This window comes from Lagenorhynchus albirostris, chromosome 11, assembly GCF_949774975.1.
Source record: "Lagenorhynchus albirostris chromosome 11, mLagAlb1.1, whole genome shotgun sequence".
Taxonomy (NCBI): Eukaryota; Metazoa; Chordata; class Mammalia; order Artiodactyla; family Delphinidae; genus Lagenorhynchus; species Lagenorhynchus albirostris.
Genome location: NC_083105.1, coordinates 95,883,938 through 96,028,116, shown reverse-complemented (window position 1 = coordinate 96,028,116; position 144,179 = coordinate 95,883,938). Strand labels below are relative to the sequence as shown.

Sequence of the window (144,179 nt, the reverse complement as noted above, 5' to 3'; positions counted from 1 at the left end):
TGAAACTCAGGGGCATAGTCAATCCTTGGTTTCTTTCTGCTGTTATGAATATCATAATCTTCTGGTCGACGCCTTCCCACATCCCGGACTGGTTCTCGACGGGATGGACGTCCTCTTGACCGGGGCTGAGAATGCATTCTTCTCTTGTGACGCATTTTATGAATGACCTGATACAAGTCAATACTTTCATCAGGGGGAAATAGAAGACAAAGCTGGGTTCCACATTCAAGTTCAATTTCCTGTCCATCACGTCCGATCTTTACTGGCTTATGTTCATTCCAAGGATTGGTGAGATGAGCCGACTTAGTGAAGGGTAATTCACGCCTGCAAATCCAGTCAATTTTAAAGACGCCTCCCAGCATTTTAGCATTCATTCCTGCTGGAAGCACCCAATGTATAGGAGATCCTCCATGGTGTGATTCTGAAGAAAGTCTTGCAAATCCTTGAAATTTTCCACTCTCTCTCACAGAAAATATTAAGATAACACTCCTTGCAGATCTGAATGCAGCATTTAATTTCTTCTCATTTACTGGCAGTGTAGACCATACACCCTTAGCTTTGGCAAGGGACACATTCTCACGGTTGTTACTCTTTATGAGAAAAAATCTCGCATCCTGTAGGACATATTTGAGTTTACTGGTTTGATCTTTTCGGACAGCACGAACGGAAGATGATAATTTCTCATGCTTCTTTTCTGAACCTGCATATGACTCTGATGCAGAGCTTCCACTTCTATCAAAAACAAGAGGAGATATGCCTCTAGCTCTCTTCCTTTCCTTCTTTTTCTCATCTGATCCATCTGTTCCTGAACCAGATCTGACAGACCCATCCGTGAAGGAAACAGATTCAGAATCGGAGTCGCTAGCCTCACTCCGGGTGTCATAATCATTTCCCTCTTCCTTCTGGTCTCTCTCATCCTGTTCATATTCTTCTTCTTCCTCCTCCTCCTCTTCCTCCTCCTCCTCCTCTTCCTCTTCTTCTTCCTCCTCTTCCTCCTCTCCATCATCATCCACCTCTTCATCTTCCTCTGCATCTTCTTCTACTTCTTCATCTTCCTCCACATCTTCCACCCCTTCCTCCTCATTCTCAGTGTTGTTGCCTTGCTCATCAGAAGAACCACTGCTGCCAGTCTCATGGTCAGAGCCATATTCTTCAGAGTTCACTTCCTCCTTGGAAGACTGGCTGGATCTGCTTGCACGTCTATCCACTTCAAGCCCAATTCTCTCAGAACCACCTGGTGTAGGGGATTTGACCCTCCTTTCAGGATCCCTTTTCCGCAGACATGTTTTCTCAGATTGACTCTTAAAAGATTCTCTGGAGGCACTGCTTGACAAACGAATCTTCCGATCAGCTTCTAGACGTTTGTTTCTTTCAGATCTTTGATATTCCTCATTTTTATACTCTGTGACTGACTTTCCTTTTGTGCTAACCATTCTTTTGTTATTGCTAACTGATGAGCTCAGTGGCTTAGAAATCAATTGTCTTGAATGAACAGAAGGCTTTTGTCGCTTTGTGTCAGTAGATTCCATTCGGTCACTTTTTCTTTTTGAACCCTTTTTCTCATTTTTATCTTGTTCACTCTCTGGATTATAGAGTTCATCGTCCTGTTCTGGTACTTCAGTCAAAATATCATCTAGAACATTAAGTTCTCCATCTTTCTCCTCTCGGCTGTCGGCCGCCATTGCTCCCCTCTTGTTTCCGCTGCTGCCGCCGCAGCCGCCACCGCCGCTTCGACGCGACTCGCGCGGGCGCCGCAGCCGCGGCAGCAGAACCACAGGCACGTCCGTCAGTCCGTCCGCTGGGCTTGCGCGCTTCGCACGTTAGCCTCTACCACTCACCCTTCCCGACCCACCCTTTCTCCCCACTTCTTCCCTTTCTCCCTTTTCCCCTTTCCTCCTTTCACTCCTGCCTCCCCCACCCCAGGCCCAGCCTTCCCGTTGGGGCTTAGGAACGGGAGGCGGTAACGGGGAGGGAAGGGAAACAGATGGCGACAGCGGGCGGCGCTAAAATGGAGCCTGCTTCCTGCGTGAAACAATCCCCCTCCCAAAATGCCCTGCGCTGTTATCTGCGCTTTGTTATCTCAGCTAAGTACTGTTATGACTTTTTCCCTATGCAATTTGGTATTTTAAATTAATTTTTATATATGACAATCATCTGGACCTGAGCTAGTGTCCTTTTCTTAGATGGATCATCTGCATGTACTTTCTCTGTGATGATTTGGGGTCCTACCAACCCAGGATCACACAGGGAATGTAACCTTAAATTCTAAGTGAGTCTGCCTAAGAAATTACAGAAAGGTCTGTATAGTCAACTAGAACTTGAGCTAATATAGACAAAACTGTTTTAATATCCTCAAGCTTTACATGAGAAACTAATTTTTAACTCTTTTGCTCAAGCTAAGTGAAAGCCTCATTCTCTATCTCTGTTGTAGCGGTTCAATCCAGACTGTACAGTTATTAACATTGGAAATAACCCCAGAGAGTGGTAACTTCAGAGTCAGAATGCTTCTCTCGTTTCAAGCTTTCTCTCCATTTTTGGCCCTTGATGATTTCCGCTGTTTTATCAGAAACCTAGATGTAAAACTAAAATTTAAATTAAAAAAATTGTATCCATCTAGACATCTGGATCTAATGAGGAGAAAAAGGGAAGCTGAACTTCACTAATACATAAACTTAGATGCCTGAGCTGTTAAGCACCATCCCTTAGGTAGAAATTAGAGCAGCAACGCTGGTTCCCTGCCACCTGTCGACTGTAACCCTGAACCTCTTCCCTCCTACGAGAGAAGTAGAGCTTGAGTTGCATCTCTTGACTTTTAAAGCTAGAAATTCAACTAAAGTAGTAGTAAAGGAATAAGAAGTAAAAATAAAAAAGAAAGAGGACTATGGAAAGACTAGGAAAACATTAGTAGAAAACAAAGCTATGGGAGAATTTACCTCTGAGGAATAGGACTAAAGAGAGGAAGAAGAGTTAGCTTCACTGCTTTTAATTATGTCTTCCTGTGCTATTTTTAAATCCACTTGGTTGAGTTATAATTTACACACAATAAATTACATTGTTTTGAAGTACACACTTTGATGAGTTTTGATGAATGAATATACCTTTGTAACTTCCTCCCCATTTAAAATTTAGAATATTTCCATCACCTCAAAAGTTAACTCATGTCAATTCCCAACTAATGCCCCACACCTGCTTTACCCAAGCAACCACAGATCTGATTTACATCACTGTAAATTATGTTTTACTTTTGTATGCAATTCGTATACACACAATCCTTCAATATCAACTCGTTTGCATCTTATGTCACTCAACATAATGTTTTTGAGTTTTATTCAGGTTGTGTGTATAGGGATTTCATTCTTTTTCATTGCTGACTTGTCCATCATATGACTAACCCATAATTTGTAATCCATTCATCTGGTGATTTACTTTTGGATTGCTTATAATTTTTAGTTTTTATGAATAAATTGTCTATAAACATTTTTGCACATGTCTTATGTGGACATATCTCTTCATGTCTCTTTTTTAAATGTTTAAGAGTGAAATTGTTGGGGATTTGCACCAGTACAGTTAACTCCATGTCCTTGTTACTGTCAGTCCTTTCAAATTGTAACCATTTTGGATGGTTGTGTAGTGGTAACTCACTGGGGTCATAAGTTGCATTTCCTTAATTATTTACTATTTGATTGCTTTTTATTTTCAGATTAGGTGAATTGAAGGAAAACAAAAACAAGCAATATGAACAGCTAATATTTGGCATTAATATTTTTTTTCTGGGAGACATCAAGAAGTTTTGAAAAGCAATCACTAATTTAAATAAAAAATTAACAGCTGCTGGGTCTAGTCTCCTGTTTATTGCATCTATTGAGATTTTCCCTTTTTTATTCAAAGAATTTATTTTTAATAAGACTTTCAATTAGTTCTTTCCATATTTTTACTCCATTATTTTAATTTCCTTCCATTTTCTTTTTTTTTTTTATTTGCTTATAGGGACTATTCATCAGGAATACTCATGAGGAATGCCTTTAGTCTCAATGACGAAGGAACCCTACACTTTTGGCTTTTGTGTGTGGAAGAGATATTTTTCTTGGTAAATGCATCTGTGCTGAGAATCTTACACTGTTCATGAAAAAGCAAATATTTCTCTGAAAAGACGGCAGAGGGGAACCATCCCGACTTCCTGAAAAAACAGACTCAATTAGGAAAGTTCTCTCTTTCCCTCTCCTCCTCTTCCCCCCCCCACTGTGCCCCACCCCTGCTGTTTTTTAAGTGCTTAATTTACTGATAAGGATTTGAATAAACCCGCGATAAGTGAAAAAAAGAGAATTGAAAACAAAAACAGCTTTCTATATTATGGCTATTGTATCTGGATGTATAAAAAAATTAATGTAAAATTTATATGCTTGTAATGTCATAAATGTTAGAGGAATAATATCCATCAGAGAAAGCTAGAAAGAAAAAAGTGTTAATGAGACACAACTCCCTTCCTTTTCATTTGTTTTCTTTTTGCCTTTTTGACCCTCTTCACACATTTCTCTCGCCCCCCACCTTAATATAATTTAAATCCCATTTTCTCCTAATAATAATCAAATTGCAAACAATAATTATCTTTTATACATAATACTTTGGGTCTTTTCACATTCTCTTATGTCTTCTTTCTTATTTTGCCCAATATTAATATTTCCTTGATAAAACATTGACATACCATAAAACAGCATTTTTCTATCATGATTCACGAAGTTTTGTGGCTGTCAGGAAGGCAAACCCTTTAGTTCCAATGATCAATATTAGAAGTGGATTGAACAGAGAGAATACTCACCACCATTTTTAGAAGATAGTGTGGGAACAGGTGATCTTTTTCAGTTTTGTTCTTCTCTGCTAGAAAATACTGTGGTAAAAATTATGGTAGTAATTAGTTCTGTATAGGATAAAATAATTAAGACAACGTAAAAATCAGTCTTGAAAGCAAATCATTGAAATGTATTATGTTACTGATTTTAATAAAAACAGATTATTTTCTTAATTACTTACAGTTTGCAAGCGAGGCACCCACTGTTGTCATCCAGACCACACACAAGATCCCTAGACTCCCAGTCACCAGTTGCCATGCTGTAGGTCGGTGGTGTAACACTAAAGAAAACAGAAACAATGATGAAGTTCCATCGTTTCCCAGAAGTCATCAAATGTAAAATTTAAGACCATTGTGTTTCACCCTTAGAGGGCAACCATTCATTTTCTAATTCTTGAATGAGTTCATCCTGAATAAAACTATTTCTCAGCCACATTGAGAACCCTAGTTCTTTGATACCCAAATTTCCTCCCTATTAGCTTCTTGTTGACTTCAGTTCTTTCTTAACAGAAATGGACATACATTTCGTATGTACCTTTCTTGAGTCTTCCTCTACTCAAGCCTTATATGTTGCTTTTCTCTATGATAGACTTTTCACCCCCATCATCTCTATTTGCAACCTTACCTACTGAGTCTTTCCCACCCATTTCCATCCTCTTCTGGAAGATCCAGCCTTTTAATCTAATTTCATTATGGACGTTGTCCTCTGAAGTGATCAAGAGACAATTCAATGCCATATATGATCTGACTTTTACTGGATTAAACATTATTTTTCTTAATGGTGAGTAAGATGATTAACTACTTAGTCACTTAAGCTAGAAACCTTGTTATCTTATTCTACTCATTTCTCACCTTACCTCCAACTTTCAGTTAATCATGAAGTCATATAAGCTCTACCGCCAAAATACTTTTTTTCTCTATAATCTGTCTTTCCCCTAACAAATTCTGTTAGTTCTTTGAAGCTAAGTGGTTATTGCTTCTTCATCTTTGTAGGTACCCTAAGTCCAGAGCAGGCCCACAGAACAAATTCAGACATAGTTGTGGGACTGAGTTATATTGAACTGAATTGAAGACTAATATCAAGAATTATTTTAAAATAATTTTAAAATAACACAAAAAAAGTAATAGAATTTTCACAGTAGTTCTTACAAGTAATGCAATTCTGTAGGAATTTGAATCAATACTATTTTAGAGGAAATGAACATAGTGAAGGACTATTTAAGAGACAAACAATTCCATGGTAATATCCTAAAATAATTAAGGAGAGTGTTGAAGATAGATAATTAGTGTAATGAGGCAATTTTATAGTGGTTTTGAGAAAAGTAATCTTCTAAACCCAAGAATCAAGATCTAGCAAATAACAAAATATATATAATATTGTACCTTTTCTTTTTTTCCTAAACAACCGTTTTCTGTGCTGAAGGTGAGAGGGCCTTGGAAACTTCAGTTCCATGTAGTTTACTTGCTGTTCACTTGATTTGACACTTCTCTGGTTTGTCTTGGGTATTTTTTGCTTCTGTTGAGATTTGGAAAATTTTGGTTCTGTGTAGGTTACCTCTTGCTTGTTTACAATACCCTTGTTTTGCTTACTCTTAAACATTATTTTTTGGAAAGACTTAGATTGTTTCAGCTCAATCTTGATATCTTTCTGTGTCTCTCTTTAATATCTATGCAATAGAGAAATGTGAGGAAAAGAGTTACATGGTGATTGTATCAGCTCAGCGAAAATTGCCTTCATTCTGATGTACAAGTAAACATTTAGGTATAACATTAAAAGGGTAAAAAAGGGAGGAAATGAGAGACTAAATCTCTCTCCCAACTTTGCAGTCCTTCTTCAGAAGAATAATTTTATTCCCCTTTAATGAGATTATACATTTCATTTCCTCTTTGAATCAGGTTTTGAAAGGAGCAGATTAAGGAGTAGATATGTTTTTCCCTCTCAATATTCTCTGTATAATGAATCATGTTGACAATGTGTAGACTATGGCTAAAACACAACTACATTAACAAAGTGTTGATTATTTAAATTTAATATTAAAGTTTTTATTTCAAATCACGTTGGCATAAAGTTTATTGTATCACTGAAATAACCCATTACTCAGTAGATTCTTTACTAATAGAGGAAAACCCCAACTCTTTCAAGAACTGGGTAGAGTCTACATTTGTACAATAACCATGTATCTCTCAATCTGCCAGCCTAACGTCTTTTTTCTACTTAACTAGATTATATTTACCTACAGGCACATACTCACACACAGAGGCAGACACACAGACCATCTAAATTAAAGAGACAAGGCCAATGAATCACCAAAAATAAACAAAAGAAATTAAAAGGTAATGTATAAAATTTTTTTAATTTATTCAATCTCATTAATAAAGAAAGAAAGCAAATGAAAAGAATAGAACAACTTTCACCTGTGAGAACACTAAATAACTGATACTTTTCTGAATTGGCAAATGACTGTGAGTATAAAATTGTCGATAGTTATTAAAACATAAAATATACAGGCTTTTTACCAGCAATTCTATTTTAAGTAATTTATCTTACAAAATATTTTTTAAATATTCAAAGTTGTGTAGCACCTGTTTTTGGTTTTATTTACTAAAAGCTAAATTGGAAAAACAAAAGAACAAAAAGTTGTCAAGAGAACGGTTCACAATTAAGGGACTTGTTAAAGTTATGAGACATTTATACCCTACTATACCATTGTTTAATATAACAAATATTACTTTAAATTTTTATTTATTTATTTATTTATGGCTGTGTTGGGTCTTTGTTTCTGTGCATGGGCTTTCTCTAGTTGTGGCAAGGAGGGGCCACTCCTCATCTTGGTGCGCAGGCCTCTCACTATCGCAGCCTCTGTTGTTGTGGAGCACAGGCTCCAGACGCACAGGCTCAGTAATTATAGCTCACGGGCCCAGATGCTCTGCGGCATGTGGGATCTTCCCAGACCAGGGCTCGAACCCGTGTTCCCTGTATTGGCAGGCAGATTCTCAACCACTGTGCCACCGGGGAAGCCCAACAAATATTACTGATGTGTAAAGCAAAATAATAGATTTGTAACGTGCTATGTCTTTGGTGGTTACTTGTAGGTAGAGTTTTGGCAGGTTTGCACTGCTCTCAATTTTATTGAAAATTAAAGAACATATGTTAAAATCTATTTAAAGGTGAAAATTTGAGTATTTAAAAATATTGAATAATAAATAATTTTATACATAGGGCCTTTTCTATATTTACCCTTCTATAAATTTACTGAGTAAACTCAAAACAACTGGGATAAAGTTATTTTCAAATTAAGAATTTTTTACACTTCCTCAAATTGTTTTCTGAAAGTTTTGACCAATTCATTTAGCACCAGCAAAAATGATATTTAAGAGGAATTGGCATTGTAAGAATGTTGCTGTTTAAATATTTAGAACAATTAAACTATTTTTTGTACCAGAAAAGGAAGAAAAATGACTATTGTTTTTGAAAATAAATAATTGAATAAGCTGATCTAGAAAATGTTAAAAGCGATAGAATCAGGTGGAATATTGGTTCAAATTGAAGCATTACATAGACTTAGATCTCTAATTTCACAACATATAATTGAACAAATTTCAGATAAACTAAAATGTTAAATGTAAACCATGAGATGATAAAACTGATAAACGATTGAAAGAAAGTATAAGTAAATAGTTATAACTTTCTAGTCACACACAGACAAGAAAGAGAGTTAGGTTAAATTATAGAAACATCATTTTTCTTGCTAATGTAAAGATTTTTATCAATAATAATCACATTAAAAGACTTTTATTTCATCACTAACCAAAGAAATACAAACTACTATATTAATGATATACATTTTCACCTACAGAATCAGTAAATATTTATAAGCCAAATGCAACCACACAGAGTTGGACAAAGTGCAGGAAAACAGGCATTCATTTACACGGACTTTTGGTTAATCTAAATCTTTCCCTTCTGGAAAATAATTTGTCAGTATGTAAATATCAAAACCAAATAATAAAAACATCTACTGATAAAAGATTTCAAAATAATGTGAAAATGATGGGTTATTTCAAAAAAGAGCCTAAATAGTTGGAAAATAAAACGACAGAAAAATTCCAAGACAAAGAAACAAAGAAGTTCAAGGGATAGCTGGGTTCATACTCCACAACACTGTTTACAAAATGAGCATGTAACATAATTTTACAAAAATTATTTTTTCCTAAACTATCATTTAATACATTCTGAGTTCATTGTTGAAATTAGTGTTAAAAAGTTACATACATTTTTAACTTCTTGAGAGAAGGAAATAAAAGTAATACTCAGTGACTTGAAGAATAAATTTAAAAATAAATTTTGTAGGGGCTTCCGGGAAGATGGCGGAAGAGTAAGACGCGGAGATCACCTACCTTCCTCCCCACAGATACACCAGAAATACATCTACACGTGGAACAACTCCTACAGAACACCTACTGAACGCTGGCAGAAGACCTCAGCCCTCCCAAAAGGCAAGAAACCCCCCACGTACCTGGGTAGGGCAAAAGAAAAAAGAAAAAACAGAGACAAAAGGATAGGGATGGTACCTGGACCTCTGGGAGGGAGCTGTGAAGGAGGAAAAGTTTCCACACACTAGGAAGCCCCTTCGCGGGCGGAGACCTCGGGTGGCGGAGTGGGGAGCTTCGGGGCCGCGGAGGAGAGCGCAGCAACAGGGGTGCAGGGGGAAAAGCGGCGAGATTCCCGCACAGAGGATCAGGGCCGACCGGCACTCGCCAGCCCGAGAGGCTTGTCTGCTCACCCGCCGGGGCGGGCGGGGCTGGGAGCTGAGGCTCGGGCTTCGGTCGGAGCGCTGGGAGAGGACTGGGGTTGGCGGCGTGAACACAGCCTGCAGGGGGTTAGTGCGCCACGGCTAGCCGGGAGGGAGTCCGGGAAAAGTCTGGAACGGCCTAAGAGGCAAGAGACTTTTTCTTGCCTCTTTGTTTCCTGGTGCGCGAGGACTTAAAGGAGCTCCAGAGACGGCCGCGAGCCGCGGCTAAAGCGCGGACCCCAGAGACGGGGATGAGACGCTAAGGCTGCTGCTGCCGCCACCAAGAAGACTGTGTGTGAGCACAGGTTACTATCCACACCCCACTTCCGGCTGGTGCAACGTCACACTGACCTCTGCGGCCGCAGACTCGCCCCGCCCTCCGTGCCCCTCCCTCTCCCCCTTCCCCCCCATCCCCCCCCACCCGGCCTGAGTGAGCCAGAGGCCTCGAATCAGCGGCTCCTTTAACCCCGTCCTGTCTGAGCAAAGAACAGACGCCCTCAGGCGACCTACACGCAGAGGCGGGGCCAAATCCAAAGCTGAGTCCCCTGGAGCTGTGAGAACAAAGAAGAGAAAGGGAAATCTCTCCCAGCAGCTGCAGAAGCAGCGGATTAAAGCTCCACAATCAACTTGATGTCTGTGGAATACATGAATACACAACGAATCATCCCAAATTGAGGAGGTGGACTTTGAGAGCAAGATTTATGCTGTATAGCTTTGCTTCCACCATTTGTCCTAGGGTTCTATCCGTCCGTTGTTTTTATGTTTCTTTTCCTTAATAATTGTTTTTTATTTTAATAACTTTATTATATTTTATCTTACTTTATTTTATTTTACTTTATCTTCTTTCTTTCTTTTTTCCTTCCTTCCCTCCTTCCTTCCTCCCTCCCTCCCTCCCTTTCTTTCTTTCTTTCTTTCTACTTCTACTAATTCTTTCTTTCTACTTTTTTTCCCTTTTATTCTGAGCCGTGTGGATGAAAGGCTCTTGGTGCTGCAGCCAGGAGTCAGTGCTGTGCCTCTGAGGTGGGAGAGCCAACTTCAGGACACTGGTCCACAAAAGACCTCCCAGCTCCACATAATATCAAACGGCAAAAATCTCCCAGAGATCTCCATCTCAACACAAGCACCCAGCTTCACTCAACGACCAGCAAGCTACAGTGCTGGACATCCTATGCCAAACAACTAGCAAAACAGGAACACAACACCACCCATTAGCAGAGAGGCTGCCTAAAATCATAATAAGGCCACAGACACCCCAAAACACACCACCAGACGTGGACCTGCCCACCAGAAAGACAAGATCCAGCCTCATCCACCAGAACACAGGCACTAGTCCCCTCCACCAGGAAGCCTACACAACCCACTGAACCAACCTTAGCCACTGGGGACAGACACCAAACACAACGGGAACTACGAGCCTGCAGCCTGCAAAAAGGAGACCCCAAACACAGTAAGATAAGCAAAATGAGAAGACAGAAAAACACACAGCAGAAGGTGCAAGATAAAAGCCCACCAGACCTAACAAATGAACAGGAAATAGGCAGTCTACCTGAAAAAGAATTCAGAATAATGATAGTAAAGATGAACCAAAATCTTGGAAATAGAATGGTCAAATTGCAAGAAATATTTAACAAAGACCTAGAAGAACTAAAGATGAAACAAACAATGATGAACAACACAATAAATGAAATTAAAAATACTCTAGATGGGATCAATAGCAGAACAACTGAGGCAGAAGAACGGATAAGTGACCTGGAAGATAAAATAGTGGAAATAACTACTGCAGAGCAGAATAAAGAAAAAAGAATGAAAAGAACTGAGGACAGTCTCAGAGACCTCTGGAACAACATTAAACGCACCAACATTCGAATTATAGGGGTTCCAGAAGAAGAAGAGAAAAAGAAAGGGGCTGTGTAAATATTTGAAGAGATTATAGTTGAAAACTTCCCTAATATGGGAAGGGAACTAGTTAATCAAGTCCAGGAAGCACAGAGAGTCCCATACAGGATAAATCCAAGCAGAAATACGCCAAGACACATATTAATCAAACTGTCAAAAATTAAATACAAAGAAAACATATTAAAAGCAGCAAGGGAAAAACAACAAATAGCACACAAGGGAATCCCCATAAGGTTAACACCTGATCTTTCAGCAGAAACTCTGCAAGCCAGAAGGGACTGGCAGGACATATTTAAAGTGATGAAGGAGAAAAACCTGCAACCAAGATTACTCTACCCAGCAAGGATCTCATTCAGATTTGATGGAGAAATTAAAACCTTTATAGACAAGCAAAAGCTGAGAGAGTTCAGCACCACCAAACCAGCTTTACAACAACTGCTAAAGGAACTTCTCTAGGCAAGAAGCACAAGAGAAGGAAAAGACCTACAATACCAAACCCAAAACAATCAAGAAAATGGGAATAGGAACATACATATCGATAATTACCTTAAATGTAAATGGACTAAATGCTCCCACCAAAAGACACAGATTAGCTGAATGGATACAAAAACAAGACCCATATATTTGCTGTCTACAAGAGACCCACTTCAGACCTAGAGACACATACAGACTGAAAGTAAGGGGATGGAAAAAGATATTTCATGCAAATGAAAACCAAAAGAAAGCTGGAGTAGCAATTCTCATATCAGGCAAAATAGCCTTTAAAATAAAGACTATTAGAAGAGACAAAGAAGGACACTACATAATGATCAAGGGATCGATCCAAGAAGAATATATAACAATTGTAAATATTTATGCACCCAACATAGCACCTCAACACATAAGGCAAATACTAACAGCCATAAAAGGGGAAATCGACAGTAACACATTCATAGTAGGGGACTTTAACACCCCACTTTCACCAATAGACAGATCATCCAAAATGAAAATAAATAAGGAACAAAAGCTTTAAATGATACATTAAACAAGATGGACTTAATTGATATTTATAGGACATTCCATCCAAAAACAACAGAATATACATTGTTCTCAAGTGCTCATGGAACATTCTCCAGGATAGATCATATTTTGGGTCACAAGTCAAGCCTTGGTAAATTTAAGAAAATCGAAGTTGTTTCAAGTATCTTTTCCAACCACAACACTATGAGACTGATATCAATTACAGGAAAAGATCTGTAAAAACTACAAACACATGGAGGCTAAACAATACATACTTAATAACAAAGTGATCACTGAAGAAATCAAAGAGGAAATAAAAGAATACCTAGAAACAAATGACAATGGAGACACGATGACCCAAAATCTATGGGATGCAGCAAAAGCAGTTCTAAGAGGGAAGTTTATAGCAATACAATCCTACCTTAAGAAACAGGAAACATCTCGAATAAACAACCTAACCTTGCACCTAAAGCAGTTAGAGGAAGAAGAACAAAAAAAACCCCCCAAAGTTAGCAGAAGGAAAGAAATCATAAACATCAGATCAGAAATAAATGAAAAAGAAATGAAGGAAATGACAGCAAAGATCAATAAAACTAAAAGGTGGTTCTTTGAGAAGATAAACAAAATTGATAAACCATTAGCCAGACTCATCAAGAAAAAAAGGAAAAAGACTCAAATCAATAGAATTACAAATGAAAAAGGAGAAGTAACAAGTGACACTGCAGAAATACAAAAGATCATGAGAGGTTACTACAAGCAACTGTATGCCAATAAAATGGACAACCTCAAAGAAATGGACAAATTCTTAGAAATGCACAAGCTGCCAAGACTGAATCAGGAAGAAATCTTGAGAATGAAAAACGGAGCTGGAGGAATCAGGCTCCCTGACTTCAGACTATACTACAAAGCTACAGTAATCAAGACAGTATGGTACTGGCACAAAAACAGAAAGATAGATCAATGGAACAGGATAGAAAGCCCAGAGATAAACCCACGCACATATGGTCACCCTATCTTCGATAAAGGAGGCAGGAATGTACAGTGGAGAAAGGACAGCCTCTTCAATAAGTGGTGCTGGGAAAACTGGACAGGTACATGTCAAAGTATGAGATTAGATCACTCCCTAACACCATACACAAAAATAAGCTCAAAATGGATTAAAGACCTAAATGTAAGGCCAGAAACTATCAAACTCTTAGAGGAAAACATAGGCAGAACATTCTATGACATAAATCACAGCAAGATCCTTTTTGACCCACCTCCTAGAGAAATGGAAATAAAAACAAAAATAAACAAATGGGACCTAATGAAACTTCAAAGCTTTTGCACAGCAAGGAAACCATAAACAAGACCAAAGGACAACCATCAGAATGGGAGAAAATATTTGCAAATGAAGCAACTGACAAAGGATTAATCTCCAAAATTTACAAGCAGCTCATGCAGCTCAATAACAAAAAAACAAACAACCCAATCCAAAAATGGGCACAAGACCTAAATAGACATTTCTCCAAAGAAGATATACAGACTGCCAACAAACACATGAAAGAATGCTCAACATCATTAATCATTAGAGAAATGCAAATCAAAACTACAATGAGATATCATCTCACACCAGTCAGAATGGCCATCATCAAAAAATCTACAAACAATAAATGCTGGAGAGGGTGTGGAGAAAAGGGAACACTCTTGCACTGTTGGTGGGAATGTAAATTTATACAGCCACTGTGGAGAACAGTATGGAGGTTCCTTAAAGAACTACAAATAGAACTACCATATGACCCAGCAATCCCACTACTGGGCATATACCCTGAGAAAACCATAATTCAAAAAGAGTCATGTACCAAAATGTTCATTGCAGCTCTATCTACAATAGCCCAGAGATGGAAACAACCTAAGTGTCCGTCATTGGATGAATGGATAAAAAAGATGTGGCACATATATACAATGGAATATTACTCAGCCATAAAAAGATATGAAACTGAGCTATTTGTAATGAGGTGGATAGACCTAGAATCTGTCATACAGAGTGAAGTAAGTCAGAAAGAGAAAGACAAATACCGTATGCTAATACATACATATGGAATATAAGAAAAAAAATGTCATGAAGAACCTAGGGGTAAGACAGGAATAAAGACACAGACCTACTAGAGAATGGACTTGAGGATATGGGGAAGGGGAAGGGTAATCTGTGACAAAGCGAGAGAGAGGCATGGACGTATATACACTACCAAACGTAAGGTAGATAGCTAGTGGGAAGCAGCCGCATAGCACAGGGAGATCAGCTCTGTGCTTTGTGACTGCCTGGAGGGGTGGGATAGGGAGGGTGGGAGGGAGGGAGACCGAAGAGGGAAGAGATATGGAAACATATGTACATGTATAACTGATTCACTTTGTTATAAAGCAGAAGCTGACACACGATTGTAAAGCAATTATACTCCAATAAAGATTTAAAAAGTAAATAAATAAAAAATAAATTTAAAAAAATGTGTAGGAAAATCATAGATATGAAACAATGTAAAATTGTTGCAGGCTGGAATTAAAGTTATATAGTAGGTAATCTGGTGTAAGAACCTCCAGGGAAGATTCTAGTTTGAAAAATAATCTAATAATGACATAATCTTTTGTTATTCAAAGCATGCATGGAAAACTACAAAGGAAGTTTCATGCAACTGCTAATTTGTAGTTTACCCCCTCCACAAAGTACCTATCGGGAAGTGAAAAATAGTGCTTTAATATGACATGACCTTTGGTATTTTGAAAACTATTTCATAAATTACAGACTTTTTGATTTAAAATGTATAAGAAAAATATTTAATGAGTGCTTAATAAGAGTATTCCTATAACAAGTCTGAGGCCCTATAGGAGAAGAAAAATGAACCAAATTACATATTGTATTAGAGGTTACATTGAACAAAAATACCATAGGATACAGAGAAAAGTATGTAGATTTGTCAGAATAGAAATTATATTTTTGGCTTTACTGGTTAAATTATAATAGATAATTCTTAGTAGTTGGTAACTACTTAGTAGTAGTTGATATCTCCACCCATGGCAGGGAGTTTACATTTTGTTTTTATAGCATGTAATATAGTTTAGTACAGTCTGTTGTGTTACAGTAAATAACTATATAGTTTGGAAGACTTCAGTGGTCACCAGCTTGTAGGTAAAAAAGAAATTATCTTACTATAAATTTCCAAATATTTCTCTGTTGTTAGTTTTTACCTGATGACTGAGAACCTTACTACGGACACCACCTCCCTCAAGCCTCTCCCACTTACTTATGAGTCTAACGTTCATTTGCCCTCTTCTCATCGTTGCGTATGTCCTCCCAGGTACCCTTGTTATTGACCAGTGATGATGAATCACATTCTTCTGATCCATCAGTGTCCAAGTGCACCATCCTCTTACCTCCAGGCCACTCAATTGCTCTGCCTCACCATCTCCACGTGACTTCTCCACTCTGGCTCAGCCAACCCCTCCCATGGGAACACCTTGGTTCTTGTCGTACCTTTAAATGTTTCATCTCAAAAATGTCTTATTAAAACTTCCCACCCTCCACAAACACACTAACTTTTCTAGATTGCTCATTTATCTTTTTCCAACACGAAAATGCTTTGATCTCACTAGCATCTCTAGTCTTGTCTCCAGCTCGACTTTGTTCTAATCTATCAGTCTGCTTCTTACTTCACCTTCCTCCATGTCCACCTTGATTCCATAATATGTTTCTCTTCTGCCAATCACTAACTTCCTTGAACTTTTTTTGGTCCCACTTGTTCAATAAAATCATTATCTTATATGGTATAAATTATCTGTTTCTCTTTGTCAATGTCTGAGAAGCCAAGTGCTTTTAGAACAGATTTTCTGCAATATAAATTCATTGTCACCAACATGAAATTGCTTTAACACTGCTGGGAGTCCTGTTACTTTTTTCAGGTCACCGTTCTTTCACATTCTCTGAAACCAATTTTATCACACTTTCTCCATTCTTCACAAATCTCTGTCTCTTCCACACCCACTCTTGTTCTCAGAAGATGACCTATATCACAGAAAAATAAAAGCCACCAGATTATCAGACTGAACATCTCTCAGGTTGCTCCCTATATATGCGTGCATCTTATCTTCTCTCCTGTTCAACAGAGCTGTTCTTCCTCTTCGGTAAAGCCAATTTCAACTGTATTTGAATCTATCCACTCCTATCACCGGAGAATCATACACTATTTATCACTCCTCTTTCCTTTTGAATATTCAATGTCTTCTTAATAGTTTCCTTCTCACCAGCTTAAAATTACATGCAATTTTTAACCTTATTAGACCTCAAATCCCAATATAACTACTATCTTCACTCTCTATCACTCTTAAAAAAGAAAAATTCTCAGAGTGCCATTGCATTTCATCTCTATTTCTTATCTTTTATTCTCACTACTCAAGCCGTTGCATCCTGGCTCCTGCCCCAGTGATTCCTTGGCATCAGCACACCTTTAGATCATAAGTGATCTCTGCTTCACTAAACGGATCCTTTTATTTCACTTTTAGATGAGCTTTTAATAGCATTCAACACCATTCACCACTCCCTTCTTTTTAAACATTTCTTCTTAATTCTGTATTTTCTTGGTCTCTTTATCCACAATCATTGTTTCAATGATTTCTTATAACAAGTGTTTATACACGTGTATGTGCTGGAAAGATTTTTCCTTTAGGTTTCAGCTCACTTATCTCCTTGTCAATTAACATCTCCTCTTAGTGCCCCAAATATTAACAACTAAAACTCAACACCTCAAAAATGAAAACAAAGTAAACAAGATCATCATCACAAATGCATTCCTATATTAGTAAAGGTCACCATTTTTTAACTTGTTGAAGGAGTAAGAAATCTGGAGTTCTACTTATTATCTCATTCTCTGTATATCTATGTCAATTACAAGACTTGGCCTATTTTAAATAATACATTATTCTCAGACTGTCTGCCTCTGCTCTGCCTCACCTTTGCAGCTCCATGTGATACTACACTTCTTTCTATCTTTATGCTCCTGCCACATCATTCTTCTTTAACTGAATGGGCCATTCTTCCTAACATCACCAGGTCTTTACACATCCTGATATCCTTGCCTGAAACACTCTCTCCCTCGTTTCTTTACCTAAGTAACTGTAGGAATTCAATTTGTAAAATACCTATTCCAATCTGCACTCCCTTAGAGATCTTCAGGGAACTCCTACACTAGCTCAGTTACCTATATGATATTTCTCATAGCACCATGTGGATAATTTACCTTTTCTAGGCAATAATCAACACTGTAATTTAAAAATAATTTCTGTAGTTATTTGACTGATATATGTTTTCTCCAACAATTCTAATTTCCACAAGGATATGTCTATTATTGTTTATCATTTTAGGACTTGACATATAGTAGGCACCCAAACATGTTACTTAAATGGGTGAATCAGACAATAAATTATAGAACACTCAATAAATTGTGTTTAAACAACTGGATATACTTTTGGGAAAATTAACCTTAACTCCCTATGTCAGGCAAATGAAATACTAAACGTAAGTAATACGTATAAGGGAATGAAACACAGAAATTGTATTTTTAATCTTTGAGTAAGGCCAAGAAACATAGAAAATAAAGACAAATTTTTAAAAATAATATATTTGGTCAGAAAAAAGAAAAAACAGAATATTTTAATTTATATAACACCCTTTATTTATTAAAATATGAAAACTACATAACCTATGTATATTGTATAACACATATATATAACGTGATGAAGTCTGATGAAAATATAATCAGTTTCGTCTTAGAATGGTTAATTAGGAGTTTCTCGCACTATAGACAACACCAGTTCAGTTTTTAAACAATGAGCTTGCTATTTTTTATATCCAGTTTTCTCAGTAACAGAGCCAAAAAGACATGAAATAGTAATCTAAAATAATGAGAACTAGCCATGCGGAAGGGAAGCAAGAGCTGGGACTGGGGCTAGGGTGGGGAAGGGAAGAGGTGGGTAAGGGGGCGAGGGTGTGGTTGCAGACGAAGGAGGGGCCATAAGAGCCGGAGCCTAGGATTAGGAGATTGGGAGCAGTGATGCCACCCAGCCACGTTTTCTCCTGCGGCAGAATCTACCCTTCCCTCTTCTACCCCTCTTCCTCGGCTGGTCAGTGGGGGCTGAAGCGGGTAGAATCCAGCCGTCAGGGATCTTAAGAGAAAAACCCAAGATAGAAAAGCATCGGTAAAATTTAAATAAGAAGGGGAGTTAGTCAAGGCAAATGTTCTAAGAATTAAATTTCAATATTGAAATTTAATTTGGGTTCCGAGAGTAGAAGAATGTTGGTGACCTATTAAGAGCAAGTTTATTTGAATGCCAGAAAAGAAAGCTTGAGCAGAGCACTGAACTGGAGAAGAGAAGGCACAGACAGGTGCCGATTCAGAGTCGGTACAATCAGGTGCTAAGTTTTTAGGAGATTTCACCTCTAAAACATTTTTTCAATTTTTTACCTCTTCTCCATCTATGTTATTTTTCTTATCTGAGATATTATTTACAGGGTCTTCCCATCTCTTTTATTTCAGTTGTTGGCTTAAAATGCCATAAGTACAAGTTCAATCATGCCGCTTTCCAAATTATTCCGTTGGTGATTCCCTGCTTCAACGCCTTTTTGAAGCACTTGTATAAAGTTGGATGGGTAATAAATCCTTGATTCTAAATCAGGGCTTGAAAGTTTGAGAGGCAGCCTTTGTGATGTATGCTTTGGACACATATCAGAAACCACCGTTATTTAAATTTTCATCCTAATATGTGGGAGGTTCGATAGCAACACTGGTCTCTCCTTTTACCTAAGTTCTGACAGTGAGTTCCTGAATCTCTAAGATGCTGCCCATGGCTTGTGATTTATACAGTGTACATTTTACATTATGTGTTTTATATATTAGTGTACATATTATAATTTATACCAAATTTTTCTTCCCGACCTACAGAAAATCCATCATGACATTTTCAGGCTATTTGGTACAAGAAGTAAAAATACTCAAACTTAATTGAATGTATATTGTTTGCTACTCATTAATTTCATTCCTTAAACTAATAATTATTAAGAGTGTATAATATAGCTGTGTCTCTGCTACACACTGAAGAGAGACGGTCACTGGAGTCCAGTTTTTTAGTCTATTTGAGAAAAATAGAGCCATGGTTATAAGTAATTGTGTAAGGGACAGTGAAATGGGTGTGCAGCTTGAAAGAGAACCACAAAATCAAATCCTGACATGGGTTGAAGTAGGGTGGAGGTTTAAAAATTTTTATTTTAAGAAATAGTAACTGATTTGAGTCCTAAAGAGTTACTATGAGTTAATGATGTAAGTTAGGGGGAAAGCAGACAAAACAAAGAAAGCAACATAAAATCATGAACAGAGCAAACAGTCCTTGTGGCAACACAAAGCATTAAGAGGGTGGAGAGAGGAAATAAAACTGAAAAGATGGCAGGAGTGAGGAACAATTTTGCATCTCTTTCAGCAGCCTTATTGTGATTTCATAGACAGTGGAAGTTTATCATGTTATGTAAGTAATATGACATTGACCGATTTGAGTTTTAAATATATAACTGGCTGCTGTGCAGAAATGGAATTGGCTTTTAAGAACAAAGACAGTCCTAAGGAGACAGTTATAAGGCAGCAGCCCAGTTCAGGAGAAAAATGATAAAGGTTTTAATGAGAGATGTCATGATCGGATGACATGTAGGATGTTGTAAATAATAATAATAATTAATAATAAAATAATAATAGGTTTAGGAGCGATGCTATCAGGGCTTGATGAATGAGTGAAATTCAGGAGACTAAAAAGGAAAGAGGAGAGGGAAATTTAAGGATGATACTGGCATTTTCTTGGGAACTGAGTTGGCACTAGAGGTAGAGATGACATAACCTTTGGACATCTTTAGCATGAGGTGTCCATCCTCAGAGTCTGGAAATTCATTCCACCCAAACCTGGAATTTAAAATACAAAGGAAAAGGCTCCAAATGACTAAAGTGGGCCTTCTCTGCCATATATCAAACAAATAAGTGGTGGAGTCTCTATAAAAACTTTGATTTAGTTCTTTAAGTCTCTAGATAAAGATGTGAAAACGTTTTGAGTCCCTCCAGCCTTCTTTTCTGTTCAGAAGATCTGCTTTTAAATATAGAAGACAAATCTGTCTTGCTTCTTGTTTCCTGTCTGTCTCAAAACAGAAGTAAAAGTTCTAAGTCAGAACCATCAGTATAAATTAAATTAATTAAATATATCAAAGTTCACATTATTTTCATATACAATTGACCCTCCACATCTGCAGGCTCCACATCCCTATATCACACCAACCACTGATAGAAAATATTTGAAAAAAAATTCCAGAAAGTTTCAAAGAAGCAAAACTTGAATGCACTGCACACTGGCAACTATTTACATAGTGGAGTTTGTTTTTCCTGAATTAAAAAATAATTTTTCTTTTTGATTTTTCTTGGGGTATAGTTGATTTACAATGTTGTGTTAGTTTCTGCTGTACAGCAAAGTGAATCAGTTATACATATATCCACTCTTTTTTAGATTCTTTTCCCATACAGGCCATTATAGAGTATTGAGTAGAGTTCCCTGTGCTACACAGTAGGTCCTTATTAGTTATCTGTTTTATATATAGTAGTGTGTATGTGTCAATCCCAATCTCCCAATTTATCATCCCCACCCCCAGGTAACCATAAGTCTATTTTCTACATCTGTAGCTCTATTTTTGTTTTGTAGATAAGTTCATTTGTAGCCTTTTTTTTAGATTCCACATATAGCGTTTACATTGAATTTAAACTATTTTCATAGCATTTCCATTGTATAAGGTATTATAAGTAGTCTAGAGATGACTTAAAGTATACAGGAGGATGAGCAAAGGTTATATACAAGTCCCTTTTCTACAAGGGACTTGTACATCTGCAGATTTTGTTATACAACAGTGGGGGGGGGGGTCCTAGAACTAATCCCCCATGGATACTGAGGGGCAACTGTATACCCAGTTTAAACCTTGTTAAAATCCCTGAAATATTTCCTGAGAAAAAATAGCAAACAGAAAAATCCAACAAAAACTACTTGAAATCTGAGCATTTAGATTCATATAATATGTATTTTTAGGTCTATAAATTCTTCATCCTGTAACAAAATGTATTTCAAGAATTAATGTTTTCTTTTTCAAATGAGCATCAAGTAAATTAATTTCCCAGTAGGAAGACTATATCCAATTGAAATATCAGTACAACTCAAATTGAACATATTTCATGAATTAAATCACCCACTTTACTAGGTTCTAACAATAATTCAAAGGTATGCAAAAATTTACTCTTCATTTATGAGAAAATAAGACAGTTTGCAATTTTATTCTGAACTTAAAATGGTATATACCATCCTTTTATATTTTTGTACTTTTTATTGTTAGTCTTTTAAAATTCTAGATTTTTCCCACACTTCCCAAGTATACACACAACTAATAATTGAAATGCCAATCTCTACAATCTTCGGTAAGACTTTTTGTAGAATTTAGCTAGATTTTAAACTACATACTTTTAAAAAACTTTGCCAGCCAAAACTTTCAGGAATTTAGTCTTGTATTTCCTCTTTCATTCTCAGTGAATCTGTAGTTGATTTTGTACATCAGTCAAGACAGTATGGTACTGTCACAAAAATAGAAATATAGATCAATGGAATAAGACAGAAAGCCCAGAGATAAAGCTGGGCACCTACGGTCATCTAATCTATGACAAAGGAGGTCAGAATATACAATGGAGAAAAGACCCTCTCTTCAATAAGTGGTGCTGGGAAAACTGGACAGCTACATGTAAAGGAATGAAATTAGAACACTCCCCAACCCCATACAAAAAAACAAACTCAAAATGGATTAAAGACCTAAATATAAGGCCAGACACTATGAAACTCTTAGACAAAACATAGGCACAATACTCTTTGAGAAATCGCAGCAAGATCTTTTTTGATCCCGCTCCTAGAGTAATGAAAATAAAAACAAAAATAAATAAATGGGACCTAATTAAACTTCAAAGCTTTTGCACAGCAAAGGAAACCATCAACAAAAAGAAAAGAAAACCCACAGAATGGGAGAAAATATTTGCAAACGAAGTGACTGGCAAGGGATTAATCTCCAAAATATGCAAACAGCTCAGCAACTCAATGTAAAAAGAAACAACCCGATCAAAAAATGGGCAGAACACCTAAATAGACATTTCTCCAAAGAAGACATACAGATGGCCAAGAGGCACATGAAAATATGCTCAACATCACTAATTACTAGAGAAATGCAAATTAAAACTACAATGACCTATCACCTCACACCAGTCAGAATGGCCATCATCAAAAAACCTACAAACAATAAATGCTGGAGAGGGTGTGGAGAAAAAGGAACCCTCCTACACTGTTGGTGGGAATGTACAGCCACTACAACGTACAAATTGATACAGCCAGTATGGCGAACATTATGGAGGTTCCTTAAAAATACTAAAAATAGGGCTACCATACGACCCAGCAATCCCACTCCTGGGCATATACCTGGAGAAAACCATAATTCAAAAAGATATATGCACCCCAGTGTTCATTTTAGCACTATTTACAATAGTCAGGACACGGAAGCAACCTAAATGTCCATCAACAGATGAATGGATAAAGAAGATGTGGTACATATGTATATATGTGTTACATATATACAATGGAATATTACTCAGCCATAAAAAAGAACAAAATAATGCCATTTGCAGCAACATGGATGGACCTAGCAATTGTCATACTGAGTGAAGAAAAACAGTATCATATGATATCACTTATATGCGGAATCTAAAAAAGAAAGGATACAAATGAACTTATTTACAAAACAGAAGTAGAGTCATGGATGTAGAAAACAAACTTATGGTTACCAGGGGACAAGGTGGGGGTTGGAGGAGGAATAAATTGGGAGATTGGGATTGACATATACACACTACTACTATATATAAAATAGATAACTAATAAGAACCTGCTGTATAGCAAAGTGAAAACTACTCAGTACTCTGTAATGGGTAAAGAATCAAAAAAAAAAAATAAGAGTGGATATATGTATATGTATAACTGATTCACTTTACTGTACACCTGAAACTAACACAACATTGTAAATCAACTATATGCTAATAAAAATTTTTTTAAATGACCCTCACTTACTTTAGGTTAAAGGAATTTTGACAAATCTATTTTCTAAAAATAGAAAGCAAAACAAAGAGCTAAATATTAAACAATTATTAAATATAAAAGAATTAAATATTAAAGATTTTAAAAAATATTAAAAATTTTTTTTAAATTAAATATTTAAATATTAATTTAAATATTAAAGAATTAAATACAAATATTCAGTAGAATAAGTAGCTTTTTAAATATATTAATCTCTGATAAATCTTATTCCTATGTACAGAAATTTCAGGTTTGTAAAGTATAATTCTTTGGTTCTATAATGGAACGTTAATTAAGACAACTTACTTTTAAAACACATCACTTTCAACCAGAAAGAAAAGGGAGAAAAGAAATTAAAGATGTGAGTGAAATTGATATATTGAAAATCTGCTAGGAAGACTTCTGCAAGCAACTTGAGAAATAGATGACTACGTCAATTTGTTTTAATTAATTTTTTTAAATTTCTGCTTTTTGTTATTATTGATATTTCTTTGCATTTTTTACATTCTTTGTATATTATGTGGTAAACCATTTATCATTTATATTTCCCACTGTATTTGTTCTAAACGCTTATTTCCACAGGTCACAATTGTAAATGAGTAGATTTTGAAATATAAAAAAAAGACTCCCAAAGACTAAGTATTTATGACAAATGATATGTTTTTTAATTCATTTATATAACTCTCAGAAAATCAAACAGGTTCTGAGTTTCTAAGTTTTCTGTGCTTCTCTGTTTTTTCTCCTTTAACTCTAGACTCTGGCTTCTTCTATCATGAAGTCATTTATCAGTTTCTGTCACAAAAAAAAAGAGTTATGAATAACATGAAGTGCCAACAGAAGAAAGGCAGGCAGGTCTTGAATATGGAATGTTATTGAGATGTGCAAACCTCATCAGTTTTTTTTTAACTTTCTTCTGAGTGTTTAGCACAGACAGGCTTCTCACACACACATGAAGAGGACATAGTGCAGGTATCCATGCCAACAGTGTTCACATTTGCATACACACAATTCCCCTGGAAATCCGTACTTGGCTTTGGTAGACTCCTGAGAAATTTAGAAAACACAAGTCACTGGCCACTCACTGTGTTCAAATTAAGTAGCATTACTTAAGAACGTGTTATGTGAAACCGATTATACCTGGCGCTGTAGGGAACTCAAGGGAGTAAAGGCACTCTCCCTCTTTGCAAAGAACTCATACATGTATATATACAAAAAGAGATAGACATTAAGTCATAAATAAGCTTCACAAAATGTGATAGTTATTTATGAGTATTTATAAGTGGGAAAAGGTACACCTGTATAGAGAAGAAGAGAATGGTCCAGCTGGAAAATTATGGCAATAGCAGGAAAGACAGGACATATGATTTGGGGTACATAATTAAGTTTAAGTACAAATTAGCATGATAGAAACCACATGCATGTACAGCTACCATTGGAGGAGGGATATTTACTTATAAATACATTAGATATAAAAGCTAGCCAAAATTAGTAATGAAATTTAGAATATATATGTATATGTATATATGTGTGTGTGAGTGAGTGTGTGTGTGTGTTTATCCTTAAATAACCTGGATTTGAACTACGCAGTTCTACCTATATGCGGATTTTTTCAATGGTAAATACTACAGTACTACAGGTTGGTTTAACATGTAGTTTTGGAACTGCCTATAGAAGGGTAGACTATAAGTTCTAAGCAGATTTTCCACTACATGGAGGAGTTAGTGCCCCTAACACCCTTGCATTATTCATGGGTTAACTGTATATGTAATATTTCAGGACACTTGCCTCTGCTCTGATAATGTTCATTTTACTTTAATTCACATTTTACTTTAATTTACCACTGATATAAATGCCAGAGGGTAGATGTTATCAAATATGCTGATTGAATTTAGTCCTTTACTAAAGGTCTAGATTATAAAGAGCATTTTAGATCCATGGTAACAAGACTATTTTTCATCAACTCTAGAGCAAAGCTGGTTGTTCAGTACTATCTTAAAAAAAAAAAAAAAGGCAAAGCTTATTTCGTGATTTATTAAATGCGTAGTACATTTCTTTTAAAAATGCCAAAGGAACTAGAAAAAAAATTCTGAACTGTGTTGGGCATATTAAATCGCCAAAATATTTCATATGTTATTTCATTCATTCATTCAACATACCTACTGAATGTTCTATGTTCCAAACATTGTACAAGGTTTGAAGCAGAGGAAAACTTTCAATTTACAAAATTCCAGTAATTAAAATGATCAACAATAAAGTTAGAATAGACTAACAATTTGATGCAATAGTGCAGGCAAGGCTGGGAAAATATTCAAGAATATTTACACATAAAATATTTACACAAACTATGAAATACTTAAGGGACATGTAAAAAGGCTAAAATTATTTAAATATTAAATTTTAGCATATGATAAATGACATTAAAATCAGTGATGAAAGTAAAATGAATCATTTAAACAATACTGACAATTGATTACTTAATTGAAATACATAGAGAGACATATAATTATATCTACATTTGAACATACATGTTTCAGCTTTCTACCTTATGTCTTAAAATAAATTTCAAATGAACAAAGACAATCTCATTATACTTCAATGTTAACCATTTGTTCATATAATAAAAGCAAATAAACTTAAAAGGACAAATTATTAAAGGAAAACACTGGTAAGATATGTGTGCAAGAGAAGTCACAAACTTAATATATAAGGAATCATACCAAGAAATAAAAGGTAAATATTATAAAAAGGTCAAAAGTATTATTATAAGTTATAAGAAAAACAGCCTCACTAAACATAAGAATAATATAACCTAAAGGAACAAAATAAAAATAATCAGCTATCAAAATTATCAAACTTTAAAATATTATCTAAGATTGGCACACAGTGATGAAACAGCTTGAAAATATTTTTTCTGCCATAGCTGTCTAATGCAGTGTTTCTGAATAGCAATAGAAAAATATGTACTTAAAACCAAAAAAAAATCCCAAATTATTTGGCTGAGGAAAGACAATTTTATCTATACTTCTTCCCAATAAAAATACCAGAGAGGTCCCCATATTCATACTAATGATATTCTTCCCCACATTATATTTCTTATCTGAAATTGTAATCATTCAGCTCATCTAATTAATAAGGGTATATTTACACTAATTATGAAATATCTAAGTGACTTTATGATTTACAAAATTGCTGACAGTATAGTATGAAATAAAAACAAGAAATAAAGAGGTCTAAATTCAATCCCTCTTTGAGAAGAGAAATGATCTTCTCTATTTCCTCAAGCTCTTTAGGCCAAAGGATCTTCTCTATTTCCTCAAGCTCCTTAGGCCAAAGACATTGAAAAAGGAGTAAGGAATTGGATTTTATACCAGAAACTTACAGGCCAGGAGAAGGAAGGGAGCCATCCTCCCACTTCCATTGATTGTCCTCTTCATTATAAGACAGGCCAAGCCAAGTGTGATTTGCTGCAAGTAACTTCATGATGTACTACATGGAACCAAAATACACAAAGGTGTTAATACTAAGAGTGCGTTAGAGATAAAAATATAGAACTTGTGTCTAAAGAATCATAAAAATAAAAATAATGCAGTCTATATATGCCCACTGATAAATAAAACATTAAAAAATATTTCAGTTCTTCAGTGTCTGTGCATTTCTTAAACCAGGAATTAAACACCAAGAAGAAAAAAAAAAAAAAGACAGAGCTAATAGAAAATTTTATTTTATTTTTTTTAGCTTAGTTCCAGTAATGATAAAGGTTTTTATTTCCCCAGTGTATTTTAGAAATATTTAAGTTGTAAAAGAAAGGGCACAGCATTAACTGTATTGTAATTTCATCCGATTTTTTACACTTACATATATTTTTTAAGTCTATCACACAAATGCATGCACTTGGTTTTAGAAGTCAAATGATGCTAAATATTGATATATACGAAATAGTAGTCATTTCCTCCCTCAATGAATGCCATTCTCCAGAGGCAATTAACTGTTCCTAACTCTTTATTAGTTCTATGACTTCCTATTTTATGAAGGCAGAATTTTTAGTCTCATGCCCTATCTTCTCACCTCCTGTATCCTTTTGATATAGTTATTTCACAGTTTTTACTAGGTAAAATTTACCATACTTTTACTAGGTAAATATTACTTTTTTCTGAACCGAATAGTAAGCGATGATTATAATAGAAAATTTTATATTTAAGAAGACACCACACCAAGATATGAATTACTTTCTTATTTTATCATTTATTTAATGTTGTGCCTATTCTTAGAGCTTGAGATATATCATTGAACAAAAATGAGAAAGATCCCTGCTTCTGGGGGATGTGGGCCAGATAGAAGTAAAAAACATAGGTGTAAATGATATGATACGTAAGAAGGTGACAAGTGCTATAAAAAGTTAAAGCAGGGTAAGAATGCCTAAAAGCACAGAGGAGGGTCTGGCGGTGGGGTGGGCACTGGTACACAGGTTGCAATTTTTTTTTTTTTTTTTTTTTTTTAGTACACGGGCCTTTCACTGTTGTGGCCTCTCCCGTTGCGGAGCACAGGCTCCAGACGCGCAGGCTCAGCGGCCATGGCTCACGGGTCTAGCCGCTCCGCGGCATGTGGGATCTTCCCGGACCGGGGCACGAACCTGTGTCCCCTGCATCGGCAGGCGGACTCTCAACCACTGCGCCACCAGGGAAGCCCGACACAGGTTGCAATTTTAAGTAAGGTTGCCGGGGCAGGTCTCATTAAGAAGGTGACAACTGAATAAATAGTTGAAGGACATGAAGTAGTTCGCCGTGGTTGCATCTGAGAGAAGAGTTCTGCATGCAAACACAGTGTTTCTGCAGTGAATGCATGCATGGTGTGTTAGGAAAGAAAGGTGTGTTGATGTGGAGCACGCCAGGGAAAGATGAGTGGAAAACAAAGCAGGAGAGTGCCCCTTACCCTGGTTTCAGAGCTGCAGGTGAGCCCTTCCTTCTCCTGGTGGCTACTATACACTTATCCCAGAAGTAAAGAATGAACTACAATCTCACCATCAATCTACTCCTTTCTGTCTTTAAAAATGTAGCATTCAAAGAGATGCAAAGATCCGAACACTCTAACCAAGAAACAATTTGCACAGTTTGGTGGTAGCAGTGGTCTCTGTATTGTACCCAGTGACTCAGAGAAGGTCCACACCTGTCTCCTAGGAAAGAAAATATTTACAACTCAGAGCCCACAGAACCTCACAAACAAGGCCTCATGTCTTCACACGTTCTCCCACTTCAAAGAATGAGGCTGTTATTAAAAATTACTATGTACTCGGAATTTTCTCACTTCCAAATTACCTTGTTCCACATTTAGTTCTTGTAGAGCCTCAGTGATATACTCATTCTGTTTTTGGAGCTGCTGTAAGATTTCTATATAAGACAACAAGACTTAACATTAGATAGGAATACACATGTCATCTGATTTTTTACTGTGCAAGAGTCATAATAATAATAATGATCAAGTGGCAAAACGTACAAATAATTTTAGTCCAATTCCCTTCCCTACTTAATTAGCTTCATCTCTGGCTGAAGTAATCAGCTGCTTAGAAACCATCCTTTTAAAATGCACAACTTAGTTATTATAGTCAGCAATACTGTATTATAAGCACAAAGTTGCTAAGAGATTAAAACTTAATTGTCAACACAAAAAGGAAATGATAGTTATGTAACATGATAAAGGTGTTAGCTAACACTATTGTAGTAATCATACTGCAATATATAAATGTATCAAACACACATGTTGTACCCCTCCAAATTACACAAGGTTATACATCAATCATATCTCAGTAAAAAAAAAAACAAAACAGTTTTTTAACATGACGAATCACTAATGGACTTTCAGATGGTTCATTTAATTTTTCACTATAGGTTCAATACCTCAAGGGAAAAAAAAACCCTACCATTTTAATGCAAGACCTTTGTAAAATATTTATTTATCACAACATAGACTATTTTTATATTATAATTTAATTAGCATAAAAGCAGCTTTATGATTACTCTATTATTGTAAGTGCCTCTCCTTAGGAGGCACTCAGAAACTATGAAAACACCACTGCTTTTCAGATATTTGAGTTCTTCCATTTTCATGCTCCCTCAACATCTTGCACATCTACTGCACACCTTGAAACTTTGGTTTATTTTTGGTCTATATATTTTCTCTAAGCCTCCCAAGGGCAGGGTTCATATTGTATTTATCCTTGATCACCAGCCACGTGGCTGGCATCTGGTGTGCACTGAATAAATGTGAATGATTAACTGAATGAACGAATTAATTAATTAATACAAGAGGCTATATTTGGTAAATGTGAGACACTCAGTTTCAGAATATCCATGAAGAACTAAGAGGCAAGAAGCCATCAAAACCACCATGCTGCTCTATTAGCTCCCATTGCATTATGCAACCAACCATTTTATGGCTGCAACAAGAAAAACAATCTAGCATTCTAAACTATCTAAAGATGGTTTGTTCTAGATCTAACATTACCTTTATTTTGCTCAAGAGCTTTTAGGACCTGAAGAAAGTTTTCCTCTTTGTTTTGCAAAGACTCAGTCTGTTGGATAAGGCTCTCCATCTTGCTCTCTGATTCCTGAACACTTTGAAAGTCTGGAACAAGCATTCCAGATGAGTATAAAACACATGCTCAGTTATGAAACAGTAGCGTATTAGATTGTGAAGCTTAATTTCTATAGTAGATCTTTAATAAAGTTCCCCATAAATGTTTTCAAAAACTGCAAAAAGATATTTGGCTAAGTATGTTTTCATTTATCCACTATTATTTCTAACGTCTATGCCTAAATCTAAAATATCATCCTAATTCCTTATAAGATTAAGTGTGTGTTTATATGAACAGGACAGTGGTTCAACTGAATTAAAATAGATGACAACAGCAAGAACCAAGTCTCAAATGAATCTTTTGGCATCATGCCTTGATGTAATGTGTAGAATTTCACTTCCTAATCAAATTTTAGAATTCTGAATTTCAAGCTAACTTTATCAATGAGAAACTACTATTTTTTTCCATATTCATAAGTCTTTATTATCTTTAAATAACCTTGGCTGCAAACATTTACAGACCAGAAATATTTACTGAAAATATCTGTAAATTCTTTCTAGCTTTTTTTTTTTACATCTTTATTGGAGTATAATTGCTTTACAATGGAGAAACTACTATTTTAAAATAACCAGTTGTGAACAATTTTAATAATAATCCAAACATTCTGTTGGTCTAATTTAGGATGCTGCAGGAATGGGCAGTTTGAACAAACTGAAAAATTCCTTTTTATTTTCAACATAAAGACAGTTACAAATTCATCGAGCTTAATATATAGTAACTTCTAACTTTCAAAATACTGATAATAATCATTACACTCAGTAAATTCTGCAGTAATTTCAACAATATAGCTTCCCTGGAAAAAAAAAAAAACGTGGTTACTGAGAACTCACAAGGTTAAATTCATTCATATAGTAAAAAGTTGTGATACTTTTCATGTCATTTTTTCCTGTTCTCCATTCAGTATGGCAATAAAACATTTACCAAAAACTATTCTCTGGGAATGGTTTAATGAAATATGATCATCTGACAAATAGTCTATTATTTCTTTTCTCCCAATAGGTCAGACTTACAGTGATAACCAAAGAATCCACACAACATCAAGAGCAGCAGGCTGAACACTCCCAGGATCACAGGGGTTATTCCACATAGAGAGAAGGAAAAACGAGAGGCTAAGAAACAGAGTGAGGGAAATCAGAGGTAATGTAAACTCCTGCTATTTGAAAGACTAATATCATTATTTTCCTTTTATTATTGTTAAAATGCCCACATTTTCTGAAAAATAATGCCCAATGTGTGAATTACTATGAACTATTAGGCTGAATGACAGGGGGAAAAAACTATTTTGGAGGATGTGCAGAAAAGAATTAAAGTAGCAGACCTGACTTGTTATCCTGAAAGGCCCGCTTACAAGGCTGGCCTTGGCTGGCATCTGGAAAGCTACATTTCAGTAGGGTTTCCACAACCATTAATTGATAGGCACGGCTTACCATGTCTCCACTGTTTGTGCAAACAATATAGCTTGTGCTGAACCGTTGCTTTCCTTCAGGAAGTCTGTAATTTTGTTACATGCCAGCTGGAAGCTGCCTGTGTGATTAACCCCCAGTAAATACCCTGAACATTGATTCTCTAATGAGTTTCCCTGGTTGGCAACATGTGACACATAGTCCCAACTTGTTGCTGGGGAATTCGTGGGACCTGTGTGACTCTACTGGGAGAGCACCCTTGCAAGCCTGAGCTTGGTCTCCCCAACACTTCACTCCATGTGCCTTTTCCATTTGCTGATGATGCTTGTTAGCCATTCATTGTCGTAAATCTCAGCTAGGAGTACAACTGTATAGAGTCCTGCGAGTTCTCCTAGTGAGACATTAAACCTGAGTATGTCTTTGGGGACTTCCAGCACAGGTGAAAATTTTACATACAGGCATTATTAAATATCCTTAAACCAGACACAAAATTTCAGTTCAGATTACATTATCCTCATTAATATGATCAGATGGAGAAATGCTTAACAATTTTAAATCTGTGTTATTATTAAGATAGAACTCTTTATTTGAACTTGATGTAGTAGTATGTTCCTTTCATAAAGAATTACAGTAAATCTTAGCGAATGTTTTAAAGGGATGATATTTGGTTTTAGGTCAAACAACATCTATAATGTATTCAATTTCACAAAAATAATATGCTACATCCCCACATTCTAGAAACTAAACTTTCAGAGATCACTGTTAATAGTCTTTTATTGGTAAGTTTATTTCCCTCCAAAATAAATGTATAAACTCCAGTGTAAAAAAGATATTTCTTTATATTTTGGAAGAATTGTATTTCTGAAACAAGGTTAAAAAATTGCTGTCAAGAGAATGGTTATATTCATGACTAATACCCAAATCATTTCTTTAACTTTCTGAATCATATAACTTGGTGGTTATCAACCAGAGGAAAGTTTGTTCCCCAGGGGACATTAATAAATATCTGGAGAAATTCTTGGCGTCATAACTGACAGGCGGGTGGTACTGACGTCTAGTGCATGGATGCCAAGAATGGTGCTAAACATCCTACAATCACTAAACAGTGTCCCACAGCAAAGAGTTACCTAGCCCAAAATGTCATTAGTGCCGAGCTTGGAAAACCCTGTTCTATTAAAACATGTTAAGTTTAATTATGATCAAAAGGAGGCATCATGTAATAGGGTTCTACCTTTCTTTGTTTTTTTACAAATTTTCTGAGTTTTAAACCTTGAACAAGCTTAAGTCCCTCAGTTTCATGTAAGAAAACAAATCTAAATTTGGACCAATGGCTTCTTTCATCTTTAACTATGCTCTTTAATATATGAAAATTTCAAACCTGTCAGAAAATACACTTTCGTTTTACTTCTATATATGTTTTTTGTTGTTGTTGTTGTTTGCGGTACGCGGGCCTCTCACTGTTGCGGTCTCTCCTGTTGCGGAGCACAGGCTCCAGACGCGCAGGCTCAGCTGCCATGGCTCACGGGCCCAGCCGCTCCGCGGCACGTGGGATCCTCCCGGACCGGGGCACAAACCCGCATCCCCTGAATCGGCAGGCGGACTCTCAACCACTGCGCCACCAGGGAAGCCCTCTATATATGTTTTGAAAATGTTTTAATGTTTGTATTTTCTCTAAATTTTAAAATTTCCGAATAGTAACAAATAGAGAAACATAAAATGGAAGATGTATCTAAAGATAACAAAAAGAGACCGTAAATGAATAAAATCTGGTATATCTACTTTACCATCCACATTGGTGTGCTCAGGAATCGGGTGCCATTCATCCTCAGGTGGAGGAGGAGGAGGAAGGGCAAGAGGCTCTTCCACATCCACAATAGGGATTGTCTCTGTCTGCTCTGTGTTTTCTTTTAGCATAGAAAATATATAATTACTTTATAACCTTGTAAAGCAAGTGAGATTAGAACTTAAGAGATTCATTACCATTTTCAAAGGTCACTGGAAATACAAATATAGTAGTAGTAAAATCAAAGATACTCAAAACACATTTCCACTGGACAGCCCATCCAGCTTTCCTAAAAGTATTTAAACTGGTTGATTACACTTTGGATCAAGTCAGGAAACAGATAATTATTTCTTTTAAATATATTTAAAGGCACTCTTTCAGGTATATGTGGGAAATATTAAAAATACAATGCCCCTAGTATAATCATAACCAGCACTTATGACAAACAAAAACAACAAAACTTTTATTTCCATTGAAATGGCACAGGACATTTAGATTTTAAAAAAATACCTGGAGGTTGATCACAGTCTGAAGCAGTTGACATTGTGGAGACTTTTGGATGATTTCTTTATCCCAAAGGTGAAGGAGAGCTTACAAAGTTGTTGGCGGATGAATGAAGAGATATTTCTTCCACTATCCTCCTACAGTTGATGACAAGTCCAGACCTCTCAGGTGGTACAGCTACTTACAGTTGTATGAAACTAACTCAATTTGGTAAAAACCACAGAGGAAATATGAATCTCTAACTGGATATTTTCTAATAGGTATACAAAAATAAAATCACGTCTACTTAACTAAACTATGTACAACAAGCCTTTAAATACCATCTGGTTTGTACAGGTAATAGTCCATCACTCCAGAAATAAATTAGGAAAAGCCACTGTCATAAATAATATAATTGAGTAGTCTAGAGTGAAAATTTTTATGAGAACTGAGTATGCAGTAAAGGAGACACAGGTATATGGAAACTAAGGTTCTAGACAACCAGAGGAATTTTTAAAAGGAATAATGCTGTAAATAACATATCTGTTCATCAAAGGTGGAGTTAAATGACTGCTTATATAAAAAGGCATTTGAAGAGAGAAATCACATCATAAAACCTATATGTCCAGATAGTGACAGTTTGGCTTAAGGTTTTTTGGTACTACCTCCACCCTGACTTTGTTTCAGAGGAAAAACAAATTCTATTCATATAAATATGGTTGGGTAGCCACCGACAATCTACCTTTTGCTCTTTACTGCTCAAGTGAAAAAAGTTCAATATTTGTAGTGGGAATAAATAGATATTGTACACAAACAAAAATAGACCTAAGACTCTTATCAGGGCTATAACCTCATAGAAACTAATGTATGTGTGAGTCAGGCGAAACCACACAAGATGCCTCAGATACAGGCAGTGGTCATAAGTTTCCCACGGTCCTATGTCCAGTTCAGATCAAAAGGTCTTACAGATAATCCTAAAAATATATCACATTTTATCTTTTAATGTATGAAATACAAGGTTGGTTGACCAAGAAGAATATTATAACATTCCTGTTCATTCAAAGATCTCAGTAGGGGCTTCCCTGGTCGCGCAGTGGTTGAGAGTCCGCCTGCCGATGCAGGGGACACGGGTTCGTGCCCCGGTCCAGGAAGATCCCACATGCTGCAGAGTGGCTGGGCCCGTGAGCCATGGCCGCTGAGCCTGTGTGTCCGGAGCCTGTGCTCCACAACGGGAGAGGCCACAACAGTGAGAGGCCCGCATACCACAAAAAAAAAAAAAAGATCTCAGTAAACCAAGGGTAGAGATAGAAGAGATTTTATAAAAAATATTCTACACCGATTGTCCGCCTATATTGTAATTCATTTTTATTTTGTTTACTTTCTGACTCTAAATTGAAAAATCTGGTGTCACCTTCAAGATAGCGGAGGAGTAAGAGGTGGAGATCAACTTCCTCCCCACAAATACATCAGAAATACATCTACATGTGGAACAACTCCTACAGAACACCTACTGAATGCTGGCAGAAAACCTCAGACTTCCCAAAAGCCGTGTGGCTGACAGGGTCTTGGTGCTCCGGCCGGGTGTCAGGCCTGAGGTGGGAAAGGCGAGTTCAGGACATTGGTCCACCAGAGACCTCCCAGCTCCACATAATATCAATCAGCAAGAGCTCTTCCAGAGATCTCCATCTCAACACTAACACCCAACTCCACTCAACAACCAGCAAGCTACAGTGCTGGGCACCCTGTGCCAAACAACTAACAAGACAGGAACACAACACCACCCATTAGCAGAGAGGAGGCCTAAAATCATAATAAGGCCACAGACACCCCAAAACACACCACCAGACGCAGTCCTGCCCACCAGAAAGACAAGATCCAGCCTCATCCACCAGACCACAGGCACTAGTCCCCTCCACCAGGAAGCCTGCACAACCCAGTGAACCAACCTTAGCCACTGGGGGCAGACACCAAAAGCAACGGGAACTACTAACCTGCAGCCTGCAAAAAGGAGACCCCAAACTCAGTAAGTTAAGCAAAATGAGAAGACAGAGAAACACACAGCAGATGAAGGAGCAAGGTAAAAGCCCACCAGACTAAACAAATGAAGAGGAAATAGGCAGTCTACCTGAAAAAGAATTCAGAGTAATGCTAGCAAAGATGATCCAAAATCTTGGAAATAGAATGGAGAAAATACAGGAAACGTTTAACAAGAACCTAGAAGAAATAAAGAGCAAACAAACAATGATGAAAGACACAATAAATGAAATTAAAAATTCTCTAGAAGGAATCAATAGCAGAATAACTGAGGCAGAAGAATGGATAAGTGATCTGGAAGATAAAATAGTGGAAATAACTACTAAAGAGCAGAATACACAAAAAAGAATGAAAAGAATTGAGGACAGTCTCAAGAGACCTCTGAGACAACATTAAATGCACCAACATTTGAATTATAGGGGTCCCAGAAGAAGAAGAGAAAAAGAAAGGGACTTAGAAAATATTTGAAAAGATTATATTTGAAAACTTCCCTAATATGGGAAAGGAAATAGTCAATCAAGTCCAGGAAGAGCAGAGAGTCCCGTACAGGATAAATCCAAGGAAAAACACTCAAGACACATATTAATCAAACATATTTATCAAAAATTAAATACCAAGAAAAAAATATTAAAAGTAGCAAGGGAAAAACAACAAACAACATACAAGGGAATACCCATAAGGTTAACAGCTGATCTTTTGGCAGAAACTCTGCAAGCCAGAAGGGAGTGGCAAGACATATTTAAAGTGATGAAAGGGAAACACCTACAAGCAAGAAGGTAATTTGTAAGGTGAAGCATAATCGTACTAAAGACTAAAAGAGCTATTTTGAATATGAAAGATTAAAGAATTAGTGAACTATTTAGAAATAATGGGGCATATATGTTTCATGATGAAAATAATTATTACATTATATCATTGGTTAAAAAAGAAAAATTGCTATAAAGAGGTATAATATTGTAAAGAAAAATGATAAAGAAGTAGATCAGAGAACTGACTTTTTGTTTAAGTGCAGAAAGTTAGTGATTAGGAAGAAATGGAAATGTTTGATGGACTTCCAAATGTGAGAAGTTAAGGCCTAAGCAAATGTTTTCAAGTTCTAATATTCCAATTACAGTGGTGTTGAGTGTTGAGCTTACCAGATGGTTGTTTCAGATGAAGTCTCTAGCAGTTCGAGAGAGCAAGACAAGAATAAGAAGGGACTATAACAAAGCCAGAAAGAACATATAGCCAGAACATAAATAATATTCCTCTTTCTCAGGCTACATAGGGTTATTTTTTTATTACACTCATTCTGTTTGAAAATTTCTGTAACAACTTGTTTTTACATCAAAATAGGTTTTTCTTTTGTCATCATTTCTCCATACTAGAACTCAATGTAAAACTCTTGCAAATGTACCAGTCTAAAATGGGTTTTTTTGAAGGAATGAAATCCACAATTGAAATACATTTCTTTATTGTGTTTTTTACCATTATTGAATGGTGAAAACAGATAGAGCTATCAATCCTTTTCTACTGAGTTGAAACATATATATTCCAACTGCACTGTCACCGTTTATCCATTACACCATTGGAAATGCCACTTTAGACCACTAAGGGGGAAGCCAATATATTTCTACTCTTTATAATTAGAGTACAGACTGAAGGAGAAGGGAACCAAAAACCTCAAAACCTGAAGTTTATATATAGAGAGAATATTTAGAGAATATAGAGTATACTTGTATTGGAATGAATTGAAAAAACAGACTGTAAAAAGTATATGTTCTGAAAAAAATGTTTCAAAGAATAAAGCAGTTGAATTTAGATATATTTTAAAGGAACCAGGGATTGACTAGCTCTTCATCTAATAAAACTTAACATCTGAAAACTTTATTTTTCAAAATCTCCTTCAGATAACTGGGGAGAATAATGAACTATTAGTATTCATGTATTAATATTTCCACTTAGCTAACACTAGCATAGTTTAGAAGATGGATTTAAATATCCCATTACATACAGTTTCTATTTAGAGCCCAAGCTAGTGTCTAATTTATATAGGGATTATATTTAGAATCATAGTATTTGGTGGTGGTCATAGTGGTGATGGTGGCCTTTTTGGTGCTTTTTTCTTTTTTAAGTTCAGTGTTGAATTCTGTGCAAAATGGGCATGGCCCTTTAAATTATATTGCCCATTCATCTCCCTTGCTTAAAAACTGCCTTTCTCCGTAGAAGATGCAAATTGTGAAGCCTGAAGTACAAATATGAACTGCTTTCTCACATGTTCATGAAGAGCTGGCAAATACTGAAGCTTCTTTGACAACAAGAGCCAATAACATATAGAGCCCAGAAGAGTCGTCTTGAGCTACAGCTCACACACTGTGCCATTCGCCCACTGGGGTTCACCTCTTCCATTGGGACCAGATTCCAGCAGAAACTACCACACTGACACAGGTATCACCAACTATATCTATAGCTGTCGCTCTCAGCTTATCTCATCGTTACTAGTGCATATACGGAGCACAAAGAATAGAGATTTTAAAAAGTAATCCAGTAAATTTAATCTTGTAGAAAAAGAACTAACCCATTCAGGTTTAAAACTCACTCTACAAGGTAAATTACCTCAGATTTTTTAATGGTTTACCATTGAATATAACTGATAGCACTGTTAGAAAATATTTCAGGATATCTCTCAGATTAACTGAGTTAATAAAGCAAATGGTCACATCGATGAAGTCAGGATATGAATAATAAAATAATTACTTAATCAGTAATTAATTGTTCTTGTCTGTATAATAGTGTGTTTCTCTATTTCACATCCAAATCTAGAATTTTCTTATTTATGTGATATAGCTTCCATATTCATGAGATATTACAAACTTGGTAAAGAATTTTTAAAGGCATTATAAACCTATTTCTGCACAATCATGTTTTCTTATGAGAAGTTATCTTGTGGGAAACTATTAAATGTTATAAGTGAATATTATGAACACACGAAGGCCTATATATTTTCATCAGTATAAAAGACAACAACAGGGCATAATTCTCTGAGGAAATAAAATATATAAAAAGTGTTTTATTTGATGATACGCTGGCAAACTAGTGAACGTAAGAGTTTTAAAACTTTTTGTGTTATCAGAATTCTATTCTATATAAATTGCTTTGATTATAAAAATGATATTTGAAATACTTGAAATAAATTAATTAACTTTTCAAAAAATTTGCAAGTAAAGTTAATATTTCAAGGAGAATTGGTTGCTTTTAGCCTATGCCTTCAAATATTATGGGCACAATGCTACACACCCCACAAGAGTACAACTAAACTAATTTGCATCCCAATTGTAGGGCTTTCATTTTTAACAACTTGTTGGAAGAGATTCTTCAGGAGATCACGGAAAGTAAACTATCTTTAATCATAAAAAAAGAGTGAAGATAAATAGAAAAAAAATCAGGAGAACTCCTGAAAGAGAAATTTTAGAATAACCTACTATGTAACACTAGTTATCTTTACAATACAAAATGACTCATAAAAATTATCTTTTTATTTTTCTGGATAGGGACAGTTTTTAAGTGTAGTATAAACATTTCATAGATCATAGCACTGTTACCCTTTTAAAGTTAAATACCACATTTGGAGAACTCCAGGTAACAGGTGAAATGACATCTAAAGAGATGCTGGTAACTGATAATTTTAGGAATGGGAAAGAAAATAATCTGAGGCAAAAATCTTTCTTGGAAGAAAATTGCAGAAGTAAAATCATGCATCAGTATTTAAATGGTATGAAATAGTGATTTCAATAATACACAGAGAACTCAGAAAGACAGAACCTGAAAACTTAGTTTCAAAAAAACCTGTTGATGTCTGCATCTTAGAATTTTATCTCAAAAATGTTTAGAGATGAATGAAAAACACCCAGGATATGCAGAGTTGAAACACATCCCTTCCAAGAAGCAGATGCAGAAAGTGAGTATTTTTTTCTCCCAGTCCCTACTGAACTCTGATATTATTTTCTTTTCCTTGTTAAATAATTTTTCTAAAGAATGTCATTATAATTTAGCATATGGCACATTATATCTAACTCTTTTTCAAGATTTTGTTACTTAAAAGATTTACCTGATGGACTTCACATGGTAAGAAGAAAACAAGTATATAGATCTCCTCGATTTGGAAAAAATCCTATTCTGTCAACTCCCTTCACACATACTGATAACTTACATGCTTTCCAAGAAACAGTGTGACTATGGTGTGGTAACCACGTCTCTCTTTTAATCTCCAGAGACAAAAGAGCAGCTAATTTACGCAGAAGCAAAAATATGCGCTACAAAGTCCAATCGGACAAAGATAACAAGAACTGAATCACCTGAAGAAAAAGGTAAAGTTTATGTAGAGGACCTAGCTTACCTGTCCTCCAATTGCTCAGCTTACCAAGGCCTCAAATAACTAAGTTAGCCTGCCCAGTTTCATGAGGTTGCTTAAACTATATCTTATAATCTAAACCAAAAAAATGGTATTGAAAGTGAAATGTCCATATTTAGTATATTCCAGATAATTAATGTAGTTTGGGTGCTATATACATAAATTCATAACTGAGCAAATCAAGCAGGAAAATTACTGCTTTTCAATTTGGAAACAATTGTGAATCTCCTGATGTCTATATCCACTCATTTTATGAAGTTTCAAGAAACAATATTTGATTAACATTATTTGATACATGTTTGGAATTATAATTTCTTCTACTGTTGAAGAACTGTAGTGAGGCTCCAATGAGAAAATGATGGATATATATGCAAGCATATGATATTTACAGGATAATAAATATCTTCTGATTATGGGTCAATAAAATTGACTATACAGATATGTTTTACTTATTTATTTATGGCTGTGTTGGGTCTTCGTTTCTGTGTGAGAGCTTTCTCTAGTTGTGGTAAGTGGGGGCCACTCTTCATCGCGGTGCGCGGGCCTCTCACTATCGCGGCCTCTCTTGTTGCGCAGCACAGGCTCCAGACGCGCAGGCTCAGTAGTTGTGGCTCACGGGCCCAGTTGCTCCGCGGCATGTGGGATCTTTCCAGACCAGGGCTCGAACCCATGTCCGCTGCATCAGCAGGCAGATTCTCAACCACTGCGCCACCAGGGAAGCCCCAGATATGTTTTATTTAGAAGTATGTTTGCATCTCAAAAACCAAGTCCTCATATCTAGTATTCACTTTGTATTCATAAATCATGGAGATGAATCAGAGGATTATTTTGGTAAAGATAGAATAAGTGACTTCCCTCAGAGGTATATAGTAGCAGAATAGGGAGTAGAACCCTGGCATCTAACTCTCAGTCCGTTGGTGTTTCAAATTGTCCAGTATCCCTTTCAATTTATGATTTCAAGTTTGAAGACATTCAAGAGTTAGGGTCTTGAATTTACGGAACGTCCCCCTCTAAGCCCTGTAACTCAGTCTTTCCCCTGCTGGTCTCCTCAGCCTCTTTGTTTTCTGTCTGGGCAGGGTCTTCAGTTCCATTTGCCTGCTTTCCCACTCTAGTGATTCTTGGAATCTTCTGTTTCTTTCTCCTTTTAACAACAGGAGTCTTGCGATTCACGGGTAAGTGGAAAAAGATCTGTGACCTGAACCAAATGTCTCCTCCCTTAAGAATTAACATTGCGCGGGCTCTCTCCAGTTGCAGCAAGCAGGAACCATTCCTCCTTGCGGTGCGCGGGCTTCTCACTGCGGTGGCCTCTCTCTTTGCAGAGCACGGGCTCCAGGCGACCAGGTTTCAGGAGTCGTGGCTCACAGGCTCCAGAGCGTAGGCCCAGCAGCTGTGGCGCATACGCCCAGTTGCTCTGCGGAATGTGGGATCCTCCTGGACCAGGGCTCGAACCTGTGTCCCCTGCATTGCAGGCGGATTCTCAACCACTGCGCCACCCGGGAAGCCCCTGCAATGTTTTCTTGAGATTCTAGTCTGTCCTTTACTTTTAAAATCCTCATGAGGGAATTCCCTGGCGGTCCAGTGGTTAGGACTCCACGTTTCCACTGCTGGGGGCCCAGGTTCCATCCCTGGTCGGGGAACTAAGATCCAGCAAGCCTTTCGGTCTGGCCAAAAAAAAAAAAAAGTCCTCATGAATTTCTCTTGACCAAATTTGAATGAAAACATTCTATTGGGACTTCCCTGGTGGCGCAGTGGTTGAGAGTCCACCTGCCGATGCAGGGGACACGGGTTCATGCCCTGGTCCGGGAAGATTCCACATGCCGCGGAGCGGCTGGGCCCGTGAGCCATGGCCGCTGAGCCTGCGCGTCCAGAGCCTGTGCTCCACAACGGGAGAGGCCACAACAGTGAGAGGCCCACGTACCGCAAAAAAAAAAAAGAATCCGCCTGCCAATGCAGGGAACACGGGTTCGAGCCCTGGTCTGGGAAGATCCCACATGCTGTGGAGCAACTAAGCCCGTGTGCCACAACTACTGAGCCTGCACTCTAGAGCCCACGAGCCACAACTACTGAAGCCCACGTGCCTAGAGCCCGTGCTCTGCAACAAGAGAAGCCACCACAATGAGAAGCCCTCGCACTGCAACGAAGAGTAGCCCCCGCTCACTGCAACTAGAAAAAGCCTGCGCACAGCAACGAAGACCCAACATAGCCAAAAATAAATAAATTTATTAAAAAAAAAATTCTATTACCTTCTCAAATTTAAAAGAATTAATTTCTCCATTCTCACAAAATTAAAAACAAAAAAGATATTAAAGACCATTATGGTTTCATATTACTGAGAACCTAGAATATAGATAGGAACTTTTTATTTCTAATGTCAGAAGTTTGACAATTCATCAGAGATGGGTGAATCTAGTTGCTTCAAACATCTACCTTTTCCGTCAGTCTTGCCAGGCTTTGGGTACTACCAGGCCTTGATCTATTTTGTGACTCCGAAGGTGACCGAAGAAATCTCAGGATGGAATAAGTCCCTTCTTGATCACTCATCTCTAAAGTAAAAAGAGGTGAGGTATGTGTTTTGCATTAAAACTTTGTAACAGAAAGATTTTTATCCAAAGAAAAATTAAAAGGTTAGTCTATAGCAACACACCAGGATTAAGATGTATGTGTGTGTCTGTGGACGTGTGTTTATTAACTCCTTCAAGTGCCTAAAGCATGTAGACTGAGACTGATTTATATAAGAAATGAAAACCTTTCAGTATTTTTGCTAAAGTCATTTGTACTCCTAGTAACTACAGCCATGATTATTAGAAAATAAGGAAAGAATTTTTTTAAATTTACCAATAGATTAGATACGCTGGGTCCTATTCAGTTCAGCTCAAAATGTTCAACGTATATATATACACATGTTAGACAAAGTGATACCATCCCAAATTACTGAGACACTTTTAAAACTATTAATTCAAAAAACAAAAATTCTACTTTTGGGGATTCTGAAAAAATATAAATATCTTGGCTTAAAACATATATATATATATATATATACACATATATACATATATACATATATATGTGTATTCAGGACTACATATCAGTAGTAAAAAGTTCTTACAAGGGGGCCTCCCTGGTGGCGAGGTGGTTGAGAGTCCGCCTGCCGATGCAGGGGACGCGGGTTCATGCCCCGGTCCGGGAAGATCCCACATGCCACGGAGCGGCTGGGCCCGTGAGCCATGGCCATGGAGCCTGCGTGTCCGGAGCCTGTGCTCCGCAATGGGAGAGGCCACAACAGTGAGAGGCCCGCGTATCACAAAAAATAAGAAATAAAAACAATGTATAGTTTTTATCCATATAGATTATACCATAATGTATTTAGGCAATCCCATACTGCTGGACATTTAGGTTGTTTCCATTTTTTTGTGAATATTAAAAAAAATTTGTCCTGTACTTTCAAATATTTCCTTAGGAAAAAAATTTTAAACAAGAAATTATGGGGCCAAGGGATATATACATTAAAGAACTTTGATACATATTACCAAATGCCCTCCAGAAAAGTTGTTTCCATTTATACAACACTAGTGTGAAAGTGTTCACATTTGATATTTTTAAGAAATACTGGTGAATTATTCTTCTACTTGAGTTTCATCCACGAATCTTACCTCACGTGAAGACCTATAATCTTCCAGTGAAAAGAAGTTCATTTCTATAAGTCTGTTTCTATGAGCCAGACCCTGTGGGGGAAGAGGAGTGAGGTAGGAAACATAAGGTGAAATTGATTATGCAGAGACAAACCCAGCCCTATTTCACCAGGTTCTAACCACATTCCTTGCTTATTCTTTTCTTCCCTTACCAACCTCCAGCCACAACTAACCATCACCCTTTAGAAGGCATCCCCATTCTTCACCTACCACGTCTCTTCCAACTACTTTACAAACACAGTCTATGGAATGTTCTGACCACTAGGACCCCCCCACCACTAGGTTATGCTGCCTGTTGTCTGGCTGTCAGCTGACCCACTCCTATCCTCCGATGCAATTCTTAATCTCAGAATCACCATTGAGTCTGCCACTTGTCATCATGGGCAGGCAGTCAGCTGAATTACCTCCCAGAGACTAATTTAATTCAATCACACAAAGTTTCATGAGTGGAGTCTGGACACTTCAGGAACACTGACTGCTGTGCATTTTCTTCTCTCTTTACCGTCATCCTGGATTGACTTTGTCAATCTCAAAACAGAAAGATCCCGAGCCCTCAATCCCAATGCCAGAAAGGAACGAACGAAGTCTGCTGAGAGAACGTAGGGAGTAGGGGTGGGAGAAATAGTAATGGTTGTCAAAAGGTGGCAGAGAGAGATGCCATCATTTGCTGGAGGACTGCTGTGTGTATAACCATATTGAAACCTCCCAGCGCTGACAGCTACTTACTATCATCCCCCTCTTACAAATGAAGAAACTGATGTTAAGAAGGTAATTGACTTACCAAAGACCACATTATTGCTAATTCTTGACCCATGTTTAAAATCAGGCCAGATTGAATACACAGAGCACAGATGGGCGTTGGATTCAGAAGAGCCTGGATTTTCAACTAATCTCTTGCCACCAAGCATGAATTCTGGAACCGGGCAGATCTGGCTTGAAATACCAGCCCTCACTTCTACGTGTGACTTGAGGCAAGTCACTTCACTTTTTTAAACCTCAGATTCGACGAAAGTAAAATAGTGCTTTTGCTTCCCAAGATTGTAGGGTATATAAAGCGCTAACCAGACCTAATGCTAACGTTCATTAAACGTTAAATACTATTATTTGAAGTCCAAGATTCAAATCCTTTCTAGCTGTAAAAATTTGAACTCGTCACTCCAAATCTTCAAGCCTGTTTCTTCACACGTTCAATAAGAATATCACTCACTTTACGTATCTGGAAGAATTCAATTAGATTAGCACTACAGGTAGGATTTCTTAGACTTCAAAAATAAGTAAATATTCATTTTTTTCTCTTTCTTCGAGGGGTCTATAAATAGTGAAAGAGCCAGGACTGCAATACAGAAATGCTGACACACTGAGCCAGGAGTGCAGATGCTTAGAAGGAAGCGGGGCTGGGCGGGGGGACCGGGGGGTGAAGGCGGTGCATATTAACACAATGTAGGAGCTGGGAGACATGGCAGCATCCCACTGCCTCTATAGAAAAAGGCATTCCACGACCTCAGATCTGGTTATTTTATGTCTTACCACCCCATGGAGATATTGGTCATGTTGAGCTTTTTTTCTCTTTTGTTTTACATGCCCATAGCTGGTAAGAGGGTGGATAGCTCTCATGATGGAGGCTGAGACGAGGGCAGAACATATTTTCACACTTACATAGTCATCTGTTTCCTCTGCATAAACTCCATACCATGAGAACATCGGTCCCATTCGTTATTCTAACTGTAGCACATAGAAGAGATATGAGGCCTACATGTGCCCTTGATGAACAAGGTGGTTAAAGGTAAGAACTGACTACAAAATCTAGATTTTTCATAGTTTCGTAGAGAGACATCATGAGATTAATAATGGGAAAGCCAAACTGTGTAGCTGCTCCCTCTAAGCTCCAGTTTCTTTTTATTACGAAGCTCTGATTTCTGGGAAAGGCAAATCCCTTCTTAAATAAGAACTCAAACCAGCATCAGAAGATAACAGCAGTAACTTCAGACAGGACTAACTGAAACTCCTATAGCATTGCCATTTGGTCAAAGAAGCACAAAATGGAAGCACTAAACTTCATCTATCACACCCACTCCTTAAGAAAACAGAAAGATGAATAGTCTGAAGATGTTCTGAATGTTCCTGTACATTGTCTTCTGAATTCACTTTTGTGCAAAACACAGGTAACACATACACAACATGAATACATAAAGCACCCACTTACTTCCTAGCTGCTTAAAGGCGTTCTGCATTTAGGAAACCACACCTTTTACCCGCCCCTTCCTGCTGATATTAACTTCGTCAGCTAGAGGCTTAGCACACAGCTCCTAGTCACACCTTCAAACCTCAAAGGCTTATCATTTCACAGCAGCAGGCTGTTCTTCCTGTCCCAGCCTGAAGTGAAGGCTTCAAGAACTACCACCAGATCCCAGGGGAAGATGGTCTTTCTCTCTCTTATCGGGAGGAGTAACCTCACCTGTCCAGGTTCCCCCCTCCATGGCTATTTGTCCTAATGCCTAACCTTTATGCCACTGAGCCATATGAAATTTCCTGGCTCTTACAGTAAAAACTCAAAAGAACACGTTGTTTGAGGTTTCCTGTTTCCCTAATTAGCTACTTTGTCCTTCTTTTTTTTTTTAAAGAAGATTTTGGGGGTAGGAGTTTATTAATTAATTTATTTTTTTGCTATGTTGGGTCTTCGTTTCTGAGAGAGGGGTTTCTCTAGTTGTGGCAAGCGGGGGCCACTCTTCATCGCGGTGCGCGGGCCTCTCACTATCGCGGCCTCTCTTGTTGCAGAGCACAGGCTCCAGACGCGCAAGCTCAGTAGTTGTGGTTCACGGGCCTAGTTGCTCCGCGGCATGTGGGATCCTCCCAGATCAGGGCTCGAACCCGTGTTCCCTGCATTAGCAGGCAGATTCTCAACCACTGCGCCACCAGGGAAGCCCTGTCCTCCTTCTCTTGACGATAAAATCTATTCTAATGGTCTAGAGAATTTCTCTATTGTCCCAGCTGGTCTCCAGCAGCCAATCAAACAGGAAGCATCCTTCCACCAACTTCTAACTAAATGAGAACACCTGAGGAAATAAGAAAGCATGAAAAAATAATGGCAAAAAAAAACAAATAAAAGGATTTTGGATAACTATTCAGACTCTGTGCCACTAAGGGATAAAGCCTATTCACAGGTCGAAAGGGAAAATAGTTCTGTGAAGTACTGCCATAATGAAGAATTTCAGTTCTTCAGTGTTCTTGCCACTGTATCACATGGTTTGGACTCTAAGCTCATCCTCAAATCATTCATTTACCTTTGTTATTTTTATTAATTTTTTTGGATTTTCAATCTAGCTCATTGCCATATAATGCTAGGAAACCAATTATTAAAATAATCAAAAAACTTAAGGTCCACACAAAAACCTGAACACACATGTTTATAGCAGCTTTATTTAGGATGGCCAAAACTTGGAAGCAACTAAGATGTCCTTCAGTAGGTGAATGGATAAACAAACTGTGGTACATCTAGACAATGGAATAATATTCAGCCTTAAAAAGAAATGAGCTATCAAGCCATGAAAAGACATGGAGGAACCTTAAATGTGTATTACTGAGTGAAAGAAGGCAGTCTGAAAAGGCTACAGACAGTATGATTCCAACTATATGACTTTATGGAAAGGCAAAACTATGGAGCCAGTAAATAGATTAGAAGTTGCCAGCTGTTGAGGATAGAGAGAAACGAATAGACAGAGGATTTTAAGGGTAGTGAAAATACACTGTATGATACCATAATAATGGATACATCATTATACATTTTTTCCAAACCTATAGAATGTACACGGCCAAGAGTGAAACCTAATAATGTAGGTTCATCAGTTGTAACGAATGTACCACTCTGGTGGGAGATGTTGATAATGAGGGAAGCTACGCATGTGGGGGGGGGCAGGGAATATACAGGAAATCTCTGTACTTCCCTCTCAATTTTGCTGTGAACCTAAAACTGCTCTAAAAAAAGTTTTTAAAAAAAAAAATCATATGGATCAGTCGTTGAACTTGCAGCACAACCCATGTTCACAGGTCTCACACATTTCAAATGAAAACAAAGTAGTCTAACAATAGGATATATAAAATAACCTCATGTATATTCATTATTATTATTATTTTTTTTTTTTGCGGTATGCCGGCCTCTCACTGTTGTGGCCTCTCCCGTTGCGGAGCACAGGCTCCGGACACACAGGCTCAGCAGCCATGGCTCACGGGCCCAGCCGCTCCGCGGCATGTGTGATCCTCCCGGACTGGGGCACGAACCCGTGTCCCCTGCATCGGCAGGCGGACTCTCAACCACTGCGCCACCAGGGAAGCCCCTATATTCATATTTTAAATGCCCACATGAATAGATTCAGCCTGGTATCAATGAAATATCTACTTGTACTTTTAACAGTAAGAAGAGGCACAAAACCTGGTTTTTCTTTCATATAAGGCACTTTTTTTTTAAATCTCTGCCTCATATGTTACTACGGCTAAGAGGAAACATTAAAGATTATTTAACACAACCCTTTACTTCAAAGACCAGAGGTTTAAACATTTGACATTAAGCAACTCTTTCCACCATGCCCCGCTACCCTTGACCCTTAGAAAAAGTTCCAGATTTAGCGTTGGTTTCATGGCAGAGATACCACCATTTACCCACCTGGTAGTCCTCCCCAGAAGGTCAAATTCCACCAGAGGCTGGTCAGCTTTCAGCTTTCCATGGGTTATGTCCCTCAAAGGCTTTCTTGACCTCAAGCGAAGTTAAGATGGTGTTACTAGGGCAATACTACAGATTTCCACTCCCCAATTTATAATCTTAAATATCTATTTCTCTATCTACAATGATTATTGGGGCACAGTAGGAATAGGCACATGTAGGCACAATAAGAAAAGAGAAACATAATAATGCATAGTTTGTGTTACATTCATGTAAAAGAGGGGCATGGGGGAAACTGGGTGGGGGGCGTATGGGAATTCTTTGTGCTACCTTTTCAATTTTTTGTAAATCTATAATTTAAAAAATAAAGTATATTTTGTAAACAAATATATATAAATAAAATAGAACGGTACAGCCTGGCAGATCACCCCGATTCTCACCCATCCTCTTTGCTGTGCTGTATTGGTTGCTTTGATTGAGGAACTCAGACTATACACAGAACTTAGGATCACAGTTGGGCCACATCCAAAAGACACATCCTTATCCAATGTGTTCGAATATACAACTCTGTGGTATGAGTATGTGCATTTGAAAAATTCATGGTAATGAAAGGTATCCATAGTGACAGAAATGAATCTCTTACACCTCAGACTAAGTTACAAAGACAAATAATCTGAAGGCAGTAAATATAAAAGACAATAAAATGCTGAAAAAATGTTTACAAAGCACCTACTACATAGAAAAGACTGTCTTAGATGCTGGGTAGTGACACTCCATCCCATGAAGGGGCAAATAAAGGGATGAGGCACAAAGTCAACACTTGAAAAGTAAATTTAGGGCTTCCCTGGTGATGCAGTGGTTAAGAATCCACCTGACAATGAAGGGGACATGGGTTCGAGCCCTGGTCTGGGAAGATCCCACATGCCGCGGAGCAACTAAGCCCGTGCACCACAACTACTGAGCCTGCGCTCTAGAGCCCATGAGCCACAACTACTGAGCCTGCGTGCCACAACTACTGAAGCCCAAAAGCCACAACTACTGAAGCCCACGTGCCTAGAGCCCGTGCTCCACAAGAAAAGCCACCGCAATGAGAAGCCCTCACACAGCAACGAAGAGTAGCCCCCGCTCACAGCAACTAGAGAAAGCCCGTGCACAGCAACAAAGACCCAACTCAGCCAAAAATAAATAAATTTATTAAAAAAGAAAAAGAAATGTATTTAAAGAGGTCTCTTTATTATGGGGGGAGTGAGAGGTGGAGACATGTATCTGCTGACCTGAGTGCTATAAAAATCCTGTTTCACATAAAACTAGTGCTGTACAAAATTTAATTTTTAATGCTCGTTTTCCACCAGCCACTTACAATCAAGCAAGAGCCAGTTCAAAAATGACAAGAATATCAGAGAAAATATAAAATATTTCTCCTAATGACCTATTCTCCAATCTTGGTTTGAATATGAGAACCTTAGTAGATAGTGAAGATAGACCATAAGTAAATCAGCACTAGGGGGAAGTTAAGAATGAGGACGGAGTTAACATATCAAAAACTTTCTAACCCAAGGACTATTTCTCCCCAGTCTTGCTCAGTCTTGAGTGGATTGCCTTATTCAATAGGAGCCACAGAATGATTATTTTGAGGAGCAACCAAAATTGTGGGCCCACAGTTTTCTCCTTGAGGTTGACATCTAGCTTAAGAGAATTATAACATAGTTTTATAGTACACATCCATCAAGGTCTACAGCTTGAACAGAAATGCTTATTTTCATATAAGAGACCTCAAGGGGGTGACAGCAGTCTTGCACAGTGGCAATCTGGAGATCAGGTGACTTTCCATGGCAAACCCGAAGAGGACGGCCACGCATTTTAATGCAATGCAAAGGACCAGAAGCACTCCAAGGTAAACAAGCTTCCAAGCCATGCTCTAGAGCTACACTGTCCAAAGGGTAGCCACAAACCTCATCTGGCTATCTAAATTTAATAAAAATTAAATAGCACTTTAAAAAAGTCTATTGGGGACTTCCCTGGTGGCACGGTGGTTAAGAATCTGCCTGCCAGTGCAGGGGACAGGGGTTCGAGCCCTGGTCCGGGAAGATCTCACATGCCATGGAGCAACTAAGCCCGTGTGCCACAACTCCTGAGCCTGCACTCCAGAGCCCGCGAGCCACAACAAAGAGTAGCCCCCGCTCACCGCAACTAGAGAAAGCTCGCATGCAGCAAAGACCCAAGGCAGCCAAAAATAATAAATAAATAAATTTATAAAAAAATAAAAATAAGTTTATTGACACCAATTATACTAGTTATTCCACCCATAAGTGAGAAATCAACGATATGACTTATAATAGACTTATTACAGTAAATGAAAAATGTTAATTATAGAATCTAGATTGGCATATGGGTGTTCATTTTACAATTCTTTCAGGTTTTCTATGTTTGAAATTTTTCATAATAAAATGGTGGAAAATATTTTTAAACAGGACTATAAATTCAGTTATATTAGCCACATCTCAAGTACTCAGTAGCCACATGTAGTATCCAGTGGCTACCCTATTGGACTGCTCAGATACAGAACATCTCTATTATTGCACAGTTTACTGGCCATAGCTGCTCAGGAGCCCCGGTGAGCCTTCAGACACCAATTCTTCCACCCTAAGGTCCCTGGGCAAAGCGGATGATGACTAACAGGACTGCATACTTTTAGAGTGAAGGTTCAGATGGAAAAGTAACAGAATATCAGGGCATTAGCTACTAACAGGAGAAGTAATCAGGTCTATCAGAAAGAAGTTGAAGGGAACTGAGAAATATGACTGGGATGTGTTCATTAGGAGTTAGGATATAAATACACACACACACACATATATACATAAGTCTAAATTTTAAATAATTTTTAGAGCTGAGAACTCATTTACTTCCCACAGATATACAAAATATATACATTGTGAAATAATGGAAACAGGGGCATAATAAAAGATGTGCCTAATTTGGGGTACTGACTTTACCTTCGTAACCTTGAGGAAATCACAGCTTATACAAAAACATTTAAATGTGAATGACCCCTGAAGGGTTTGTGAGAAATGTAAAAAATCCAAAACCTTCTACAAACAACTTCTATAAGCACCAAAAAATTAAATCCCATCAGGTATGGTAGAAACAAGGGAAGATCTACAATTGCCTTTAAATGGATGGGAATCTGGCTACATATTTCTATGTGAAAGACCCTCTGCCATAGAATGCACCTACTAGAACAATTTTTATCTTTAAAATGAATCAGAGATACAGCCTCCTGAAGGAAAAAATGCACTCTCCATCCAGGCTTTGATATGTTTTATTGGAGCAAAATTTCAATAAAGGTGGCTTTTATTTACAGAATTTAATGTGTGTGGGGACTGTCCAAGCCACTTGGACCCAGGTGAAGATAATCATTAAGCCTGTTTATGTATTCTCTTATTTTCAATTTGCATACAAAAAAAGCTTGCTTCACATTCAAAAAAACCCCAATATCATAAATGGCAAACCCTCCCTCACCCATCCCTTAATTAAATATAAACACAGTTTCAAAAAACAATTTAGATTGGTTTAATCTTGAAATGTAATCCAATAAGACTAAAAACTAAACATTTCAGGTCCTGTACCAAATAGTAAAATACTCGAAGGCCTTCAGGATCCCTAAAATTTAAAAAGATAAAAGTTACTTTTTTCTTCCTAAAATGAAACAACATAATAGTACAAATTAATTCCTAAAACAAAACAAAGACCAAAAACCTAAAACAATTACATTAAAGGAATTTTGAAGAGAAAGAAAGCATTTTCTGATAACTAAAATGGATAACCTGAACAATTCCCATCTCTACCTTTTCTGTAATAAAAAAATACATAAATTTCTTCATCAGTATTCATTTCATATTTAAAGTGTTTATTTCCTTATAAAAAATAACATTATGCATCACAAAAATGTTTAAGGCAAATAAAATTATAAAGATAGAAAAAAGAAACTCAATACTATATAATGTCATTCCTCATGGAATAATTATAGATATTTTGGTATTTCTCTAATATTTTTCTTAATTAAAATCATTTACTGTGGCCTTTTAAACATTACTTTTTCCATTACATTAAAAAAAAAGTCACAAATAATTTTTAATTAATTTAGCAAATCTCTCCTTGTTAGCATTTGGATTTTTTTTCCAATTATCACTAAGGTTTTAATGAACATCTTTATGAATAATAAAGTTTTTTCATTATTTCAGAGTATTTCCCAGGGTAGATGAATGCTCAGAAATGAAATCAGTTGGACAAAGATAAATGAAAAATATTAACAGCTTTTGATGCATATTATCAAATTGCTTTCCAAAAAACACTGTAACAATTTACAATCCCAGTAGGATACAAATGCCACATCCTCACCAACTATGGGAAAACAGATGTGATAGTTTAAAAGTATCTCGCCAGTCTTCATATATGAACATAGCCTTTTGTATCTAGTAGTTATGCATTAATTCCTTTCTCCTTTCCTCTATAGATTATAAAGCACCTATTGTGTGCCAGGCATTGCACTAACTTTGAGATACGGCAAGGTTCTCAGGGAGCTTACACTGAAACCAGTTAAGCAAACAAATAAATTATTACAATTTAGGGGGATAGGAAAAAGACACTATAAGAATATTTTGAGGGGAAAGAGTGGAAAGAAATAATTGGAGGCAGAGAGATTTTTCAGACAATGGTTATGTGGTACCGCACTTACAGAGCTTGGGAAGACACAGGTAGCTAAAGCCATACTTAAGCTATACTGGGGCTTTTTCCATTTCTTTCAAGTATTAAATCCAAGGAGGAGAATGATGTTATATGGGACTAATAAGGCTGATAAATCCAATAAGGATTTCTTTTAAATTTTGTGATGCTGTGTCCAGATTAAGATTATTTTTGGCAATCAGTAAAATATACCACTAACTTCTTTGATAACAAGTCCTCACTACTATAAAAATGAGGATTACATATACATAATGAACTGATACAGGTTGCAATTAAAATAATCTTACCAAACTGGCTATGGTTCTAAAATGAGCCCCTCTAATAAATTATGTCAATTTAGTCAAAATGCTTTAACATACTCACTTTGACTGATTGACATCAATAAGAGAACCTATTTTTGATGTGGTAAAAGAAATGTGTTCATCTCCAATTACAATTTCAAGCTCCTGAAAAAAATAAAACAGAGAAATGTAGTTAATATAAAAATCCATCCCACAAGATATATGTATTCTTGCTACCAAGAAGTCCCAATTTTAGCTGCAAGTTTTCTAGCCATCATAGAGGAGGAAAAAAAAAACCAAAAATGAAACGACATGGTAGCTATAAACTATGTAAAATAAAAAAAAAATCTCATCAGCTCCTCAGGTGTCCCCAATATTAGGATGAATCAAGAATTGCTTTCCAGGGACTTCTCTGGTGGCACAGTGGTTAAGAATCCACCTGCCAATGCAGCGGACACAGGTTCGAGCCCTGGTCCGGGAAGATCCCACATGCCGTGGAGCAACTAAGCCCACGCACCACAACTACTGGAGCCCGCGCACCCAGAGCCCGTGCTCCGCAACAAGAGAAGACACAGCAATGTGAAGCCCGTGAACCACAATGAAAAGTAGCCCCTGCTCGCCGCAACTAGAGAAAGCCCATGCACAGCAACGAAGACCCAGCGCAGCCATAAATAAATAAATAGAAATAAATGCAGATGTTAAAAAAAGAGAGAAATAACCAAAAAAAAGAGAAAAAAAAAAGAACTGCTTTCCACAGATCTCAAAAAGATGATGCTATCAAATGAATGATATACTTACGAGTGACAGAGAAATGTTTCTTATGTGAGTAAAACTAGTAATGTGGGTATAAGCCTATTTTTAATATAATAAATACAAACACATTTACCCTTTCTACCAGGCTCTACAAATAAACTGCATATTAATAACAGTACTACTTAGTACCCACTATGTGTCAGGCCTGGTGCTAGGGACTTTACAAACATTCTCTGTAATCCCTAAAATTGGACTAATAAAGCCTACCCTTCTAGGTCAGCTTTATTTGCCTAATTTTACAAATGTGAAATCCAAGACTCATAAAACAGAGGAAAAAAACTGTTGATGTAGAACCACTAGTAAGTGATGGTACTAATATTTGATTCATACTCTTTTGACTTCACAAAACAATTAAAATTAAGAACTAGTAAAACAAATATAACATAATATAGATATTTCTAGTGTGCCAAAATTAAGTATAAATTTTTCTCCATATTTTATCTGCAAATCTAAAATGAAAAAGTAAGAGGCTATGTCTGTAGTGATTTTTCAGTTTAAATTAACAGATGACCTTAAAGACACTCCTAGCTGTGTATTTGAGCAGAAAATCTAATTATGTACAGTTTATGGCACACACAAAATGGAGAATTAAATAAGACTCTCAAACAATCGTAAAATCTTTGACTTAAAGATCCAACAGACAATTTCTGGAGCATGAGTAATCCTCCCCACTAACCAAAACACATGAACACATCAAGTGGGTAGATGAAAACACTGTTCTCTCCCTGAGTCTAAAGAGATAATAAAAGGTTTGTTGCTATTTTTAATGCAAACGTATATATGTATAAAACAAACAGATCTAAATTTACTTCTTAAAAGTGTTTGCAGTGCATAAAATAAATACTGTTAACTATTACCTTTGCTTTCCTAAATAATATTTCTTTAAAGAGAAGTGTTAAGTTACTGCTACAGAGAGTCAGCATCTATTAGATTTCGCCACATTTTCTTCTAGTCAAAGAAGTTGTTATACAGTATAATCCTCGGGAATATACAAAAGCGAAATTAAATGTTTCTTCCTCCTGGGGTCATATCTCATTTCTCCAACAGGTGAAAAGACCCAATTCAGAAATCAAACTGGCTTTCTACAGAGTGAAATTAGGCCTTCAGAGCTCTTCAGCAGCCCATCGATTTTTCTGAAGGGAATATGAGAGGCAAAGGCAACGGTCAGTTGGAACAAAGAAACCAATCAAATCACTCTCTGGGGCATAAAGATGCAAGTAAGAACTTTCAAAGTTATAAATCTGGCGAAAGTGAATTTTATGTAGTCAATGAGAATTCTAATTCTCAAATTTAACAAACACTTGTGTTTTTTCCTACCTATTTTTATTTCCTAATAAAAGTAATTAACCAATAATAGCAATCATTCATAACACTGTGAAACATCTTAACTTTAGCTGGGGTGGCTGCAGAGAAGACTGTTCAGAAAGATGTCTAAAGTGACTCCTTTACTACTAGGCGGTAGCACAGAAAATGACGCAAAGTGAAATAAAATTATAAAGTATTTACCAGGTGCCTACTAAATGGAAAACCCAAGACTCAGTGAGGAGCTATTCTAAATAAACAAGGAGAAACATAATAATTATGTTAACAATTTTTAGTATTTATGCATTTAAAGAATTATTAAATACAAACCTGCCGGCCAACCCTGTCAGGGGGAGGCCACAAAGCATCATCTTCTTTTGTAATTTCACTGTCATCAATAATTCTCTTCAGTTCTTCCATTACACTCTTGTGTACATAAGCCTGAAAACAAGTTATAAAAATTTCAGTGTCTATTTCTCAACACAACTCAGAAGGCAATAATAAAACAGAGTTACAAACCCTGAGTATTCAAATAGAATATTAAAGAAAAATTTAATTCTGATTCTAAAAGTACAACATGGGAAAGAATCATTCTTATGATTTTTCTTCACTCTCTTGCCCTTTCCTTTAAAACATATTTTTCCCTCTTCTCAACACCAGCCTCATCTTAAAACCTTGTATTCTGCCTTTGTAACACAGGACTCAAGTACCTCTGAGTGGTCAACACAAAATCTATGAGGTGAACAGTGACAAATACAAATACACAGCACAGTTAGTGCTTTGAACTTTTTCTTATACCTAACTTTCGAGACTTTCATTTAAAATTCATACCGTGTTTAAAACATAATTATCAATTAGTTTTAAATAATGAATAGAGTAAAAAGACAAAGTTAATTATAAAATGAATTAAATGATACACTTGAATGTGGGACTACAACTTAATATATTCAGATTGCTTCTTTTGTTGTTATCGATGCTACAATTAGAAGCCTTTTTCAATCTATACATTGGCTTCTTCTTTACAGCCTTAGATGTACTTTAAATATGTAAATAAAAACATAGACATGAGGGAAACAGGTTTAATATAAAAAATTACACATCTGTAAAAAACTTACCTCCTTTCTGATCATGACATCATTTTTATAATTGCTGTTGTTAGCGTATCTAAGTTTTCCTGTGGGAAGTGGAAAAAAATTCAATCTATAACAGCAAAAACTGCTAAAATATAAAGAAATGACATCGTAAGCAATTTTGAAGGTAAAAATCATTTTATACTACTACTTTTATTAATATTTCCTCCCTCCTGGCATAAGATCAATGCTGAACATGTATTTGCTGTTAAGTTGGCTGAAGTTGAAGCCAGTCAACTTTTTAAACTCCATGCCTTCAATACAATTCCATATAATGGGAAGGTTATTTTCAAGGCCCATTTTTCTTAAGCTATGTCATGATCTAGACAGGGAATCTAAAAAAGGAACTAACACTTCTTCAAAAGTTTACATTACATGTCTTATTGGTGCTGAGTTACCCAGAACATTTAATCTAATCTGTAAAACAACCCTAAAAAGTATGTTTTATTCTCTCACATATTCATAGTTGAGAAAACAGAGTTAAGTAACTTGCCCGGGGTCACACAAGATTTAGACCTAGATCTACCTTCTTCCACTACACATACTTTCCCCACTACTCCAAAATGTTCTTTTAATTATTTTCCTTCAAATTAATGTATTATGGCAATGATACTGTTTTAGAATTGTAATTAAGAAGCACACAAACTATAACTTCTGAATAAAAATTGACCAGTTTTTTACCTGATCTACAATTAATTTTGATGAATTCCCTAATGTCTGCTTCTCCTCATGGCTGGTCAGTTGCCCAGATACAGATGTATTGTGATAATGTGACCCTGATCCTCTAAAATGACAGGTTATCCTAATGAGGAGAGGCCCTTAGGAATCACTGTCTTTGGAACTCATCATTACTTATGGGAAGGTTGTGGAATGGTGTGGTGGCAGATGAGAACCAGTGTTCTGGAATGAAATTTCCCTGATAATCTTAGACTACTTAATTTATGTGACTGGCTAAAAGTGATACAGACAAGATACAAGTTGTTCACAGGCAAAGGCCCTGAAAACAGTATCACACAAAGAAAGAACAGATGGAGAATTCAGGTAAACTTGGCTCCTTAGCTAAATTTAGAAAAGACTTGGGGAGAACCAGAGAGGGTAAGGTGATTAAGGTTTCTAAATAATTGCAGAGCCGAAGTTACCCTGACTTCTACATGAAATGTGCGATGTTCCTCCCCTTTCCTAATATGTCATCCTCCCCTAATTTTTCTTTCATGCCTTCACAGAACTTTGTCCAAAGCATGAACGACAGCACTTAATATCTATACTGCCTTACGGTTAGTTTCATGTCTATGTCACCCACCAAGGTATAACTCCTTGAAGGGAAGTAAAGAGTCTTATGCGTTACTGTCCCTTCGATTTTTGTTTTTACATGTTGCCCAGCACATAATATGCATTCAAAAAAGAAAAGTCTATGCAGTGGGACTGTCGCTGTTACAATAAGAATTCAATATATAGTACAACCATCTAAAGAGAATCAGAGCTGTCCAAAGACAGAATTTGCTGCACTTTTCTTGGGCAGCAGGCAGTTTCACCTCATACGGCTCTCAGCAGTTTGACTCTTTTTTTCCCCTCAGAGACCAAGAAAAAAATCTCCTCTCGTTTCAAGACTCACCTCAACTGTCACCTTCTCTAAAAAGACTGCCGACTCTTTCATGTAGAACTAACCACGCCCCTTCTTTATAGTCTTAATGCATCCTATAGGGAACACTGTATTTAGGCACCCCAAACACGTCATTACACTCATTTTTCTACACGTGGGGCTCCCCGCTTCAGAGCAGGCCTCATTCGTTTTTCTCGACATTTTGCCTTCCATACAGCGCCTGAATGAATAAAAAAGATGAATAGGCAGTCCGAAATTTACTGTTCACCGGAAGATTTTAAGCATCCATGCGTCCGCCGCGTGGTGGAGATGTTCTCACAAACGTTCAGGTATTAGGCAGATAAACTAGAGGGCCTTTAAGGTCCCTTCCGGTGAACTGATGCTAGGATTCTGAACTTTACTATCTGGCAGGATCGGCTTTTCTTAATTAACTGACACCAATTTACTCTTTTATTCACAAAGCCAATGTACGCTTCCTATTTTCCTTAAGCTCCTCGGCCCTACTGAACACTCGCGAGCCCGCGGAGGCGCGCCCACCCACCCCAACTCCTCTGCGGCCTCTCCACGTCGCTTCCCCCTGCTCAGCACCGCGCTTCGTTGCCGCGGCCGCTTTTCTGCTCACCGTCCGGCCGAAACTCAAATTCCAGAAACTCGTGTCCAAACTTGCCCTTGTGCCCTACATAGTAGCGCAGGTAGAAATCGCTGGCCATAGCCATCCTTGTCGCCGAAAAGCCCGCCGAAGGCCCAGCCAACGTGCCGCCGGACGCCTGGCAGTGACGTCAGTCGCGCAGGATAAACGCGTCACTGCGGCATTTCCGCCTCCTGCGACCCCCCCCCCAGAGGAAAGCGGGAGGGCGGAGACTCGAGTGAGAGGCGTGGAGGCGCGCGGGGAAGGGGCGGGCGGCAACGACCTGAACTTTACTAGGTTGGAAGCGTATTATTTTCAAAATTCAGTAGATCATATTCTATTAGGAAAGCACAGAAGTGTGAAAATATGAAAGCGTTTGTTACGGGCTTGGAGCTAAAGTTTCGCAGTCGCTCTGACTTGTCGGGTCTCTGATTCTCGCGGGATCCGTGAGGTGGGTGTGGCCTTATTCCCCTGATTCGTGGAGTGAGTAAAGCGAAATCCCAGGATCAGAATGGCACCTCGGGAATACAAACCCTTCTCCTGCTAGATTCCTAACACGGGCCTTTCCCCTTCGGACAATGATGGCTAGTTATCCGACACCTAGAAGCCAGTAGTAGAGACAAAGTAAAAAGAATTCATCAGACAGGAGGTCTGAAATTTTGAAAGGCACGTTGAAACTGAAAAATCTCTGGCAGTCATGATATAAAAGAATTCCTTTTAATAATAAAACTTATTCAGTAAGGGTTACTCTCTGGTGGCCTCTGGAGTTTTGGCACCTTGACTTAAGATCAAGTGGTTCAGCCCGCGTTTCTTACCAGATAGAATTACATGGGGAAAGGGAAGGAGTGCTCATCTAGGATAGGTTTTGAAGGATGGGGAAAGGCAAGGTGAGCTTTACACAAAGCCTATTGTTCAGATATTATTCATTACCTTTCTTTTACCAACACACAGAATAATCCTGCCTGTTGGATGATTTTAACCTTCAGTGGGATTTGGTAGAAAGAGTGGCAGTCAGAAGACCTGGGATTCGTTCCCATCACGTATCTCTACCTAACCGTGGTTAAGACGCTATCTCTAAGCCTGTTTATTCGTCAGCCAAACGAATAGACTACAATAAACTTTGTCAAGCTCAAAGAATTGTTGAAAAGATCAGATGAGATAATGCATGTCAAATAAGATTTAGAATTTATAAAACATTATATAATGAGTTATAACGGGCATTTCCTACATGCCAGAAATTGTTGGGCACTGGTAATTAAAAAAGAGCCCTTTGCACTTGTAGTCTAGGAAACAAACATGTAGACACATGCCCAAGGAAGCAAATGCTATAAGGAAAAAAAAAATCTTTTTAATGCTGGTAATACAGCAGAGGACACAAATCACTTTACTGGGGAAGTTGAAGAAAGGGGAAGTACCAGGGAAGGCTTGTGACAAGATGTGCTATTTGAGTTGGACCTTGTTGGGTAAATTCAGTATATGTTCAGAGGGATGGAAAAGCAAATAGCCTGAGCAAAGGTGCAGTCGTGTTACAATGCATGCCTTGGGAAAGCCAAGCATTTCAGTATAATTAGAACACAAAGTTCACAGAAGTAGAATAACCAGAAAAGCAGACTGGGCAGGTTATGTTGAGTCTGTATTAGCAATTGTATAACTGTCAATATAGAAAACTATATTAACCATTGTATAAATGTTAATATAGAAAAATTACTCAGTTCCAATATAGGCTGCCATTATGGAAAATATACAAGAAACATAAAGCACCATCCCTCATCACTAGGGTGATGAACCATTCCAGTCTGCCCAGGACCAAGGAGTTTCCTAGGATGTGGGACTTTCCATCTTAAAACCTGGAACTTCCCAGGCAAACTGGGATACGTCAGTCACTGTACTTACCACAAAAATAATCCACAGAAACTTGATCATAATATTCCATAATATCTCTGAAAATATAGGCAGTAATCCATTTGTTTTTTGTAGGGAGCCTCATGCAATCTTTGGATTTCCTAATGCATTTCCTTCCCATTTTTGGCAAATGTGCCAAGTGTTCACGCTTACCTAGGTAGAGCTACAGGTACCAGGTCTGTGACTGTGTAAATAGAGCTTATGGAATGCACAGGGTTAAGATTTTTATCTGTAACCAATTACTGTCTTTATCCCCTAAAAAGACATCTGAGCTCAAGACTAATCCTCTCTAACCCTGTTTTTAAGATGAAATGTGAAAATATACTTACTCAATCCTTCCTATAATTAACAAAAAAAGAAAAAAGAAAAAAAAAAGCCAAACTGTAGGTCTCTTGTGTCACCGTAAAGATTGGAAAGTGATAAAACATTTGTGTATTGTGGTCTTCTTGGATGTTATACACCAGAGCTATGGAAACTTTCTGAATGGCTATTGAGCACCTGAAATGTGGCTGGTGAGACTGAGGAACTGAATTTTTATTTTTAAATATTATTTAATTTGTGTGAACTTAATATTTAAATAGCCAGACATGTCTAGTGGCTATCATTTTGGACAACAAAGTTAAATAAGAACCATTTTATATGCTTTTACATGGGCTGGAAACAGAGAAAATATTTTTGGAACATTGAGAAATCTCAGTCTCAATGGCTGTAGGCTTCAAATTAGGACATACTTACTGGTAACAGCATAGTTTATTTATAAAAATAAATGTTTGGGCTGCTTAAATGAAGCCAAATGAAGAACTATTTCTGCCTTTGCTAATGCAATCTCTCTGTGGTTAGCTTAAAAAACCCTTGTGAAGTAATTAAGAAATAAACATTTCATTTTCCAACTCCAGCTGAAATGAAGTCTTAATGATTTAATCAAATACACATTATTCATTGATAAAATAATGATTTCCCATTGAAGTTTTTAAGTTTATTGCTTTCAACTTCATGATGACGAATCAAGTCAGAGGGCTAGGGTCAGAGATGATTATTTCTTCTAAGTGTTAATTTCATCTTTTAAATATTCTGATGTTTCCTATGTCTAAAATTCTCTCTTCCTTTGATCTCTCATGTCTGCTCTGTCCTCACACCTCTTTTGCCTTTTGCCCCACTATTTAAAATTATCGAATCATTCCTACTTACAATTTCCAGAAATATGTTCTGATTTTCTTGTGATAATTAGAGAAGATAGTTTTGTTTTGTTTTTTAATTTTTATTTATTTATTTGGCTGCATTGGGTCTTCGTTGCTGTATGCAGGCTTTCTCTAGTTGCGGCGAGCAGGGGCTACTCTTCGTTGCAGTGAGCGGGCTTCTCATTGTGGTGACTTCTCTTGTTGCGGAGCACAGGCTCTAGGCGCACGGGCTTCAGTTGTTGTGGCACGTAGGCTCAGTAGTTGGGGCTCGCGGGCTTTAGAGCGCAGCCTCAGTAGTTGTGGTGCACGGGCTTAGTTGTTCCGCGGCATGTGGGATCTTCCCAGACCAGGGCTCGAACCCGTGTCCCCTGCACTGGCAGGTGGATTCTTAACCACTGCGCCACCAGGCAAGCCCAAAGATAGTTGTTGTTTTCATTTGTTTTCTTTATCAGTAGCTTTTGAATAGTTTTGATTTTGTATTTACAGACAAAAACTGTTAGGGCTAGCTCATTACATTAAATGGATCAGAGTAGTAAATCAAGAATATTATATGGTCTAAAAAATTATTCTAAGGTAATTGAAATGTTTTTAAGTGTCAGAATGACTATGGTCTATTTCAGTCTTCATTCCATCCACCCACCTTTCTTTCTTCCCTTCTGTAGCAGACTTCTCTGTTTTAACCATATATGTCTTTTAAACCAGTGGTCCCCAACCTTTTTGGCACCAGGGACCGGTTTTGTGGAAGACAGCTTTTGCACGGATGCGGGGTTAGGGGATGGTCAGGCGGTAATGCGAGCAGTGCGGAGCGAGGGGGAGCGGCAGATGAAGCTTCGCTGGCTCACCTCCTGCTGTGCGGCCTGGTTCTTAACAGGAACCGCCCCCCGCCCCGCAGGGGTTGGGGACCGCTGTTTTAAACCACTCAGTGGAGTTACTTTTTTAAATGAGAAAACCACCATCATGCAGAAACACCAAAACTTCCACACCATTGTTTCTCAAATATGTTCATATATGGTGAGTGAGCACTTGAAGCTATTGCTAGATTATTACGACATGATATATTCAATTTATCGAGCATATGACAATATTATATGCTTCTAACACATAGCATAACCACTAATTCTTATTTCCAATACAAGTAAAACCAGTCTGCTAAATTAAGCATAATAGGTGATTCTCCCAGTCTTCTACTGTATTTGATACACATTTATTTGTTTAAATGAGTCATGGTAGAGCAAATATTTAACAACAGTTGTTACAGCAAGGTTAAGATTTAGAAGATTCTATTCACTAACTTTTTCTTTAGCATGGTGAAAAATATTATTATTCAATTTTAATAGAAAATACCTAAAACTAGTGTTGTGCACGAACATGATTTGAGAACTACTGGTTCAGACTATTCTAAGTTGAATTACATTGTGAAGTTTCAATGAGACGTGGTTTCCAGGTGGGCATTTGCTCAGTTCCTAGCTATTTTGCAATTTTTTTTTAACCATAAAGCATAAATTGGAAAAGCAAGACTGGGAGAGGAGGGAATCAAAACAATAAAACCCTAACCTGGATTCAACTTGATTAAATGGTAAATATTTTCATTCTTTTTTCCATTCATTAGCTTGGGAATACCTGGTATGGCTGATAAGTCAAAGATGCCAGAAATATAATTCTCCTTTGGAAAAAGCCTGGCCAAGTGAGGGAAAGACCCAGTTTCCTCTGAATAAACAATTACTATATCCAATGTTCCAGACCTATATCCAGAAAAACAAAGTTTAAAATGGCAATTGTCTGCTTCTTTGCCTCCTACCAAAACAAACATTAACATACAATGTGAGACAATTAGCAAAATATTTTAAAAATAAGATTTATTTCAAGCAACTATACTCCAATAAAATTAAAAAATATTTCTTTATTTTACCAATTTTAATTTATATTGCATTTATTTTATACTGTGTATATTTTACATCTATATATAAATTATATAATTTTAGTAGGGTTGAGTGCTCAAAATATTTTTCCTAATAAAGATATGTAATTAAAAAAATGAGGGGCACCAATTTACTACCAAATAAGTGACTTGAAGGCTTGAGTCATTCAGGATTTGTCTTTATTTCTTCCATAGAAGCTAACTTTGAGCTTTGTGTGTGGTATACAATGAATAACTATTTGAAGAATTAATATTTTTTTCCTCTTACATATTTTAAAAACTGCTCTTTTCCATTGAGTCTATTTTTGTACATGGTGGGGATTTTGAGAAGTATTCCCTCTTGGATCATCTGATCTATTCCCAGACTGTTGGTAGAGTTGATTTTTATTATTCCTAATTTACCCCTGACGGATGAGTGTCGAGTGCTACTTTGAATATCATTGGTAAAGGTGAATTCATTATTTCCCTTGCAAAAAAAAAAAAAAATACAGCGTGAAAGAGCAATGCTCAGTTTCATCATGCACCACTCTCCTCCCACTTCACTATACCTCCCTCCCACTAGCCTCCTTGCAGTTCCTCAAACTGAGCTTTTTCTTGCCTCAGAGTTTTCACATACATAATCCTTCAACTGGAACTCTCTTCTCCTCACTGTCAGGCTTACTCACCCATCCCTAAGGTCTCAGTCTAAATGCCATTTTTTCAGGGAGGTCCCCATTTTATACTCCCTTCTACTACCCTACTTTTTCTTCACAGCACTTATCACAGTTGTAATTAACAAATACCCACATAAATGTGTATATAGTATCTCTTGCTTTCTAGACTGTAAGCCAAAGCTCTCCATTTCTTTTTATCCAACACCTAGCACAGTGTCTGGCACAGTTGTCCTTAACACTCTATTCTTTGAAAATAGTTGAATAAATAAATAAATATTTTGTAAATTTGACTTAAATGAACAGCTGAGAACAATGAGATCCCATAGGACTTCATCATTTTGTGCTGAGCCATTCTTCCTCCCTTCTCTCTATTGCTGCTTACCACGCATTTAAATTCTGTCTAGTCATTGTGGTATTCCTAGAGGTGCAAGAATCATTATTCAGTTGGGCGACTCATCATGACTCCATCAGGACTCTAACTTCTGCAAGTTTTTCAACTGCCAGTCATTTTCCTATAGCAGCCTTGGATGTCCCTTCTAGAGCATCCAAGGTATTGTTTAAAATCACAGACCACGTGTTCAACTGAACTGTCATTATCATGATATTTCCAGTATTTTGAACTAGTAGGAGATGCCTGTCATCATCCACACGCTCACACAAAAATTACGACTTCCTCATTTTAGTCAAGTGGTATTTGGACCATCCCATCATCTTTAAGCATGTCCTCCCTTGCAGTGTGACTGACAGACCGAGGTTCTCTTCTTGGCCACCGTAGGTGTTAAATGAAAAAGATATGAAAGATTCTAGGCTAGTAAGGATGAGAGTAAGGAAATTAACATTTATTGAGCACATAGTATGTGTCAGATACGGTACAAATATATCCTCTCATTCAATCCTCATGACAACCCTGTGAGGTAGGTAGTATCCCCTTTTCACGCGTGAGGAATCCCTTTTCTGACAACCTAGATTGCCTCTTGAATTTTTCTGTTGTCATTAGCTTTCATTTATCTACTGTTATTCTCCCTCTTGGAGAGATTTTGGCAACTGTATAACCTGAAAAGCCTACTTTCACTCAATAAATATGAATTTAATGAAATAAGTTTCACAGTAGATCACTGGATGATTGAAAATGGGAACCTATCATCCTTCCATCTCAGGTTACATCCTTTTCTAGCCCTTTTAAAGACATCCTTGCCTACTAAGCACTTTTGCTTGACTTCCATATTTCCCATTTATTAAATACACAGTGTATTCATCATCGAACCAATTGACCCTCTGGGCTCAGTCTCCCTAGTCTCATAGGGGCCAGGAAGCCAGACTGTTGAAAAGTACATGTTGAATGTTCTTAATCATGAAATGACCCCACCAGCTTCTAGTTAAAATAGTACCAACAGGGTTCACCTACCTCAGAATTAGATCAAAGGGGACCATATTTCTCCTATATACACCTTAGGGGGAGCTCAGAAGTCTTCCTTAATGGTTCTCCTTCAGCCCTGCATGAACAGACCAGGAATGAAGTCCTGTGTGTCCTTCCTCCCCCTTCTCTCTGAAGGATGACCTTGGTCCTCATCTATACTCCTGAGCAAGTAGAACCTTCAATTTTCTTCTCATCAACTCCTTTATCAGCTTTCTCTTCCCTCATTTGATTCCAATTTTCTGGACCTTATAATAGTCTAGATAAAAGCATGTTTCAAAGGAAACCAGCCTGTGGTGGGAGGGACCAGCTTATCTGTGCCATGCTGCGACGCACACTGCAGACTTGTAAAACCTCCCTTGCATTGACACGGTCCATCCCATCTACCCTGCATCTTCAGGACTGGGATAACAGAAATGAAACTGTACTTCTCAGTCTCGAGGGTATATGCTGTGTGCAGCCTCATCTAGCATCATTTCAGGTTTCTGGGGAAATGTGTAGGGGAAGATGCAGGATCCATGTCCCATTCCTCCCTTTATGTCCCACTAGAAAGTCTTGTCTCTGTTCTTGGAGGAATTGGTTCCAAGAGTATATGATCTCCCAAAAATGTGTGCTGCCCCAGGATCTTCAAAGGATGCTATAGCTATAGGAGAGACTCTCCACGCTGACGCCTGCCACAGCTGCGTACAATTCAGGCACCACCAATTCTGGTACTTGCAACACAGCCTTGTCATTGGCAGTTCGAGCGGCAGTTTCTAGGCGTGAGTGTAGCTCTCTAAGTGAGGGGCGGCTGTCCTCACTCCAACGCCAGCAGGACTTCATGAGACCGTACCTGAAAGGAAAACAAGAGAAACAAGAGAAACTGTCTCATCTCCTAACAAACCTTAACAAAAGAAACCTATGAGTCTTTAACCTATTTCTCACTGCTGTGTCCCACATGCTTCCCAGAGAATACTGTTCCTTCTCATCCTCCTAATGCTAAGTCTCTTAATATCATCTTCTCAACAGGACCCTTTTTATAAAAGGAATGACTAAATATTTCTTAAACTACAATCAGTATGACAGAACAGGTTTTTTTTCCATTAGATTACCAAAAACTCTTAAGTGTTTTCATCTTACATGTTATTAATCTGCATCATTCCAAACCATTGCTATAACTTATCTACCAGTATGAGCTACATTACAGCAAGGAAAATAAGAAGGTATGGAATAATACGATTCATACTCATTTCAGATAATGTAATTAGATGGTTCCTTCCTTTAATCCAGGTCATTTCCCCTCTTTATTACTTAGCTTCTCTAGGAAATTGCCTTAATCGAGATAGAAGTACTTACCACCTTTAATCTGTCTTTGCTTCAATCCAGTTTCTAGAGAATTTACAACATAGCCTGTTTTCAAACACTCTTCATCAAGTCTCATTCCTGAACCTACAGTGATTTACCACTGCTCACCATATAAAGTCAACATACCACCCCCTAGCTTCTTAACATATAGTTCTTGCCTAACTGAAGCCCTCTCCTCCTGACAAGTCAGTGTCTTGCTATGCCCTAGATGTGGTTAGTAACACCCAACTCTGTCTTTGCTCATGCTCTGCCCAATTCCTTGAATATCCTTTCCTACAGATTTAAGTCTCAATTCCTTTCCTTATAAACCTCAGCATGCACTGTGTGTCCCACACTCTTTAATGTTGTACGATGAGACTTTGTAGAAGATGCTATTTTAATAATACTGCTAATGTTTTACCAAGAACTTACTTATTATAAAGGGCATGGTAGGGGAACTTAACATGCATTATTTCATTGTAGCCTCACAATAATTTTGAGGTAGGATTATCATTATACCTATTTTAAAATAAGTACACAACGCACAGTAAAGTAGTAGGACTAGGACTGAACGTGTGTCTTTCTGACTCTGTGAGATGAATCTGAGCTTTTAACCATTCTACTTATTGCCTCAAATTTTATGTTGATTTTCATGTTGTTTCTGACATCCTTGTTCAAGACCAGGTACTTTATCAGTTAAATGTCTCTCCCCAGTATCAAGGACAGCCTTTTATACACATAAAGCCTATGAGAAATATTTGTCAACAACTCCATTCTAGTATACCCAGCCAGTATCACTATACTGTGTGTATGTGTGTGTATATACACATAAAAATATATGTCAACAGTTATGATATTTAACAGTTTTAACATGCTTGATGCTGTAACTGTTAATGTTGGGAAACCCAGGTGCTGGAAATTTACCCTTTCAGTGCTGAAAAATTTACAAAATAGCAACAACTTTAATAGAAATGTATATTAATATATTAACTCCTGTCTTCTTAAAAATAATTTAACCTTTTCTTATGTTCTATAACAACCTTTTTTTGTACTTTATTGGTTATAAAATTCTGAATGTAATTTTGAATTTTTCCATTTTCTGCCTCTACGTTAGTTCACCAACTGTCCCTTTCTGCTGACAATTTGATATCCTCCTCCTCCTGCCTCATTTCTTCTCACCCCCACTTTTGGTTGGCTTCCAACATGCTTAGAACTGGGAAAACAGATAATCAATATGTTTTTAAGTTAAATATTAAATAGGAACCAGTGAGTAACTGTAGTGCAATGGATTTTATGACAACTATATTAGAACTGAAGCCAGTAGTCTCTAACTGAGACTGACATTTAAATAGATAAAACACTACTGTATTTGCATTGGATTTGGTCTATTTTAAAAGCTTCCAGAAGAACTAAGCTTTAACAATGTTAGCAAACTTAAATTTCTAACATAGTACTCAGTGGTTGCCTCAATATTTTGTGTGTGTGTATGTATACACACATACATATGATATACATATACGTGTACATCGTATATGTGAGCAGATGTGTTTTACTGCAGAGGTTTGGTTTAGGGTTGTACATTAGCACACAAAGGACAGCTGAGGGTCATCTGCGCCACTTTGAAAGGAGCACGACTGATGAAGAGCAAAAAAAGATTTTAAAAACCATTTACATGGTGTGTGTGCAGCTACTGGGTCTCTTCATGATTTTCCTTCTTTGGAGATGCTGTAGGATGCTGGTAGGAGGAATTTCAGGATATGGAGGTGCCCCTGTTGGTATGGAAAGAATGAGAGTAGTAAGAGAACTTAAGGGTCCTCAGAATATAAAGTATAACTAACACTACTCTCTATCCACCTGGGCTAATTACCTGCAAAAGTATAGCCATAGAAAAACTAATAGATATAATATAATTGCTCCCTGGTGATCAAGTAAGGATATAGCTTAGAGAATTTTGGGAAAAAAGAGATGGGGGTGGGTACTGATAACTTAGCAGAACGTTGAGTGTTTAGGAAAGTAACAAAATAAAGTAAAGTGAGACATAAGATAATCTGCCCTCTACTTCCCAAACATGAGAAGGTGCTATAGTTTCTCCATCAAGTGGATTAATAAATCTAAAGACAATATTTTTGTTTATGCAAAAGATCATCCTTGGAATCATCCTTGGATTTTAAAACCTCCCATGGAATTGGTAAAGTGTTGAGGGAAAGAAAGAGAAAGAAAGCAAAAGAAAGTTAAAAACAGAAGAGGGAAGGAGAGAGAGAGGGAGGGAATCAAGACATTACAAGACTATCTCAAAACTCAGGATTCTATGTCAACTCAGTTCAACCTTCAGAGATTGTACCGAAACCCCTTCTCATAGCAAATGTCATCCACCACCCAAATAAACATCCTTGTATATTTTTGTATAGGTGCACACTACTTTGGGGATCCTCCTTACCTAGAGTCACCATCTCGTAGAGCAGTATCCCAAAAGACCAGCTGTAAAAGAAACAAGGCCATGGATTTAATTTCTATTTCTGCCTTTCGTAAAGACAGCTCACTTAAGTACCAGAGGCCTTCAGTAAGAACCCCATTACAAAGGCAATGAAAGGGAATCAAGGGTGACTGATACAATAAGCAATGAGGTAGTGCCATTAGAAAGCATTTCTGTCCAATCCCCTTAGAATCTAATCTATTTGAGTACTGAATTTATGTCTCCTTTTTTCTATATTACACATTAATAGATATTTACCATTATTTGCTAAATTGTGAGTGTTTGTGCAAACATGCAAACATATTCACCCAAACATACAGAAATTCCCCTCTGCATCTTTTTCATCCTTTCCATTTCTCCCTGCTGAAATTCTAGCCTTTATTCTTAGCTCAAGGCCAAGCAAGTTTTATCATTTATCTACTATTTCCTCAGTAGATCTAATTGCCCAAACCTAGGAAAAATATTAACATAACAAGTTTTATACATAATTGGAGTAGGCATTTGCCTAAGCAATATGATTCAAGAGATGTATATTTCACTATTCTATAATATCATCATTAAATGAGCAATATTTCCCAGTTAAGCTCTCAAAGCTGCCAGACCTCTATTCAAAAGGACATGTCAGCATAACAGCAATGAAATAAAAAAGCAGTCTTCTGGGGACTTCCCTGGAGGGCCAGTGGTTAAGATGCTGCACTTCCATTGCAGGGGGGCATGGGTTCTATCCCTGGTCGGGGAACTAAGCTCCCACATGCCGCGCAGCACAGCCAAAAAATAAATAAATAAAATAAAAAAGCAGTCTCTTAATTGACTCACCACATCAACTGATGTTCTAAATTTCCCCCGCAACTCATAACATTCATGGCTAGTAAGATATTCTATATTATGTTTATGTGCTCCTCCGAGCAGTTGAGTTATATGGCTACCAAAAGTCAATCGCACTTCTTTACAATCCTGTTTATGCCAATCCTACATGTAACTGTAATTATGTAAGCAATTAAATATTACGTAAGCTGATTAAATATACATGCCCAAAGCATCAGCTCCCTGAAAACTAGATTGAATGCTCTGAAAATATTCTGTAAAACCAAGCTGCTAAAAAGAAAGTGTTGTCACATTGCGTGGGTGAGACAACTGTAGAAAACTGGGAAAAAATTAACACTAAGTGTCTGTAGTCAAACTGCGTCACAAGCGTTTTCAAGTTTCCCACTCTATTTAGAGTCATCCCAAACGGAAACTCAAAAGTAATTCATTATGGTTGCTACTTATACAAGAAACACAACACGTAACTTCATTTAGCATAGCAGGTCTATCCCCTTGGCCCTCCTCCAAAAGACTGATAATTAAATATCTATTTATATGTTTTAAGTTAAAATAAATTGAATATACACACACATAGGTACTTATTTTAATAAGTCCTAGTTTAACTCAACTTTTGATTAAGCGGACCTACCTCTTTCAGATAAAACTAGATAAACAGATAAAACTCTACCAGATTAAGTCCTCAGATACTAGCATGAATAATCTATTCATTTTTTTTCTCTCCTAATTAAGGTTTCTAATCTAACACAGAGGGAATACTTCAAAAGGCACTAAAAGGATTGCAGGCAGATGCCAAGTATGAGCTCTGCCACATAACACGCATTTTTGCTTGAGAGGCTGACTTCTCAGTAGACATTTCATGTGGAGACATAATTGACAATAGACCCAGTCATGTTCATGAGCTGGAGGACACCTGGGTCGAGAAAGGAAGAAATCCATAGGGCAGGGCAGGAACAAACCATACATGTCTCCTTTGATGCCAGCTGGTCTCAGCAGAAGCCGTTCTGGGGCGAGCCACTTGAGAGGTACGATGCGAGTAGACGAGATGGCCCCTCGGGAGTGGACTTCATAAGCCAGGCCCAGTCCGCAGAGCTTAGCAGTGAGATCACACTGGATCAGGATATTCCTGGCTGCCACATCCCCATGGAACAGATGCTTATCCTGGAGAAATTCCTGTCAACATGAGATCAAAGATGGATCAGCTCTCTGAGGTCATGGCTTAGGTCACAGATAAAGAGAAACAAACCCTTGAAAAGAAAAGTATATTTTCTACTCTGAACAAGCCTCATTAATAATGACATATCGCTTCCAAGTATTTATTAACTTTTTAATTAATTTTTATTTATTTATTTTTGGCTGTGTTGGATCTTGGTTGCTACACGTGGACTTTCTCTAGTTGCAGCGAGCAGGGGCTTATTGTGGTGGCTTCTCTTGTTGCAGAGCACGGGATCTAGGCACGCGGGCTTCAGTAGTTGTGGCATGCGGGCTCAGTAGTTGTGGCTCTTGCGGCATGCGGGCTTAGTTGCTCCACAGCACGTGGGATCTTCCTGGACCAGGGATGGAACCTGTGTCCCCTGCATTGGCAGGCAGATTCCTAACCACTGCGCCACCAGGGAAGTCCGGCTTCCAAGTATTTATAATGAATCAGACATGTTTGCATTGTGTTTAAGATTAGCAAACTGATACCAATACTTCATTCCTTTTTTTAAAAAAATTAAAAGACTTTTTTTTTAAAGAGTTGTTTTAGGTTGACAGCAAAATTGAGTGGAAAATCCAGAGCACTCCCACATCCCTTCCCTCCCACTTCCTAGTTTCCTCTATTATTAACAACTAGCATCAGTGTGATACATTTGTTACAACTGATGAACTGATACTGATACACTATTTTCAACTGAAGTCCAGAGTTTACTTCAGGGTTCACTTTTCGCATTGTACATTCTCTGGGGTTTGACAAATGATTTACACATTTTGGATACGTTGATATACCCTTATATTTTTGAAGACACATTTATTAGTAAATACACTAGCTTTGCTTTAAAACAAACAAATAAAGTTTAGCAAACAGCAAATAATCCAAATAACATTTGTACTGGGTTTGGAAATTATAATCTCCTACTCTGACCCTGACCCTGGCCTGATTTTCCTCTCAGATAGGACCCAGCTAGACAAGGGGAAGGAGAGTAGGTTTCAAGTTTCTAGCAGCAGTCTCCCAAACAGGGTAATATATACATAGCAAAATTGAGTGTCATAATAATAAATTTATATACAGTTTTACATCCTCTCATTTTGTCCCTAAAATAACTAGATGAGGTGAGTTAGGGAAGTAACTTTCAGATAAATCTAAATGATTATATAAGGTCACACTGGTACTAAGTGGTAGTGACCAGAACCCAGTATTCTAATTCATAGGAAGTACTACAAATTCTACTAATACTTTTCAGGCCAGGCTGCAAATCAGAATTGCCTGAGAGATTTATAAATTCATAAGGTTTTCTCTCCGGATTTATTTAACCAAAATCTAGGAAGAGGGACCTGATAACCTATCTTTTTAAGAAGTATCAAAATGATTATAGCACAGCCAAGAAGACATTTGAGAACCACTGCACCTGAATGACACTGATGTGTTGAAATTTCCCCCAACATCACGGTGTTCAAGGCATACAGAGATGCTGAAAAACTATACATGACTGAAGCGCTAGAGACTGAGGTCTATGATTACTAAACAAGAATGGTGTGAAAAAATAAAAGGTGAGGGTGGTAATTTCCAGTCATTGATGGTGAAGCAAACAGTGACTAGCAGGGATTTTTTGGTTTTTTGGTTTTTTGTCTCAGGTGAGGTCTCAGAACAAAGATATTATACTGTAATGAGAAGAATTGAAGAATGTACTGATCTTGAGGTTGTTAAAAGTTAGAAAAAATAGTATGATATTGCCTTATACCTGGTAACCTTGGGCTCTCAGGAATGCTCCAGTGTGATCACTGCATCTCTATGGGGCACCCCTGCAATTATGGTTCAGAATACAAGGTAAGCCCTGTCCTGATACCCTAACTTTTTATTGAAGTATAGTTGATTTACAGTGTTGTGTTAGTTTCAGATGTACAGCAAAGTGATTCAGATATATATGTATATATATATGTATATGTGTATATGTATATATACACACATATACATATATATATATTCTTTTTCAGATTCTTTTCCATTATGGGTTATTACAAGATATTGAATATAGTTCCCTGTGGTATACAGTAGGTCCTTGTTGTTTATCTGTTTTATATATGGTGTGTATCTGTTAATCCCAAACTCCTCACTTATCCCTCCTCTCCCCTTTCCCCTCTGGTAATCATAAGTTTGTATTCAATGCTGTGAGTCTATTTCTGTTTTTTAAATAGTTCACTTGTCCTGATACCCTAACTTTTTTTTTTTTTTTTTGCGGTACGCAGACCTCTCACTGCTGTGGCCTCTCCCGTTGCGGAGCACAGGCTCCAGACGCGCAGGCTCAGCAGCCATGGCTCACGGGCCCAGCCGCTCCGCGGCATGTGGGATCCTCCCGGACCGGGGCACGAACCCGTGTCCCCTGCATCGGCAGGCAGACTCTCAACCACTGCGCCACCAGGGAAGCCCCTGATACCCTAACTTTATCAAGGAAATATACCAACTAGGCCATCCAAACACCATAGTTAACATTTATTTATATGATGTGCTCACTCCCTCGCTCCATGAGAACTTCAACTAACTTTTTCTCACTTCATCACCTCTTTTTTCCTAAGCTTTCTCTGATTCCTTTTATATCCCTTGTATATTTCATACCTCAAGGTGGCAAGATATATCAAATACTAAAATAGTAGCTTCACAGAGCCCTGATTTTCCGTAACTAATTTTAAACACAATTATCTAAATAATTTCATAGGAATAGTCATCTAAATTTCCTGAGTAATTCTGGTAAAGGTAACTTTTTTTTTTCTTAAACCTTGAGTTCTTTCTCTTCCCTGTTTATTTAGGTTAGTTTAAAATAAAGAAATGCTCTCACCTCTGCCCCTTCTTTTTTATTCCTCCTTTTCCACTTGTTCCTTGTTCTTTTTAAAGTATCTGTAACTCCTATCACATTCAGTATCGAAGCAAATCTACAATCTAACATGTTCTGAACTAGTATTTCTTGTTTTACAGGTATAAATTATAAGCTTCCTTCTGGTTCTGTAGCCTTTCACCCATTCAGTTTCTATTCCCATTTCTTCTCCCAACTTGCTTCCCCTTTCCCCTTTTACATCTGTTAACATTAGTATATATCTGGAAGTATGTGGACATACAGCTCTTGGCCCTGGTTTTTTACCCTTAAGACTGAGAAACCTTTTAAAACCCTTCCTGTTCCTTCTTTTTTTAAAAAAAAATAATAAATTTATTTATTTTTGGCTGCGTTGGGTCTTCATTGTTGCACCTGGGCTTTCTCTAGTTGCTGCAAGCAGGGGCTACTCTTCATTGTGATGCACAGGCCTCTCATCGCGGTGGTGTCTCCTGTTGGGGAGCACAGGCTCGAGGCGCACGGGCTTCAGTAGTTGTGGCATGCAGGCTCAGTAGATGTGGCTTATGGGCTCTAGAGCACAGGCTCAGTAATTGTGGCACACGGGCTTAGTTGCTCCGTGGCAGGTGGGATCTTCCCAGGGCTCGAACCTGTGTCCCTTGTGTTGGCAAGCGGATTCCCAACCACTGCGCCACCAGGGAAGCCCCCTTGTTCCTTCTTAAAACCCTAAATTGGGACTTCCCTGGTGGCACAGTGGTTGAGACTCTGTGCTCCCAATGCAGGGGGACTGGGTTTGATCCCTAGTCTGGGAACTAGATCCTACATGCATGCTGCAACTAAGAGTTCGCATGCCACAACTAAGAAGCTGCAACTAAGGAGCCCGCCTGCTGCAATGAAGAAGCCCAGGGCTTCCCTGGTGGCACAGTGGTTGAGAATCTGCCTGCTAATGCAGGGGACACGGGTTCGAGCCCTGGTCTGGGAGGATCCCACATGCCATGGAGCAACTAGGCCCGTGAGCCACAACTACTGAGCCTGCGCGTCTGGAGCCTGTGCTCTGCAACAAGAAAAGCTGCGATAGTGAGAGGCCCCCGCACCACGATGAAGAGTGGCCCCCGCTTAACACAACTAGAGAAAGCCCTCGCACAGAAACGAAGACGCAACACAGCAAAAATAAATTAATAAACTCCTACCCCCAACATCTTCTTTAAAAAAAAAAAAGAAGCCCACGTAACGCAACTAAGAAGCCAGTGAGCTACAACTAAGGAGCTCCCCTGCCACAACTAAGATCCGATGTAACCAAATAAATAAATATTAAAAAAAAAAACTTTAAACTGACTACTTTCTTCCTAGAATTACCAATCCTGAATTATATTATCTAAATAATTTCATGAAAGAATTGAAAACAATTTATTGGTGCTTGAGTTTCCGTCCCCTATCTTCCATCTGATTTCCTTTATAATATATACCCCATTTGAGAGCATAACTGAGAAGTATGACATTAAATACCAAGCTAACAAGAAAAATCACTGCCATCTGTTGTCATTTCTCCAAGCCTTACCACAGCCAAAAGGACCTGCTTCCCTATGTGATATATTTGTTTTTCTGTGAGGTCATACGGAAGGCCATCCATGGTCATCACATCCTAAATAGATAGAGAAAAAAGCAGTATATCAAAATGACATGAACAGATCTGAAAGAAAAGCTAGGGGCAGAGATATTCTTAAATGCAGTTATCAAAGCTAAGGAAAATACACAAAAATATAAGGACTATAAGATTCAAGGACAGATGATATGAGAGATTCTCAGATATGCAGAGAAGTACCATGATTTATTGGACCAGAAAAACAGTAAAGAATGTAGGTGAATAGCAGAATGAAGAACAGAATAGCAGGTAAGAAAGACAAGTATATATAAGACTATCCATTGGATAAAGCAGCAATCTTCCTAGGGCAGAACGTGTGTGTGTGTGTGTGTGTGTGTGTGTGTGTGTGTGTGTGTGAGAGAGAGAGAGAGAGAGAGAGATTAATTAAGCACATTAACTCAACACATCTGGACTGAATGCCTACTATGTGCCAGATTCCATCTTAGGACCTCAGAATACAGAAGTGAGCAAAATAAATATGTCTACGCCTTCTGGAGCTTATTCTGTGGCAAACACATGTGAATCAAAATAAAATAATCACACATAAATACATGGTTACATATCTATAAGTGCCATGAAAGAAATGTAAAAGAGATCACATGATGGTGGAGGAAAGAGAGCTGATTCAGTTGGAGAAGCAAGGAAAGCTCTTGACGAGATCCGAAGAGTGAGTGGCCATTGACCCTACAAAGAAGGGAAAGGGAGAGAAGTCTGGTGTAATGAGAAAAGCATGTGAAAACAATCTGAAATAGAGAGGCATGCAGTCTGAAAAATAAAAAGAAACAAGTGAGGTTAGGGCACAGACCAAGTGACAGATGGATAACCTCTTAAAAAGTTTAAAATCTCATGATGTGCACATTGTCCTATTTGCATCACTGGGTGGAAGAAGTCAACAAGGTCTCTTTTTCATACACATTTAGTAATACAATGATCAGCCTACCTAGGAGGCTTGATTAATATTGAACTTTGTTCAGCAGCAAGTGACGAGCTAACTAGGAAAACATGGAGCACTTCAAAAAGAGGAGTAGACAGAGAAGTGGTGAAATTGGAAGGAATAGGACTTGCACTTTAGCCTGGAAATTTCTGAACATTTAAATTTTTCAAAATATGAATTGGAGATATACAAACTTGCAGGCTGAAATTCTCCTTAACTCAGCTTCCGCACACTAGGGTGATGTTACAGAATGGAAAATATACTTGACACTAACAACAAAATTATTACTAACAGTAGTTAGGTTGTTATGCAATTATCATTAAAACAGCTACTATTTTGAGTGCTTAATATGTTCCAATCACTATGTTTTTACAGACATAATTTCCTTGAATTTTAATAAGTATTTATTATTACTCCCACTTTACAGATTCCGAAAACTCAGACTCAGAGAGGTGATTTGCCCAAAGTCACATAGCTTGTAGGAGATGGAGCCCAAAGTCCATTCTCTAAATCTGCACTGCCCAATATGGTAGCCATTACCCACATATGCCTATTTAAACATACATTATTTAAAATTAAATAAATTTGAAAATTCAGTTTCTTAATCATATCAGCCTCATTTCAAGGGTTCTGTAGCCACATGTGATTAGTGGCTACCATATTGGACAGAGCAGATATTCCATCATCACTAAAAATTCTATTGGTTGGTGATAATCACTCTGTTATGCTATTATAATGTCTCTCTCATTTGTCAGGCTAATTGACATGTGAACAGCTAATAAGCCAGGTCATGCCTTTCCTTCCCAACACCTCTACCCTACCACTTACCCGGCGACAGGTCCAGAGAAAGCTGAGCAGGTCCCCCTGGGCCACATCCTCCAACACCATATAGAGCGGCAGCCCTTCTGTGCAGCAGCCTTCCAGCTGTACCAGGTTCTTGTGCTTCCCCAGGTACTGATAGAACTGGATTTGCCCTAAGAACTCCTGCACCTCTTGGAGCCCAGCTGGTTCTGTGGAGGACAGAAGAACCATGGGGAGTGAGCAGTCAGAGTATCACCAATAAAATGGGGGTTCAAGTCAGGAAGCAACCTCAGATGATAAATTTCAAGGCTCCAAAGGGGAGTGAGTGTAGACAAAAGGTAAAAAGAAAGAGAATCAATTAGAAGATGATCTTCAATGTCACTGATCTTTTGTCAAAGGTAACATAGAACCGTAGGTCTTTAGAACTGGTGGGCTTTCCTCTGCCTAATAGACAAGTGTTCTGTTCACATTAAAATATTATCACACATTAACATATTACCACTTCTAGACCTTTGGATTAATATTCTTGCTAATCCTATCCTTGTTCTGTTTTATGTATCCATCATTACTGGTCCATATCAATGAGTATCAGCAAAAAGAAGAAAAATGCAGTAACTAGAAAAGATATCAAAACAGTGAAGAAAAATGAAGAAACCACCACAAAATCCTCATTCAAGTAATATGTAATATGGAAAAATCAGTTTTAACAGCCTTGATAGGCAAGGTTGAGCTAGGGAAAGACTGAAAGAAGAACCTTTCTGTTTCAGAGTTTTTACTTTCTATTCCCTTCTTATTCTGTGCCCAATTGTGACCACAACTATCTGTTGATTAACATCTTAATGTCTGCAAAGCCTGTTAGCATTCACTGTTGAGGGCTCACAGTAAAAACAAGTTAAAAGAGAAAAGGAAGTCCAACACTTCTCCTTTTACCTTTTAAAGCCTTGAGGACAACACTCTTGGGCTCATCAGGGTCCCCAGTATACATCTTGGTTCGGTAGATGGTCCCAAAACTACCATTGTGGATTTGCTCCAGAACTTCAGAGAGGTGCTCCCGGGGCACCTGCAGCTTAGCCAGGGCATGTGTGGAAGTTCGTAGAAGGCTTTCCACCGATGTCTCCTTAAGTGGTACAAACACACTTCCTTCAGGTCTTGCTGCTTCCCAGCTTAGGCCCCTAGATGCAGGCACGTGGGCAACACCTAAAACAAAGAGGTGGTACCAACAAGCTTTTTCCTAGCCTAGGGACTCCAAGAAAGCAGAACCTGGAAAAAACCATCAAGGAGTCCCTTCAGCAATTTTCTCTCTGGCCAATGTGAGGATACCTTCTGATGCTTCCCTATGAACCAGCATCAATACAAACCTTGTAGAATTTACGTAATAATCCCATTACTTCTAAGACAACTGGAGATGGACCTCTGAAAATGGGTAACGACATTTCATTTCAGTCTTCCTCAGGATTACAGATCAGTATGAGTATAGTATGAAGACAATTAAGGAAGTTACTGAATAGGTATTCAAACCACAGACACCTAAATGTGGTGGTAACTGCCAGTGGAGACTATCATTGAAGTCAATCAAACAGCTTCCCAAGGTGGAGGGTAGGTATGGATAACTACTCAACTCTGAGCAAAAGTTATTCCTCCCTCAAGTTGTCCCCAAAATCAAATTATTCCATATTTCCAAGAGTCTCAGTCAAAAAATTCTTTTGGTACTTTCCCCCTTTCTAAACCAGCTTTTCTCCATTAGAGAAGAGAGATTCACTCTTTTTATTAAGTCTTTATTCATTCATGAATTCATCCATTGATTCAACAAATATCACCTCCTCTGTGCCAGGCACTGTTCTAGGTGATAGGAAGAGGCAAAGTCCAGATTCTCATGAAGATTACCATCTAGTGGTAGGAGAGAGGAAGCAGATAATAATATACTAGGTAAGGAGCGTTATGGAGGAAAAGAGGGGAAGAAGGAGCATCAGTTATGCAATTTTATGTTTGAAGGTCAGGAAAGGTCTTTCTGAGAAGATGACTTTTGAGAAATAGAAGCAATTTGAGAGCAAACCATACTGGTATCAGGAAGAAGTGCAGAGGTTGAGGAAGGAGCATTTTTGACATATTTGAGGAAGAGTAATGAAATCAGTGCCCCTGGAACCAAGGGGAAAACTGGAGGGTTACAGGAGATGAGGCCAGAGAGGGCCCAGATCATGTAAGACCATTAAAAGAAATTTGTCTTGTACTTCCCTGGGGGCACAGTGGCTAAGAATCCGCCTGCCCATGCAGGGCACACAGGTTCGAGCCCTGGTCCAAGAAGATCCCATATGCCGCAGAGCAACTAACCCCGTGCGCCACAACTACTGAGCCTGTGCTATAGAGCCCACAAGCCACAACTACTGAAGCCCGTGCGCCTAGAGCCCATGCTCCGCAACAAGAGAAGCCACCGCAATGAGAAGTCCGCGCACCGCAACGAAGAGTAGCCCCAGCTCACCACAACTAGAGAAAGCCTGCGTGCAGCAACAAAGACCCAACACAGCCCCAAAAATTAATTAATTATTTTAAAAAAGAATTTTGTCTTTTTGCATTCTAAGTTGAGAAGCAACTGGGGGTTTCATGCAGAGAATTGAAAGGACTGACTTATGCCTTAAAAGAATCATTCTGCTGCTCTGGGACAATAGAGCATAAAAGGATAGAGACAGAAGCGGGGAAACCACTTAAGAGTGTATTACAATTATCTATGAGAGGTGAGGGTGGCTTGAGTCTATTTTTAAGACATAGTTAACAGGATTTGCTAATGGACTAGAGACGGAAAGAGGGGTCAGAAAGAGGGGTCAAGGACATCTTCAAGATTTTAGACTGAACATATAGGGAGCTGGGCTTGCCATTTACTAAGATAGGGAGGGCTGTTGGGAGAGGACATTGTGAGGGAATTTCAGGACCTTTGTTTTACACACATTACGTATTAGATGTGTACTAGGTCCAAACTGCAAAGTAGGTGGTTTAGTATAAAAATCTGAGTTCAAGGGGACTATAGTCAGAATTGAGAAAATAATTGAATCCATGAGACTGAAAATGAGATCAGTTACGAAGTGACTGTAGATTTAAAAGGAAAGAAAAAAGTTTTTCAAGAAGGAGGAAGTGCAAAATAGTGTCAAATGCTTTTGACAGGTCAAGTAGGATGAAGACCCAACAGAGTTGACACTGGTGATCTTGGAAAGAGTTCTTTTGGTGGATTGCGGGGAGGGGTGGGGGAAGCCTTGTTTTAGTTTGTTCAGAAGAGAACATGACAAGTAGAAGTAGTGAGAGTGAGTTTAGACAAGTTCTTTGAGAAGTTTTTTGTAAGAGTGAATTATAAGAGACTTGGGATACAGTTTAGAGAAGGATTAGGGGTCAGCCACTGTAGAGTTTCATTTACTGTCAGGATATTTTTTTCCTTCTTTTTTCTCTGAGTTTCCTGTATGAGCTGATTCTCTTCCATTATATGCTCAGTGGTACCCCAGAATAGCACATTATCACCTCCTACCTAATGCTTCAAGGACTATTATGAAGGCTACTCCTTTACATCCTAAATTCCAGAAGCACAGGGTAGGGCTGTAATGCATTGTAGAGTAAAATGTCATCCTTCCAAGCTAGTTACAAAGCTCTGGGCTTTACCCAAGCCTTGCTCCCCAGTCCTTAGACAATCACATGGCCAAAGATTTGATAGTGCCATAGGACGAAGAAGACAGAAACAGGTTACAGGAGGCCTCTCTTGCCTACTCTTCTTTCAGCTAACAAGCATACATTACATTTCCTTGAGAAGAGCTCACCTCCCTCTCAACTACACAGGAGGGGACCCATACCCACTATCTCATTGCAGGGTCCTCTAGACTTGGGCTCATTGAGGCTTGTGCCTCATTTTCTACAATCTCCATCTTCCCCGAGCCACTGCCCAGCCCCGGTTTGAACTTTACCTCGTAGTCCAGGAGACTGCTGTTGCTCTCTTTGTTCTCTGATGAAAAGCCACAGGATGACCCCAAGGAGAATGAGGAAGATCCCAACCAGAAGGGTTGGGATGATGATGATTTCATACTGCTGCTCCTGGACAACTAGGTAGGAAATCAAGGAAGTAGAGAAGAGATTGAAGAAGCAGCCCAACCTGACTTCCCCTACCCATCAGTCTTCAGCTCACCCCACACGATCATCTCTTCCTGCTGATCCCTCTACCACAATCGGGATCAACTCCCTGCTCTGAAATCCCAGTGTCCCTGTCTCTTAGCCCATGAAGTATGCTGTGCGCTTCGTCTCTCACTTTTCCTACTGAGTTGGAGGATGCAGCACATCTGGATCTATGATTGCCACTCTCCCCCCTCCGCCCAAAGCCACTAGTGCCAATTCAGTTCTCACCATTGCTTCATTTCTATTAGAAATCAAATGATCTTCCTTCCAGAATCTATTCAGATCTTAATCTCCATCATCCTAAACTCAGAGGGCAGATCTCTATATCATCTGTACTTACTACACAACTTGTCACTGAGACTGCATTCCAACAGCATCCGCGTCATGCGCCTCTCATCTCCCATTGCCACACAGCAGTCCAGTTCAGCGCTTGACCCCCAGAGGATGCAAAGAGCACTAGAGAATAATCCCCAAGGATTGAGTTGTTCTGAAAAACTAAAATAAAATGGAGCACACAGAGAATTTTAAAACACTTCTCCAAATAACTAGTTATTAAGTACACAGGTGCCTGGAACGCTCCAAGCCACAAATTCATCTCTATCCAGCTATCTGACATTCAAACTGGAAGAACGTTTTTTGTTTTTTTTTTTTTTTGCGGTACGCGGGCCTCTCACTGTTGTGGCCTCTCCCGTTGCGGAGCACAGGCTCCGGACGCACAGGCTCAGCGGCCATGGCTCACGGGCCCAGCCGCTCCGCGGCATGTGGGATCCTCCCGGACCGGGGCATGAACCCGTGCCCCCTGCATTGGCAGGCGGACTCTCAACCACTGCGCCACCAGGGAAGCCCAAGATCTATCTCTCTTACAGTCCTTAAGAAGGTCTAATTTTCTTTTTCTGTGTATCCCCTAATTTTTAAACAAAACACTTAATTTCATTTTTATACAAAACTAATTCAGACAATGAATCCATAGTTGGCAGATTTCAAGAGAGAAGAGTTATGCATTTGCTTTCCTTCTCTGAAACATCCCTCTACCGCATTCTCGCTACCAGTGAGCAGATAGCAGTTATCAATAAAACTATTTAATTCTGCAACTCTCAGAGCTTTCCCTGCCCATCATATACAGATAGACACAGACACTCATTCTTACCAATATGTGGATGAAAGCAAGCGTCAGGACTAAGCCATCTTCTCTTCCTCTCTTTTTATTTTAACAAAAAAGAAATATGTTCATATACTCCAAAAATAAAAATATAAAATGGTATACCATGAAAATCTTTTCCCCACCCCATCCTTCTCCATCTGTCCAGTTCCCAATTCTCCTCCAAGTAAACTATAGTTGTGAGTTTCTTGCTTACCTGACCAGAGATTCTTTACATGATTATATTCTATATCATCAGCATATATTTCTATAGAATTCTATATAATCATCATATATTTCCAAAAACCCAATTCTTTCTTTCTGAAGAGAACTGGTGGTCACCACACTTCCATATATATAAAAACTTTATTTTGCCCTTGGTTAACTTGATTCCATGGCCAGCAAAGCCAACTTCTTTAATTCTGATTGATCTGAAACAAATATGGTGATTTTCCACTGCCTAGGTAACTGAATATGTGATCTAGTTCTGTAGTGATTTAATAACAAGGTAAATTTTAGAAAAGCATAATTGTAGCTTATATGATATTATACTATATTGTACACATGTGACATTAGCCATATTATGGTCCCGTCTGTTACATTACATGTTGTGTTTTATTATTAATACTAATAACCACTAATACCTTATTGAGGCAGAGTGTCTCAGTGCCGGAAACACATATGTAAAGAAACCTCCCAGCCAGCTGTCTTCTTTTCACTAGTCCTGGAGTTGCATGAGTTTGTCTGAGGGGATGAGAGTTAAACAATCCCCTTACAGCTCAGAAGAGATACAGGTGTGTGGCTGGTTGACAGAAATCTAAGTAAACAGAGGAGTAGCCAGGAGAAGGAACATCACAGAGAGAAAGTGAAATTCTTATCTGTGGGCTTGCACATAGGGAGGGATCTATGAAGGCAATGAATGGTAAGATAGTAAAGTCCATCTCATCGAGTTTGCAAGCCAAAAAGGCAAGGTGAAAGTTCCCACAATTCCACAAGACTGCACAAAAGGGAAAACACTCATAAAAGGGCAAGAAACGGAGAGCCTTGAGAGGGCGGAGCGAAGAAGGTCCTAAAAATAAAACATTAGCTCAGCCGGGAGAATTCAAACATAATTTGCAAATGTCATTCTGATTCTTATTTTCCTTTCCTCTTACTTCCTTTTCGGTGCCTTATCAGATGTAATTATTTTCGTTCAGGGAGCAGCCAGTTAAACGAGTTTGGCTCTCTGGGGAGTCGGTTCTGGGAGCATAATCTCTCTTACCGCAGTACAAGAGGAGAAAAGGGTCAGGCAGCAGCCGGCTCCAACTCGCGAGCTCCGCCCAGAAACCAAACTACACATGTGCTGACACACACTTGAGCACGAAACGTAAAGCCCTGTGCACGTGTCCCCGCGTAGAGCTGCTCAGGTGGCCACCCACGATGACAGCACATGGCCAAACATACCTGTGGCCAAGGCCCCAAGTCCATGCCTATACCCTTTCACCTGGGTATCACACTTACTACAGAGCACCCACCTTGGGATACAACGTGACCTTCTATTGCACTTCCTGAGCAAGGTTCTCACCACGAGTTGTAATTGTGCTTAGACAGTTTATAGAGACTGGGCTTAACAACACGTAGCGGCCCAACGAAACTGGATGCTGAAGCAAGGAAATAAACCTATAATGTGGCGAGGCCCACTCAATAAATTGCTTTCCAGATGTTTGTATAATAAGCCCTTTCCGAAGATTACGCTTTGGCTAGAGGCATCTATAATATACCAAATGAATGTAGAATTTTTAGGGAATACGCGCCAGGTATACCCCTATATCCATGAACGCCTACAGAGGAAACTTACCACACAGAGCCCGCCAAAGCACTTAGGTCACAAAGTTCTTATAATCACTTGTAAGAACAATATTTCTCTCCACATCATTTTTCTCTCTGCAATTAGTTGAATACGAACATTCAATTACCACATGACTTGGCTGCCCATTCTGTGTCAAGCTAAGAAAAGCCATGGCTAGATGAAAAAACCTTCTGGGATGGCCATTCTTATGCATTTGATTCTAACCCATCTGATTATTAGAAGAATGTATCTGACCAACATTTCTGTACAATAATGACCAATACTCTGTCCCCTTCAACTATATCTCACTGGGTTAAAAGAAAAAAATATGTTCGCTACTGCTTCGTCTCTTAATTGGAGTGTAAAGTCCTTAAGTATGTAAAACACAACCCTATATGCCTTATCCTTTCATGCCATTGTTTCTCAAATTATTTTTAAAGGCTCCCCTCCCACCCGAGACCCCTGCTCTAGGGCTCAGGTAGATGTTCACAGCACCTGTCTGAACAATTGTGGCCCGTGGGTTATGTGGGAAAAGTCTACCTCCCTATGGTCGTTAAGCAGGTCTAATTTTCTCTGTGTCTCACTTATTTTCTAAACAAAACATTTAATTTCATTTTTATACAAAGCTAATTCAGACAGTGAATAAAGAGTTGGCAGATTTCAAGTTCTCTCTTTAGTGCCATGTATTACTACACGCAGGGCATTGGAATCAAGGGTCGAGTGAGGTTGTGAAATTGTTAATTCTGATAACTATATTTGACAGTGGAAAATATGTACATAGCTTGCCTAAAGTTTACACATACGTATGGTGCCAAATCTCTCAGGCAGGGCTCTAATTAAAACAATATTATTGCCTCATTTGTGGTTATCCTTCCTTATTTTTTCTCTTTTCATTTGCTCCTGACTCTGTTAGCATATTAAAAGATTTAGTTCCGGGCTTCCCTGGTGGCTCAGTGGTTGAGAGTCTGCCTGCCAATGCAGGCAACGCGGGTTCGTGCCCCGGTCTGGGAGGATCCCGCATGACGCGGAGCGGCTGGGCCCGTGGGCCATGGCCGCTGGGTCTGCGCGTCCGGAGCCTGTGCTCCGCGGCGGGAGAGACCGCAGCAGTAAGAGGCCCACGTACTGCAAAGAAAAAAAAAAAAGATTTAGTTCCCCCGCCCCCCAAATCGAGAATCTAGAGGGACACAGAGCAGTATGAAGGAGATACAAACAGGAAGAGAATGAGAATAAAATGGGAAGCGAAATCCACCCCAAATTTTCTCAAGACTGCAGTCTAGAGACCATAGAAGTGAATGATCATGACCCAGCAATCCCACCCCTGGGCATATACCCTGAGAAAACCATAATTCAAAAAGAGTCATGTACCAAAATGTTCATTGCAGCTCTATTTACAATAGCCCGGAGATGGAAACAACCTAAGTGTTCATCATCGGATGAATGGATAAAGAAGATGTGGCACATATATACAATGGAATATTACTCAGCCATAAAAAGAAACGAAATTGAGCTATTTGTAATGAGGTGGATAGACCTAAAGTCTGTCATACAGAGTGAAGTAAGTCAGAAAGAGAGAGACAAATACTGTATGCTAACACATATATATGGAATTTAAGGGAAAAAAATGTCATGAAGAACCTAGGGGTAAGACAGGAATAAAGACACAGACCTACTAGAGAATGGACTTGAGGATATGGGGAGGGGGAAGGGTAAGCTGTAACAAAGCGAGAGAGAGGCATGGACATATATACACTACCAAACATAAGGTAGATAGCTAGTGGGAAGCAGCCGCATAGCACAGGGAGATCAGCTCGGTGCTTTGTGACCACCTAGAGGGGTGGGATAGGTAGGGTGGGAGGGAGATGCAAGAGGGAGGGGATATGGGGACATATGTATACGTATAGCTGATTCACTTTGTTATAAAGCAGAAACTAACACACCATTGTAAAGCAATTATACTCCAATAAAGATGTAAAAAAAAAAAAAGTGAATGATCGCAACTGGAATTGAACTAAGTATTCATAGTAGCCCTCCAAATTCTTACACATATTTACAATGTAAGTACAATGCACACTGCATCTTTGCATCTGTTTTATTACACACAAAGAAAGACAGTTCTGTTTGCAATAATAACACAACTCTGATGAGTGACATTTCTGTTCAGTTAGCATAATAATGTCGTGGACATAAACAGCGATTTACTTGTGAGTGTCCAGAAGAAACTCTTCTTACCAAAATTCATCTACAGATAGAACTTTAAAAATTAGATGCAGGGACTTCCCTGGTGGTCCAGTGGTTAAGACTCCAAGCTTCCACTGCAGGGGGCAGGGGTTTCATCCCTGGTCCGGGAACTAAGATCGCGCATGCCACAGGTTGAGGCCAAAAAAAAAAAAAAATTTAGATGCATTCTCCTGTACTCTGTCTGCCTATGTGTTGTGAGAAATTCCTCGAAAGACTGTATGACACATGGTCCCATTCCCATAAGGTGTGATTAAATCTGTTATGCCTGCCTCACCCTCAATCTTACCACCTGCATCTCTGCACAAGTGGATCTGCCAGCCATATTATCTTCATACAGACAAAGTGCCCCGCTGCCTAGCTGGGCACTGCACTGGGTCAAGGGGGTTATTAGCTGTGGGCCATGGGGCAGAGCACACAAAGACCCAAAGTAAGGAAGATAAAATATGTGGAGGTGGCACCCCGAAACAGAGACCATCTGCCTCCTGGCTCTGTCACTCAGCCTTCCCTTCTCTTCCCCCATCATCCTTACCCCTGAGCTGTCTAGCCAAAAACTTCACTTAATGGAGTGACAATGTTAAGTTGGAAGCAAGATAGAAAAGAACTGCTCAGATCTAGAGGATTCCAGAATTACTTTCTGAAAACCGAGCTGTCCTTCCTGTTTTCAGATCCAATAAACATATATTGATGAGCTACAGTGTGCATGTATCATGCTAGGCTAGCCACTTTCACACACAGGAGGAAACTGAGGCTCAGAGAGATGAAGTTCTGAATTAGGGTTTTTAAAAAAACAAAAGGCAAGTAAATAAATGTCAGAGAAAGGTTTCATACCCCAGACTTTTTTCTTTCTTTTGGCTGTGCAGTTTGCGGGATCTTAATTTCCCGACCAGGGATTGAACCCGCACCCTCAGCAGTGAAAGCGCAGAGTCCTAACCACTGGAGCACCAGGTAATTTCCCATACCTCAGTCTTTTAACTACAAACCCAATGTTCTTTAAACTACTTCATTGGGACTTCCCTGGTGACGCAGTGGTTAAGAATCCACCTGCCAATGCAGGGGACACGGGTTCGAGCCCTGGTCCGGGAAGATCCCACATGCCGCAGAGCAACTAAGTTCATGAGCCACAACTACTGAGCCCGCGAGCCACAACTATTGAAGCCCATTCAACAAGAGAAGCCACCGAAACGAGAAGTCCGTGCACCGCAATGAAGTGTAGCCTCCGCTCGCTGCAACTAGAGAAAGCCCGTGCGCAGCAATGAAAACCCAATGCAGCCCAATAAATAAATAATAAACTACTTCATTACGTGTATGTCCTTGCCATTCAAATGCACAAGACACATAGTGTCAAGAAGGAATTATGTCAGAATGCAAAACAATCATGGAAACCACAAGGCTGAAACTGAATTTCACCAACAAATAGACCATAAACCGGAAAGAACAGGTGAGTAGAATCTGTGCGTTCTCCGAGGTCACCTAGGGGCACGTCTGCATGTCTGTCTTCAAAATGCTTTCTGAATATGAGTGTCGAATCAGAAATGGTTTCCAGTACTCACCAGGTGATGGAATCCAGGATCACTTTCTTTGTCTGTTCATTTTCCTGGATCTGAGCCCAAGCCTATTTCTATCTTCCATTTTGGGGAAAAGGGCCTGGTTTCCAGCACTAGCGATCTTCCACTGTGAGCCCGGGGCTCAGGAAAGGGCCAGAACCCCCAGCAGACAGAGCACTGGCCTAATCATTAGAGTTGCCCTGCCGAGCGCCTCAGGCTCTACCTTTCTCCTGCAGTGCACTCGTGAGAGGACAAGTAGATGAAAGGGCTTGCTCTTTAAACCCAGAGAATCAGACTTGCACAGATAACTCACCTTATGCCCAGGGATATCTCCTGGTGCAGATAAGGCGGAGAGGAGAGGAGGTAGCCAGAGAGAACCCCTCGTCCTCCCGTACTTCTCAGATATGGAAGGATTGTGACTGGGCTGATCTGCACCCTCTTCCACCTTCCTAGAGACCTAAGGCTTGAAATGCACTTTGAACCATAAAAAGAGAGGCCCTGCCATGCTGCCTGGGAGTCCTGACCATGTTTAAACAAAATCTTTTGACGACAGGACAGAGCGTTATCAGCTCTTCTTGCTTATTTTTACCTGTCAGGAGTTTTTACCTCTTTGAGAATTCCTGAAATATACGTGATATGCAGTAGAGATGAGGAAGCCTAAATTGTATCTTGGCTTCTCCTGAAAAGCTTGCTCCGTAGGGGAGGACATGGAATGCAAGACACGCAGCCCCAGGACTCCTAGGCACGAGGTGCGGTGCTCACGTCACAGACAGCATCAGATTTTAAATATCACTACAGACATGAACACATTTTATGCCCTTTGAGGTGTTATACAAATTCGAGACATTTTGTTTTTATTATAATGATCATTTTACTTATCACATTCCTGATTCCATAACCCTGCATCCACCACGTGCAAACCTCCAAAGTCCGGAAATAATATATATATAATTATATTCTCTCTTGCTGGCTATCTTCTCTTCCTGGGATTACTAACCAACAGCAATTTCCCAAGCCCATAATAAAGATTATTGATAGGAAGGAAAGGTCAATGGCTTTTTAGCTCCTTTGCTGCCTCCCAACATTAACTCCCTGCAAAGTGCTGTCCACTCCCTTATTCATTGATTGAATATCAGTGACACGCTGGGCACTGTGGGTTATTACAAACAAAAAAGGAAAGGCCAAGAACATACAATCACCACCTGCTCTGAAAACAGAGTTGCCTCTGATCCATTGATTTTCTCCTACCTGATGGACACACCAAAGATGCCTGTATGTGCTGCTTGGGGCTTGTTTCAAATACTTTGTTTTTACTGTTGTCAGTCACACTGCATTTCCAGGGACCAGTCCCCATCTTTGTGATTCACCCCACTTGGCTTTTCCTTCTAAGGGGGAGCTTCTGGTACTTTAAAAATCTTTTGACCGTTTCCGTTTCCCCTATAAGTGAGGAGATCTATTTTGTTGTCCTGCCACGCCTCCAGCCTTTTCTAACACACAGCCCTCTGCAGAGAGGAGGGCAGAAAGAAGACAGTCTGATTAATTGCTGAACATGTCTACATTTAACTACTTTATCTTCTTATTAGAGAAAAACTGAAGATGTTTCTGTTCACTGGACAAACACCTTATACCACATCGAAAGAAATTATGCAATGAGAAAATGTGTATTTGTAGAGGTTGTGGAATATGTTTATAAGCTTGCCAATCAGGAAATGCTAATAGGACAAACAGTTCACAGTTTAAAAAAAAAAAGAAAGAAGGAAGACAGTCTCCAAAAGATTGTGGGAAACACACACACACACACACACACACACACAAGCACACTTTCTCGTTCTCTGATAAATGAGTCCCAGATGCAGGCAGGCAGAGAGACAGATAGGAGACTCCACAATCAGGAAATCAGCTCAGCTGCCGTTCACCTCAGTGCTTTGTCACACAGGGTGTGCCCTTGTAAGGGCTCTATACACAGAAGGTAATTCCAGGTAAACAATAGCAAAGGCCTGGCAAGATGAAAAAGGCACCTGTGGGAACACATCACCACCTCATTCTGCACTGTCAGGAGCAAACAGTAGTTTCCCCGCCTCAGGAGTGGGCCAGCGTGCTTCTGAGCTGAGCGGTCTGGAGTCCGGGGAAGTAGCATCAGCGCTGACCTGGTGCTAGGATTACAGAGCAGAGGTTTGAAGTTCTAGTTCTGGGTTGGTAGGTGATTCACTGAGCATATCACTTGACCTTGTCATCCCTTCTCTTCCTAATTTCGGGACCAAGACACCTGCTTCTCTCCTGAGGGTAGTAAAGAACTACAGAGAGCTGCAGGAAACGAATGACACCAGAAAAGGGGCAGGCCAGCCAAGAAGTCCCCACAACCAGTAATCCCCCCTCGCCTCTCTCAAATTCTGAAGGCTCCCTTGGACCTGCATCTTCCTACCCACATCATGGTAGCCCCAGAACCTCGCAAGTTTTCATTCCTATCCCTCCCCTGCCTGTAATTTCCTTTGGGGTAACAGTAAGAGAAGGAGCTCTGGAGTAGGGCTTCTATTTGAATCTCAGTTCTACTATTCACCGTGACTGTGTATAAGTTATCCTAACTTTCTGAGCCTCTGTTTTTCCACCTGTAAAGTGGAGACAATAATATCTACCTTCCAAGGCTGTTGAAAATTATATGGGATAATTTATGTAAAATACCTGGTGTCGTGCCAGGTCCATTACAGGCAATCCATATACAGTATATTAGTGTCTCCCTTCTTCACCTGTTTTCCAGGTTGGGAGGTAGTCACACAGCTGTACCAATCAGGTAAGCATATATAACTACAAATAAAAAAACAAAACAAAAAAAAACCATTATCAAAGTATTTATAATATTTGTGGATCTAAGTATATGTAGTCCTGTGTTTGAAGAGCGAGTTAAAGTAATCACAAATTAATGTAGGTTTTAAAAATCTGCATACAGGGACTTCCCTGGTGGTGAAGTGGATAAGGCTCCACGCTCCCAATGCAGGGCGCCCGGGTTCGATCCCTGCTCAGGGAACTAGATCCTACATGTACGCCTCAACTAAGAGTTCCCATGCCACAACTAAGGAGCCTGTGAGCCACAACTAAAGAGCCCACCTGCCGCAACTAAGACCCACTGCAACCAAATAAATAAATAAATATTTTTTAAAAATCTGCATACACCTACAAGGTGTGATTTGACAGCCTAAGTATTACACCTGCCAGGAGGTGTCTGAATTTAGCAATCATGTCGGGCTTCCCTGGTGGCACAGTGGTTACGAATCTGCCTGCCAATGCAGGGGACACAGGTTTGAGCCCTGGTCTGGGAAGATCCCACATGCTGCGGAGCAACTAAGCCCATGCGCAACAACTACTGAGTCTACGCTCTAGAGCCCGCAAGCCACAACTACCGAAGCCTGCACGCCTAGAGCCCGTGCTCCACAACAAGAGAAGCTATTGCAGTGGGAAGCCTGCGCACCACAACCAGAGAAAGCCCACACACCGGACAGAAGAGTAGCCCCCACTCACCGCAACCAGAGAAAGCCAGTGTGCAGCAACAAAGACCCAACACAGACAAAAATAAATAAAATAAATAAATAAATAAATTTTTTAAAAAAGAAAAAAACAATCATGTCAAGGAAGGGAGATTTAGACGTGGTGGATCAAAGAGCATAATGCTGTGAACAAAGGTACAAAAACAGGTAGAATGCTGTAATAAATAGTGATATAATTAATTAGTTAATTAACCTCTGTCTCTAAATTCCTCAACTCCTTCTAGCTGGTTCCATTGATACCACCTATCTGCTGGCTCAGTCTTCACCCAGGTCCTGAACCCATCTTGACAGAGGCAGTAAGGAGATCAACAGTGATCAGTAGTCTCAGTTCCCCTCTCCCCTTCCTCTCACCATCCTCCTCAGTTTGAGAGGACAAAACCTCGATCCATTTTCACAAGACATGTCTGGTTACCCGTGCTATGGATCCAAGCACTCTCAAATCTGGGGTCCCATCCTGAATCCATCCTCATGGGTGGATAGGATCTTACTGTCCTCTCTGCCTAAATCAATCCTCCTTCATGAGATTAGAACTTTGCTCTATACTCTGGTTACTGAGGTTCTGCTACAAATGGGAAGACATCTCGCCCCAGGTAAACACCCCTGCTGGCCTAGAGCCTGAATCACAGCCATCACCCCATCCCTGCTCTATTTCATGTCTATCCACACACCCCAGGACCTCTTGCCCCTGTGCTCTGTTCACGCCACCAAAAACCCAAGTTGCTTATTCTTGCCTGCATTTGACTCTATAACCGAACTGTCCATCTTTACCTACCGTCTACCTCTGCAACCTAGTTAATCTCACATCTCTTGCTCAGACAATTGGTCATAAAGCTGATGAAAATTACGAGAAAAAAGTCACCAATGGATAAAGGCAACATGGAGATCACTCTTGGCCATAGAAAGGGTAGTGTCAGGGCAGCAGCAGAGCCAGAGAGTGGTGTGGTTCAGGGAATAAACAGAAAGTGAGGATGTGGAGAAAATGTGTTTAGGTAGCTTTTCTAAGATGTTTAGCTAAGAATGAGAAGATTAAGATAAGGAGTTCAGGGAGAGCTCTTTTTTTTTTTTTTTTTTTTTTTGCGGTACGCGGGCCTCTCACTGTTGTGGCCTCTCACTGTTGTGGCCTCTCCCGTTGCGGAGCACAGGCTCCGGACCTGCAGGCTTAGCGGCCATGGCTCACGGGCCCAGCCGCTCCGCGGCACGTGGGATCTTCCCGGACCGGGGCACGAACCCGCGTCCCCTGAATCAGCAGGCGGACTCTCAACCACTGCGCCACCAGGGAAGCCCCCAGGGAGATCTCTTATAGGTGGTTTGTTTGGAAACTTAGGGCTCCAGCAAGATGAGGGAGGGAACAAGCAACATCCCAGCATGAGGTAATCTTTTATTCTAAAAACAAAACAAATCAAACTTTGAGCCCGAGAGGCATGTTCTAAGCCTAAATATATGACAAAGCCTAACACACACATACACACACACACACACCTACCCAGACACACTCACACACAATGACACTGAAAAATAGAGACAAAGATTAATAGAACATGTAAATATCCTATAAATAAAACATATATTTAGAAATTTAGTATAAAGAAGTCAGCATGAAAAAAACAAGCAGATTCTCAAACTTGGTCTGTACATTAGAATTTTTTGAGCTTCTAAGAAAATACTAGTACTATAGTGCTGGCGCTCACCACCCCCCAACCCTGGAAGAGATTATGATGATTATGAATCCAATAGATGATGCTTTCACCTATCAGCACTGAAAAAAGGAAGAGTGTCTCCATGTTTCCCAGGAGATACTAAACTCTACCTGATATTGAGAAGTGCTGAGATCGATTACGCATTATACGCATATTACGGGTTACTCATTTGGCAAAAATACTTCAGATCCTCGCTTCATCCCTATGTAAAAATAAATTTTAGTTGGAAAAATGACTGTATGTTTTAAGAAGCGTAAAAAATAACAGTATAAGTTATATTGGATTGGCAAGGACTTGCTAAATTTTAAAGAAAAGATTCTTTCCAATAGAAAAAAAAAAGGGATCAACCAATGAACAAATAAAAGCATAGAAATTTTACAGCAATAAATAAGAAAATTATTAAGATGCCAATAAATAAATGGCCATGGAAAATGAAAAACTGAAGAAAACAAATTCATCAAACCAAAATGTTTAACAAATAGAGAACCACGGGGGAGTAAGATTAAAGATATTCAATTTAACTAGTAATTAAATAATACACATTAAAATAAAAACAAGACGCAATTTTTTTTTGCTTATCCGCTTAAGAAAAAAATGAAAGAAAGAACTTTGATGCACTGAAGAGCCTTATTAAAAAGCTCACTCTTTTTTAGTGTTTTAAGGAACCTCCATACTGTTCTCCATAGTGGCTGCACCAATTTACATTCCCACTAACAGTGCAAGAGGGTTTAAAAAAAAAAAAAGTCTCTCTTTTTTTTTGACAGGTTATCAAAATTTCAACATTTACGGAAACAAATTTGGCAATACGTAAATGAAGAGCCTTAATGACATTTATAATTTTGACCCAATAATTTCTCTCCTAGGAGTCAATTATAAGAAGATCTTTTTTATTTTTATTTTTTATTTTTAAATATTTATTTATTTTTGGGTCTCCGTTGCTGCATGTGGACTTTCTCTAGTTGGGTGAGCAGGGGCTACTGTTCGTTGCCGTGTGCGGGCTTCTCATTGCGGTGGCTTCTCTTGTTGCAGAGCACGGGCTCTAGGCATGCGGGCTTCAGTAGTTGTGGCACGTGGGCTCTAGAGCATGGGCTCGGTAGTTGTGGCACACAGACTTAGTTGCTCCGCGGCATGTGGGATCTTTCTGGACCAGGGCTCGAACCCATGTCTCCTGCATTGGCAGGCGGATTCTTAACCACTGCACCACCAGGGAAGTCCCAGAAGATCTTTTTTAAATGGAAGATGTTTCTGAACACAGACAAACATTTTTATTGTACTGTCATCTATTTCTCTTGAAAGCAAAAATATACATTTACTTCAAAATAATCCCAGGACTTGAAGGAGAGTGGGTGGAGATGTAAAAAAACAAGATTGACCATGTGTTTAAAAGTGTTGAATTTGGGTGATTAATACATCAGTAGCCATCTTCCCATCCTACCTACTTTTTTCTGTTTTTGTATAGATTTGAAATTTTCTACAATAAAAAAAGATAAAAATATAAACAAATTGTCATCAAAAAGAGTGTAACGGTTAATTTTTGTGTCAACTTGGCTAGGCCATGCTACCAAGATATTTGGTCAAACATTATTCTAAATGTTTCTGTGAAGGAATTTTTTAAATGAGATTAAAATTTAACTCAGTGAACTTTGAATAAAACAGATTACCGTCCATAATGTGGGTGGGCTTCATCAAATCAGCTGAAAGTCTTAATAGAAAATGACTGACCTGCCCAGAAGAAGAGGGAATTCTGCCAGCAGACTACCTTTGGATTCAAATGGCAACTCTTCCCTGGGTCTTCACCTACCCTGAAGATTTTGAACTTGCCAAGTATCCATGGATTTCGTATATCTTGATAGATTGGATAGGTAGATAGATTGATGACTGATAGATAGTGAGATAAATACACACACACACACACACACACACACACACACACACACACACATACTTCTTGCTGATTCTATTTCCCTGGAGAACCCTAAGTAATACAAGGTGGGATATTAAATTTTTATATAGCTATAGAGTGGAATACTGTAAATACATTAACTTTATGTTCATGAAAATTTTTAATAAATGGGGAATTTTAATTGGTAGCACATTAGATGATAAAAGCAGATTTTTAAAATATGCATATATAAGCGAAGACCACACCAGTACTGGTTAGGGGGAAACACCCATGCAGGGGAACCCAAAAGAGAAATATATCAGAATGTTACAGCAACAATGGTGACAGTAAGATTGATTTTTTTCCCCCATTTTTTATTTTTCAGATAGTCTGAATTAAGCCTTCATTATTTTATAATAAAAAATGAAAAGGAAGAAAGTCTGGAAGCCAGAAAAAGTTGAAAGCAGAGACATCAAAAGAAAACTGGCTGAGGGTGACAGAAAAGACAGAAGAGAAACTCTTCTTTAAAATCTTCTTCTTAACTAGTGATCAGAATTAAAGATAAGGTAGAATCAGTAAGTCAAGATTTATGGCTTCAAAGAGGGCTCTCTTGGCCGAAAGTCAAGGTGAAGCTCTGAAGTTTAGCAAGTCCTTTCTTATTGCTTGCTGGAGGCGTTATCTTTCCTATCTGGGAAACAGCCAAGTTGGAACTTTCGGGAACAAAGTTAATATATCATCTTCATCAAACTGTGGTATAGTTGAAAGAACACAGGCATCAGAGATGGAGATGCAGAATGGACTTATCTCAACCTTGTAAAGCCTTGGTTTTCTAATTTTTACAACTGAGATCATCATGACCACTTAGCTCAGAGGATTCTAGTGAGAATTAATAAGATTGTAAAAGTGTTCTTCAATGGTAGTAGTTATAAGTTCCTCTTCTAACAAGAATTCATGTGTGTAGCATAATTACTTTTCAGGCCAAGGGGTCCAACGTACCATTCCTGAATAATATACTCTACTTGACGGTCTCTAACTATGATTACTACTGGTCCACCATGATGATCTCAAGAGAGTGTGGCTTTCCTTCAAAGCACTGGCATAACTGTGGATAAAATCCCTTTCTTCTTAACACAGGCACAACACAATGAAAATGCCAAAAGACTTGCTAAATGTTAAAGGAGAATAGTTGGAAAATAAATTCAGTGAGCAAAAAAATGCAGAACCACTGCATGTGCGCTCGCGAATATGGAGAATGTGGGTGTGGGTGAGTAGGGTGTGTAGGCATGTATTTTCTTAAATAGAAGTGAGAGATTCTTCTATAGCTGGCCTGTTGTCTTAATATAGCCCCAGTGCAGCCCAACAGCTGGCCCCATCTCAGCCATCTGTCTTTGTCCCTTTCTTTCCTGCTCTGAACTTACATGTATGAGGAAGATGCTTTGTTTTTAGATGCTTCTTTCCTTGAGGTCTTTTATATCTTCCACAACAAAGGCCAAAAAGGCATACTCCCAGGCTTCAGCTACCTTTCAGTTTTTATTACAGTTCTCAGAAGTATAGCCCAATGCATTTCTGAAACCCAATATACCCATTTCTGCTACTAATTAGCTGTGTACTCTTGAGCAAATTACTTAATTTCTCTTAAATCTCATTTTTTTCATCTGTTAAATTGGGTTTACAGTATTATCTAGCTCCAAGAGTCACTGTAAGAATTAAATGATCCTTAGAACAATATATAGCACACAGCAAACAGTAGCTATTATTAATTATTCCTATAATAATTATAGAAATAAAAACATTCCTATAATAACTATTATTATTCAAATTATGATATCTTCAAATGACCTATCCTTTTGTATGAGATTTCATACCAATATCATGACATAATAACACAATTAGAATACTCATATGTCTGTGTATCACAGGAATAAGAAAATTATTTCCTGAAATCTAAATTTAATGTATTCTTAGAGTAAATATTACCAGGCTTCTACTACAATTTTCTCACCTTCCTTCTGTGAAGTACCTGATTTTTTTAAATCTTAAATTTTCTACTTTCGTGTTCTTTTCTATAAATTGCTTCATAGTTTTTAAATTTAAAACATCATATACTTACAATAAAAGTAGATAAAACTGATTGTAGATTTCCTTACCCCGACTCTAACCCCCTCCCAGAGTTAAACCAGTGTGGCTGAAGTAGCTTTTTAAAAGTTTCAACGCCCAAGATGCATCAATTAAGTCAGAATCAGAGTCTCTGGGAATGGGAACAAAGTACTGGGATCTGCTAAAGCTCTGAAGGTTAATTCCAGTATGCAACCAAGTTTGGGAACTCTGCCTTAAACCAGCATTACCTTCCTTTCTTACTTAATACAGAGGAAATTCACCAGGCTCTAATTTAATAGATAAGGTTCTGGGACTTCCCTGGTGGCACAGTGGTTAAGAATCCGCCTGCCAGTGCAGGGCACACAGGTTCGAGCCCTGGTCCTGGAAGATCCCACATGCGGCGGAGCAACTATGCCCGTGCGCCACAACTCCTGAGCTTGCGCTCTAGAGCCCGCAAGCCACAACTACTGAAGCCCGCACGCCTAGAGCCCGTGCTCCACAACAAGAGAAGCCACCGCGATGAGTAGTCCGCGCATCGCAAGTAGAGAAACTAGTGCGCAGCAACGAAGACCCAACGCAGCCAAAAATGAAAAATATATATTTATTTTAAATACATAAGGTTCTTTTAATTTTTTCATCTTTATTGGAGTATAATTGCTTTACAATGTTGTATTAGCTTCTGCTGTACAACAAAGTGAATCAGCTATATGTATACATATATCCCAATCCCTTCCCTCTTGAACCTCCCTCCCACCTTCCCTATCCAACCACTCTAGGTCATCACAGAGCACCGAGCTGATCACCCTGAATAGATAAGGCTCTAAACTGGCAACTATGTTTTAGTACTCTCTCTTTGGCCAAATATTATCATTCCCCTGTGTGTTTTGTTTTTTGTTTTTTTTGTTTTGTTTTTTTGTGGTACGAAGGCCTCTCACTGCTGTGGCCTCTCCCATTGCGGAGCACAGGCTCCAGACACGCAGGCTCAGCGGCCATGGCTCACGGGCCCAGCCGCTCTGCGGCATGTGGGATCTTCCCAGACCGGGGCACGAACCCGCGTCCCCTGCATCGGGAGGCAGGCTCTCAACCACTGCGCCACCAGGGAAGCCCTCCCCTGTGTTTTAATTCCTAATCTATAACATAATATATTGTCATCCTTACCTAACCAGAGACATTCTGACAAATGACATAAAACATACGAGAGGACATTTACAGTTTTAGAATAAAAGGATTTCAGAATCATGTTCCACCCTCCTGCACCCAACACACACACACAAACACACACACACACACACACACACACACACACACACACACACACACACACCCCCCACAGGTAAAGCTTTCCTACAGTAATAACTTGGGGATCTGTTAAGCTTTGTTAAGGTATTCCAGAGAACTTCAAGCCAACTCTGCTCATTGCCCTATCATTTATTAGTCATACTTTTTCTCATATATCACTACTAATAATCTTTAGGGAGACAAAGGTTAATGCATCTTAAAAAAGGTGATATGAGATTCACCTAGGAGAAAAATCTGATATCGAATGAATTTTAAATAATGCTATATCGGTACCAGCGTGGATGCCAGTATAATGAGGCCCTGGCATTAATCTTCAGGCTTCAGCTGCCTTCTGCCCTGGAATTCACCATATTTTCCTCACCCAGATTATTTCTCAATAGGAAGTTCTAGGAGAAACGTACAGTAAAAGGGAAGAAACCTCTCCTAATACAGGCAAAGGAGTCACGAGATCTAAGTAATGATTCTGGGTCAGCAAGTTCTTGTGTGTGACCTTAAACAAGTCAATTAACATCTCTTTGTCAAAGGATTGTATGTAAAGCACCAAGAAATAATATGTAAAGAGTAAAAATACAAGGCATTATAATTATTTATTGATATCCAATGGAGAATATTCAAGAAAGCAGAACTCTGATGAAACCAAGTATGCATAAAATATATTTACATAGTAGAAGAGAATTCAGAAGTGTAAAACCAGAGAAAGGTAGACAACAGGGTTTTTCTCTATCCTTCTAAGTAGGGAATTTAATACCTTATATCATTCCCTCAAAATGGGTATGCAATCCAGTCCTTCTGCTAGAATCTCTATTTGGTGTCTGTCAACAGACTGAGATCCACAGAAAAATCAATAACTGTAAATGCACCCCTACAAAGATGCAGAAAGCAGTTTAAAGCAAAGGGATGCAAATATTGCCTGAAATGCCCGCCACCCTCCTGGGTTCTTGATTTGTCCTGGGAATAAAAATGTGGCAGGGACATGAACTTTAAAGGTCTGCTTGATCTTACATTTTGAAATGAAAGAGCAAAAAAGATCCCAACAAAGATAGGACAAGAGAACAAAGATCATGAGGTTAGTGTCTAAATTCCAGAGGAAAACCCTCAGAATTGTTGCCTAACACATTCAACTGAACAACAAAAATATATGAAGTACTGTTCACCATCCCTTGCTCTGGTTTTTTCTCTATATATCTCTCCTAACATATTTTGGACCTTTTTCCAGGACCCAGGTAGCAAGGTTAAATTCAGGTATTGTATCCTTGGACCCACAGTATCTTTCCCTCCTTTTCCACTAAACCCAGGCTCTTTTCACGAGTGAGCAAGGAGCAGAGTTCAAACAATAAAGCAAGTGAAGCAACCTGCTGTGGACGCCACCACCCTTAACTGATATTTGTGCTCAGCACCGCTTCCTCGATACTGGTGTTTGCTTCCCGATACTGCCTAGTACATTTTATGGCATATAGTTAAAATGACAAACACTTATACAGTGCTCACCATGTGTTTGGTACTGTTCTAAGCACTTTACATATCAAGAAACTGTGTCACAGAGAGGTTAAGTAACTTGCTCTAGATCACACAGCTAGTAAGCAGGGATTAATCCAGGGATTAATTGGAACCTCACCCCAGGTTGTGTGGTTTTAGAATCTGTGTTTTTACATTATACTATATACTGCTTCCATAGCAGATTCTCAAAAAACTTTTTTAAAAAAAAAAAATTAAAATTACCTTTAGGGATTTCCCTGGTGGCACCGTGGTTAAGAATCCGCCTGCCAATGCAGGGCACACGGGTTCAAGCCCTGGTCCGGGAAGATCCCACATGCCGCGGAGCAACTAAGCCTGTGCCACAACGACTGAGCCTGTGCTGTAGAGCCCTGAGCCACAACTACTGAGCCTGCATGCTACAACTACTGAAGCTCGCGCGCCTAGAGTCCATGCTTTGCAACAAGAGAAGCCACCGCAATGAGAAGCCCGCGCACCGCAACGAAGAGTAGCCCCGCTCGCTGCAAGTAGAGAAAGCCTGCATGCAGCAACGAAGACCCAATGCAGCCAAAAATAAATAAGTTTATATTTTTAAAAATTACCTTTAATATTGCTTTGGGGTTTTTTAAAAAATTGAGATATAATTCACATACCATAAAATTCACCCTTTTAAAGTATACCATTCAGTGCTTTTTAGCATTTTCAGAAGGTTGTGCAACCACACTGCTAGACTATTTTAATCCCCCACCCCCCAAAAAAAAACAACCCTGTACCGGTAGCAGTCACTCCCCAATGCCCACCTCCCCGCTCCAAGTCCCTAGGCAATCACTAATCTATTTTCCGTCTTTAAAGGTTCGCCTATTTGGGATATTTCATATAAATTGAATCATACAATTTGTGACCTTCTTTCACTTAGCAAGTTTTCAAGTTTCATCCATTGTATGAGTGAGGGTTCTCTGAGAAACAGAACCAACAGCATATATAGAGAAAGACATACATAAGAGGAGATTTATTATAGGAATTGGCTCACAAGGCTATGGAGGCCAAGGCGTCCCACAGTCTGCCATCTGCAAGCTGGGGAACCAGGAAATCTGGGGCTATAATTCAATCCGAGGCTGGAGGCCTGAAAACAGGGGTCCCAGAGTCTGAAGTCCATATTTCTCCTTGTGCCGATAATGCATGTCTTAATTACTGCAGCTGTGTAGTACGTTTTAAAATTATTACGTCTGGGGAATTCCCTGGCGGCCCAGTGGTTAGGATTCAGTACTTTCACTTCTGAGGACCTGGGTTCAATTCAATCCCTGGTCAAGGAACTAAGATCCCACAAGCCGTGCAGCGTGGCCAAAAAAAAAAAAAAAAAATTAAAATTATGAAGTCTGAGTCCTACTATTTTGTTCTCTTCTTGAAGATTGTTTGGGATACCCTAAGTCCCTTGTGTTCCCTCTTATATGAATTTTAGAATCAGCTTGACCATTTCTGAACAAAAAATCTGGAATTTCGGCAGAGACTGCATTGACTGTGTCCATCAACTTGGGAGGACTGCTGTGTTAACAATATTAAGTCTTCCTACTCCTACGGGACGTCTTTCTGCTGATTCAGTTCTTTCATTTCTTTCAATGACATTTTGCAGTTTTCAGTATACAAGTCTCATTTATTGTCAGCATTTGCAGGTCCATGGCCTCTAAAGGTTAAATCAGAATTTGTGTGTGGCTTGGTGATACCACAGAATGTTCTGTGTCTGAGAAAATCAGTTCTAAAACAGGCTGCACAGTACATGTCTCCTAGAAGCTGACCAGACATGCCTTATGTAAGATAATAGAAGCCCACTGCTTATCTTTCTCATATCTGGGTAAGTACACAGACTATAGAGCGCCACATTCTGTAGCTCTCAGTGACAGAAACCAGTTTCTTTCCTTGGACCTCCTGAGTTGGTCTCAGTTTCTTAGGTTGCCATGAATTGGCGGGACTAGAGAATGTAACAAGAGTCACATCTCTAAATTGTTAGCAACATAAATGTTTCTATAAACCTAACCTATAAAAAAATCTGTTCCCTGGGCGCCCAAAATTTGTTTGATTAAGGTTGAAATAAAAGCCACAGAGGTGCAGCCTCCAATATAGCTGTTAAACTCAGGTATGAAGATATGGGGATTTCCATCTAGCACAGAGTTCTATCCCAAGGTTCAGTGAACTTTGTCTGAGCGATTGATCTCACACATCATCTAGCTCTCTATAAGCCCACAATCTGTGGTCTTGCTGATACTATCAAGTCTTTATTGCCCATCTGTTTGTAGATAACCTAAGCTCATACTTTTATTTGTAAGTCAATTTGCCTCTAGTTCCCGGTGCATTAACTCAGTGAATTAAAAATAATCAATTTTAATATCAGTCCAAGAAAAGCAGACCTAGAAAGATAAAGATGGTGGTGATGAAGGGGAGGTGCTTTACAGATAATTACAAAATAGCGTTTGGTTAATCTACATTTCTTTTTTTCCCAATCCTAAAAACTTGGAGTGTTCTTCAAAGTTATTTATTTATTTATTTTTGGCCATGCAGCATGTAGGATCTTAGTTCCCTGACCAGGGATTGAACCCACGCCCCTTGCAGTGAAAGCATGGAATTTTAACCACTGGACCGCCAGGGAAGTCCCTTAAGTTATCTTCATTTTTATGATAGCAAGCCATTCAGAATAATCCACGGCTGTTTTAAGAACTTCATACTGCATGTGGAAACTAAGATCCAAGTGAAAAGGTGACTCGCCTAGGGTCAGAAAATAAATCAGAGATCTAATCAGATGTGGGACCTTCTGATCATGAATCCATTATTAGACCATCTTAAGAGTGGAACATGGGTGAGGACAAGAAAGACAGGGCATGAAATCGAGGTCACTTGGTGTTAAGGGAGCTATTTGGGCTTCAAGAAGGGACGCAAACACAGCAGGTTCAACTTTCAGTGTCAAAAAGCCATTCTACTCCCATACCATAAACCACCACTGTATCTCCTGTGCCACTACAGACACAGCTCCCTGCTAAAGAAACTATAAAAATAGCAACCCTGCCTTCCATTTCTTATCCTGCTTTACAGGTACACTGTGAGATGCAACATGAACTCCACAAATGTATTCTAAGCATGTACAACAAGAAGAGCCCTTTGAAAGCAACCAAAAAAGCCCTAACCTCCATAAGTAGCTGATGAGGAAACTGAGGCACAGGATTTAGGTGTCTTCCAACAGCTAATTAGAACTTAAGCTAAGACTAGCCTTGTGTGCCTTGAATGTCCATCTGGTGTTCTTTTACTGTAATTTTCCACCCTTCCAAAGGCTGACTGGACATTTGATCTCTTCTTTAAGTTAAGTTTTGTACAGATGAAAATAAGGAGGAAGATCCTAGCTCTTAGAATTCATAACATGCCTATAGTTTCATAGTTTCTTCTGCCTGCCAGGCCTTTGGGTTGTGTGTGTATCTGGATTAACCTCTGGAAATCTACCCCATACGTTTCCAAGGTTTGAGAGACTCTGCATTCCAGTTGTGTTCTCCTTGCTGGTACTGCAGAGCTTTAAGAATATTCTTGTGAATATTTTGCTTATTTATCCCTCCCCCAAAACTCATTTTGATTCATACTAAGATATCAGCCCCAAGGAACACTCAAGGGGTGAGGCATTGGGACCTACCAGGAAAGACCACAGAGGTAGGAGGCAGGGCAGCTTTAGACCAGACTGGTTGGATTTGTGGAATCTGCTTATAAATCCCGTAGAAAACAAGGCAGTCGAGACAGATTTTCAGCATTCCCTCAGCTCCCCTCCCCCTTCCTTGAACCACAAGCCAAGCTTGTCACTTCTACTCAGATAAACAAATCCTTTCCTGCTGCTGTAGCCTCTAACTAGCCAGAGGCAGCACTGACTTTGGGTCTCAGCTGGAGGGGCATCGTACAGCATGTAGGCAAGGGTCAGCAGGCGATTTCCTTGTCTGGGCTAAGCTAACCCCATCTGACTTAAAAGGGACTTCGGGGAAGTTGATCCTAATGACACAAACTAGGGGTGGCTGGGTCTACAATTGGTCTTGAAAACTGATTATTGTCAGAAAAAAAAATGTTTAAGATCATCTTCTCTAAGCTCCAAATTATCATCTTTGGCAAATATTTTTCATCATTCAGGTGATAGCATAATACGGATATAACATAAATGGTGTCTCCCAGAGTTGTTCAACCCAACACCCCACATTTATCCAACAAAACAGTACATTTGGTTAAATCATTCAAAATGATAATCAGATGAAAACTAATAATTTTGAAGTCTTCTCCAGGAAGCTAACTGGCTTAACATGAGTCTTATATATGTATTATTGAGATTTTTCTATGGCTACAATGTACACTTGGAAACACATTTTTTTCTTAAACTTTAGCATCTGCTACAATTTGTTCTTAGTAGAATTCTAACAAAGCCTAGAATTATATACAGATAATAATTTTAATTTAGATCAATGTTCTAGAAACAGCACCATATTTCTACGTATTTTGTCACCTGACAATTTTAAGAACCACTGTTAACTATACAAAGATGGGGCAGTTTACTATGACTGAAGGTATAAGATGTTAACAGCTATACAAGAAAAAAACTGAAGCAGATTTCCCTTTCATTTATCATTCTTGCCAGTAATTTAGTCCATGAAAGTATAAAAGTGTAGGTCCAAAAAATTCAATCACTATCTTCAAGTTGCTATGATCATGCAATTGTCAAGAATTGGTTTTATTGAGGTGGAGTGGTCAAGAGGATGGAGTAAAAGACCCTGAGCTCGCCTCTGCTCACCAGCACACCAAAATTACAACTATTTACAGAGCAACTATAGATGAAAATGACCTGATGACTAGAAGAGAGGATTTTTCACAATCAAAGATACAGAGAAGGAACCACAATGAGATGAGTAGGAGGTGAAGAGAATGAGGAGAATGGTCTAGTCAAGCCCAGCACCTGCAGCTGGGTGACCCACAGACTGGAGGTTAATAACAGCTGCAGAGGTTCTCACCAACGAGTGAGGTTCTGAGTCCCACATTGGGCTCCCAAGCCTGGGGTTCCTGCACCAGGAAGTTGAGCCCCTAGAATGCCTGGCTTTGCAGGTCAGTAGGGCTTGCCTGGGGCAAGTTGCATAGGGAGAGCTGTCTTGGAAAAAGAGACTCACTCTTAAAGGGCTCACACAAAATCTCACCTGCTCCAAGACCCAGTGAAGAGGCAGTAATTTTAAAGGAGCTTGGGTTAAGCTCATGTGCTGATCTTGGAGAGCCTCCCAGAGAGGCAGGAAGCAACTGGGGTTCCCTCTGGGGACATAGATGCTGACAGAAGCCATTTTGGGAACTCATTCTACTACAAGAGTACTGGTGCTGGTGAAACCTTGTGGGGCAGGCACGGAGGCCTCCTTTTGTCCACCACTTCTTATAAGCAAGACTCCAGCCTCCATGACCTTCCCTGAGTTCCACAGGGCGGATTTGAACAGTTGCTAATCTAGGGAGGAGCAGCCACGAAACCACCTGAGGAAAGGTTAAAGGGACCAGAGAAGCTCATCAAGATTAGGAGACCTGAGATGAGATTAAGGGAGAGCAGCCCTGCTCACACCCTAATCTTGTCAGAGACCCCACCTTTGAACCACTGCTGTAAAACCCGTCATCAAATCCTCTGGGGTTGAGACACACAAGTTTTTCGAGGCAGAAGCCCAGTGTGTCTCCCTTTGCCTGGCAGAGTACTGAATAATAAAGCTATCCTTTTCTACTTCACCCAACACTCTGTCTCCAGGGTTTGATTCGGCACCCGTGTACAGAGAGGCCGAGCTTTCGGTAACACTGGCAAGCACCGTTTTGGAATCGTTCCTCTAGCCTATTAGCACCAGGGGCTTACCTGCCCACCAGCTAGTAGGCACCAGTCCTAGGACCCCACAGGCCAAGAAACCAGCCACATGGGGGGAACCAGCCCTGGGAACCCCCCCCCAACTCAAGCCCCACAAGCAGTTACCCAAGGACCCAGTTCCACCCTCCAGTGGGCCAGCATCCTTCACATGAGGCAGGGCCTGAGAGCCACTGGCTGGGGGCAAGCCCTGCCTACCAGCACACCTACAGTAGTCAGCTCACCGCAACAGAAGGGTCCATGCAGTCCACATAGGGGGTACCCTTAGAGCATATGGCTCTGGTGTCCAGAGGAGAGTGTGATGATGGGCCCTATAGGATGTCTCCTACATAAGCCACTTCTCCAAGATTGGGATGTATAACCAACCATATATATATATATATAGAGAGAGAGAGAGAGAGAGAGAGAAAGAGAGAGAGAGAGAGAGAGAGAGAGAACTAGGCAAAATGAGGTGACAGAGGAATACACTCCAAATAAAGGAACAAGGTAAAACCCCAGAAGAAGAATTAAGCTAAGTGGAGATAAGCAATATACCCAATAAAGAGTTTAGGGTAATAATCATAAAGATGCTCAATGAACCAAGGAGAAGAATGGATGAACACAGTGAGAAGTTTAACAAACAGAAAATTAAAAGAAGATCCAAAAAGAACTGAAAAATACAATAACAAAAATTAAAAATATACACTAGAAAGAATAACAGGAGATTAGATTATACAGGGAACGGATCAGCGAACTAGAAGGCAGAGTAGTGGAAATCATCCAAGCCGAACAGAAAAAGGAAAAAATAATTCTTCAAAATGAGGATAATTTAAGAGGCCTTCTGGACAACTTCAAGTGTACTAACATTCACATTTTATGGGTCCCAGAAAGAGAAAAGAAGGTAAGGGGCAGAGAAGTTATTTGAAGAAAAAAAAGCTGAAAACTTCTGTAATATGGAAAAAAAAAGGCATCCAGGTCCAGGAATCACAGAGCATCCTAAACAAAATGAACCCATAGAATTTCACACCATGATACATTGTAATGAAAACGGTAATACTTAAAGATAAAGAGATAATCTTAAAAGCAGCAAAGGAAAAGCAACTACTACGTACAAGGGAAATCTGATGAGACTATCAGCTAACTTTTCAGCAGAAACTTTGCAGGCCAGATGGGAGTGGCAACATATATTTAAAGTGATGAAAGAAAATAACCTACAACCAAGAATACTCTTCCTGACAAGACTATCATTCAGATCTGAAAAGGAGATAAAGAGGTTTACAGACAAACAAAATCTAAAAGAGTTCAGCACCACTAAACCAGCTTTTCAAGAAATGTTAAAGGGACTTCTCTAAGCAGAAAAGAAAAAACCACAACTAGAAATATAAAAGTTATGAAAGGAGAATTCTCATTGGTAAAGGCAAATATACAGTAAAGATAGTAGATCAACCACTTACAAACCTAGTAGAAAGCTTAAAAGATGAAATTAGTAAAAGCATCTATATCCACAAAAATAGTTAAGGAATATACAAAACAAAAAGATGTAAAATATGGTGTAAATAACATGCAGTGTTGGGGGGGGAGGGTGTTAAATGCAGGGTTGTTAGAATACATTTGAACTTGAGATCATCAACTTAAATAATCATGTAAATATTTAGGTTGCTGTATTTAAATTTCATGGTAACCACAAATCAAAAATCTAAAATAGATAGACACACACACACAAAAGAAAGAAATCCAAATATAGCACTAAAGATAGTCATCAAATCACAAGGGAAGAGAGCAAATGAAGAAGAAAGGAACAAAAAAGGACAAAAACAATCCAAAAACAATTAACAAAATGGCAAAAAGTACATATCTATCGATAATTACTTTAAATGTAAATGGACTAAATGCTCCAATCAAAAGACAACGAGTGGCTGAATGGATTAAAAAAAAACAAGACCAATATATATGCTGTCTACAGGAGACTCACTTCAGATCTAGAGACACATACAGACTGAAAGCAAGGGGATGGAAAAAGGAATTCCATGAAAATTAAACCAAAAGAAAGCTGGGGTAGCAATACTTATATCAGACAAAATAGACTTTAAAACAAAGACTGTAACAAGAGACAAAGAAGGAAATTACATAATGATCAAGAGATCAATCCAACAAGAATATATAACAGTTGTATATATAGATGCACCTAACATAGGAGCACTAAATGCACAAAGCAAATGTTAACAATCATAAAGGGAGAAGTTGACAATAACACAATAATAGTAGGGGAAATTTAACACCCTGCTTACATCAATGGATAGATCATCCAGACAGAAAATCAATAAGGAAACACTGGCTTAAATGATAGATTGCATCAGATAGACTTTATATATACAGAACATTCCATTCAAAAGCAGCAGAATATACATTCTTTTCAAGTGCATGTGGAACACTCTCCAGGATAGATCACATGGCAGGATAAAAAACAAGTCTCAAAAAAAAAAAAAAAAAACAAGTCTCAATAAATTTTTGAAGATTGAATCATATCAAGCATCTTTTCCAACTACAACAGTATGAGACTAGAAGTCAACTACAAGAAAAGAAAACTGCACAAACCACAACACATGGAGGCTACAAAACATGCTATTAAACAACCAATGGGTCACTGAGGAAATCAAAAAGGAAATCAAAAAATACCTGAGAATAAATTAAAATGGAAACACAATGATCCAAAATCAATGGGAAACAGAAAAAATAGTTCTATGAGGGAAGTTTATAGCAATATAAGCCTACCTCAGGAAACAAGAAAAATCTCAAATAAACATCCTAACCTTGCAACTAATGGAACTAGAAAAGAAAGAACAAACAAAAATCCAAAGTTAGTAGAAGGAAAAAATTATAAAGATCAAAATAGAGATAAAGTGGGACTTCCCTGTCGTCTGGTGGCTAAGAGTCCACTCTTCCACTGCAGAGGGTGTGGGTTTGATCCTTGGTCAGAGAACTAAGATCCCACATGCTGCATGGCATGGCAAAAAAGAAAGAAAGAAAGAAAATAGAGACAGAAAGGGGAAAGAGCAATGAAACTAAGAGCTGGTTCTTTGAAAAAAAATAGACAAAATTCATAAATCTTCACCCAGACTCATCAAGAAAAAAAGAGAGGGCCAAAATAAATAAAATAAAAAATGAAAGGGGAGAAGTTACAACCAAAAGCACAGAGATACAAAGGGTCACAAGACACTACTATGAACAATTATACACCAATGAAGTGTAAAATCTAGAAGAAGTGAATAAATTTCTAAAAACATATAGAGTCCCAAGAATGAATCAGGAAGAATTAGAAAATATGAGCAGACCAATTACCGGTAATGAAATTGAATCAGTAATCAAAAAAACTCCCCAAAAAAGAAAGTCTAGGATCAGACAGATTTACAGGTGAATTCTACCAAACATTTAATGAAGAATTAACACTGTCCTTACCAAACTATTCCAAAAAATGAAGATAAAGGAATGTTTCCAAACCCATTCTACAAAGCAGGCATTACCCTAATATCAAAACCGAGCAAAGACACCACAAAAAAAGAAAACCAGAGGCCAGTATCACTAATGAACATAGATGCAAAAATCCTCAACAAAATATTAGCAAACCAAATTTAACAATACGTTAAAAGGATCATATACCATGAACAAGTGGGATTAATCCCAAGGATACAAGGATGGTTCAATATCCTCAAATCAATCAATGTGATACATCACATTAACAAATTGAAGGATAAAAATTATATGATCATCTCAATAGATGCAGAAAAATCTTTCAACAAAACTCAACATCCACTTATGACAAAAATTCTCAACAAAGTATATATAGAGGGAACATACCTCAACATAATAAAGGCCATATATGTAAGTCCACAGCTAACATCCTACTCAAAAGTGAAAAGCTGAAAGCATTTCCTCTAAGATCAGGAACAGGACAAGAATGCCCATCCTCACCACTTTTATTCAACATAGTATTGGAATTCCTGGCCATGGCAATCAAGCAAGAAAAAGAAATCCAAATTTAAAAGGAAGAAGTAAAACTCTGTTTGCAGATGATGTAATATTATACAGAAAATCCTAAAGAAACCACCACAAAAACTATCAGAACTAACAAATAAAGTTTAGGATACAAAATTAAAATATAGAAATAAGTTCTGTTTCTATATACTAACTATGAACTATCAGAAAAATAAATTAAGAAAACAATCCTATTTACAATTGCATCAACAGAATACAACACCTCAGAATAAATCTAGCCAAGGAGGTAAAAGACCTATACTCAGAAAACTATAAGTCACTGATGAAAGAAACCGAAAAGGAAACAAATAGATGAAAATATATACAATGTTCATGGATTGGAAGAATTAACACTATTAAAACGAACCTACTCTTCAAGGCAATCTACAGATTCAATGTAATCCCTATCAAAATACCAATAGTATTTTTCACAGAACAAGAACAAATAATTCTAAATTTGTATGGAAGCACAAAAGACCTCAAATAGCCAAAACTATCTTGAGAAAGAACAAAGGTGGAAGTATCACACTCCCTGATTTCCATCTATACTCTAAAGCTACAGTAATCAAAACATATGGTACTGGCACAAACACAATAGGTTACTGGAACAGAATAGAGAGCCCAGAAATGAACCCATGCTTATACAGTCAATTAATCCATGATAAAGGAGGAAAAAATATACAATGGGGAAAAGACTGCCTTTTCAATAAATGTTGTTGAGAAAACTGGACAGCACTATGCAAAAGAATCAAACTGGACTCCTTTCTTACACCATATACAAAAAAAATTCAAACTGGATTAAAGACTTAACTGTAAGAACTGAAACCATAAATTCCTAGAATAAAACATAGGTAATATATACATTTTGACATAGAAATATTTTTTGAATATGTCTCCTCAGGCAAGAGAAACAAAAGCAAAAAAGAAAACAAAACAAATGGGGCTACATCAAACTAAAACATTTTTGCACAGTGAAGGAACTCTTAACAAAATGAAAAGGCCACCTACTAAATTGAAGAAGATATTTGCAAATGATATATCTGATAAGGGCTTAATATCCAAAATATATAAAAAACACACACTCATCAAAAAAAATTAATAAATGGGCAGAGAACCTGAATAGAATTTTTCCAAAGAAGACATACAGGTGGCCAACATACACATGAAAAGATGCTCTTCACTAATCATCATGGAAATGTAAATCAAAACCACAGTGAGATATCAACTCACACCTATCAGAATGGCTATTCTCAAAATAACAACAAATAAACAAATGTTGGCACAGATGTGGAGAAAAGGGAACCCTAATATACTGTTGATGAGAATGTGAATTGGTATAGCCGCTATGGAGAAAAGTATGGAGGTTCCTCAAAAAATTAAAACAGAACTAACATATGAGCCAGCAATTACTCTTCAGGGTATTTTTCTGAAGAAAAAAATACTAATTCAAAAAGATATATGCTCATTGCCCTATCATTCATTGGTCATATTTTTTCTCCTCTCATATATCACTAATAATAATCTTTAGGGAGACAAATGGTAATGCATGTAAAAAGAGGTGATATGAATACTGAGTGAAATAAGTCAGACAGAGAAAGACAAATATCATATGATATCACTTATATGTGGAATCTAAAAAAATGGTACAAATGAACTTATTTACAAAACAGAAATAGAGTCACAGATGTAGAAAACAAACTTATGGTTACCAAGGGGGAAAGGGGAGGAAGGATAAATTGGGAGATTGGGACTGACATATACACAAAACCATATATAAAATAGATAACTAATAAAGACCTACTGAACTCTACCCAATACTCTGTAATGACCTATGTGGGAAAGGAATCTAAAAAAGTGTGGATATATGTATATGTATAACTGATTCACTTTGCTGTATAGCAGAAACTAACACAACATTGTAGATCAATTATACTCCAATAAAAAATACTAAAAAAAAGATATATGCATCCCCATACTCATTGCAGCATTATTCATAAGAGCAAATGTATGGAAGTAACCTAACTGTCCATCAATAGATGAATGGATAAAGAATATGTGAGATGGAGAGATAGATATACAATGGAATATTACACAGTCATAAAAAAGAATGATATCTTGCCATTTTTGACATTAATGGACCTAGAGGGCATTATGCTAAGTGAAATAAGTCAGACAGAGAAAGACAAATATCGTATGATCTCACTTATATGCGGGATCTAAAAAAACAAAGCAAATGAACAAACACAGCAAAAGAGAAATAGACTCATAGATACAGACAACAAACAGGTGGCAGCCATAGGGGAGGAGGGAGGGACAACCAGTGAAGTAGGTGAGGGAGATTAAGAGGTACAAACTTCTAGTTACAAAATAAATGAGTCACTTGGATGAAATATACAACCTGGGGAAGGTAGTCAATAACATTGTAATAACTTTGTATGGTAACAGACTTATTGGGTTGATCGTTTTGTAATGTAAAGAGATACTGAATTACTATTTTGTCCACCTGGAACTAACATAGTGTCCTAGGCCCATTACTCTTTAATTAAAAAGAAAAAGAATCGGCTGTACTGGCAATTGGCTACATCAAGGCCAAGAACGATTATCATTATAAGTAAGAAAGCAGATTAGGTGCAGGGGCAGACAATGCTTAAAAGCTGAGATAGAACCTAGACTGATGAGGGTTAAAGAAAGCATGAGCATCAGGAAATCCTTCTGTTCCCTGAAATCTCTCGCTTAGGAAGGGGCCTTCACGGCGTTATGTAGCTGGAGTCTACACCGCCCAGTTCAGCTAGCGTTGAAGGCAGGGGAACGTTGTGGAGAAGCCCACCTGAGCTGAGGGGGGTAAGACTAACTTTAGGAAATGAGGTTGAAGCTAAGGCATGGATAGGAACCCTTTCACTTCATCCCCATTTTCCTTTCCTTATCCCGAGTTGACTGTCTCCTCAGCTAAATTCTAACCTATCTCCTCATGATCATTCTGGTTAGGAAACTGAGAGAAATTATGAGAAATTCCACAATAAAAGACCCAGTTTTTTAATCTGGAAGAATTCCCAAGATTTGCCAGTCTACCATAACCCTTTATTTTCTAAGACAGAAAAAAAATAATAATAATAAAACAACTAAGCACACTGAGGTAAGTACCTTGTTCTTTGTTCACAAAAAGTACCAGAGCTTAAAACAGATTTCAGATCCTTGGACTCAGGACAGGACTCTTTCCACTTTACACTATGTATATAATATCTCCTTTTTCTTTGTGTACATTTATTCCCTTCTACTTGTACTTTCCTCAGTTAGAAACTGTATCCAAGAAATGATATGCTAATATAGAGCATTGAATACCCAACTTACTTATTCAGTACTTAATCAGTTTGCCTATGATTATCTGTTTCTTTCTAACCAGATAGTAATTTCCTTGAGGGCATACTCAGTTTCTTTATGTCCTTTCATTAGCACAGCCGAGAAGTAGACACAGAGCAGTAGCCTGGTGGGGAGTTAGAAGGGAAAGCATGAAAGCCTTCATGAGAACAAGAATTTGGGGACTTTGGCTATTTTCTTCCTGGCTGTACCCCTAGCACTTGGGAACAGGGCTTTTTCCGGGTACTTTTCAGTGTGGGTGTGTTACACATTCCAGTAGCTTAATGCCTTTATCACCATAACTACCGATGGCTGCAAGTAAGTAGTGGGAAGAAAGCTTGGTCTGAAATGTAGAACAACTCAGATGGGAAGAGGATTCGTATCAGGAGTCCACAGTCACAGAAATAACAGGGAAAGATAGGAGACAACATGGGAATGAGGTTGAGGGATTGACAGAAAGGAAAAACAAATGAAGAAAAAGAGAAGACAGAGATGGGATCAATCAAGATGGTGGCGTAGGAGGAGGTGGAGCTCACTTCTCCCCCACGAACACATCAAAAATACATCTACATATGGAAGAATTCTCACTGAAAACTAACTAGAGACTGGCAGAAAGACTCCTGTACAAACAAGGCTATAAGAAAGATCCACACGTAACTGGATAAGAAGGGAAGAGAAATGATCAGGTTAGGACCTGTGCCCCTGGAAGGGGACTCAGGGGAAAAGGAGGATTACACAGGTGAAGACCCATGCTGGGGAGCGAGCAGTTCAAGCCACATATTGGGCATCCCAGTTCTGGGGTCCTACACAGGGGAGATGAGCTCCCTTGGCTTGTGGGAAGACCACTGGGGCTAACAGGAGAGCTGTGGGGAGCCTGGACTCACTCGTGAGGAGTGCACATGTGCTGGCTTGCCCCTGAGGCAAAGTGGAGAGGACGGAGTGAGGGCTACTCCAGTGGCTGCCAGGTTTCCCGAGAAAGCCTCGGCATGTGCCCCAGCCCAAGCAAAGTGAACTCTCCAGCCCCACTTGCTCTGGGTCTCAGTGTGACACTGGATCTGGGGTGGCCACAGCCAGGAAGAAAGCTCAGCTGTTCAATGCAGAGGTGACCTGGGTGGGGCAGTGATCAGCTGTGAGGGGCAAAAGGGACTTGGATCCAAGGCTACTTCTGAGCAGAGCAAGGGAAACAATTGCAGGCATCTGCACGTGCAGCACATCAGAGACAATTCAGACAAGGGTCCCAGAACAGAGGGAGGGGAAAACACACTTAAAGGAAACATAGCCAGCTTGGCCCAACCCTCAGGGCTTCTGCTCCAGCAACTTGGGGTCATACCCCACCCCCAATAGGGCAGCGATGGCCACTGAGAAGAGGGGAAGTCCCGCCTCACACCAGCTCCAGCTCCAGCCCCTCCATGTCCAGCCCCACCTCCTACCAAAATGATAGCTGCCGGCATGCCCTGAGGAAAGACATGATTGCATACACAGTAAATCCAGCTCTCCCACCAAAGGCACTGGGCACACATAGTCTGTACAGGGATGCTCCTACACAAGAACACCCCTTCAAGACTGCAAGAGGTAACTGTTCATAGAGTCAATACAGTCAGAGAAAGTTAAACCAAAAAAAAAATGCTGAAAAAATAAATAACAAACAGAAATAAACAATTACCAGGTAAAGAATTCGAAGCATTAGTAATAAGGATGTTAACTAAATTAAGGAAAAGAATAGATGAACACCATGGGAATTTTAACAAAGAACTAGAATATATTTTTAAAAACTCAATCAAAAATGATGAACTCAATAACAAATAAAAAACACACTAGAAAGAATGAATAGCAGACTAAGTGATACAGAAGAACACATATGCGATCTGGAAGATAGAATTATGGAAGTCACCCAATCATAACAGCAAAAAGAAAAGCAAATTTTGGGCTTCCCTAATGGCACAGTGGTTGAGAGTCCGCCTGCCGATGCAGGGGACACGGGTTCGTGCCCCGGTCCGGGAAGATCCCACATGCTGCGGAGCGGCTGGGCCTGTGAGCCATGCCGCTGAGCCTGCACGTCCGGAGCCTGTGCTCCGCAACGAGAGAGGCCGTAACAGTGAGAGGCCCGTGTACCGCAAAAAAAAAAAAAAAAAGCAAATTTTAATAAATGAAATCAATCTAAGAGATCTCTGGGATAACATTAAGTGCACCAGTATTTTCATTAAAGCGGTTATCAAAGGAGAAGACAGAGGGAAGGGGATCAAAACTCATTTATAATCACTTCAAAAAGAATAAAATACCTAGGAATAAACCTACCTAAGGAGGCAGAAGAACTGTACTCTGAAAACTATAAGACACTGATGAAAGAAATTGAAGATGACACAAACAGATGGAAAGATATATCCTGTTCCTGGATTGGAAGAATTAATATTGTTAAAATGACCATGCTACCCAAGGCAACCTACAGATTCAATGCAATCTCTATTAAAATATCAATGGTATTTTTCACAGAACTAGAACAAATACTTAAGAAAGTTGTATGGAAACACAAAGGACTCCAAATAACCAAAACAATCTTGAGAAAGAAGAGCACAGCTAGAGGAATCACTCTCCCTGACTTCAGACTAGACTACAAAGCTACAGTAATCAAAATAGCACAGTACTGGCACAAAACCATACACATAGATCAATAGAACAGAATAGAAAGCAGAAATAAACCCACGCATTTATGGTCAATTAATCTACAACAGAGGAAGCAAGAATATGCAACAGAGAAAAGACAGTCTCTTCAACAAGTGGTGCTGGGAAAACTGGACAGCTACATAAAACAATGAGATTAGAACATTTCTTGACACCATATACAAGAATAAACTCAAAATGGTTAAAGGACCTAAATGTAAGACCTAAAACCATAAAATTCCTAAAAAAGAACATAGGCAGAACACTCTTTGACATAAATCATAGCAATATTTTATTGGATCAGTCTCCTAAGGCAAAAGAAATAAAAGCAAAAGTGACCAAATGGGACCTAATTAAACTTAAATGCTTTTGCACAGCAAAGGAAGCCTCCAACAAAACAAAAAGACAACCTATGGAATAGGAGAAAGTGTTTGCAAATGACACAACCAACAAGGGCTTAATATACAAAATACACAAACAGCTCATCCAATTCAATATTAAAAAAAACCAAACAACCCAATCAAAAAAATGGTCAGAAGACCTGAATAGACATTTTTCCAAAGAAGTCATACAGATGGCTAACAGGCAAATGAAAAGTTGCTCAACATCACTAATCAGCAAGGAAATGCAAATCAAAACCACAATGAGATATCATCTCACACCTGTGAGAATAGCTTTAAATAACAAATGTTGGAAGGGATGTAGAGATAAGGGAACTCTCGTACACTAATGGTGAGAATGTAAATTGGTGCAGTTGCTATGGAAAACAGGATGGATGTTCCTCAAAAAATTAAACATAGGATTACCATGACCCAGCAAATCCACCCCTGGGTATATATCCGGAAACATGGAAACACTTATTTGAAAAAACATGCACACCAATGTTCAAAACAGCATTATTTATAATAGCCAAAATATAGGAGCAACCCAAGTGGCCATCAACAGACAAATGGATTAAAAAAGACATATATACATTATATAAGTATATATAATGGAATATTACTCAGCCATAAAAAAGAATGAAATTCTGCCATTTGCAGCAACATGGATGGACCTAGAGAACAGCATGCATAGTAAAATAAGTCAGACAGAGAAAGACAAATACTGTATTCACACCTACTTGTGGAATATAAAAAATAAAACAAATGAATGTATATAGCAAAACAGAACAGACCCACAGATATAGAAAACAAAGTAGTAGTTACCAGTGGGGAGAGGGAAGGGGGAAGGAGCAAGATAGGGGTATGGGATTAAGAGATACAAACTACTTTGTATAAAATACATAAGCAACAAGGATATATTGCACAGCACAGGGGATAATAGCCATTATTTTGTAATAACTTTTAACAGAGTAAAATCTATAAAAATACTGAATCACTATGCTGTACACCTGAAACTAATAATATTGTAAATCAACTATACTTCAATAAAAAAGAAAAAGAAGACAAATTAAGAAGGAAACTGAAATTCGGTAAACGAAGAACAGCATTATCAGACTGCATGATTTTTAAGCGTGATTACAGATATTATCTCATCTCATTTAAATATCACAACAACCCCGTGAGGTAATTACGTTCTTCATTATGCATAAGAGATGAGGAACTGAAGCTGACAGCAGGGAGCCCAAGGCGGCACGTCTGAACGACTGTATTGTCCTGTGACAAGTACTGTAATTCCTGTACATGCTTGTTTCTATATGTCTCCCTTCTCCTGATGGCCTCCTCTCCAGTAATACACAGAGACCCCTCATCACTTCGCTTTCTGGCTGCCTCTATCCTTGCCAAAATTGCTGAGGCAAGTTTAGCCTCTCCTTAAAAAAACACAGAAGCCAAAACCCACGAGATGCTTGTTCCAAAGAAATACAGATTCATTCACCTGGTGATCGCTGTTCACATAAAATAGAGACAGCCACTCGCAACCACCCCACTTTCGGCCGCCTCCCTTTTTTTCTTCCCAAACATCAAAGTCCACCCAGAGCTGCATCACTGCCATCCCCCTCCCACCCTTAGTACCCCCAAACCCTTTTTACTACCGTGTCCTTCCTCCGGTCACTCTGTATTTCAGATGAAACGGGCCCAACCAGGAATAAAAAAAAAAAAAGACTGTTTTGGGTAGGGCAAGCTGTGCCGTCCTCAAGGAAATGCTTTTCAGTCCCTCCTTCCCACTGTGGGGCGTGGCTGCCAGCAAAGGATGGAGTTTGGGCGGGGTCCCCACAAAGGAAAGTCTGCGGGCACTGAGGTTTCCGGGACTCACCACACATGAACCAGCAGGAAACCTCTGCCGAAACTGTAAAAGCTGGACTTGTCGCTGATCAACTTATTCAATTCCTTCACTAGCGATTGAAAGACCAGTATAAAGGAGACGCCTGTCCAGGTGAAATTATAGTCATGATAAAGCGCAACAGCGCCACCTCCTGTGCGACCCAATAACAGCTGCCTTCATTGGTGCTCAGAATGGTCAGGATTTGACTTTAGCTCCAGGGACAATCGCAGCCCCAAGTCTTTACTGGGTGCACCAGATTATATTGACCACTGCTATGACATGAGGCAATAGATATGGGACAAGTGAAAATAAAGATCCCAGGAGTAGGTAATCAATCATTCACAAATGCTTTTTACATAATCTGTGTGCTCGGTTCTCCTCTGGGGATATAGTGATGAACAACTAGTTAGGTTACTGGCCCATGTGGAATTTATGTTAACTTTTTAAAAAACTTATTTATCTATCTATCTATCTATTTATTTATGGCTGCGTTGGGTCTTTGTTGCTGCGCCTGGGCTTTCTCTAGTTGCAGCGAGCGGGGGCTGTTCTTCGTTTCCGTGCGCGAGCTTCTCATTGTAGTGGCCTCTCTTGCTGCGGAGCACGGGCTCTAGGCACACGGGCTCCAGTACTATTTGTGGAATGCGGGCTCAGTAGTTGTGGCCCATGGGCTTAGTTGCTCTGCGGCATGAGGGATCTTTCCAGGTCTCGAACCCGTGTCCCCTGCATTGGCAGGCGGATTCTTAACCATTGCGCCACCAGGGAAGTCCCCCCACATGGATTTTACAATCATAGGAGACACTGAAGAAAATACACAGCTGGGAGAATTCCAAATTAGATACTAACACCTAATACACGTTCTATTCAAGAAATATAGGTCATAGATTGAATAGATGACCAGTTTGCTCAGCATTGTTAACAAACTAAGCAGAAATTGGGCATCATTAGAACAGAAAGAATTTGGGTGCAATGTGACGTGACATATTTAGAGACTGAGGTACTTCAGTTCTCTAGTCTTTGCTATTGACAGTTTCATTTCCTTCAGATCTCTTTTAAAATAGGATGAACTGTACTGAATGCCACTGATAAGAATGGTTGATGGTTAATTCTGTTATGGGAATTTTACCTCAATTTTAAAAAAAGAATGCATGAAGTCGCATCACTCAAACTTTCTTCCCATCCTTTATGTCATAATTGATGAATAAAAGACACATGAACTCATCTGAGCTTTATATTATGTAATCTCCTACTCCACTTCCCCAAGAACCCTGATCTCCTTGAAGGCAGAGACCATGGCTTACTCATTTTTGTAATTCCTGCAGCATCCAACATACTGCTAGATACCCATTCTGATACACAGAATTGTGTTTAAAAATCTAGTTTTTGTAAAGGACCCACTACGGTCACCGAAGTAATAACCTCTAGGACCTAGAAATTTTAAAAAATATATACAGATAGAACAAAGGGGGATTCAAAAGTTTATTCTCCAATTTTAATAAACAATTCAAATAAATTATGAATTTTTAAAATTTCTGAGATAGGGAAAACTCTGGAAATAACTGCACAGACACAGAAACACCTACATGCCTGCTAGATAGAGAATCTTAAACAGAAGATGTAAACAGGAGGCATATATGTATCACTGGTCCCACACATATATGCGTGAATAAGGTGTCTAGATATCCCTTATTTCTCTTTTCTCTCCAAGTGTTCATTCCCTTATAATTTCAATTATTACCTCTGTCCCTCCTACTCATTTTCAGCAATGCTTCAGTCCATCCTTCCCTGCCAGATGGCTATTTCTGCCTCGCCATTCGTTCAATCAGCATTTATTGAATGCCCATTTTCCGCTCTGCCAATGTTAAGTGCTGAACAGCAAGAGGTCACTCTGAAATATATACTGGGGACCTCTTCATTCTGCAGTTTAGTCCATACACACCTCTACCAGATCCTCTAAATTCCTACAACAACACTCATTCCTGTGTTATTTAGTGTATTCTGTTGGGTTCTACAAATGTGAGGAGGAACTCCAGCTTGAAGACTGGTGGGGTGGACCCTCCTGAAATCTGTTTACGTGAGGCATGGAGAAAGCCCTAGAAAATTGTTAATTATAAGGAAAGTGTCGGAGCGAGAAGGCGTTGCCCAATGACAAGAATAGAATGATGTTCAACGTTGTGTCTGTCTCTTAAAGTCCTTCGGCCTAGACCTTATAACATAACTGAGCCTCAGGAAAGGCGACCGTAAGTACAACTGGGAGAGTTATTTCACAAAACAGAAAAACAAAACAAAGCCAAAAAACTATGATAGGGCTTCCCTGGTGGCAAAGTGGTTGAGAGTCCGCCTGCCGATGCAGGGGTCACGGGTCCGTGCCCCGGTCCGGGAAGATCCCACTCGCCGCGGAGTGCCTGGGCCCGTGAGCCATGGCCGCTGAGCCTGTGCGTCCGGAGCCTGTGCTCCGCAACGGGAGAGGCCGCAGCAGTGAGAGGCCCGTGTACTGAAAAAAACAAAAAAAACAAACAAAAATAAAACAAAACTGTGATAGATTGGGTAGCATTGCTTTGGAACTGTTTCAAAGGAAGTTAACACAAAAGCCAGGCAAATGGATTCTTCCAACTTAATCTGAAAACAATCCAACTTCACCATAGGAGGGCAGCAGGGGACCATACACAGCTTCACAAACCCCGAGGCTTACAAAGAAGGTTTGCATGGCACATGGAAACGGAACAATGATGCAAGCTGTAAACAGAGTCAGCAATAGACTCGCTGCAGCAATGCCCCCCACCTAAATGGGGCGTCTCAGGAATTGAAAGAACAGTAGATACTGCCAACTAAAATTTGTCACTCGCCGTCAGGTTCTACAAGGCTGAAGTCACTAGCCACAGCAATCCCTGACCTTCAACACACCTTAAAAGGGGTTCAGGGTGGAGATCAGGAATGAGGCACTCTGTGCTCTGGGAAAAACTGGCAGAACAGGCCTTCAGATAGTTAGATATTTTCAGGAGGAGAGTTTATGAGCCCAATTTCTTGCATCTTCTGACATGTGGAAGAGCACTCAAATCACTCACGGAGGCATCTGTTCCTTGTGACCAGCAGTAACCCTCTGCCAAAACGTGAGCTTGACTGCACGTGCCCCCTTCACTAATATCTTCTATATACCGACATTTCCCCCTACCTCTTCAGAGCAGTGAGGACCATAGCCCAGGAGACATCTTCTCATTTGCCCATCTACTGGCTGGATGACAGCAGGACAAGCTGAAACCATGTATTCAAGACAACAGACCCACAGCATGGAAAGAGATTTTATTCCTAAGAAGCCACTGGGAGGAAAAGTGCCCATGGGAACCACTCAACCAAAAGCGTCCATAAGAAAAAAGTGTATTATAGTAAGCCACTGAAATTTACGATGGTTTGTTACAGCAGCTAGAATTAATTACCCTGAGAAATGCAGGCATACCACTTTTTCAGAGCCACTGTTCTCCACATAAATAAAAGGGAAATAAAAAGTCTTGTAGTAAAGGTAAAAGATAATCTATATAGTGCTCGGTACATAGGATACATTAGTGAGATATATGTAAATTGTGAGGAAAATACGAAGGTTTGCTTATGTTTTTATCTTGAAGTATATGAAAGTAAGCTTTCTCACTAAAATTCACTGTATTTTTATATAAAAGAGTGACAATGGAATACTCACTGAATCTGCATGTCAGAGGGTCACGTGTCACATATGCAGGATGAGGTATCCTGAGAAAAGAATTGCAATTATATGAAAAAAGGGGGTGATAACTTACATTTGTTTATACATGTTTAACATAATGCAATCTATAATGATATCAATGTGGTTTATTTTGTAAAATCAAAACTATTAAGTAGTATAATCCTGGAAATACCTTGAAATGAGAAGTAATAATTTAAATTGTCCTATATAGATGCATCTGTATACTTAAGAGAATTGTCACACTTAAAATATCCACTTTTCTTTTATATGAAGGTAGGTCTCCTAAATTTGCTATTTTTCCTGTGTTCAGTGACTGACAGGAATATGCTAGCAGATAGTTGTAGAAAGATGAACACCTTCAAGGTAAAAGTGATATTTTCACAATGTGTAAAAATTGAACATTTTTGAAAAGAATCCTTGCTATGGGGGTTGAAAATAGGTTTTTGGAGATATTATTCATTATCATGTATTTTTTTGTTGCTGAAATGATATATTTTTCACCTCTGAATTCTCTCATATTTACATATTTCTAAAACTTTTTAAAATTTCTAACCTCTAAAAATTGTATAAATGAATAGTTTCCACTTTGAAAGCAATTATTATATAACAATTTCTAACTAGTTTACATAACTGTTTTGATACCAGATAGATGAAAATTTTCTATGCAAATTCCAACAAAACATTTAAATAGCTGGTAGATGGAATTGAAATATATCATGATAGAAGCAAAATGCTTTTCTTCCATTTGGACCCATACATTTTTTTCAGCTATTACAGCCACTGAAATCGACTATCAGATCAAAGTGAACATATAAAACATATTTTCAAATCACATATCACAAAATATTAAGCCAATACTTTTACAAATACTAAAACAATTTAAATCACTTTACTAGTTATTATTAAAATATCATAGTAAGAAGTTTATTACATTAATAAACATTTTCTGCATGCTATCTTGTCTTTCATTTTTAATTTCTTTTTTATGTTTTATAACAGGTACTATAAGTACATACAAATACATACAGAGTTTTTGTATTAAAAAATGCATGCATTCGGATGCACATTGACTTTATTTATTTTTAATTGAAGTTCAGTTGATTTACAATGTGTTAGTTTTAGATGTACTGTAAAGTGACTTGCATACTCATTTTTAAAAATTGACTTAAATCCATTTTTTAAATTGGACTGAATGACTAAAAGAATAGAGACAACTATTCTCAATGGTACCTATAGTATCTGAAATTTAAATAACTTCATTTGAAACCACTAGCATAGTATCATGAGAAAAACTGTACAACTGAGTCTTTTCTTATTTCTTTATTAACATCAGGAAATTTATCCCTGAGGGTTGTGGCAGGGAAAAAAACAAACAAACCTCTGACCACTCTAAGTTATAAGTACACAAACTGGGACATTGTGATGAATAAGACTGGAAAGGGAATCCAGATTGCAAGCATTGGAAAACTCTTCCCGTGGTTCATCTGCAACCTCCCAACTATGGTCATATTTGTAAAGGATGCGACACCAGCAGTAACTGAACCTTAAAATGAATGTCTTAAAAGAAGGAAGAGGAGCGGAAGGACTAAGCAAAGGAAAAGTGGAGGAAAAAAGAAAAGTTCAGAGTCCATCAAGAAAATGACTTCAGTAGTTCTTAACCATTACTAGTACATTTTAACTACAGCAACTTTAGAGTTATCTCAAACTATACTTGTCAAAAATGGTCTCATATCACAGTTTAAACACACTTCTTTTTTTCCTTTTTTTAAAAATGAATTTATTTATTTTATTTATTTATTTATTTTTGGCTGTGTTGGGTCTTCGTTGCTGAGCGTGGGCTCCCTCTAGTTGTGGCGAGCGGGGGCTACCCTTCGTTGCGGTGCGCGGGCTTCTCACTGTGGTGTCTTCTCTTGTTGCAGAGAATGGGCTCTATGTGCGTGGGCACGTGGGCTCGGTGGCATGTGGGCTCAGTAGTTGTGGTGCACAGGCTTAGTTGCTCCGGGGCATGTGGGATCTTCCCAGACCAGGGCTCGAACCCGTGTCCCCTGCACTGGCAGGCAGAATTTTTAACCACTGCACCACCAGGGAAGTTCCTAAACACACTTCTAAACTGACACTACGTGAGCAAATTGTCCAATCCTCATTCAGCTTCTCCGTTGCCTGTTCCTATGTGTTGCCACATGCTTGGAACACTCTACATTGGCTGTTACCTCTGCTATCATTTCCCCTACAGTTATGTGCAGAGACAGATTATGGATATCAGCCAGTGAAATACAGTTCTTTGGTGCCATCCCTAGAAGTGATCTTGACAGAGGCACTTACAAAAGGATAATGGCATACTAAAGTTGAGAGAGAGCTGGGGAAAATTCTGCAATTACTTCACCCTGACCCCCAGTTGAAAACCACTGATCCACACAACGTTTTTCTTTTCAGCCAGACATGAAAACCCCGCTGCTGAGTGAGTGGCTTGAGATTAAAGATGATGAAAACTTTGGATCTGAACCCAGATCTTCTGATTCCCAGACTCTTCCTGTCTCCTCCATTTCCGTGGGTTTGAGCCTCCTACTGAATCTGTGTGACCTGGATCCACAACTTTGTCATTTCCTAAATGGCAACAAAAGCTACTAGCCAGGATTGGTGTGAAGGTTTAAAACAATGCTGAGAACATTGGCACTTAATGTATTTTTCATTTACGCAAGAAACCTTAAAGATTAAAAAGTCCCTAAGTTAATAATACCGTATTTCTTTACTTTTTTTCCATACAATTTTTATCATCTTTAATTTGCCTGACCCAGTTTCTTAAATTTTTGAAGGAGTTAAGATAGGTTTAGCTTAGGTCTACATGAGTTCACAAGACAAGTTTCAAAGTGGGGAAGGTGCTAAGATCTTGCCCCTTCTTCACTCAGTCTGGCTGAAACCACATCTTTTTTTTTTGAATTTCTGAATTTTATTTTATTTTTTTATACAACAGGTTCTTATTAGTTATCTATTTTATACATATTAGTGTATATATGTCAATCCCAATCTCCCAATTTGAAACCATATCTTTGGATAAACTCAGTCTTGATTACTGTAGATTTGTAGTATAGTCTGAAGTCAGGGAGCCTGATTCCTCCAGCTCCGTTTTTCTTTCTCAAGATTGCTTTGGCTATTCGGGGTCTTTTGTGTTTCCATACAAATTGTGAAGTTTTATGTTCTAGTTCTGTGAAAAATGCCAGTGGTAGTTTGATAGGGATTGCATTGAATCTGTAGATTGCTTTGGGTAGTAGAGTCATTTTCACAATGTTGATTCTTCCAATCCAAGAACATGGTATATCTCTCCATCTATTTGTATCGTCTTTAATTTCTTTCATCAGTGTCTTATAATTTTCTGCATACAGGTCTTTTGTCTCCTTAGGTAGGTTTATTCCTAGATATTTTATTATTTTTGTTGCAATGGTAAATGGGAGTGTTTTCTTGATTTCACTTTCAGATTTTTCATCATTCGTGTATAGGAATGCCAGAGATTTCTGTGCATTAATTTTGTATCCTGCTACTTTACCAAATTCATTGATTAGCTCTAGTAGTTTTCTGGTAGCATCTTTAGGATTCTCTATGTATAGTATCATGTCATCTGCAAACGGTGACAGCTTTACTTCTTTTCCGATTTGGATTCCTTTTATTTCCTTTTCTTCTCTGATTGCTGTGGCTAAAACTTCCAAAACTATGTTGAATAAGAGTGGTGAGAGTGGGCAACCTTGTCTTGTTCCTGATCTTAGTGGAAATGCTTTCAGTTTTTCACCATTGAGAATGATGTTGGCTGTGGGTTTGTCATATATGGCCTTTATTATGTTGAGGAAAGTCCCCTCTATGCCTACTTTCTAGAGGGTTTTTTATCATAAATGGGTGTTGAATTTTGTCGAAAGCTTTCTCTGCATCTACTGAGATGATCATATGGTTTTTCCCCTTCAGTTTGTTAATATGGAGTATCACGTTGATTGATTTGCGTATATTGAAGAAACCTCGCATTCCTGGAATAAACCCCACTTGATCATGGTGTATGATCCGTTTAATGTGCTGTTGGATTCTGTTTGCTAGTATTTTGTTGAGGATTTTTGCATCTATGTTCATCAGTGATATTGGCCTATAGTTTTCTTTCTTTGTGACATCCTTGTCTGTTTTTGGTATCAGGGTGATGGTGGCCTCATAGAAGGAGTTTGGGAGTGTTCCTCCCTTTGCTATATTTTGGAAGAGTTTGAGAAGGATAGGTGTTAGCTCTTCTCTAAATGTTTGATAGAATTCGCCTGTGAAGCCATCTGGTCCTGGGCTTTTGTTTGTTGGAAGATTTTTAATTACAGTTTCAATTTCAGTGCTTGTGATTGGTCTGTTCATATTTTCTATTTCTTCCTGATTCAGACTTGGCATGTTGTGCATTTCTAAGAATTTGTCCATTTCTTCCAGGTTGTCCATTTTATTGGCATAGAGTTGCTTGTAGTAATCTCTCATGATCTTTTGTATTTCTGCAGTGTCACTTGTTACTTCTCCTTTTTCATTTGTAATTCTATTGATTTGAGTTTTCTCCCTTTTTATCTTGATGAGTCTGGCTAATGGTTTATCAATTTTGTTTATCTTCTCAAAGAACCACCTTTTAGTTTTATTGATCTTTGCTGTCGTTTCCTTCATTTCTTTTTCATTTATTTCTGATCTGATTTTTATGATTTCTTTCCTTCTGCTAACTTTGGGGGTTTTTTTGTTCTTCTTCCTCTAATTGCTTTAGGTGCAAGGTTAGGTTGTTTATTTGAGATGTTTCCTGTTTCTTAAGGTAGGATTGTATTGCTATAAACTTCCCTCTTAGAACTGCTTTTGCTGCATCCCATAGGTTTTGGGTCGTCGTGTCTCCATTGTCATTTGTTTCTAGGTATTTTTTAATTTCCTCTTTGATTTCTTCAGTGATCACTTCGTTATTAAGTAGTGTATTGTTTAGCCTCCATGTGTTGGTACTTTTTACAGATCTTTTCCTGTAATTGATATCTAGTCTCATGGCGTTGTGGTCAGAAAGGATACTTGATACAACTTCGATTTTCTTAAATTTACCAAGGCTTGATTTGTGACCCAAGATATGATCTATCCTGGAGAATGTTCCATGAGCACTTGAGAAAAATGTACATTCTGTTGTTTTTGGATGGAATTTCCTATAAACATCAATTAAGTCCATCTTTTTTTAATGTATCATTTAAAACTTGTGTTTCCTTATTTATTTTCATTTTGGATGATCTGTCCATTGGTGAAAGTGGGGTGTTAAAGTCCCCTACTATGAATGTGTTACTGTCGATTTCCCCTTTAATGGCTGTTAGTATTTGCCTTATGTGTTGAGGTGCTCCTATGTTGGGTGCATAAATATTTACAATTGTTATATCTTCTTCTTGGATTGATCCCTTGATCATTATGTAGTGTCCTTCTTTGTCTCTTCTAATAGTCTTTATTTTAAAGTCTATTTTGTCTGATATGAGAATTGCTACTCCAGCTTTCTTTTGGTTTCCATTTGCATGAAATATCTTTTTCCATCCCCTTACTTTCAGTCTGTATGTGTCTCTAGGTCTGAAGTGGGTCTATGGTAGACAGCAACTATATGGGTCTTGTTTTTGTATCCATTCAGCCAATCTGTGTCTTTTGGTGGGAACATTTAGTCCATTTACATTTAAAGTAATTATTGATATGTATGTTCCTATTCCCATTTTCTTAATTGTTTTGGGTTCGTTATTGTAGGTCTTTTCCTTCTCTTGTGTTTCTTGCCTAGAGAAGTTCCTTTAGCAGTTGTTGTAGAGCTGGTTTGGTGGTGCTGAACTCTCTCAGCTTCTGCTTGTCTGTAAAGATTTTAATTTCTCCATCAAATCTGAATGAGATCCTTGCTGGGTAGAGTAATCTTGGTTGCAGGTTTTTCTCCTTCATCACTTTAAATATGTCCTGCCACTCCCTTCTGGCTTGCAGAGTTTCTGCTGAAAGATCAGCTGTTAACCTTATGGGGATTTCCTTGTGTGTTATTTGTTGTTTTTCCCTTGCTGCTTTTAATATGTTTTCTTTGTATTTAATTTTTGACAGTGTGATTAATATGTGTGTTGGCATATTTCTCCTTGGATTTATCCTGTATGGGACTCTCTGTGCTTCCTGGACTTGATTAACTATTTCCTTTCCCATATGAGGGAAGTTTTCAACTATAATCTCTTCAAATATTTTCTCAGTCCCTTTCTTTTTCTCTTCTTCTCCTGGAACCCCTATAATTGGAATGTTGGTGTGTTTAATGTTGTCCCAGAGGTCTCTGAGACTGTCGTCAGTTCTTTTCATTCTTTTTTCTTTATTCTGCTCTGCAGTAGTTATTTCCACTATTTTATCTTCCAGGTCACTTATCCGTTCTTCTGCCTCAGTTATTCTGCTATTGATCCCATCTAGAGTATTATTCATTTCATTTATTGTGCTGTTCATCATTGTTTGGTTCATCTTTAGTTCTTCTAGGTCCTTGTTAAATGTTTTCTGCATTTTGTCTATTCTATTTCCAAGATTTTGGATCATCTTTACTATCATTATCCTGAATTCTTTTTCAGGTAGACTGCCTATTTCCTCTTCATTTGTTAGGTCTGGTGGGTTTTTATCTTGCTCCTTCATCTGCTGTTTTTCTGTCTTCTCATTTTGCTTATCTTACTGTGTTTGGGGTCTCCTTTTTGCAGGCTGCAGGTTTGTAGTTCCCGTTGTTTTTGGTGTCTGTCCCCAGTGGCTAAGGTTGGTTCAGTGGGTTGTGTAGGCTTCCTGGTGGAGGGGACTAGTGCCTGTGTTCTCGTGGATGAGGGTGGATCTTGTCTTTCTGGTGGGCAGGTCCACGTCTGGTGGTGTGTTTTGGGGTGTCTGTGGACTTATTATGATTTTAGGCAGCCTCTCTGCTAATGGGTGGGGTTGTGTTCCTGTCTTGCTAGTTGCTTGGCATAGGATGTTCAGCACTGTAGCTTGCTGGTCGTTGAGTGAAGCTGTGTGAAAGTGTTGAGATGGAGATCTCTGGGAGATTTTCGCCGCTTGATATTATGTGGAGCTGGGAGGTCTTTTGTGGACCAGTGTCCTGAAGTTGGCTCTCCCACCTCAGAGGCACAGCACTGACGCCTGGTTGCAGTACCAAGAGCCTTTCATCCACACGGCTCAGAATAAAAGGGAGAAGAAGTAGAAAGAAAGAATTAGTAGAAGTAGAAAGAAAGAAAGAAAGAAAGAAAGGAGGGAGGGAAGGAGGGAGGGAGAGAGGGAGGAAGGAAGGAAGGAAGAAGGAAAGGAAGGAAAAAAGAAAGAAAGAAGATAAAGTAAAATAAAATAAAGTAAGATAAAATATAATAAAGTTATTAAAATAAGAAAATAATTATTAAGGGAAAATAAAAATGGATGGATAGAGCCCTAGGACAAATGGTGGAAGCAAAGCTATACACACAAAATCTCACATAGAAGCATACACATACACACTCACAGAAAGAGGAAAAGGGGAAAAAATCATAAGTCTTGCTCTCAAAGTCCACCTCCTCAATTTGTGATGATTCGTTGTCTAAAGGAGGGAAGGAAGGAATGAAAGAACAAAGATAAAGTAAATAAAATAAAGTTATTAAAATAAAAAGTAATTATTAAGGAAAAAAACAACGGACGGATAGAACCCTCGGACAAATGGTGGAAGCAAAGCTATACAGACAGAATCTCACACAGAAGCATACACATACACACTGAGAAAAAAAGGAAAAGGGGGGAAAATCATAAATCTTGCTCTCAAAGTCCACCTCCTTAATTTCGGATGATTCGTTATCTATTCAGGTATTCCACAGATGCAGGTACATCAAGTTGATTGTGGAGCTTTAATCTGCTGCCTCTGAGGCTGCTGGGAGAGATTTCCCTTTTTCTTCTTTGTTCTCACAGCTCCCAGAGGCTCTGCTTTGGATTTGGCCCCGCCTCTGTGTGTAGGTCGCTGGAGGGCGTCTGTTCTTCACTCAGAGAGGATGGGGTTAAAGGAGCCGCTGATTCGGGGGCTCTGGCTCACTCAGGCCAGGGGGAGGGAGGGGCACAGAGTGCGCGGTGAACCTGTGGCAGCCGAGGCCTGCGTGACGTTGCACCAGCTTGAGGCGCACCGTGCATTCTCCCGGGGAGGTTGTCCCTGGATCCCGGGACCCTGGCAGTGGCGGGCTGCACAGGCTCCCCGGAAGGGGGCTGTGGATAGTGACCTGTGCTCGCACACAGGCTTCTTGGTGGCGGCAGCAGCAGCCTTAGCATCTCATGCCCATCTCTGGGGTCCACGCTTTTGGCCGCGGCCCACGCTCGTCTCTGGAGCTCCTTTAAGCAGCGCTCTTAATCGCCTCTCCTTGCGCACCAGGAAACAAAGAGGGAAGAAAAAGTCTCTTGCCTCTTCGGCAGGTCCAGACTTTTCCCCGGACTCCCTCCCAGCCAGACGTAGCGCACTAACCCCGCAGGCTGTGTTCACGCTGCCAACCCCAGTCCTCTCCCGGCGCTCCGACCAAAGCCTAAGCCTCAGCTCCCAGCCCCACCCGCCCCGGCGGGTGAGCAGACAAGCCTCTCGGGCTGGTGAGTGCCGGTCGGCACCGATCCTCTGTGCGGGAATCTCTCTGCTTTGCCCCCCACACCCCCGCTACTGTGCTCTCCCCCGCTACTGTGCTCTCCTCCGCAGCACTGAAGCTTTCTCCCTCCGCCACCCACAGTCTCCGCCCATGTAGGGGCCTCCTAGTGTGTGGAAACCTTTCCTCCTTCACTGCTCCCTCCTACTGGTACAAGTCCAGTCCCTATCCTTTTGTCTGTTTATTCTTTTTTCTTTTGCCCTACCCAGGTACGTGGGGGGTTTCTTGCCTTTTGGGAGGTCTGAGGTCTTCTGCCAGCCTTCAGTAGGTGTTCTGTAGGAGTTGTTCCACGTGTAGATGTATTTCCGGTGTATCTGTGGGGAGGAAGGTGATGTCCGCGTCTTACTCTTCCGCCATCTTCCCAGAAGCTCTCAACAAATTTTAAGGAAGTAAAATTATTCAGCACGTTCTCTGACAACAAGGGAATAAAATTAGAAATTAACATCAGAAAGAGAACAGAAAAATCAGTAAACACTTGGAAATTAAGCACCACACTTCTAAATGGGTGAATGAGAAAGTCTCAAGAGAAATTTAAAAATACATTAAACTGTATGAAAATGTAAATACAACATTTTAAATTTGTGGGACACAAGTAAAGTAGTGCTGAGAGGGACATTTATAGCATTAAAATGCTTATCTTAAAATAGGAGAAAAGTCTCAAGTCAATAATCTAAGCTCCCATCTTAAAAAAAGCAGAAACTGAAGAGCAAAATAAACCCAAAGGAAATAACAACATGCAGAAATCAATGAAATAAAAACAGAAGTCCTAGCCAACCAGCAGAATGAGGCAAGGAGAGGAAATAAAAGGCACACAGACTGGAAAAAAAGGATAAAACTGTCCCTATATTCAGATAATATGATAAAAATCCTGTTTTGTAACTACGGAAAATCCCAATTTACCAAAAAAAAAAAAAATTCCTAGAACTGATAAATGAATTCAGTGAATTTATAGAATACATGGTCAACATATAAAAATCTATTGTATTTCTATATTTTAAGATTTACAGTAATCAAGACAATGTGTTGTTGGCAGAGGGACAGACAAGCTAGACCAATGGAACAGAATAGAGACCCCATAAATAAACCCACATGAGCAGGGCCAACTGGATTTTGGCAAAGGCATAAGCAGTGCAGCCAAGGAACAATAGTCTTTTCAAGAAATGGTGCTGGGATAATTGGATATTCGTCGGCAAAAAAATGAACCTCAACCTATACCTCACATCCTATACAAAAGTTATCTCAGAGGAAAACATAGAAGAAAATCTTCAAGACCTAGGCTAGGTGAAAAGTTCTTAGACATGACACCAAAAGCACAATTCATAGAGGAAAAATAATAAATTGGACTTTATCGAAATCAAAACCTTTTGCTCTAACAAAAGACACCATTAAGAGGGTGAAAAGACAAGCCACTAACTGGAAGAAAAATATTTACAAACCACATATTTGACAAAGGACTCATATCTAAATTATAAAACATAAAGAACTGTTTTCTTTCTTTAATAAATTTTCCCACCAAGGGAGAAAAATAGACTTTATTTACAAGTAATAACATTTAGAAAAGATCCACCCCTGGCCCTTAAAAATCTTCCCAGCACTTCAAATTCAGGGTGTTCCCACAAGATCAATGCCCAGTCCCAGACTTCAAGAGCAAGGGCCCTGTTTGGCCCAGCCACCAGGACAAAGAAGCAGGGACCAGGGTCTCCAACGGTCCCTTCTAGATCCTGAGGCTGAAAAGATTGGCTGAGCCAAAGGACTCAGCCACTACATAGCCAGCTTAAAAAAAAAAAAAAATTGTAAAAGACATGAAAAGACGTTTCACCAGAGAATATACACACAACAGATGAGCACATGAAAATATATTCAACATTATTAGCCACTAGGGAAATGCAAATTAAAATCACAATAAATATCACCACACACATTATTTACAGAAGAGCTAAATTTTAAAAAGTGACAATACCAAATGCAGATAAAAACTCTCATACATGGCTGCTATGAATGTAAAATGATACAGCCACTGTATTAGATTGGTAGGGCTGCCACAAAAACACACCACAGACTGGATGGTTTAAACAATTTATTTTCTCAGAGTACTGGAGCTGGAAGTCCAAGATCAAGGTGCTGGCTGGTTTGGTTTCTCCTGAGGCATCTCGGCTTGCAGATAGCTGCCCTATTGCCTGCCCCTTCACATGGTCATCCTTCAGCACATGCGAGCCCCTGGTGTCTCTTCCTGGTCTTATAAGGGCACCAATCCTATGGAATTGAGCCCCACCCTAATGGCCTCATTAACCTATCTCCAGATATGGTTATATTCTGAGGCACTGGGAGTTAGGGCTTCAACGTAAGAATATGGAACACAATTCAGCCCCTAACAACCATTCTAGCAAATAGTTTAGGAACTCCTTAAATAAAATACACACACACGCATGCAATTCCCCATGTTTTTATTGCTCGGTAAATTCTGTTCCCAGTGGTACCATGTCAATGTAGCAGGTATAGGAGTCACTCAGAACTCCACAGGTGAAACACTCCATGAATTAAACAGTGAGAAGATCAGTGCATGAAAGGATGATACTATGGCAGTAACAAAGTAGCAATTTCTCATTTCTCACATGCTTCCACTCTATACCCTTCTTAACGGAATACTGCCCAAACTACAGGGGCTGGGGGAAATATTACATTATCAGCGTGGTTTCCATTCCATTACAGCTTCCCATCCCCATTCTGAGTATCTGGGTGGCTCTGGAACTAGTTTATCAGTTAAAATGAAATGTTTTCACCCTGAGAAAGTCACAAAGCTGATGAAGTCTTTACCACTGCCACTGACAAGATCACCTAATTTTCAGAGATTTCTATCAGCACCTGCTTCCCTTCTAGAGTTTTCCTATTAAACCAGACATTCATGCCATAATATATACAATTATTCCTCTAAAGTCAAGAGACTTTTTTCCTCTTTTCAGCTGAAACCAAGTACGAGCTCTTGGATTTAATGTGTCAGTTCTAAGATTCAAAGAACTTTATTACTTCAAAATCTCGAAGTGTTAGTCTTTGTAACACATTTCTTCAATCCACTAAGGGCAAAAGTACTTTCGAAAATTGCCTCTGTGCAATAAACGCAGGAATCCCGATAATGCTGATTGCAACTGATATATTTGTGACGTGAAGACACCCAGCATCACTTGGCACATAGCAGGCCCTATCATTTTGAGTTGCATAGGGCTACTTTCCCAATAGGTGCTGTTGCAAATATGCAAAACTCCAGAGCTTCAAATGAATACCGATCACAGCTAATGTGTAATCACGGTATGACAGGCTCTAGTTAATCTCTATAGCTGTGCTGCCACCCAGGGACTGTGTGTCTCTTGGTAAAGTAATTCAAGTCCCTGATTTTGTGCTGTAAAAGAACCTACTTCAGGCCCATCCTCATATCACATCCAATTTGTATTTTCTCCTGTATCTCCAACCAGTGTGTTTTAGGGTTGTAATTATATACACTACCAAAGTTAAGACTTTTTTTCCCTAACTCTTTGCACTCATTGCTACATTTTTTTCTCTAGAAATAGAATAGCTGTAACCCTGATGGATGGCGGTATTTAGAGGTAAGGGTGTTGGAATGACAAAGTGTTTATAATTGCAATGTTGAAAAACCTTCAATACCCAATAATAGAAGACTGACAAAGGTATGGAGAACTATGCAATGCAAAGTTATGGAGCCAGTACAAAGGATAAGAGGACTCTACATACACTGGTGATGGAACAAGAGGAAAGATATTAGGTGGAAAAAAATCTCAGGGCCGAAATATATATGGTACATTTTTTAAAAAACATTTTAAAAAGTATGTTGGAAATACTCCATAATAATAAAATTGCTTTAAAATGAGCAGAGAAAAGGGGAAAGTTAGAAAAGAGGGCAAACAGCCGGGCAGTAAAGTTACCTACAGAATTATAACAACAGATGTATAAGTCTCATTAGAGACAATTAAGACCCCGTCTCCCCGAATTCACATTAGTTGGTCAGACACACACATGCACACAGACTCACGCACAAAACATATCTGAAACAGATATATGTTTTTAAAACATGCTATTCGGTTGCCTTGAGGGAACCAGGACTGAGATGGGAAACTTATTTCATAAAATACTTTTTAATATCTTTGAACATTTTTGCCTTGTGCATATTACCAATTTTGATTTTGTTTTAAACTTGCAAAGCAATACAAGGTTCTTGAACAATCCACTTTCTCCAGCTTGTGATTTCTCAAACAAGCCACGTATGCTCCCTGCTTAGAGTCTTTGCATCTGCTCCCTCTGCCTGGAATCTTCTTCTCTCCAGATAGTCAAATGGTTATCCATCTCTCACCACAGGACTCCATCTATATATCCTCTTATCTTATAGGAAAGACACCCCCCTTTAAAATAAACATACCTCCCACAATTATGCCAATCTCTGCCCCTTACCATGTTTTATTTTTCTTTATAACATATATTGCCATCTGATATTAAATTTCACATTTGCTTACATATTTGTTGATTCTCTATATTCACTCATTAAAACACAAACTCTGCGGGACTCGGGTCTTTTGTTGGTTTGTGCCACTCGAACAGTGCTTTGCGCAAGCCTAGGCTCAAGTATGTACTTGATTTAGGGAATAAATAATTTGAAAGGTGCAGTGGATCTGAGAAGTTAACTCAACAGAACTGACATACACTGTAGTGTCTCTCAACCTAGGGGCACCATCTACTACCTGGGGAAAGAAATTTGTAGTGCGGTTGCAAAGAGGCCCCCTTCCTCTTTTCTGCAAGACACATATATATAAGCACGACATAGCAGTTGGTGCTGAAAACCTCTGTGGTTAGAAGTTCAAGGATATTAGAACTACTAACCCCTTCATTAATCTAAAGGAAGCTGTTGACCAAAATGTCATCAACCATCTCAACGAGGATTAGTCAAGAGCTAAGAGCACCAAACCAAACATGCCTATTGCTGAACTCAGATGTGAACTTGTTCATTCCAAAAATAACCCCATTTCCTATGCTCTCAGCTCATATGCCTGCATTTATTAAAGAGCACTATTCCACCTATACATTTGGCTTTGAGCTTACTATTCAGCGAACGAAGTGACGAGAAAAGACCAAAAAAGACAAAACAACTCCAGCTGAGATACGAAAACATACTTCAGCTATACATCTTTTCCTTTCAAGGGTAAAAATTTTATTTTTGAGGAATTTCATACTGCACATTTTCAAAGAGAGTCACATAGGAAAGCAAAATGTTATCCTCCCCTCATCCTCAAAATAAATAAGGGCATAAAATTTCTTTTTAACTCATGACACTTGGAAGTTTAGCACCAGCATCCAAAATGAACAAAAAAGGAAAAAAAAAAAGCATTTACTACATATTTTAGATTTCTTTGGTTTGGGGGGGGGGGTCTCCCCATGTGGTATTAATATTTCTTCTTTCAATTCATATTACCAAAACAGTAAAAACCAGGAAAAAAATATAAACCTAGTGGCTGCTGAAACCGGGGAGGTTGCTCTCTTGTTCTGTGCAGGCATTCCCAGGATCTCAGCTGCTGAAAAACTGGCTGACACTCTCGTCGTGTAGCTGTTTGCTTCGTAAAGAATAGTAGTGAACATCCTAATGTCCACGTTTTGGTTATTAGTCTTCCACTTTATTGCTTGGACGTTTCTTTGGTGTTGGTAAGGTTGCGGTCTGCTTTTTGCTTTATTTTTTGAATGGTCATTAATTCTTTAGGTCACCTGGAAAAAATTCAAATCAAACTTATGAAGAGTGACAAGATGATCAAGAGTTAAAGAATAAAAAGGCAAAAATTATGATTTTTATGTAGTTCAAAAAATCAATTTTCAAAAGCTCTAAACAAAATCTTACACCGTGTATCTTTTATAGATTTGTAAACTGAAACACTAATTTAATGGAAAATTTTTAATAAAACATTTTTACAAACCAGAACAGTCAGTACATAACAGTAAAAATTCTAGAAAATTCTAGAAAAGAAAATTATCCTCATGAAGCCTTTTCAAATAAATGGTACTATAGCATTGATAATTCTTCATACTCATTTTAGTGGCCATACAGTATCTCCTAATATGGATATACCACAGTATTTAACCACTTCTCCAACATTAGATTGTAAATAGTAGAAATTCTTCCCCCTATATTTTGGATTATTTCCTTAGGAACAATACCTAAAAATAATGTCACCAAGTAAAAGTTTATGGCCAAATGATTAATATATAATTCCGTCAGTTAATGCAAGCAAGTGTGAATACAGAATTTATTTCTATAATAAACTATCCATACTACCCAGAGATAAAACAGAATATTCTCAGCATAGCAATTGTCTACCTAGTGAAAGGATAACTGAAATCCCAAACCTCTGCATATAAAAGCAGATGGCATTTAAAAAGTAGAAACGTAAAATGATCTCAAAATTTTACGAAATCTGAACAATTTTTGGAAAAATAACACTGCTGCTATGAGCTTTACAACCTTTCAACTAAAAGCGAAGTCCTTATTTATGTAATGAAAAGGGCAACAACCAAGAAATACTAAAAACTTAAACTTTCAGGACTTACTAGATGAAAACCCAGAATGAAACCAACTATGGCTTATAAATTCTTGTAAGACTCGCTGAGCCAGTCTTTCTAGTATATTTCCACCTGTATAAATACAATGTCCAGGATCTTTAACAAGAAGACAGAAAAAAAGCAGGAAGCAACAATGAAGAAAAACAAGCTTTTTTTTTCTTTTGGCTGCGCTGGGTCTTTGTTGCTGCATGCGGACTTTCTCTAGTTGCGGCGAGGGGGGCTACTCTTCGTTGCGGTGCGCGGGCTCTAGGCACACGGGCTCAGTAGTTGTGGCTCGCGGGCTCTAGAGCGCAGGCTCAGTAGTGGTGGCGCACGGGCTTAGTTGCTCCGCGGTATGTGGGATCTTCCAGGACCAGGGCTCGAACCCGTGTCCCCTGCATTGGCAGGCGGGTTCTTAACCACGGCGCCACCAGGGAAGCCCAAAACAAGCTCACTTTTATGGAGAGGTTACTCTTTGCCGCGTCCTGCTTAGGCACTCATACGTGTTATCTCACTAAGTCTTTGCAGCAACCCTAGTGGGGAATCTAGTCAGTATCATTTTACCAGCAGCCGACAGTACCGCTGCAGAGGATAAATAAACTGCTCAAGATCATTAGGCTAATGACTACTAGCTCCTGCACTGGATATATAAACCCACTGGCTCTCACGTACTACACATACTGCCTCAAAATAAATAATGTTGGTTATCAAAGGGAAAAGGGAAGAAAAAAACCACATTCTTGTTTATTCTACCGATCACAGTCCTCTGTTATTAAAATGAGGCCTTGTCAGGCACTTTAAAATTATCAAATTGGCCACGAGGTGTCACAAAAGTAAAACTTTCTAAAGTTTTCTGAGGTGGTGATAATAGTTAACAACTGTCTATCTAGAAAAATGAATTTGACTCTCATTAACTCTGTCTGCATATTTGCGTCCCCAATGCCTAGCAAAATAAGATCAGCCTCAGAGATATTTTTACCACCAAAGCTGCTCTTTCTCCAGAATCCTGATGGAGATCAGAAACTTGGCCCAGATGAATTACACAACTAGTTGAGACTGATCTGTGCTACTGTTGAGAAATCAGTGCTACTTAAAGAGAATATCAGCTCCTGTGCCGGCCACCCGAGCTCCTACCTGCTGATGGTGAAGGTGCCTGGGGAGCCGATGTTACTCGACACTGCTCTGCTCGGGGGCTGGAGCAGGGTTCTCAGATGGTGCTTCACCTGCCTTGGTCTGAAAACACAACAAAACCACAAACGAGAAATTAACTGATTCATACGGCAGTGGAAAGTTCAAGACTGAAAGGTCTCACAAGTCGGGATCTGTGAAGGTAAATCACTGTGCAAAATCTTAACTACTCTTAAAGTATGAGGAAAAAATTAGAACCGCAGAAGAATGGCCTCCAAATGGCAACTAAACGCCACCACTCTCCATAGTAAAAAGCCATTAAAAATATACAGTTGCTTCCAACATGTGCTGAGAAGCAGGTTCCTCTCTCTAAACGCTGTCTTTTGTTTGGAAAGCTCTACACGTTTTAGCCAGAATGTTAACTGGTTGAATTCAAATATTTGGTTTGTGATATGTGCAGGGCACTCACTCTCTCTCTCTCTCTCTCTCTCTCTCTCTCTCTCTCTCTCTCTCTCTCTCTCTCTCTCTCTATATATATATATATATATATTTATACACACACACATATAAATGAACAATGTTATACACAAAAATATATGATACATATTATACGTATCTTAAGTCTCAGTTTTCAGGTTATAAAACCACTCTTAGAAGGGAACACTAAAGCTTGACATGGTTAAGGAGGATCTGGCAGCATCCCCTCTGGCTGGCTGGACTCACCTCTTTGCCATCTTGTGCAGGAGCATTAGGAGGACGGGGGCGACGCCGATAGTTATAGGGGCGCCGGTATCCACGGCGAGCAGGTGGCTGGTTTGGACCATTGGCCGCTTCTTGATTCTCTTTGTCTTCAGCCTCTCCAACCGCTGGGGCAGGTCGTGGGCGAGGAGGGCCCCTAGAGCAGAGAACACAGGAGAAAAGAGAACAGATGCCCTCAAGAACATCAGGCTTTATTTATTTATTTATTTATTTTGGCTGCACTGCGCAGCTTGTGGGATCTTAGTTCCCCAACCAGGGACTGAACCTGGGCCCTCAGCAGTGAGAGGGCAGAGTCCTAACCACTGGACTGCCAGGGAATTCCCAGGTTTTATTTTTAAAGATTAAAAAGTCAAGGGATCAAGACTTACTGCTAGAATTATGCACAGGCAAGTGGAACAAAGGTGTGGTAAAAAACCCTATCTTTCTGTCATCTTCCCCCTTCACCTGAACACTGTGAACAAACATATACCGAACATACACTATGATCCTACCAGACACTTTGACAGGCACTGAGGATGGAAAAATTAAAAAACAAAAGCGCTCCCGTATCTGCCCTCCACGGACAGCATGCAGTGGAGTCTAAGGGGATTCGACGTGGGAAACAAACGAACATCGCTCACTGTGTGCCAAAGCCTGTGCTGGTGTGTTTTCACGTTAATTATCTAATTTAATTTCAGGGCTAATTTTGTGAGTTTAAGATTTACAGTAAGAAAACCAAGACGTTTAAAGAGGGTAAGTATTTGGTTGAACCATAAAGGATTGCTGCTTTTATAGGTCAAAAAAGGTCAAATGCAACTTTGATCACACAGCTAGAGATTGACAGAGCTGGGGTTCACATACACTACTGTCTTTTTTCTGTTTTCCTGAAGACATTTCTATGAAGCCTCTTTTATTTCCAAAGTCCTTTGTAATGAATCATTAGAATGACTATGTCTAACACTGAAATGAATCTTGGGAGAAAAGACGACGTAGAGTGGTACAAATCCTTCCCCAAGTAATATACTTACTCGCCTCTCAATAAACCCATATTGCCACACTTCAGGGTGGTATGAACGTCATTCGGGAATGAAGCTCCTCAAGGATAGGGTAAAGGAACAGGAAGGCTTAAAAAGCTTAAAGAGAATCTTAGGGAGTCTAGCCCAATCCAGTCTTCACAAGGGATAAAGCAGAAATAAAATAACACTCCTGCACTAATCTTTTTTTTTTTAATAAATTTATTTATTTTATGTATTTATTTTTGGCTGTGTTGGGTCTTCATTGCTGTACGTGGGTTTTCTCTAGTTGCTGAGTGGGGGCTACTCTTCGTTGTGGTGCGCAGGCTTCTCATTGCGGTGGCTTCTCCTGCTGCAGAGCACGGGCTCTAGGCACACAGGCTTCAGTAGCTGTGGCTCGTGGGCTCCTATAGCTGGGGCTCACAGGCTCTAGAGAGCGGGCTCAGTAGTTGTGGCACACAGGTTTAGTTGCTCCGCGGCATGTGGGATCTTCCCGGACCAGGGCTCGAACCCGTGTCCCCTGCATTGGCAGGCGGATTCTTAACCACTGCGCCACCGGGGAAGTCCCTCCTTCACTAACCTTAACAATGTTGGTAGTAGTACTAATCGATTAATTTATTGAGGGCTTACTATACCAGGCATCATACTGATTGCCTGAAACGCCTTAGTACATCTAACCCTATTGACAGCGGTAGAATATCCCTTACTGTCCACTGCGTAAGCTGGCAACTAAGTCTAAGAGGAGTCCTGAAACTTGCCGGAGGAGATACAGCTACACAGGGGCTGCTAATCGTAGGGTGGGGATTTAAACACAGACGATATGATCTGTAGGCTGATTTAACCCCCGCATTAGACCGCCCCGGTTATCAGAATATTCAGTGTCCCAAACACTCGCTGGCAGCCAACTCTCCGTCCATTCATAGCACCACCACCGAATGAATGACCCATCAATTCATTTCCGCGTATCTCGTTAAATATAATAAAAATCCAGTATGACTTTACATCATGGGAAAGTTCTCAGAAGCAAATGCCGCTCCGGTACAGGGATACCTAAAAATCCTAATCATTGAGCAGGGGGAATGCCACACGGCCGTGTGAAAACATGATGGCAGAGCCCCTCCCACAATTTGGACATACGATCCAAACAGCCACGTCTTCTCATTACATAATAAATACACAATACAGACCTGCAACATCCTCTTCCATCCTACTGTGGCTCACAAGTCCTGCAATCGGTCATTAGCTCTTAGAAAACGTTACCTACCTACGGTACCTTGCGCGGTAAGTCGGATTTCGATGAACTGGTCCCTGAAGTTGTGCTCCCTCTGGGACTCCATCCTTCATCTCTCCAATCTCACCCGCCTAGGAGGAGGCATGGAGAGGCAAACATGAGTGTCAGGCTACAGGATATGAGACACGGCACACAGTTGCCTTCAGAAATTTTTTTAAAAGGAGAAAATAAAAGGCTTCATTACGGAGCTGGGAACTCTCAATTCTAACAGTGAACTATGTACTGATTAGATCTGTGTGAATGACAGGAAAGAAAGAAAGACTCATTCCCACTTGACAGTCTTTTGCCTTATCCCAGTACACCTAAATTTATTTTACAATATTAAAAATTCTGAAGTGTTCCATTCACCTCTTGAAAGAAAACCTCTATTACAAAAGGAAATGGAATGATGTACCACACTGGGGCAAAGAGAATCTTTTCAAACTCAGACCCACTCATTCTACAAACTGGGTATCCCTTCAATACGGTAATGGTTTCTACATTCAAAGGTTCCACCACACCTTCACCTCTGATTGCTTCCTTTCACAATCTTTGCCTTTCATCTGTTTGCATTATTTATTGAAGTATAGCATTAAAAAAATAAAATATCCTTCCTTGAGAAATTTATTTTAAGCTGGGGAATTAATATATTGCAGAACTTCCAGGGGAAGAAAGAGCTAAAAACAAAAAAACCCACCAACAATCTCTGAAATTCTTTATAATACAGCCACATCTCAATCTTTTTTTCTTTTTCCCCTCAAAAGTAATATCCCTTCCTTCTCCGTATTTCACTAAGAAAAGAGAAGCAATTAGAGAAGAATCTCCACATTCTTTCACCATCAAATCTACCAACCTACTGCATTTGCTTTTTCTTCTCTCATTAGTCTGATTAAGTGGTCCATGCTCACAGCCAAAGCCAGCCCCTCTTTCTGGCCTGCTAGGGCTCTTGAACTCTCAATCGCCCAGCCCCTTCTCTCCTCCATCATTTCCTTCCAGGCATATAAACATGCTGAAATAGCACCCATCTTCTCCAACTTTTTTCCTTAAATAATCACAAACTTACAGGACAGCTGGAAGTATAGACTCTAACCCTCAGACTCCATTTTCTTGAGTTTCACCAGTAATGTTCTTTACAGCAAAGGGACTCATTTGGAACCATGCCTTGAATCTAGTTGTCTCTTTATCTGAATAGTTCTTCAATCTTCACTTGGTTTTCACAACCTTGACACTTTTAAAGGTTACAGGAGCAGTCATTTTGTAAAATATCCCTCAGTTGGGGCTGTCTGGTGTCTCCTCATGATGTAGCTTAGGCACCTTTGGAAGGGAAGCCACAGAAGTGGCACTGGATTCTTCTCACTGCATCCTGCCAGACGGCATATGGTTTCAACCCGTACCGTTACTGACAGTGTTCGCTTTGAGAAGCCGTACGGCTCCTCCATGGTAAGTTTCCTCTATCCCCCTTTGTAATTTATGAGGATTCTGTGAAGAAGTACTTTCAAAGTCTGTAAATATTTCACTCCTTATCAAGTTCAATATATTTATTTGTCTGTATCTGTAAAGACTCATGGTCTTCTATGCTATTCAGTGAGTTATAACCTGTTACTATCATTAGTGGCCGAAGGGAACCCTTCCCAGCTGGCTCACGGCCTGCTGGACGCGTCTCCAGCATTCTCTGGGCGC

General features: G+C 39.0%; 5 protein-coding genes across 11 annotated transcripts in view; all 5 read right to left on the bottom strand.

The window, feature by feature from the left end:
- Positions 1–1,833, bottom strand: part of LOC132529867 (YTH domain-containing protein 1-like) — a 3,113-nt gene extending 1,280 nt beyond the window's left edge. The window contains exons 1-2 of the mRNA XM_060166922.1: positions 701–1,833; positions 1–646 (exon numbers count right to left, since the gene is read on the bottom strand). The exon at positions 1–646 is cut by the window's left edge and continues 1,280 nt beyond it. Coding sequence (XP_060022905.1) covers positions 1–646; positions 701–1,682 — 1,628 coding nt within the window. The 5' untranslated portion in view covers positions 1,683–1,833. The remainder of the gene's footprint in view (positions 647–700) is intronic.
- A 22,562-nt stretch (positions 1,834–24,395) lies between these two features.
- On the bottom strand, positions 24,396–51,957 carry LOC132529865 (C-type lectin domain family 12 member B-like). Of its 2 annotated transcripts, XM_060166916.1 has the most exons (10): positions 48,804–51,957; positions 42,885–43,000; positions 34,061–34,191; positions 33,552–33,671; positions 31,375–31,473; positions 30,235–30,354; positions 29,049–29,120; positions 28,755–28,906; positions 27,116–27,222; positions 24,414–24,780 (listed from the first exon to the last, which is right to left on the bottom strand). In XM_060166916.1, exons 3-10 carry the CDS (start codon positions 34,092–34,094, stop codon positions 24,639–24,641), a joined length of 846 nt encoding a protein of 281 aa, XP_060022899.1. In that variant the 5' UTR covers positions 34,095–34,191; positions 42,885–43,000; positions 48,804–51,957; the 3' UTR covers positions 24,414–24,638. The 2 variants fall into 2 exon arrangements, with proteins under 2 accessions (XP_060022898.1, XP_060022899.1); XM_060166915.1 differs by lacking the exons at positions 42,885–43,000; positions 48,804–51,957 and having other exon boundaries at positions 24,396–24,528; positions 24,624–24,780; positions 34,061–35,282.
- Positions 51,958–52,101: 144 nt separating this feature from the next.
- On the bottom strand, positions 52,102–59,442 carry MAGOHB (mago homolog B, exon junction complex subunit). 3 transcript variants are annotated; one of them, XM_060166918.1, is made up of 6 exons: positions 59,292–59,432; positions 58,682–58,889; positions 57,055–57,113; positions 56,270–56,380; positions 53,907–53,989; positions 52,102–52,460 (listed from the first exon to the last, which is right to left on the bottom strand). In XM_060166918.1, exons 3-6 carry the CDS (start codon positions 57,067–57,069, stop codon positions 52,361–52,363), a joined length of 309 nt encoding a protein of 102 aa, XP_060022901.1. In that variant the 5' UTR covers positions 57,070–57,113; positions 58,682–58,889; positions 59,292–59,432; the 3' UTR covers positions 52,102–52,360. The 3 variants fall into 3 exon arrangements, with proteins under 3 accessions (XP_060022901.1, XP_060022900.1, XP_060022904.1); XM_060166917.1 differs by lacking the exon at positions 58,682–58,889 and having other exon boundaries at positions 59,292–59,442; XM_060166921.1 differs by lacking the exon at positions 58,682–58,889 and having other exon boundaries at positions 57,055–57,157; positions 59,292–59,422.
- A 4,897-nt stretch (positions 59,443–64,339) lies between these two features.
- On the bottom strand, positions 64,340–119,298 carry STYK1 (serine/threonine/tyrosine kinase 1). Of its 3 annotated transcripts, none has more exons than XM_060165463.1 (12): positions 119,197–119,296; positions 91,947–92,069; positions 91,286–91,420; positions 82,860–82,975; positions 82,315–82,449; positions 79,307–79,573; positions 78,404–78,585; positions 76,558–76,641; positions 71,945–72,153; positions 70,123–70,163; positions 69,358–69,454; positions 64,340–67,194 (listed from the first exon to the last, which is right to left on the bottom strand). In XM_060165463.1, exons 3-12 carry the CDS (start codon positions 91,402–91,404, stop codon positions 66,990–66,992), a joined length of 1,455 nt encoding a protein of 484 aa, XP_060021446.1. In that variant the 5' UTR covers positions 91,405–91,420; positions 91,947–92,069; positions 119,197–119,296; the 3' UTR covers positions 64,340–66,989. The 3 variants fall into 3 exon arrangements, with proteins under 3 accessions (XP_060021446.1, XP_060021447.1, XP_060021448.1); XM_060165464.1 differs by having other exon boundaries at positions 82,860–83,014; positions 91,306–91,420; XM_060165465.1 differs by lacking the exons at positions 91,286–91,420; positions 91,947–92,069 and having other exon boundaries at positions 82,860–83,014; positions 119,197–119,298.
- A 17,653-nt stretch (positions 119,299–136,951) lies between these two features.
- The window catches only part of YBX3 (Y-box binding protein 3), a 23,063-nt gene continuing 15,835 nt past the window's right edge, over positions 136,952–144,179 (bottom strand). For both annotated transcript variants that reach the window (XM_060166892.1, XM_060166893.1), the window contains 4 exons: positions 142,494–142,591; positions 140,202–140,373; positions 139,485–139,583; positions 136,952–137,522 (listed from right to left, as the gene is read on the bottom strand). In XM_060166892.1, the coding sequence (XP_060022875.1) occupies positions 139,518–139,583; positions 140,202–140,373; positions 142,494–142,591 (336 nt within the window). In that variant the 3' untranslated portion in view covers positions 136,952–137,522; positions 139,485–139,517. The remainder of the gene's footprint in view (positions 137,523–139,484; positions 139,584–140,201; positions 140,374–142,493; positions 142,592–144,179) is intronic.

Coding starts and splice junctions, on each gene's coding strand:
- LOC132529865 (XM_060166916.1), bottom strand. CDS start 34,094: ATGTCAACTGCTTCAGACTGTGATCAACCTCCAG. Junction 31,474..33,551: donor TGAGCACACCAATGTGGATG/GTAAAGTAGATA, acceptor TCTGTTTCTTAG/CCTCTCGTTTTTCCTTCTCT. Junction 28,907..29,048: donor AGAACTAAATGTGGAACAAG/GTAATTTGGAAG, acceptor TTTCTTTCCTAG/GAGACAGGTGTGGACCTTCT.
- MAGOHB (XM_060166917.1), bottom strand. CDS start 59,385: ATGGCTATGGCCAGCGATTTCTACCTGCGCTACTATGTAGGGCACAAG. Junction 57,114..59,291: donor ATTTGAGTTTCGGCCGGACG/GTGAGCAGAAAA, acceptor CACTTCCCACAG/GAAAACTTAGATACGCTAAC. Junction 52,461..53,906: donor ATTGATGTCAATCAGTCAAA/GTGAGTATGTTA, acceptor TTTAAATTTTAG/GGATCCTGAAGGCCTTCGAG.
- STYK1 (XM_060165463.1), bottom strand. CDS start 91,404: ATGCTACTTCCCCGGACTCCAGACCGCTCAGCTCAGAAGCACGCTGGC. Junction 82,450..82,859: donor TCTCAGTGACAAGTTGTGTA/GTAAGTACAGAT, acceptor TTTCCTACCTAG/TTGTCCAGGAGCAGCAGTAT. Junction 70,164..71,944: donor GCTGGCATCAAAGGAGACAT/GTATGGTTTGTT, acceptor TTTCTTTTACAG/CTGGTCTTTTGGGATACTGC.